General features: G+C 41.9%; 2 protein-coding genes across 7 annotated transcripts; both read right to left on the bottom strand.

Moving 5' to 3' along the window:
• Positions 1-1,157: 1,157 nt before the first annotated feature.
• Positions 1,158-54,930, bottom strand: slc66a2 (solute carrier family 66 member 2). Of its 5 annotated transcripts, none has more exons than XM_072570835.1 (6): positions 54,901-54,930; positions 40,831-41,266; positions 34,975-35,108; positions 32,192-32,236; positions 13,683-13,899; positions 1,158-3,720 (listed from the first exon to the last, which is right to left on the bottom strand). In XM_072570835.1, the coding sequence occupies exons 2-6, from the start codon at positions 41,037-41,039 to the stop codon at positions 3,537-3,539; spliced, it is 789 nt and encodes a 262-aa protein (XP_072426936.1). In that variant the 5' UTR covers positions 41,040-41,266; positions 54,901-54,930; the 3' UTR covers positions 1,158-3,536. The 5 variants fall into 5 exon arrangements, with proteins under 5 accessions (XP_072426936.1, XP_072426933.1, XP_072426935.1 ...); XM_072570832.1 differs by having other exon boundaries at positions 3,568-4,618; XM_072570834.1 differs by lacking the exon at positions 54,901-54,930 and adding an exon at positions 47,617-47,634 and having other exon boundaries at positions 3,568-4,618.
• A 28,435-nt stretch (positions 54,931-83,365) lies between these two features.
• Positions 83,366-98,344, bottom strand: txnl4a (thioredoxin-like 4A). Of its 2 annotated transcripts, none has more exons than XM_072570830.1 (4): positions 98,190-98,344; positions 94,380-94,571; positions 90,427-90,530; positions 83,366-84,326 (listed from the first exon to the last, which is right to left on the bottom strand). In XM_072570830.1, the coding sequence occupies exons 2-4, from the start codon at positions 94,530-94,532 to the stop codon at positions 84,155-84,157; spliced, it is 429 nt and encodes a 142-aa protein (XP_072426931.1). In that variant the 5' UTR covers positions 94,533-94,571; positions 98,190-98,344; the 3' UTR covers positions 83,366-84,154. The 2 variants fall into 2 exon arrangements, with proteins under 2 accessions (XP_072426931.1, XP_072426932.1); XM_072570831.1 differs by lacking the exon at positions 98,190-98,344 and adding an exon at positions 97,823-97,945.
• Between the last annotated feature and the right edge of the window lie 19,255 nt (positions 98,345-117,599).

The raw sequence follows: 117,599 nt of genomic DNA, 5'->3' as shown, positions 1-117,599 counted from the left end.
AATGGCCTTCTTCCACACTGTAGGAATTCTATGATTTTTCTCTCTACTTCCTTTTTTAAATGGTGGGATTACATTATCTACCTTTCAATCCAAAGGAACTATTCCATAGTATGAAATATTGAAAGATGAGGAAAGCATCCATTTCTGGGAACACTTCCCAGAATATCAATTCCCTTTAAACCCACCAGTTTTCCCAATACCATTTTCCTACTAATACTAATGTCCTTCAATTGCTCTCTCGTTAAATCTTGTTGCCCAACATTTTTGACATTATTTGTCCTTCTTTGTGAAGACAGAACCAAAATATGAATAGTAGTATGCCATGTGTTTGTTTCCTATTGTTGCCTCTCCCATTTCTGATGTACATTTGTCTTCACTAATCTTTTTCTCTTCATGTACCAGTATAAACTTTTACAATCAACTTGTATATTCCCTACAAACTCACCCTCATATTTTCCCCTTCATAATCAATTCTTTTGTCCTCCTTTGCTGAATCAAAATTGTTCTCAATTCTTTGGTTAGCTACTTTCGCTTTCAACTTGTTTGCCCCTTCTTTGAATCCAATATCTCCTAATATCTCATGTTAGCCATTGTCAGACCACTTCTCCCATTTTACTTTTGTGACAGATAAGACTGAACAATTGTTGCAGTTCCTCCATGGACTCAGTTTGTCATTACTTAAAGAGAAGATGGTGGAGAAGCAATGTTTCCCAATTTATCATAGTCAGCTCACGGCTCATATCATTGAAGTTTCTTTTGTTCGCATTCAGGACCCTAGTCTCCAAATCAATGATGCCAACTTCCATTTTAATGGGGAATTCTATCATACTATGGCTCTCTTCCCAAGTTGCCTCATACAGCTAGATTGCCAATTTGTTTTTTCATATTGCGCAATACCCAGTCTTGGATGGCCTATTCTCCATTTGGTTCCTCAACATATTAATCCAAAAACCATCTTGCACACACTCCAGGAATTCCTCCTCTCAGGCATTGTTTATTGATTTGATTTGTCAAATCTTTATGTAGACTAAAGTCACCCATAATTACAGCTGTACCTCTTTACATACTTAATTTGAACAGAAGGAAATTGTTATTCCAGTCCATAATTTAAGTAGCGAAGACATAAATTTTTTAAAAATTACAAAGAGTCTACTGTGCACAGTTCCAAATGTTTATTCTTCTTTAGGTTTCAGTTTAATATACAGATGCACTTGACAGACCAGTGTATGTCTTTACATATTTAACACATGTATTCTTGTGCAGACTTCTTTTGACTCTCTTATTTTGCCTATAACCATGATGTTGAATGGCATCACATACTTAAAAGTCTGAGGGAAGGCTGGATATAGGATTGTAGAACATTCCATTTGCTGGTTAAGTGCGCTCACCTGCCTTCATTTGGCAATTGAGTCTTTTTAGTTTTTTTGGTAGAGTTGACAGATTAACAGTTACAAATTAACAGTAATCTTCAATACTTTTAAATAAGCGTTCACAAATGTAAATCTGAATTTAAAAATTGTAAACAAACATTTCCTACATAACCCAAGTAATCCTTGAAATAAAACACTACCAACAAGTTGCAAGACAAGCTGTGAAGCATGAAATTCCAACGTAACCAATATATTCCCATAGCATATGCTTCTGAAGCCAATTTACTTAATACCAAATGGGCAAAACAAAATTATACAAACATTATAGAACCAAAAATTACACACCCATGGATTGATAAACCAGCACAATGGGATTCTCTAATTTTTGCTTGCTAATTAAGCACAGCAGATAACATAACTTATCGCTGCCTTCTAATTCCACAGTACAAATGGCCCACAGCCCGTGCAAAACACACTTGAATAGGCTCAATTCAGTTTTAAAATGAAGATGTGTTGCAGGGTTTGGATTAGTAAGTTACACAAAGTTGGACCAAATCACCAAATGACAGACTTACTCACCAGAGTGGAAGCGATAGCTAATTTATTCCTAGAGCTTTCTACTTCAGTCAACTAGTGTGTAATAATTCATAATTCTGGACTTTGAATAGTTTATTCTTAGAAACTATTTAAGAAAATTGAGCTTTCTTGATAATCAAAGTAAAAAGATCAGCATTCAGCAACTCCTATACAGATATTTTGCTGAATATAAAAACATGTCAGGTAATGGCTCACAGTTAAATACCATAGACTTAACTTTAAGGTCACTTAGGCCCAAAGCAAAATATAGCAATCAGCTGTGGATCAGAAAGGTCAAATTTGCAGTCAAACAGTTATCATTCAATGACAAAAATATTTCACAGCGATCAACTAATAACTCCTGAGCAAATAGGGAGAATTATAGTTGTAAACTAGGTAGATCTATTTTCCTCACTAGGTATACTTCTTTGGAGCCAAAGTCTCATCACCAACCTAATGGTTGGCTTAATATTCCATTGTAGCTATATTAAACTAATTTCTTATAGATTTCAATTAAATTTCTCCCAGCCACTGTAAGTTAGTTATGATGCTGCTTCATTGACTTCAGTGTGATAAATATAGTTTCAGATTGCTGGCTGCCTACAAATGTGAAATGAACAGCCAACTTAACAATATACATGTAAACAAAAAAGGTTCAGATAAATACAATTGTACAATGATCAGAAGTCATATCATATCACATCACATCAACAATTTATATGTAAAACCAGTGAACTAAAGGAGCTTGGTTATAGTCCAAAACATAGGGCAAGGACTTGTCACTTACTTGGTTTGACAACGTAAGCAGGTTTAGAGATGGATTGACTGAACTTAGATAAAAAGCACTGCTTTTAAAGGCAAAAGGAAAGCAATTCAACGTGATCTGGATTAACAGCACTGAATTTTATGCTAGTTAATAAATCAGACTACTAAAATAAATTCAGGTTGGTAACAACCCTTCTACTCCATCTTAATACACAACATGCAGCTCCAATGAGCATCATTCCATACAGACCAACCGTTATCAAATTAAACAGGCTTTCCCTGCCTCCCAGTCCATCTGCGTAGTTGCTGTGGGTATCAAAGCATTTTTGAGTGTTTGTTTTAAATGCATGCCCATTTTATTACTGACTCAATTGACTTGAAGGAAGTAGGAACTCATCACTCAGTGATCCACAGATGAGCAAGAATTAAATCAGATTTGTGTCTTTTAATTTGTTACCTAATGTATAAATCTTTTCTTGAAACAATGCTGATTATATAAGCATGACAACTGTATATTAAACGTGGGCAATTTCAATCAGACTAATTCAAATGGTTGGGAGTGGGACGGGAATGCTGTGCAAGCAAAATGTGAACTCTCTAACCTATGATTAACAATGGTGCGGACATCATTTTACTAAATTATTGAGTAATAAAATAAAAACCATGAAGGAACAAGTAAAAAAGTGTCAGCATCATTGTGTATTTTCAGCATGCACTTTTGAACTAAAAGTCAGATCTCACTTTACTTTGCAATGGACCATAATTTATTTTCTGGCTAAGGATAATCTTATGTCATTTAAAAATAAAACCTTCTCTTTGTGTCATTCAAAACTGAACAGATATAACTTGCCCTGAAACTCGTATTGATATTACTCTGAAGCTGCTTGTTCTGAAGGGATTGTGGCAATTCCTCCTGCCTCTGATGCTTTCTTCTTGTGGAGAAGCATCTGGTTTCAGCACAGTTGTCAACAGGAGCCTCGCAAGTTTACATCTCACCACTCTTCTCCATCTGAATACAATACACAACAGCGAGGCCCAGTGTTTATCATCACTACAGAGCAATTGAAAAGTCAAATTAAATAGACGTTCCCAATTCCCAAACCTTCTCCACTCAGTTGTTGCAGGCTCACAAATAACTTTTGTGAATTTGTTTTAAATGAATGGTGATGACATTATTAACTCAAGTTATGTGAGCACTCAAGTCTGAGTGTTACATCATCTCCTTCTTTGTGTTGAATAAAACTTTTTCAAAGTTAAGTAAATTCCATTAGAAATTTTGGCAATTTTTGAAATGGTTCTTGAAGACATTATTCTCCTTGGATATACTGCAACAATTTAACTTCAAACTCTTAATACTGCCATGAAACAAAACTACATTAGAGTGATACAGCAGGTGGCATTAAAAAAAAGGAATAAACATTAGGAAGAAAAACAGTCTAGAAACAGTAACATGTAAGGCATTTATGTAAACATGTCCAAAAACATTGGTCTGAGTTATGCAAATAGAAAAATATATAAATTACCATAAACATTCCACCAAAAGTTCAAATGTTTCAAACCCCTTTACCAGAAAGCGACTTTAAAATCTTTCCAGCTTGCAGTGAACCAAGATTAAAGTTATTGGCTATAGTTCAAAAACATGGCTTCATCTTCTTTCCAGGAATTTGTCATTTGGTGCACTTGTTGAATACAGCCATAGTTAAAGTGCCTTGGTGCTTGTGGAAGGAACAGTGTGGGAAGACGGTTTTTGAGGGTAACGATCATAATAGTAAGCTTGAAAGAGAATTGTGATATCAACACACACTTGCAGCAATCCACATATCCAAAACTGGAAAGGAGCTTGGTTCAGGATGAAGTAAGCAGTCTTGAAAGTGTCACCACTTGCCCACATCAGCACCATAGTAATACTTTATTGAGGAGGAAAGATTCCAAAATTAGTAAAAAAAAATCAATTTAAATCAACTAATAGATGTCTAACATAGCACCATATGTAACATTATTGTAATAGACAGTACTCACCACATGAAACCTTCACAGTGCTGGATTAAGATCTGCAATTATTATCATTTCTCTCTCCCTACCATTTGCATTGTTACTAGAACTTTACAAGTGTGGATTCAATTGCACGCAGGTAACATCCTCTTCGTCTGATCAGCAATGATCAGCTGACGATAATTCATAAGGCAATTGGCGACACTTCAACTGCAGGAAACTGAAAGCCAGCCTGTAACACCACCAAAGGTGTCTTCCCTTTCATTAGATTATAAGGTGGGTCTTGCACCTTCTGGCAGTAGGACCTTCATTCAGTGGACCCAAAATCATGCAAGGTCTTGCTCAAAGAATACAAGGTTGGTAATTCAGCTCAAGAACAAATACAGCAAGGATTTACACTGTACATAGAAACAAGAGACAGGTTGTTCACTCCATATGATCGAATGGTTGCCCAAGAAACCACTGCAGAAAGGAACAATGGCTAGGATTCTATACTGCTCATAAATTGCAAACTACCACAAAGGTAATGGTTAAGGCATGAACAGTGGGCTATATCCTTCCTCAAATTGCACTGAAGACCAATGAATCTTCAAGTCTTGTTCAATTCAAAGTAACTTAGCTGGTAATGGCATGGTAAGTTAATTACTACTGCAGAATCTTTCTGGACCCAAAAATGAACTTTACAAGTGCAGAACAAAAAAAAAGAATGTTGCACATTTTTAATTCATTATATTTGAAGTTTTTTAAAAAAAGTATCCATTTAAATTTTTCCCCCAAATCAGCAAGTCACAATCTCATTTTTTACAAAATGACTTAACTGTAATTTATATTTTCTGTCTATAACTTTCTGCTTTGCTGTCTGTGAGGACTCTTCACCATGACTGGTTTATCAGCCTTCATTACAACTTGTCCCGTTCACACTAACCACATTTACTCTGCCATAGGAACTTAAAACATTGAATCAAACACAGAATGCTGGAAAAACTCAGCATATTTGGTAGCAACTGTGAAGAATGAAACAATATTTCAAGTCCAATATGAATCTCCTTCAGAAATGAAAGATGACGACAAATGAGTTCTTCTACATTCACGCTTTTTTTAACCTGACTCAAAGCAGGTACTCTGTTTCTCTCTCCATGGATGCTGCTTGACCTGCTGACATTTTTCCAGCACTCTCTGCATTTGTTTCAGATTTAAGAGCAACCACAATATTTTACTTTTATTCGTGAAATCACTGAAACTGTCAAAGAAATCTGAGATCTACAGGTCTCCTCAATCTTTTTTCTCCCCTCCCCCAAGAACAATGACGCCCATAATCAATCAAGCTTGCAATCAATAAAGATGGGCATCAAGAGCTTTAAATGTAAGAAAGAGAGAAGTCAAAGTGAGCATAGACACCTTAGAGAATGAGGCTGGGGAAATGATAATGACGAACCAGGAAATGGCAGAGGAGCTAAGTAAATACTTTGCCTCGGTCTTCACAGTAGGTGACACTATAACATTCCAAAATTACTAAGTGCTCAGAGGGCAAAAGGAAGAGAGAAAATAAACACAATAATCTTGATCAGATGGGTTGAGGAGTGGTAGGTAGATTTGGATAAATGTGAGGTGTTGCATTTTGGATAGGCAATTCAGGGCAGGACTTATACACTTAATGGTAAGGTGGAAGTCTGTATCGCAGATGCTGCAGATTAGAGTCAAGAATAGAGTGGTGCTGGAAAAGCACAGCAGGTCAGGTAACATCTGAGAAGCAGGATAATCGACATTTTGGGCAAAGGCCCTTCATCAGGCTTTTGCCCAAAATGTCGATTTTCCTACTCCTCAGATGCTGCCCGACCTGCTGTGCTTTTCCAGCACTCTAATCTTGAGTTAATGGTAAGGTCCTGGGGAGTGTTACTGAACAAAGAAACCTTGGAGTGCAGGTTCACAGTTCCTTGAAAGTGGAGTCACATGTAGATAGGATAATGAAGAAAATGTTTGGTATATTTGCCTTCATTGTATATAGGATGTGAGAGGTCACATTGCAGCTGTACAGGACATTGGTTAGGCTACTATTGGAAAACTGTGTGTAATTCTCATCGCCATGTTATTGGAAGGATGTTGTGAAACCTGAAAGGGGTCAGAAAAGATTCACAAGAATGTTGCCAGGGTTGGAGGGTCTGAGCAAAATAGAGAAGCAGAATAGACTGGGGCTATTCTCCCTGGAACATTGGAGGCTGAGGGGTGATCTCATAGAGATATAAAAAATCAGGAGGAGCATGGATGGAGTAAATAGACAAGGTCCTTTCCCTGGGGTGGGGGAATTCAAAACTAGACAGCATAGGTTTAGATTGAGAGGGGAAAGATTTAAAAGGGACCCAAAGGGCAACCATTTTACAAAAAGGGTGGTGTGTGCATGGAATGAGCTGCCCGAGGTGGTGGAGGAGACTGGTACAATTACAACATTTAAAAGGCATCTGGATGGATATATGAATAGGAAGTGTTTGGAGGGATGTGGGCCAAATGCTTGCAAATGGGACTAGATTTATTTCAGATATCTGGTCAGCATGGATAAGTTGGATCAAGGGTCTGTTTCTGTGCTGTATATCTCTATGACTCTATAACTATTATTGGAGCAAAGAGCTAGGGAAATTAATGGGGCTAAAAACCAATAAGTACTCTGGTCTTAATGAGATGTATCATAGGATATTAAAGAAAGTTGCTACAGAGATAGTGGATGCAATGGCAACAAATCATTCAGGAATCCTTAGATTCTAGAAGTCACAGAAAATAGGAAAAGTGGCAACGCAACATCCATATTATTTAAACAAAGGGGAGGAAACAAAAAAGATACTTAGGCCAGTTAGCTTGACATCTATTATTTGGAAAACATTAGAGTATTATAAAGGATGTAGCAGCAGAACATTTAGCAAAATATAATATGATCCAGGAAAGTAAGCATGGTTTCATGAAGGGGAATCATGCCAGACAAATTTCCTAGAATTCTTTGAAGAGGTAACAAGCAGAATAAAGGGAAACAGTGGATGTATAATATTTGTACTTCAGAAGGTATTTGATAATGTACTACACATTAGGCTACTTAATAAGAGTCCATGGTATTGGAGACAGCATATAGCATGGATAGAGGATTGTTAACTAACAGAAGACAGAGGTTAGGATAACAGTAACATTTTCAGGATGGCAACTTGTAACTAGCGGTGTGCCTTGAGGCTCAGAGATGGGACCACAATTATTTACTATCCATATTTTAATGATTCGGATGAGAAAAGTAACTGTACTATTGCCACACTCGTGGATGATACAAAAATACATGGGAAGGCAAGTGGTGAGGATGACACAAACAGTCAGCAGAGGGATGTCAGCATGTTAAACGAGCAAACAAAAAAACTTGGTAGATGGATTAGAATGGGGCAAAATGTGAAGTTATGAATTTTGGCAGAAAAAAAAATCGAAAAGCTGAATATTATTTAAATAGAGAAAGACTGCATAGCACTACCAGATGGATACCTCACCCATGAATCACAAAACACTAGCAGGTAATAAGGGAGGCAAATGGAATGTTGGCCTTTATTTCAAAGGATATGGAGTATAAAAGTAGGGAGATTTTGCTAAAACTATACAAGGCATTAGTCAGTTCACATCTGAAAGACTGAATAGTTTGGGCCTCTTACTGGCATTGGAGGCACACCAAGGAAGGTTCACTAGGCTGATACCAGCTATGGAGAGATGTCTTATAAGAAAAGATCAAATAGATTGCTTTTGTACTTATTGGAATAAGGGAGATTGAGAGGTGACCTTATTTAAACTAAAGTCTAGGCGCAGAGAGGAGAAAATAGTTGACAGAAATTAGGAGGAACTTTTTCTCTCAGAGGGTTGCAAATTTGTGGAATCCTTCAATGCAGAGGACTGTTACAGCTATGCCATTATGCATATTCGATGCTGAGAAAGAGTTTTCTTTTAAAATCAGTAAGAATCAAACATTATGAGGAAATGACAGAAAAGTTGAGTTCAGAACTATCAGATAAGCCATGAATGGCAGAGCTGATTCGCTCAGCTGAATGGTCTACTTGTGCTCCATCTAATGTTCTTATTCAGTCATTGTTGACCACAAAACCTGACCAGTGTTAGACTCAAGGATTACATTTTTCCAGTTAATTTCTGTTTAAGTAGAAAGTGCCACTAACATGAGGCAGAAAAACAATAGACTTCATTTTAACTGACTGGAACCCAAAGTACAACAGTAAATGACTCATGACAGTCAACTATTGAACAAATGTACAACTTCCATGGCAAAAGCGCACAGCTTGAAATACTGAGGTAGAATGTCCACGAGTGCTTTTGACCTGCTGTGATCCCTTCCAAAATACAGCAGATGGAATTACTTTACATATTGGGTCCCACTGTAAAGCAGAAGTATCCTCCCCCTCCTCCCACTACAATGTCAGAGGCTTTGCCGACTCAAAGAAAGCACAAGTATAGAAAAAGCATGCTGTTTAAAATTTTCTAATCTTAAAAATAAGTTGGTAAAGTTATATCATCTGGAGTTGAAATTCTTTTAAAGAAACTTATGCACATCATAATGAGTTATTTTCCTTCAAGTTCTCCATTAATAGTGTGGGCTTGTACAGCTGTTGTCTGATTGGAACCAGCCAAGCATCTTTTATTTGATCCAATGGCTATCTTTGTGCATGTGCAGTAACTGTCAAATGGCTATCAGATCAATCACAGCCTTATCCACCAACATTTTCCCACTACCGGCAAAGCTGCTTCTTTCTTAAACGTTTAACCAATTCTCGTTTGAAAGTTAGCATCGACTTTGGTTCCATTTAATTAGAGTAATTACATACTTGATTACTATTGCAGGGTTGATGGTCTGTGCTGTAATACGCTCCAACTATGACAACTAATCAGTCTGCCCCTTCAGGTTACAACTCAGTGAGGAAACACAAACCTCAAACTCCCTTGGGTTCTTTTTCTGATGTTTGTAAATTTATCCTATAAAATCCCTCAATTCTGAAAACCTCCCAATCATCTATTAACCATGTCTGTGCTGATAAGAACAATTCCAGTTACTTAAGATCTCTCCAGATAACCAAGGTCCTTCATTGTTGGCATCATCGTGGTTGATAATGTCTCTTTTCCTTATGTCCTTCATGATCTTTTTTTTAAACACTTCTCTACGCTAAATTTGCCTTCTTTTACCCATATCACTAGTCTCAGTCCTCCTGAAGAAACTATCTACAATACTTAACAAAAAAACTAAAAATACCTTTAAATAAAAAAAAGTCACTGGATCTGAAACTTTAACTCTGCTTCCTTTCCTCAAATGCTGCCAGACCTACTGAATTTCTCCAACAATTTCATGTTTTTTATCATCACTAAGTTGCAAGCTTTTTCATATCTACAAAGTCTGAAATTATGCTCCCTATACCCAACTCCAGGGCAATAATATATATCCTGTCCCCATCCCTTGTCTTAGGGATTCCTATAGCCTCAACTGATTTGACTTTTTTCCCCCAAAGTAAATGTTATAAGAGTCCATGGTATTGGAGATAACATATTAGCATGGAGAGAGGATTGTTAACTAACACAGGACAGAGGTTGGGATAAAAGTAACATTTTCAGGATGGCAACTCATAACTAGCAGTGTGCCACGGGACTCAGAGACAGGTTCTCGGATTCTCCTCTGAATCCATGTTTACTAGGTTATTAATCCTCAAAATATATTTTAAATATGTTTTATATTAAATGTATATTTAAAATTTAGTATTGACAAAGTTTGGGTTTCATTCTTGAATCTTCAAGGATTTGGAGTGGTCTTAAAATAGCTGCTGTTGTGGTGTTCCTTTCCAAGTTGCATAACTTGCTGGTAAAGAATTCTTTTAGTGAACTGGTAAGAAAACACCTCTTGTTTGCATTCTCCTGACCAAGCATAGTTGTCAGCTCAGCAATATTTGAAACTTTTCAGTTGAGGCTCCAAAATCAACAGCTGTTTACATGTGGAACCATGTGATGTTGGATTTGTCTGCAAGGACCGAAGGTTAAGATGTAATAATGTAAACTCAAAATCAGGTGATGTTTGTGAGTTTAAAGGAGAAAAATAAGGGGATATATTGCTAAATATTCAAATGAACAAGTTTGTGGCTTTTTTTTTTAAAATGCAATGCCAGTTCTTTTAGTAAGAAACAATAACTATAGTTGGAAGAACCAATTCACTTGACAACTGAGTGTACTGTGGTGGTCTCTTCAGTCAGACCTTTCAATAAATCATTTGGATTTAAAAACATATTTCAATGCCTTTCAGCATGAGAAAAAGGCAGCTACATTCTGTCTCATTGTTTTTGACTGTAAATTTCTTTCTTACCTTACGTTAACAGCTCTGGACATGATAGTTGGCGAACCTGAAGGGGATCCAGTGTTGGTCCTTATCAGTTAATGAAAATGTCAGAACCAGAATTTGCTCTGCCCAAGTTATTTTTACTCATGACGTCTCTCATTATTCACTCAACTTACTTCAGTCATGAATTCCAAAGTCTTTATGTATAAACTAAACACAACAAATGTAAGTAAGTTCTAGCACTTCACTTACTTCCCTTTTGGCATTCTTCCTCATTCACTAGGCATAATACTGAAAAGCGAAGAGAATATTTTCTCAATGGTGTGATACTAGGGGACTATGAAGGAACAAAGGAATTTAGGTGCTAGTGTACAGAAATAACTGGAAACTAATGCAAGGATACAAAAGGCGATGAAAAAGGCTAAAAGAATACTAGGTTTAATTTCCTGCAAGATTGCAATAAAAGTAAAGTGATACTTCAATTACACAGACCTTTGATCAGTCCCCATCCAGAGAACTGTGTTAAGTTTTGGATACAGAGCCTTAAGAAGTATATTGCCCTTAAAATTCATTCATCAGAATATCAGGGCTTAAAAGAATTAAACTATGGGGATAACTTACTAAATGTGATTTGTATTCCATTAAGTTTAGAAAGTTGATGGTGGCATTTAATTGAGGCGTTGAACATGTTAAAGCAGCTTGATTGGGTAGATACAGAGAAACTATTTCCTCTGGTGGGAGAATCCTTCTTAAGACATTAAAGACTATACTATCTGTGACGATCATCTACAGTCTTCCATTTCTAACTGGTACTTTGCACCAGGTCAACAAGAAATTCAAACTTTAGTGTTAAATTTCTCACCTTGGCAGTTCAATAACACACCAGAAGTGAGGGTTGGGCAGACAAGCAGAGCCGAGAGAAACAGTATGAGCATGCTAGCAAAACCAAGTACAAGAGTGAAACTTTGAGACAAATAGAGAAAGATAGGGAGAAAGACTCACACAAGGTCTTGGCTTGGTACACAAGTATTTTTTGCATTCCAATAAAGTAGCTATAAATACAGTTTTTTTCAAAAAGTCTGCTTCTGTATATTGTCAACGGATTCACAATGAGGCACAAATGTCTTATTCAATTCCAGTCAGCATTCAATCCAAGCACCACTTTTATTGTGTCTTAATGTGACAGTTCAAGGATGGCAAAAGGGATAAATATGCAGCATACATGAAGCACTGTTGTTAGTAACTCAATATTAAATAAATACGTCTGGTAGATGCAAGAATTACCAGGGCCGGGGGTGGTGGTGGGGAGATTGTGGTAAGGTTGCTTATCAGTTTATAAACTGACAAATACACTCAGGTTATGGTGTGGCAACATATATTCCAATAAACCAGTATACAGTGGAAACAAAAATCATAGTTTGCTTTATCAAACTTTCTAATTTACTGTTGGACAGATAAAAGCATACTCTGATTCACAGAGATGAAGTCTGTTCATGAAGTTGTCATTGACAACCTCTGAACCCAAAGTAGTAGGAATGTAAAATCCCAAAATAGAACCACAGCCTTGATTCACGTCGGAGTCAATTCACCCAATTACAACCCAATGGTACTCCAATGCCACCTACCATAGACAATTTAAACATTTGCTAAATTTGTTCATGAATGCGTTGTGAGAACAGTGTTCTACGCATATGCGCACCAATCAGAAAAGAACACACAGAATGTAATATGCAGAAAATATATCATAAAAAATTGAGATATTCCAGCTTTATAATATAGAAGAAATAATTTAAAAGGTTACATCATTGAAGCATATCAATTATGAAATAGTATAAACAACACAAATAGAACTTTAAGATAAATCAGTGGAGTTAAAAAAATGAAAACTCATCAAAAATAAATCAAAGAGCGACACCTATTTGGAATAATTTGCAAAGCATAACAGCAGAAAGAAACACATGAAGCAATTTATAAAATATAAAGAATGGCAAGGAAATAGCATTCTGATAACAAAGGGGGTAGGGGGTGGATTCTGGTGGGTTGAATCTCCTTTTACCATCCTTAATGTTTTTCTTGTGTACTTAAAATTGGTTTCAGAATGCAGATGTTAGGGAGATAATCCTCATAATAAGGAAAGATTATGACGAGCATTGGGATCTGATAGATCAATTGATGCATTAGCAATTGATGCATTAGCAATTGATCCATTAACTGTAAGGTTGTACTTACTGTTTTGAATTCTTTTATGAGCTAAAATTTTAATTTTGCTTTGTTCTGTTGGCTTGTGAATACCATGCCTTCAAATCTACTCTAGGATTTGAACTATATAATCTAGGTTGACACTTCCAACAGTGTTCTACTCTTAGAGCTGCCAATTTCCATACATGATGATAAATTAAGATCTCCTCTGTTGGTGAGCTTGATGTACAACAGGATCAGAGAATTCTTTAGTGTCTGGTCCCCAACATGGATAGAACTAATAAAAAAAATTGTCGTTGTTGTTTATTGAGATTCATTACTTGTAAATTGCTTTAGCCTATAGTGTCTGCACTTGAAATAGTAAAATGCCTGAGCACTTGATGGATACAAGTTTTTTTTTTCTCTATCAAGATCTTATAACTGTGTGATGTGGGCGCTCTTACCTCATTCCTTCTGTTGATTTGTTCTCATAGTTGCGGTACAGTTGTGGTGTGCCAAGCATTGCCTCAGTAAAGACAGCGAAGAAGCCAAGTGTTTCCACGAAGAGTGAAGAATCAATAAGGAGGTAGGTTATGTATGCAGCAACAACAGTGAAAGCCAAGACACATTGTATGTAATCAATAAATCTGCTCCACAGCCAGAAGTACTGCAAGTCAAAGTCTAAAAACAGAAACAAATTATTAAAGTATCTAAGCAAATGATTTGAATTTTACCAGTTACACTAATTTATTTTAAATTTATGACCAAATAACAAATTTGCCACAAGCCAATTTTTAAAAGACAAATACAAGCATCAACATTTCAAATGTGCACCTCCCTTTATTTTTCCAGTTTACCTGAATGCTGCCATCTCTGTTTCTGTGGCAAGTGTTTCCCTACTCATAGTTCTTCATCCTGTCCTCTTACTGACTATATGAAGATCACCAAACATGGTAACAATTTTGTTAGCTTTTCTAAAGTGAGTCCAGACAGAAATCTATCTTCTAACCAAACTTCGACATATGAAGTATTCTCTCAGCACTGAATTTGCACCCTTGGCAACAACTTGCAGTTTAATGGCATTTTTAACATTGAACCAAAATCATTCACAGAAGCACAATCTAACAATAATTGATGCTCAGCCAAAGGAAGTGGTATTAAAGCAGCTGCCGTAAATCCTGAATCATGGGACAGGCTCTCCTAAAAAGATAGAATGATGAAAAGGCAGAGAAAAATTTAGAATAAACACCTGATGTCAACGCTATGAATAATGGTGCAAAGCTGAAGGATCCATGAGATGTCAGTTTTGGAAGAATTTAAGGAAAGTTTTACAGCTGGAGGAGGTTACAGCAAAGGGAAAACGTGGTGGGATTTGAACAAGGCCATTAATATTTTAAAATTTGACACCTTTTAGAGACTGAGAACTAATGCAGTTCAGAAAACACTGGTTAATATGGCAGTTCAGCCTGGTGTACAATTGAACACAGGTGGTGCATTTTTAGGATATGCTTATCCAGCCAAACAAAAAACTGACAGCTTTGGAAGTGGAGAGCTTGTTTAACTGGGCAGGAGAGTGTAGCAAGGTGACACTGCCATCTCACCTGGATGAAATCTGTGTGAGAAAGCTCAACAATGTCCTTCCTGTCCAGTCGATAATTGAGGCCCTCAAGAGCAATTAATATGATTAGTATTTAAGGGCTTCAACTGTCGCTACTGGTTATTCAACGTGCAGGAGGCAGGATTAACCATGTGAGGACACTGACAAGCAAACCCTGGTGGCCAGGTAGGGAGGCTTCCACATTCAATGACTGATCAAGGCACCCACAAGGAGTCTGCTGAGAGTCATGCTACACCTTTCTCCAAAAATCCCCTTCCAGTGTCCACCAATTACCTGTGTCCAGGAATTCACTGATAATTCCGAGTGAACCCTGAAGCATATTACTAGAACATAGCCAATAGTCCCAGTGCAGTTCTTTGTACACGAGACATGAATCCTCTGAGGGGCTGACAGACCTGAAGGGGCAGGAGTTACTCTCTATTGATGAAAGTCCTGAAGTAAATGCTTCCCCACTGTGCAGCATTTACGGCCTTCATGCCTCAAGTTCTAGAGATCAAGTTGACAGGATGCCAGTGTCTGGCCTTCTGCCATGCTCAATAAATTCTGCCCCAAATTTCCCACTTAGGATGCTTTAGATTTTGGTAGGATAGTCTCTTCAATTACATTTATTAACCACGAGTGCTTCATCCTTCTCAGAAGGTCCTTTTTTGATCAGAATTTTTTTTTTTTGCTGATAATGAAATATCTGCTCAAATGTCAGCAATATCTCATCCGCTCACTTCCCTCGTGGTCTATTTTCCCCAACTCACTTGAGGCACCTTTTGGCGACACCCAAATTTTTGTGCTCCTCTATTCTTGGGGAGTTCTGCTTAAGAAAATATTTTGATTTATCTTTCTCAGACCTCACTTACTATACGATGACTACAACTGATTTGTCCACTCAATTTGTTTGTTTTCCAACCTCCTGTTTAAACCAAAATACAAACTTCAGTGTCATCTTCACACTCAGATATACACGTCTCTCATCCTTTGTTCCTGACATGTGTATATATATAGTGAAAAGCTGAAGTCCCAGGAGAGGCCTTGAACACTTTTTAAGTGCACTCCAATTGGGTGCACTTTCATTAATGTTAAAAGTCTCATTTGAAATCTTATTAAATATTTAGAAACATCCATAGGCACTCTTCCATTTGCCATTTCTCAAACAAAATCAACTGGGTTAGTCAGGCTGGACCTATTACTCACCCCGACCCCATACCTGTCCAAGTGCTCAGTCAATCATTTGGAAACATTAGTTGTGGGTAGCACTAGAAGCAATGTTATACTGACAGCTTATAGTTACTTGGTTTCTTCTTCCTTCAATAATAATGTCATCTGTAATTTTCTAATCCACAGGCACAAATTCCTGAATCTAGAGGGGAAAACATTATGACTAACACATTTGCTATTTCCTGCAATTTGTGGAGTTTTGTCAAATTAAAGCACAATTATTTTTTTCAACCAGTATATTTTACTTAAATTAAATCAAAGTTCTTCTATTTCATATGTAGGTTACCTTCTATGAGTATTTTATCCTCCTTCGCTACTGTGAAAAATGGATCCAAAGCACTTATTTCACAAGCTTACGATTTCCTCAATTATACTCTCACCCATATCTAACTTAATGGGCCCATATTTCCATTTACCACTTTGTTAACTTCTATGTTTCTTGCAAGCATTTTTCATATTCACTTTGTATTTCATTAATTTCTTGACACCCCAGTAATATATTCTGATGTGTTATTCACTTAGATTGCTGGATTTCCCCATTGCCTTCTATTTATCATATCCTTTAGCTTGATGCTTAATGCAGGCTGTTCTGCACCATTATAGTCTTGGACTTCCAGTAGTTGTAACAAAAAAGACACAATTTAAGAAGTTGATCCAGTCACTAGCGTTGATAACTTTTTTTTATCTGGCATGCTTTTACCTGAAGCTTCTCCATCAGTCAGAAGTATTCACAATTAAGTTAATAGAGGATGAACAATGGCAGGTTAGGAGTGCATTGCAATAGCCTAATTTGTAGATCAAGGCTTGGAGAAAGGTTTCAGTAATTGGTGTATTGAATCATGGATGGAGGCAGAAAATGAAAGATGGTAATTGTGATGAAGTGAATCCCACATGAAAACAGTTTGGCGTTAAATGGGTGTCAAGGTTGTAAACAATTGGGGTGAACATGAAATAGCAAGCAGGAAGGAGATGAAATAGTTAGATTACATATAATTGAGAGAGCTTGCCAGTTGGATACAGAATTGGTTTGACAGTAGGAGGCAAAGGGTGGTGGTGCAGAGTTGGTTTTCTTACTGGAGGTCTGTGACCAGCAGAGTGATCCACAGTGTGATTAGTGCTCGTTCCACTTTTGTTTGTCACTTATATAAGAAGATTTAGGTGATAGTTTAGGAGGCATGGTTAGTAAGTTTGTGGACGACACTAACTTTGGTGGTATTGTTGACAGTGAAGAAGGTTTTCTAAGGTTACAAAGGGGTCTTGATCAATGAGGCCAATGGGCTGAGGAGTGGCAGATGAAGTTCAATTTTGATAAATGCGAGGTATTGCATTTTGGTAAAACAAATAAAAGCACGACTTATCGTTAATGTAGGGCTCTGGGTAGTGTTGTCAAACAGAGACACCAAGGGGTTTGGGTACATAGTTCTTTGAAAGGTGCACCACAGGTAGACAAGGTGGTTAAGAAAGCACCTAATACACTTGCCTTCACTACTCAGACCATTGAGTATTGGAGTTGAGATGTCATGTCGAGGTTATACAGGACGTTAGTGAGACTACTTTTGGAATGCTGCATAGAAGTTCTGGTCGCCCTGCTATAGGAAGATTATTATTAAATAGGAGATGGTTCAGAAAAGATTTTCTAGCATGTTGCTAGGACTGGAGGTTTTGAGTTATAAAGACAGGCTGATAGGCGATTGAGGGGTGACCTTATCTAGGTTAATAAAATCATGAGGGGCATGGATAAGGTGATTAGCAAAGGTCTTTTCCATAGGCCAGGGGAGTTCAAAATTAGGGGGCATATTTTTAAGGAGAGAGGAGAAAGATTTAAAAGGAACCAGAGAGGCAACTTGTTCAGAGGGTAGTTCATATGTGGAATGAACCAGATGAAGTAGTAGATGCAGGTACAGTTACATTTAAAAGATATTTGGATAGGCACATAAATAGAAAGGTGTAGAGGGATATGGGCCAAATGCAGGCAAGTGGGATTAGTTTAGATTGGCAAATTTGGTTGGCATGGACAAGTTTGACCAAAGGGTCTGTTTCCATGATGAATGACACTATTAACAGCATGAGTTGTGGACGGAACCAAAGACGATGCCTTTTGACTTTTCAAATGCTTAACTAAGAATTTGCAATTTATCAAGAACCAGATGTCAGACAAGGGCAGAATTTGAACTGTGGTATGCCATTCCTGATGGCAGAACAAATATTTGGTCCCAGTTCCAAGCTCTTGCTGTTTGGCATTTCCTATGTGACTACAATCAAAGTTACATGTGTTGGCTACATATACAGGTGGCATATAATCACAAAGTGAGATTGCTGTGCAGGGGTGAAATCTGCTGACAATACGGCAAGTACGGGTGGGCTATGAAAAAGCCTCCTGGATAATCGGGGAGACTGTCCATGACTGCCACAATTTTCCTGCCCAATTCCATCACCATTAACAAACTATCTATGAAGAGCACAAAACTGGCATAGGGTTCTTCAAATGTAAATTTTACTTGTAAATATTTCATGACATTGGTTACACCTTATTCATCCATACATCATTATTTATTGATATTAGCATAGTTAGAGGTAAAAGCACTTGTATGACTAATGGTTGCCAAACACTCATGGTTACAGGGAGTTAGGGACACTCCTTTATTGTTTTCTCCGAAATATTTGGTGCTTGCTTCATTCTTTTTATTGAATGTTCATTTAAATTTCCAGTGCTATACTCGCCGTTTAATAGGACGTGGCTAAACCGCCAGGCTAAGCTGGCCCTCTATTCCATGTATTGAAAAAAACATGATCTCAGGTTACATTTTGTAAATGTAAGTGAAACATGTAGGGCCCTGTAAGGATTCTGCCAGGCAACAGCTTGAAATCAATCTATATGTGGACAGTACAGATGTGGGAGTGTAACCCTGACCAGGGATGAAAACTCAGGAGGTAAGCAGGCAGGCAAGTGGAAGATGTTATTTCAAGCAGAAACTGATTAGTGCACGGAGAGGGCCAAAGGATCTTCCCTGAATCTGGCTTTGATGTGAAAACACAATTGTTTTCTTAATCTCCAGCTCAAACTAGAAGAGAGATCGATGGCCCATTCCACCTTGTACAGAAAAAGCGGTATTTTATATACTTCTGTATTACAATAATCACATACAACATGGTTACAATTCTTTCCTCCTAATCCATACACCCTATCAATGATGGCCATCCCTATGGACAATCCCACGTTCCCATGTTCTCGTGGTTTTTAACAGACATTATAATCTCTAGTCTTCAGATCTTTTTATGCATCCTATTCATTCACATTGCAAAGTTAATGGACACAGGCCCTCAGACTTGCCTCAGGCCAGTTTATCTCTAAGGACAGCTTGAATCCTGCAATATTCACTGTATTCCATTCAATTACTGCCCTTATATTTCCCACTATCCTAATTATATATGTGAAAATACAAATGACAGTTAATTTTTTTAACTAATTGTTATAAGATTTGTAATATTTTTTGTTATGAAGCGAGTTATAACATTTAAAGTTAGATAAAGCCATTTCTACTCTTAGTACTTTGTGATTAATGGGCTGTGAACAATCTATTTTGTTCAGGGCAGAGTGAAGACATTTTCTAAAGCTTATTAACTTTCACATATAGGCATAAATGTTTCGGTTATATGTAACTATATTGCAGAGTAATTAATTTCAAAGGAACAATTATTCACTAAAAAGTAACTTTAACTGTTGTTCTGGTAGACTATTAGGGAGTTAATAGGCTGCATCCTGCACTTGAGTGTTCTTTCATTTACTGGGACAATTATTCTTTCATTTAATGTGGCTGGAGTTGTGCATTTATCGGACGTTAGGTCTCCTTATCAGAACTGTTTCAAATGGGAACATGTTGGGTCATTTTTACTGTGGCTTACTCAATGGCATCATTACATTTTACTGTGTATGAGCAGGCAATATTGCTTAGTTTCTGTCTGCTATTTTGTTTTAAGTCTTGCTGTTTGATTCTACTTTCCACTTATCGATCATTTTGTGTTAACAGACATGTGCCACTCTACTCTGGCCAGGTACAAGCCACCCCTACATTGCACTTTAGGACTATAATTTTTCCTGAATCTTGACTCGTTGTTCCCACTGGCCCCAGCATAACAGACACTTCCCATTTTAGTCCTCCATGCTTCCAACCCTATCTGCTGTTAATTTGAGGATTCATTGTAATATTTAATCAGTATTTAAAATAGTGCTTTACTTTTACAAATTTTCCTGGGAGCCTGTTACACTTTATCTGAATTAGAACCTCCGAAAATACCCCTTTCAGTTGGAAAATTCAGAGTGTTCTTGATTCAAAGGAATTGCTCATCAGAAGTTTCAATTCCCAGGCTGACTCCTATGGAGTCTGCAGTAGCAGGGATGCAGTGAGGTCCCATTCATTTTGACTACAGACATTCAATAGACAGGAGGGTTCCCTCCCAGTTGGGGAATACTTCAGTGGTCCAGGACATTCAGCCTCGGACCTTCGGGTGACCATCCTCCAAGGTGGACTTCGGGACAGGAAGCAGCGAAAAGTGGCCGAGCAGAGGCTGATAGCTAAGTCCGGTACCCACAGGGAGGGCCTCAACCGGGACCTTGGGTTCATGTCACATTACAGGTAACCATTGCACTACACACACACACACGCACCCCCTCACAGACTTAAGACACTCTGCACTCACTACATGCACACATACACTTTCTCACACTCAACCCCCAACCCAGACAGACAGAGACACACACACAGACAAAGACCCACATGTGCACACATATTTTGTGGGGTGAATTTGTACTTGCAGGGTTACATTGTACTTTGCTCAAAAACCGCATGAATTTATGTAAAACTCCGTTATCTCACTTTTTAGATTAGAATCAATCTAAACACCATGGCATAGACAGAGAACACAGGGGGCCAACACATTCAACATATTGTCTAGCTATCACCATTGTTAACAGCTAACCTGAGAATGTAACTTTTTAAAAAAAAGGTTTTGTGATTTACACATGAAAGAAGTGAAACTATCACTGTATTCTAACAGATGAAAGGCTTAACAGACAATCAATTTTTCAATGTATAATTTCAGTTACATCACACTGTAAATTTTTGCTATAAATTGTGTGTTAGGATTGAGCCCTCCACTACCACCTGATGAAGGAGCGTCGCTCCGAAAGCTAGTGTGCTTTCAACTAAACCTGTTGGACTATAACCTGGTGTTGTGATTTTTAATTTTGACTACTAGTTAACAAATCCTCTATTCATGCTAAATTACCTCAACAGCATGAGCTCATCTTGTACACTAATCCTTCACATGACACTTACTGAATACCTCTGGATCTACATCCACTGGTTCCACTTTATCCACCACACCTGTTATATCCGCAAAAGAATTTTAATAAAATTGTCAAACATAAGTCCCTTTTACAGAACCATGCAGACTCTCCCTGAATGTACTCCCTAAAGGTTCAACTAGGACCACCTTAACAACAGATTCTAGAAGTCTTCCAGTGATAGTGTTAACTGACATATATAGTCAATACGCTGGGATAATTCTAGAATCTAGGGAATTTTGAAGAATACAACAAATACATCCATTACGCTACAATGCCAGGCAAGGAAGCATGCAAAGTTGATGCGGGTTCTAAAATGGCAAGCTCTTAACTTACTTGAACGATGCCAGCCTGTATCATAATTAAGAGCAAAGAGGTTGGTAAAGTTACACATTTCCAGGATAGGCCCATAGATTCGTACTCTCATGCACAAAACCAGCCCATACAAATAGCATCTTTTTTAGGAAGATGCTGTTCTTGAAAACAGAAACCAAATATTAATCATTTTTCTATAAACAAGGGTATGGGTAACTGTAGGCACGCTTTCTGATGTAAGCCAGAGCAGGAAGGACACTCTGCATCCCTTTCATTAATATTGCAAGCACTCACACAGATATATTTCTACTTGTAGATGTAGACAATGAATTAACTGAACATTCTCTGCTTAGTGATGCATCACTGAGAACAGACATTTGGCAAATTCTACCAGAGATTCTTTTTTTCTAGCTTTGAAAACTGAAGCAGCACAAAAGTTCAAATGTACAAGTCAACTTTTGTATCCACAATAATACTAATTCAATGGCACAGATTGAAAGCAGCTACCCTTGCAGCAAATAGCACAGCTGTGCATCGGTCACCTTGCTGACCTACAGTCACTTCTGCTAATCATCAGGTAGCTGGTTCCAGGTCATGAAGATTTGGCTGACTTTATTATAGCCACTTGATCTTCTTGTCATGTCTTTTATCATCTTAAATCATTGAAAGAGTGCAAAAGCATAGTAATTTGTCTGAAGAATTATCCTGTATTGCAGAACCCTTGGAAAATGTTTCTGTACACAGCTTTTGTCAAATTTGTTAGTAGTGATTTTGCTGCTTATCTTAATATTTTAAAAATTATGTAGAGATCCAATTCATGAAACACAACAATTCAGGATACTCATACCCTCAACAGCTGCAAACGAAAGATGTATAAATTTGCAAAACAAGAATTTAAACATTTGTAAAATAAATAATTAAAATACATCTAACATTTGCGAAATATAAAACTACATACTAAACGAAGTGTTGCTTGTCTATTGCATCTGTGAGATTTTAAACAGTTCTCATTTAATGCCTGGCCTTTATCAGCTGGAACACCATTTGGAGGGATTTACACAAATCACAACAAAAGTGACTACGAGCTCCCTGCTTTAACATGTTTAATTAGACTGACAATAAAATCAAGTGGGAGTGAATTAGGACAATGGCACTGCTGAGAATTTTTTTTCCCTCCCCTGAATAAATTGTTATTTTTTGCATTTTCAGTGGTGATCAGGTGGAACCACCAGCCATCCAGTTTCACATAGAACCTAACAGTTTTAAGAAAAAACTTATAATCCATGGGACCTTCTCTATATGCATGTGCATTCATCTTCTACATATTTCACTATTTAGCAGCTCAAACTTAATTTTGGGTACACAAGCAAGAGGCTGGAAGAACACAGCAAGCCAGGCAGCATCAGAAGACAGAAAAGTCAACATTTTGGGTGTGACCTGAAACCTTAACTTCTCCACCTCCTGATGTTGCTTGGCTTGCTGTGTTCTTCCAATCTCCTGCTGGTCTACCTTGAATTCCAACATCTGCAGTTTTTTTGTCTCAAACTTAATTTTGACCTCCAATAGTTCTAGATAATTCAATGTTGTAGTAAGAAACACTTCTCGTCTGTGCCGAGTTAGATAATATAAACCATAGTTAAAGTTGTCCTTAATATTCCTCAGCTGGGGAATAAACTAGGTTTCAGGCTCTGTATTATTATTTAGTATTGTGCAAATCTATGTACTGACAGGACAGAACTGAGTGTGATACCTTGGTTAAAAAGGCAGTTGGTTGTGATGTTGATAAAAATAATAAATTTAGGCAAGAAAATCATCTCTCAGTTCTGCAGTTAACAAGTTATCATGTTTTACATTGTTGCTTTAAGGCTTTATTTTAGAGTTGAAGGTGGGAAAGATACAGCTGCTCCTGACCAATAAAATTTTATTATGTATGTTTAATGTGTATGCTCATTCACGTTGTACTAATTCAATCTGTAAACTGCATTTTACAGCTCAGTTTCAGATCCATTTATAAGATGAAACAGTCTGTCAGAAGTACTAAAAAGAACTGAAGGTTAGATTAATAGATACAAATGGATATTCCAACAATATGAAGTATTTAATAATTCTTTACTTAGGCAATGTTGAGGGTTGGTGTTCCTCAGTACTAGTTACCTCGGGGCAAATCAATATTGCAGTTGGTCCTCTGACATCCTTTGACCCCTTATTTGTTTATGCACAGGAGCCAACTCCGGCTTCAACTGTGGATAATGAACATTTCACTGATGCCCTTAACCAAGATGGTGAGTTGTTTTATTTCCTTACTTTCATTTGAGACCTTGGGAGGCCACACAATGCTTGAAAAATAGATGCTGCACAGGTCAATTTAAATCTCACTGTCTTTACTGTATAATTGATTTTTTTTTAAATTAGCAGAATCCCACAAGTTGTTTATCTTTAAACCACCTTACAGTTTTGCTAGTACTTGGAAGGGCAGATTTCAATGAAAGGTGTTTCTAGGCTGGTGATTCAAAAATCAGGGCATATAATCTGAGGATATGTGGCAGGCTATTCAAGACTGAGAATAAGGAGGAATTAGTGGAATTCTCTACCCCACATGGCTGTGAAAGCTCAATCATTGAGCTTTCTGGACAGTAATGTCATCAAGGAACAGAAACACAGTATGTACAAGCGGCATCGAGGCAGATGATCAGCCATGGTCTAACTGAATAGTGGAGCAGGCTTAACAGGATAAATGGCCTACTCCTGTTCCTAGAGTAGTTGGAGTTACTGTCAAGTCCACTTAGCCATTTGCCACTGATTTGGTGGTTTGGGAAATTAAATGGTAAAAGTTAAGCAGCTGGCAATGACTGAAATTTCCTATTTAAAAAAACTAATATTATGAACAAAATATTTGAAACTTCTCAAATTGTTCAACTTACTACTAGTACAAGTTCAACTTCTCCATACTCAACATCAAGTCAAAGGATGGTATTCACATCAAAGCGTGGTTTAGGTGCAAGCTGAGTTATTACCATGTACAGAATTATAAAAATCATTTTAAAGTTAAAACTTGAAATAGAATTAAAATGGTTAGCAATTCCTTAGAGCAATACTGGATCCATATTTTGATAAAATAGGCCAAGTCATGAAAAATCAAACGTTTAGATACAATATCTACAATGAAAATGCATTCATGTCCATATCATATGCTTGCATAAAGATAAGAGTCCTACAATTCTACCAATGATTATCAAATACTGACTCCTACAGGATCAAGACTGCATTACATAATTTTTCATCTGTATTAAATAATGGACTCCATAGAAAAGTACAGCACAGAACAGGCCCTCCGGTCCAAGATGTTGTGCCGAGGATTAATCCTAAACTAAAATAAAATAACCTAACCAACGCACCCCTCAATTCACTGCTGTCCATGTGCATGTCCAGCAATCGTTTGAATGTCCCTACTAACTCTGCTTCCATCACCACTGCTGGCAACGCATGCATGTATTCACAACTCTGTGTAAAGAACCTACCTCTGATGTCTCCTCTATACCTTCCTCCTAACACCTTAAAACTATGACCCCTCCTGCCAGTCAATCCTGCCCTGGGGAAAAGTCTCTGGATATCAACTCTATCCATGCCTCTCATTACCTTATACACCTCAATCAGGTTACCTCTCTTCCTCCTTCTCTCCAAAGAGAAAAGTCTGAGCTTAGTCAACCTCTCTTTGTAAGACAAGCCCTCCAGTCCAGGCAGCATCCTGGTAAACCTTCTTTGCACCCTCTCCAAAGCCTCCACACTTACCTATAATAGGGCCACCAGAACTGGATACAATATTCCAAGTGTGGTCTCACCAGGGTTTTATATAGCTGCAACAAAACTTTGCGGCTCTTAAACTCAATCCACCTGTTAATGAAAGCCAAAACACCATATGCTTTCTTAACAACCCTATCCACTTGGGTGGCAACTTTGAGGGATCTAAGTACTTGAATCCCAAGATCCTGCTGTTCCAATACATTGTCAAGAAACCTATCTTTAATCCCATATTCAGCATTCAAGTTTGACCTTCCAAAATGCATTCACTTTGCATTTATCCAGGTTGAACTCCTTCTGCCATTTCTCAGCCCAGCTCTGCATCCTGTCAATGTTGCACTACAGCCTGCAACAGACACCGATACTTGATACGTTTTTACAATTCTCATTCAGTAATTTTTTGATAATCAAAATTTCAGTTAAATGACTTTTTGTGCCATAAAACATAAAATCTGCATATATGATGGACAAGTTGACTGCACAGCTTAATATTAACTCTTCCTACAAGTCCCTACTACCTGACAATTGTTTTTACACACTTAACACCTTGCAGTTTGAGAAAAATATTTGCGTGCTTTTTGATAGTCTGAATCTCACAGCATGAAATAATCATGCAATTCAGCATGCTAATAGAATATTCCAATTAAGTTAAAAATTTGCTTTATCCACTTCAATTGTCTTCAAAGTTCAAGTTTATAAATTTTACAGAAGATGCCTTGTTAAATGAAAGATTACCTAAAACCTCATTTAATTCCATTTCACATATTTGATCACAAAATCTATATTAATACTCCATTGCAGTATTGCGGGAATGCAGCAATGTCAAAGGTGCCCATATTGGATGATTTATTTAACGGAGGCCCTTCTACCCTCTTGGGTGGACCTAAAAGATCACATGACAATATTTCAAAGAACAGCAGAACCAATATTTATCCATCAACCAAAATATCTCAGAGTTGTTTATGAGAGTTTCTGGTGCATAAACTGGCTGTCATATTTCCTATCTTGAAAAGTTACCACTACTTAATTGCTTTTGGGACATTGGAGATCATAGAAGATATTATATAAATGTAAGCATTTCTTTCTTATTAAAAAAACAAACTTCACCTCTCTCCCCAAAATGCAATTAATGTAAAGCATTGTGTCAGAGCTGCTGGAAACATAGAAATTCGAAGCAGGGTAAACAACTAGTCAAACACGAATGGTTTAACATCCAATAGGTATCTTACGAGTTGCATCCAATTTGCAATTCAAGCAAAATATTTCAAGCTTCTTTTCTCAGAAAATTAAACAGGTTGAAAAAAGAATCAAAATCTCCTCTGACACCATGTACTCCATATTTAATCCATTTTGCACAATCTAAAGCAAACATGTTTTTACGAGGAACCCAATGTTTGCTATAGACCACAGGGGCATACAGTAATGCAGCACGGAAACAGACCCTTCAGTCCAAGCAGTCCATGCTGAACATAATTCCAAACTAAACTGTCCCACCTGCTTGCTCTTAGCCCATACCCATCCAAACATTTCTTATTTATGTTCTTATCCAAATGTCTTTTAAACCCACATCCACCATATCCTCAAAGTTCATCTCACACGCAAACCACTGTGTGAAAAAAAATTGCCCCATGCCTTTTATAAATTTCTCCCCTCTCACCCTAAAAATGTGCCCCTTAGTCTTGAAATCCCCTATCCTAGGGAAGAAAAACCACCTACCATTCACCTTATCTATACTCCACATGATTTTATAAACCTCTATAAGGTCACCTCTCAACTTCCTATGCTCCAGTGAAAAAAAAAAGAGTCTTAGTCTATCCAACTTTTCTTTAAAACTCGTGAACCATTCCATACTTGGCAACATCCTGGTAAATCTGTTCTGTTATGAAGAAGTGGGTGTACTGTACCTTTAAGAAAGCTAGCAGAACTACCTGACAGCACTAAATGTTCTGAACAAGATATAATGTAAACTTTTGGTCCAGCAGCTAGTGTAGCTGGTTGCCTGGAGACAAAAACAAATTTGAATTAGGCCAATCAGTTTAAATTATACCCCAAAACAAACCAAACTCCAATCAAGCTTAAATTTAGTATATTGACAATACTTAAAGCCAATGACATAATCAGATGCTTTGCCGGTATAAGATCAGTAAAAATTGAACAGTTGACGGAGAACTGTCAGAAGACCAACAAATGTAGGCTGCTGGTCAGAACTCAGAGGTACCTATCTAGAGAAGGAGCTTGCACAGAGAAAAACATTAACACCGACCTTAAGAACAAATCCACAAAGGAAGATGGATTGTGATAGTGACTACAATTTGGTTATGTTTACTTTAGCGATGGAAAGTAATAGGTATATACTGTAGGGCAAGAGTTTTAGATGGGGGAAGGCAAATATTAATCAATTAGGCAAGAGTTAGGATGCATTGGATGGGGAAGGAAACTGCAGAGGATGGGCACAATTGAAATGTGGAGTTTATTCAAGAAACAACTACTGCGTGTCCTTGATAAATATGTAACTGTCAGGTAGGGAGGAAGTGGTCAAGCGAGGGAGCCGTGGTTTACTAAAGACATTGAATTGCTTGTCAAGAGGAAGAAGGCAGCTTATGTTAGAATGAGACTTTCTAACGTAAGGCTCAGTTAGAGCACTTGAGAGTTACAAGTTAGCCAGGAAAGACCTAAATGAGAGAGCTAAGAGCCAGGAGGGGACATTGAAGTCTTTGGCAGATAGGATCAAGGAAAATTGTAAAGCTTTCTATAGGTATATCAGAAATAAAAGAATGACTGAGTAGAGTAAGATTAGAGCCGAAGGATACTGCAGGTTACAGAGGGACATAGATAAGTTGCACAGCTGGGCTGAGGGTGGCAAATGGAATTTAATGCGGAGAAGTGTGAGGTGATTCACTTTGGAAGGAGCAACAGGAATAAAGAGTACTGGGCTAATAGTGTAGATGTGCAGGGAGAGCTGGGTGTCCAGGTACATAGATCCCTGAAAGTTGCCACCCAGGTTAATAGGGCTGTTAAGGCAGCATATGGTGTGTTCGTTTTTATTGGTAGAGAGATTGAGTTTCGGAGCCACAAGGTCATGTTGCAGCTGTACAAAACTCTGGTGTGGCTGCACTTCGAGTATTGCATCCAGTTCTGATCACCGCATTATAGGAAGGATGTGGAAGGGGTTCAGAGGAGATTTACTGGGATATTGCCTGGTGTGGAAGGAAGGTCTGAGAAAAGGCTGAGGGACTTGAGGCTGCTTTCATTAGAGAGAAGGTTGAGAGGTGACTTAATTGAGACATATAAGATAAGAGGGTTAGGTAGGGTGGACAGTGAGGGCTTTTTTCCTTTGAAGGCAACCACACAGGGACATAGATTTAAATTGAGGTTGACAGATATAGGATAGATATCAGAGGTAGTTTCTTTACTCAGAGTAGTAGAGGCGTGGAACGGCTTGCCTGCAATAGCAGTAGACTCATTCAACTTTAAGGGCATTTAAATGGTCATTGGATAAACATATAGATGAAAATGGAATAGTATGGGTTAGATAGGCTTCAGATTGGTTTCACAGGTCAGCGCTACATCGAGGGCCGAAGGGTCTGTACTGCACTGTGTTCGAAGATCTCCAGAATTTCCTCTTCTGCAATATGAACTGTTTTTAAAACATAATTTTGTTTTTTATTTCCCAGAGTTCTCTAACTCTATTTCTTTCTCCACAGTAAAAACTGACATGAAATATTAATATTTCTTCCCATCTTCGACACAAAACTGATCTCTTTGATCTTTAAGAGGCCCTACCTTCTCTCTAGTTACCCGCTTACTCTTAATGTAGTTGCAGAATCACTTTAGATTATTCTTAACCTTATCTACAATGCTATCTCACTTTGCCTCTTTGCTTTCCCGATTTCCTTCTTAAGGATGGTCCTACACTACAAGATGCAAATCTTGTCCTGGGAAGTATGGAGTCAACCTGCCTGGTAACTGTTTACTTAACATTAACTGGTACATTCTCAATAACAATTCTACCAGAGTTCACTGGCAAAACAATCAAGACGTCCCTCTCATACAACATAAATGTGTCTTTCCCCGAAATCAGTTTTCTTGCAAATTGTTCTGAGGAGCGCATAACAAAAAGCTTTGACAATGTGAGTTTTTCCAGCAATATTCAAGTTTGAACTAGCTTAAAATAATGCTTAAAGAAAGGAATGCTAAATTAGCATATAAATCTAGAGATGCTGGGCCTCTCATTTCTACATTTTAGCAGCAAAAAGAAGGTTAAAACAAATAAAAACTTCACAACGACCATAGAACAGAGCAATTAAGTAAACACAAAGGTGAATAGAAAAATAGAAATAAACTTTCACTCTATCTATATTAGTACTAACAGTGGTAAATTTCTCTGTGGGCTTACAAAAACAAAGGAGCTCTCTACATAAACTGTAAAAGGATTAGGTATCTTCTATTTCATACCAGCTTGTTTCAAGTACAAATTTTCAAATTGGGGGAATTTTATTGCAGTCATTAGAGAATCCAATTGGTTGACAATGTCATTACATTTCTGTATTTGTTGACTTACCAGCATGTTGTTTCTGTCACTGTACACAAATGAAAAGTAGTGTAACAGCAGCAATGTTTTCTTTTGAGTAGTCAAAAGGGATAACAAAGTTGCATTCATATTTGCAAGGTTTGCGTATGGTGGTTTGAAAGCTGGTTACATCTGAGAAAACGGGCTTGATGTTAAAGACTCAGAGTTAATCCATTCAAAAACAAAAAAAAATTCACTATTGCAGTGCCCTGCCTAGGATTTCTACACTCTATGTTTTAAATAAGCAGTATTTCATACTATATCGCACAACTGTATTCAACCTGCAAATCTTCAATAAGTCAATGTAAAATTTGCAAAACTTCACTTCATTAAAACTAGATCACTAGAACAATTAGGTTTTCCCATAGCAATATTCCTGAAGCTTACAAGGAAAACATAAATCTGATTCAGCGCCACCAATGCAACAGGATCAACAAATTCTGTTCTCCACTGTAACCCTATTTTGTCAAAAAGCTTTCAAGGTTATAGAGGGGTTGTCACAAAATAAGTCATGCTACTGGCTTACTGCCAATTTGTCACATTCTCACTAACAAATGAGCTCCTGCAGGAGACAAGTGAGGACACAGATTTTAGTTGAACTACATACTTAAAATATCCCAAGATACAATACAAAAAGCGCCAAGATTAAATTGTATTAACAATGCTAAATTATTGAATAATAATAATATCACAGCTGAAAATGTGTTGCTGGAAAAGTGCAGCAGGTCAGGCAGCATCCAAGGAGCAGGAGAATTGACGTTTCAGGCATGAGCCACATGCCCGAAACGTCGATTCTCCTGCTCCTTGGATACTGCCTGACCTGCTGCGCTTTTCCAGCAACACATTTTCAGCTCTGATCTCCAGCATCTGCAGTCCTTACTTTCTCCTAGTAATAATATCAGCCAAGACAAATAAATGTCACGTGTTTTAAAATATCATATTCAAATATTATCTTTTCCAGAACAATCTGAGAACCCTTGAATACATCAAAAGTGCACACTATTTTGCATCTCAACTGAATTTTGTTAATTCTTCTTAAATGTCTGTGATCTATCAGAATGACAAGGTATTGGACAAATACATACTCCTTAAAATTACATTTTTTAAAAAAAAGTATAAATTACACTGTTTATTATCAACATTTAAAATATATAATTCAATTACTTTGCTAGCTCAATCAACATGTTCCAAACTGGTTAACAACTTCGTGAAAACAAGGTAATGCTTTATACCATTTTCAAACTTTAAAAATAGCACGAGTGCAAATCTGTCAAGTCTGCAAATTTTAAAAAGTTACTCTTTATCAATTTGCAGACTTGACATAGAAGTCATCTGATTGCAAATTACTTTCTATTCTATCAGATGACTTCTATGTCAAGTCTGCAAATTTTAAAAAGTTACTCTTTATCAATTTGCAGACTTGACATAGAAGTCATCTGATAGAATAGAAAGTAATTTGCAATCATTTCATGAAATCACATGCTAAGCTATGCTATTGTGGGTCGACAAAGGCCGTTTGATACCTACATCTTCAAATTCTACTTAAATTGAAAACTGTCACTTGTTTACAATAGACAGCTTTGTGAATAATATTTTAAGTTGCTTTCCTTGTAGCCAGGACAGCAAATGTGAATAAAATCTCTCAAAATAAATAACCACAACTGCCAGAATATCATGTATCCTTGGCCTAAAACACATTCAAAACAGAGACTAAATTGAATGTGATATAATACAAAATTTAATGGCATCTTCAACACTTACCTGTCTTGGCTGAGTTTGCATAGGCACGTAAAACTCAATTTTAAAAAAAATCACTATAATTAAGACTTTGGAATGCGCAAACCCATCACATTGAGCAGAGGAAGAAAGAATCAAATTATGTATTGACATGTTCAGTATTCCATTACCAACATGTTCAAAGCCTTGAATGTTCATAATGGCCTAACCACCCTCATTTTATTTCAATTTGCACAGATACTCCTGTCTAATGCAAAGAGGCTGAGCACACCAAGTCTTCGCTACTCAAAAACATTCATGCAAAATGAAAATTGGAAAAAAAATGCAGACTCAAATGGGATAAATCTTGAGACATGTACATGCTACATGGGTGTATACATACCCAGAAAGAACTTCCTAGGAGTTTTGACTTCTTCATCTTTATTGTCTGTTAACACAGACCAAAAGCCAGAAAGAAAAGACAAGAGGCAAAATTGATTTTGATTCAGCCCAGTATTTTTAAGGAATCACCGTATACCGATACTTTTGCTGAAACAGCAGAGGTGTTAGTAAAGCATATACATCCAAGACTAGAAATACATATTACCCCTCTCTACATCTAGAAGAAATTTTAGTAGTACAACCTTTCAATGATATGGCTGTGACTGTTGTCGATTTTCAGACGAGACAAGAGTACAACAGTTTAAAATAAGCACACAACACGTAGTAGTAATAAAAAAAAGGGACATTTTGTTGTAAAAATTACACTTCAATCTCTTAACTTTAAATGCTTTAGTAACAGCATGAACCAGCACTGGACCAGGAACATTAAACTGAAAATATAGTTGAGGAACTGCAACAGTCTGAATTCAGACAGTTGGCAAGTTGACCAAGTTAAGATGCGTTTTATATTTGCTTCATTTTCTCATCTTTCAGAAAATATCCATGGTTTGCCCACATCCTTCCAATCTTTAGCTGCTAGTTACAGCACAATGTACTCTGAGTCAAAATTATCCGACCTCCACCTGCCCTCCAGGCGTTCCTGACCATAATGTGGTAGAGTCATCCAAAGACAACCTACATCAAGCTAACTGGCAGCAGAGCTCCAAGAAGTCACATAGAGAATTAGTACCATGAAGCTAGACAGGTGCAAAGAACAGAAGTCCGTAATGGCCCTTGATCCTGACTACTATCTGGCCATCAGGCTTGAAAGTGATATTCCCAAAGGTGAGAAAACATAAGTAAATTCATTATCTAGGCACAAATGAGATATTCTTGATTGTGAACTACCAAAGGACACATTATTAAGAGAAGCATATTGCAGATTAAGTAGATCAATGAATTATTATAAGGGGTAAAATGTCATTCCCAAATTCAGACATCTTTACCCTCCCTTATTGGATTGCACCTTTTTTTCTTTAATTGCTGACATTTGTGTGAAGATAAATCTCACTTGATACACATCCTTTCAAAAAGGAAGCTTATCTAATAGGAGTCAAATCTAACTTAAAACAAGATTATTTTAAAGTCTCTGAACTGAGACTAGTAAATAACTACACTGTTCAACATCTAGCTCCTCTGTTCCAATGTTTCTTTAATTTCTGCCCTCTTATAAGAATTATATTTTCCACATAAATGAATGCAATTTGAGGAACTAAATTTAAATCTGCAGAACCTCACATTTGCAATCTTTAATATTCTGAACAAAAATATACTTGGGTTTTGGATCAAAGCATGCTCTGGGAATATTATTCAGTTAGATACAATGCAAGCAATACTGACTTAAAGGGCAGAATGACTTATCTTTAATCCAGAATCATTGTTACAAGTCAAATTTTATCAATACCCAATATTTAATGTTGCACTCTTCAAATAGGAAAGGATAAAGTCGCAGGGGACACACCAGAGTCTAATGATGATTTACATTAATCTATGATATAAATCTTTTTTTAAATTACAGGATACAATTTTGTACATTTCTCTATGAACACTACCCTGGAGTTAATTTACTGGTTGAAACTACATGTTTTGTTCTTAATTTAAAGCTTTGCAGAAGCTAATGCCCTTAAGTCAGTGTTGCCAGATTTGCAGCATTTAAAACAACACACAAACATGTCTTTTGTTTGGCATAAATAGTCAGCATCTGCTACCTTCTCCCCATCACAACTGCTATTATCTGAATGGAATATTTAATTTTAGGAATGCTGAAAATGTTGGGATGATGTTTGGCACATACCAAGGTAGGGCTGAATTTCCTCCTACAATTCCTTCCAAAACAAGAATAAATTGCTAATGCTTAATAATACTTTTTCAAAGGCTAAGAAAAGGCAACTCAAGAATTGGTGTTGGTGTTGGTGGTGGTGGTGTGTGCGTCCAGTGGAGAAAAGAGAGAGAAAAGGAAGAATGAGAAGTGCTGAGAGACAAGAAGAACAATTGAGCCTCTTATTTTCACATTCTGGCAATTTAGCACACATAATTTTGCTACACTGAAAACCAGCACAATTGCAGTAAGTTTGTTCAATTTCAGTAGACGCAACTATAGGATTTGGCTCACCAACCATGTAAGACCACAGAGTTCATGACCAGTGACATGGAATTTCCTAGGTAGACAATCATACTCAGTAGTGAGTGATGGCTGATGACGACGAAGGTTTAAAAGTGTGTTTTGAACTAGGTTAGGTAGGTGCAGTCCTTTTGCATGGACTTTGCTTCTCAAATGTATTTCATCCCTGACACCCCACCCCGCTAAAGTAAATTATAAATTGTTTCAATTGAGGTTAAGTACAAATAGGTGGAGGGTATCATTTGGGTTATCAAGCACCCTAGAAAGATAGTTGGTTCAAGCTCCACATGCCCTGGCAACATGTATATGTCTGAAATGGTTGAATTTTAAAAAAATTTTACTTCATGATTAACTCAGATTTCTTCCTTCACAAATGGCTATTAAGAGTGTAATGCTCTGCACCCTTACCTTGTCTTGAACATGAAAGTAGCATAGTGTGACTGAATCAGAACTGGCAGCTCAGGAAAATAAATCTAAAATTGCTATATTGTCTAAATTATTTAACATTTTCAAAATGGAACCTGGTTTACCTGATTGTTTAATCACAAAAAAAAAGATTTGGTATTGTTCCAACATTTTCAAATTGCTGGTGTTCAGGCTGCCTATATTTGATTGTCACTAACCTGTAAAGGCACGGCGTCGTGTTGTGAGTTCACTGGCTACACGAACAGCAGTACATAACTTCAACATCACCAGCATGGTAATGATCATGATTATACTTTGTAATAAAAGGGGTGGTTCAAAGTACCTTCCAAACCTTAAGAAAAGAGTGAATACATTAGATTCACAATTCAAACTACACAATTTATTTTAAACAAACTATCCTTATAACATTATTAAAAATGTATGAATACTTATAACTTAATCAGATATACACAGAATTAAATGGAATCTAGGTATTAAAACAGTCATTTGGACCATTTATCATTCTCCCATTCGAAATCTACCCAAATCTCTCCACTCCCTTATTCAATGTCCAGCTTTTCATTAAATGTCATACAACAAGGCTGCCTGCTTAAACCAGTCCAACATTCATCACAATGTTTGAAAAAAAGCTTTCAAATTATTTGTTTAGTTTGTGAACATCCTTATATTTAATAATTTTATTTTTTCACCTCAACACTAGCAAATTAGTTTATAATTACATTCATTAAAATAAAAACAATGTCACTAAATAACTCTGGGTATAAGGTATTGTGTGAAGCAACCTAGCACTGTTAGCTCACAACATCAGGGCCCCAGGTTTGATTCCAACCTTGGGCAACTGTCTGTACGGAGTTTGCCCGTTCTCCCCATTTCTTTATCAGCCAGGTGCTCCAGTTTCCTCCCACAGTCCAAAGATGTGCAGATTAGGTGGATGGACCATGCTAAATTGCCCCATAGTGATCAAGGATGTGCAGATTAGGTGGATAAAGTTAAAAATCACACAACACCAGGTTATAGTCCAACAGGTTTAATTGGAAGTACACTAGCTTTCGGAGCGATGCTCCTGCATCAGGTGATTGTACACCCCAGTCCAACACCGGCATCTCCAAATCAGATTCGGTGGGTTAGCTATGGTGAAAACCCCATTCAGAGTTACAGTGATGAGGCAGAGTCTGGGTGAGGTGCTCTTAGGAGGGTCAGTGCAGACTTGATAAGCTGAATGGCTTCTTTTCATACTGCACAGATGCTACGATTGTTGATCCAACTGATTTTGGACAGGAAATTTTTAACAACAGGGTTGCAGATTGTTGGCACTGCAAATAAATAATACGTTGAATGATTTTAAAGACAGGCATAGTTTGATTTTTTTTTGCTGACTTTACCAAATGATTAGTTGAGCTTATATGCAAAGTGTGTACTGCAGACAGGAATTAAACATGCCTATGGAAGTGTAAGCTATCCAGGAGATAAATATGCTTTAGGATGCCCTAATGTCTATTTGTGAAATTTCACTGTCACCTCATTCAAATTAAGCGCAACCGGAATATTATGCCTATACATAACCACTCCTACACTATCTGACTGCAGTAATTACTCCAAAACACAATCTTTATTAAATTCTGCTCTGGGCCAGGCCTTGGCAATGTGTTGTACCCAACATATGTCCATCCTGATCTGGCACTGCAAACTCTGTAGCACACCGTAATTTGCACTGTCCCAAAGTTTACTGCCAAAATAATGGGGAGTGAAGCCAAATACTTGATCTGTGAAAAAAACCCCAGCAATTTACAGTGAGGAAGACATGAAAAACTGTTGGATGATATCCTGCAAAAAATAATTTGTCATCACTCTCCCTGTAAATATTCTTAATCAACCTGTACAGGAAAATGTTTTGAAATGTCTTGGACAGGTGGCACTATAATCTGGACAATCTTAATAAGGACACTACCCCTGCGTCAGAAGGCCCTAACTTTGCATAACCAAGAGAAATTGCTGCATCGGTTTTGTAAAAACTAATTAAACTCATCGCAGTACATTAAGGCTAGTATTTAATGGCATAAAGACTATTAACGGGGCCTTAATGTTTCCAATGGTCTTCCACTAACTAGCAATTATATAAAAAACACAGTAAGTGCTACATAAGCACACTAGTTGTATTGATGAGTTCGTGTCATAGAGATATGCAGCACAGAAACAGACCCTTCAATCCACCTTGCCCATGCCAACCAGACATCCTAACCTAATCAAGTCCCATTTGCCAGTATTTGGCCCATATCGCTCTAAACCCTTCCTAATCATATACCCATCCAGATGCCTTTTGGATGTTGTAACTGTACCAGCCTTCACAACTGGTAGCTCATTCCAGGGAAAAGACCTTGTCTATTTACCCCATCTATCTCCTCGTGATTTTATAAACCTCTATAAAGTCACCCTCAGCCTCCAACACTCTGGGGAAATTAGCCCGAGTGTATGCAGCCTTTCCCTATAGCTCAAACCCTCTAAACCTTGGCAACATCCTTGTAAATCTTTTCTGAACCCTTTCACGTTTCACAACATCCTTCCTATAACAGGGAGACCAGAATTGCATGCAGTATTCCAATAATGATCTAACAGCCACAACATGACCTCCCAACTCCGACACTCAATGCTCTGACCAATAAAGGCAAGTATACCAAACACCTTCTTCACTATCCTATCTATCTAGGAGAATATTTTAGAGGAGAAGAATGAGATACAAGATATTAGACTAGAAAGGATCGAGGTTCGTAAGTATTATCAATTCCAGAAGGAGTGAAAGTAGACAAGTCCCCTGGGCCGGATGGAATTTATCAGAGGGTTCTCTGGGAAGCTAGGGAGGTAGTGTTGGAGCCTTTAGCTTTGATCTTTGAGTTGTCATTGTCTACAGGTTTAGTACCAGAGGACTGGAGGATTACTACTGTTGTGCCCTGGTTCAAGAAGGACAGTAGAGATAACCCAGGTAATTATAGATCAGTGAGCCTTACGCCTGTTGTAGGAAAAGTTTTGAAAAGGATTAGAAGAGATAGGATTTATAATCATCTAGCAAGCAACAATTTGATTGCAGATAGTCTACATGGTTTCGTCAGGGCAGGTCATGTCTCATAAACCTGAGTTTTTTGAGAAGGTGATCAGGCGTGTGGATGAGAGTGGGGCAGTTGACGTGGTGTACATGGATTTCAGTAAAGCCTTTGATAAGGTTCCACATGGTAGGCTGTTGGAGAAAATGCAGAGGCATGGGATTGAGGGTGATTTAGCAGTTTGGATTAGACATTGGCTTTCTGTAAGAAGGCAGCGAGTGGGGGATGATGGAAGATATGGAGTCCAGTTACTAGGGGTGTGTCACAAGGATCTGTTTTGGGACCACTGCTGTTTGTCATTTTTATAAATGACTTAGACGCAGGCATAGGTGGATGGGTTAGTAAGTTTGCAGATGACACTAAAGTTGGTGGAGTAGTGGACAGTGTGGAAGTGTTTTGCAGGTTGCAGGTTGCAGAGGGACTTGGATAAACTGCAACATTGGGCTGAGAGGTGGCGAATGGAGTTCAATGAAGAAAAATATGAGGTGACTCACTTTGGGAATAACAACAGGAAGGCAGAATACTGGATCAATAGAAATATTCTTGGTAGTGTGGATGCGTAGAGGGATCTTGGAGTCCATGTACATAGATCCCTGAAAGTTGCCACCCAAGTTGATAGTGCTGTTAAGGTATACGGTGTGTTAGGTTTTATTGGTAGAGGGATTGAGTTCCGGAGCTGTAATGTCATGCTGCAACTATACAAAACACTAGTGTGGCTGCACTTGGAATACTGTGTGCAGTTCTGGTCACCCCATTACAGAAAGGATGTGAAAGCATTGGAAAAGGTGCAGAGGAGATTGACCAGGATGTTGCCTGGTCTGGAGGGAAGGTCTTATGAGGAAAGGCTAAGAGACTTGGGTCTGTTCTCACTGGAAAGAAGGCAGCGAAGAGGGGATTTGACAGAGACATATAAGATGATCAGAGGATTAGATAGGGTAGACAGGGAAAGTCTTTTTCCTACGATGAGGACCTCAGCTTGTATGAGAGAGCATAACTACAAATTGAGGTGTAATAGATTTCAGACAGACGTCAGAGGCAGGTGCTTTACTCAGAGTAGTAAGGACATAGAATGCCCTGCCTGCCAATGTAGTTAACTCAGCCACATTAGGGAGATTTAAACAATCCTTGGATAAGCACATGGATGATGATGGGATAGTGTAGGGAATGGGCTTAGAATAGTTCACAGGTCGGCACAACATAGAGGGCTGAAGGGCCTGTTCTGCGCCATATTGTTCTATGTTCTATCTACCTGCTGCTCCGTTTTCAAGAAACTATGAACCTGCACTTGAAGGTCTGTTTGTTCAGCACCACTCCCTAGGACCTTACCATTAAGTGTATACGACCTGCCCGATTTGTCTTTCCAAACTGCAGCACCTCACATTTATCTAAATTAAACACCATATGTCACTCTTCAGCCCATTGGCCCATCTGATCAAGATCCCTTTGTACTCTGAGGTAACCTTCCTCACTGTCCACTGCACCTGCAATTTTGCTGACATTTGCAAACTTACTAACCATACCTCTTATGTTCACATCCAAATCATTTATATCCAGCATCAACTGTAGATTTTAGGTCACAGTGAAATTAATACTCAACTCCTTTCAGTATGTCAGAGTTATAACATTTCCACCCTGCCAAAGTATGCAGGTTCACTCACTGGCAAGTATATTAATTCCAGAAGCCACACATAGTTTAAATTACCATATGTTGCTTTAGCATGTAGAGAGCAAATCACATCTACTTCCTGAAGAATTACAAAGAATTACAAAGCAATGTGAACTCTGGGCAGGAAGCAGTCTGGTTCACATGGCTGTTATTCTCTATGAAAGCATGCGTTCAGTGATCTTCGTTTAATGTCTCATCCTTGTTTTCTAATGCACCATGGCTTCACTCCTTCTGATATCTGGAGTTTTCTCCAACCACACAACCCCTGTTTATTATAACTCTGGCCTGGTGCAACTCCAATTTGAATCATTCCACCACTAGCAGGCCAGTTAGTGGGGCCAGTTGTCTAGGCCCCAAGCTCTGGAACATCTTCATTCACTTCAAACTACTCTGACTTTCTCCTTAAAACCCATCTCTTTGATCAAGCTTTGTCGTCTGAACTAACCCCTTTTGTTGTCCACATCATATGTTGTTTTAGAACTCCCTGCAAAGTGCATTGAGATTTTTATTACAGTAAAAGATGCCATGTAAATTATTGTTGTTTTTGTTGACATCAAAGCTATTATTTTAGGGTTTTGCTAGCCATTCAAATTTTTATATCTTATTACAGGTGGGTGAGGAAATGAACTACTAACTCTGTCACTGACTAGGTTCACCATTGTCTTTGTCACACTGTTACCAATTAATTATTTCAGCAGTTTGAGACAATTAATTACAGCTTAAGGAGGGAACAAATCCAGCTCACTGATATGCCCAGATCCAACAATTTCTGGGCAATCACCTTTTTCAGAAATTCATGACAGGAATTCATCACTTGAAGATTCACAACAGTCGAGCTTATGTTTATAACACCAATGTAGCAAATTTCGGGTCAGTTTACCATGCTTCAACTTTATATTCTGATGATAAGATATTTTACAGTCAGTAGTACAAATTGATCATTGCCTAGTAACTCCTCGTCTCAAAGATGATTAAATGAGAGTTATGATACCCCAACCCCCAAAATCCTATTAAAAAACACTTTCCACTGCACATATAAAGTAGCGTCTTCATATACAGAAGTGTAACTAAACTTCTCAAAGATTGCCACTCTTTCTTTTAAAGATTAAAAACTCAATTCAATTGAGTAGGATCAGCCACAATGGCATCCCACAACTTCATGTTTTCCTGGTACTGTAAGAAATACTGTTACATTTGTCAAATTGACAGTTCGAAAGTATTTGGTTAAACCAGTTCGCCCAGCATGATCGGAAATTAGCTAAAGGTTCGTTACAAATGGAAAGCGGACTTACCAAAATAATATCCTCAATATATTGGCCACAAGCAACACCAAGCAAACGTAGATGGAGAACCCCTCTGCATTCTGTGTGCGCTTGATATCCCTGTATTGAGGAATGTAGGGCACTACTCCACCAAACATCATTGCCACCGCTGCAATCCAAGAAGCCAGTTTGCCGACAGGGAGGGCGAACTGCTTAAGGGAGCTCAGACCCTCTTCCATGTTCGTGGAAAAATAAATCCCGGCCAGGCGGCCAAGAGGAACGTTTGGCCTCCTCAGTCACCAAAGCCGCCAGCTTCAGCCGCCTGCTGCATTGCTGTGCAAGAGGTCCTGGAAGCGGCTTGAAACTGCGCTGTAGTTGGTGGAATGAAATGTGAGCAGTGGAGTGCCCGTCCCAGCTCTGCTGATGTCACCCAAACATCCGGATTTCCTCAATGCCACGCCGACAACTGAAACGTAAAAATAAATTGAAATGCGCTCGTCTCTCTTCCTCTTTCATTTTTTTTAATTAAGTGCATCATTTAATCCCACCTAAGACGGAAAGAAAGTGAAGAAATTTTTTAATTGATTGCAAGGGGTCCACGTGATGTCTCCTCACTAATAGATATACGAAGCTGCAAAATAAGGCATTTCACACAAGTTCGAGGGACACACGTACAGCAGAGAAATGATCCGACAAGAAGTTAATTTATCATTCCTGCTTCACCCTCTCTCCACACCCCAACACAATAAAAGTATATAGACTGCGAGATAAGAATGTTATAGGAAGCCATAAGTCCTGATATTGTGGAGTACGTTTCTCATTCCGTGCTGTGCTACCTGTTCTTATCTTGCACTAATACTCAGTGAAAACATTCTAACTTTCCAGAGAACACTGACTCAAGAATGATGGGCGGAAGGAAACCATAATATGTAAATAAGGTGGTACACAAATGTATAACTATTATTCCCCCAACACCTGGTAAGACGGTGACTTTATTCAAGCTTTAAATTAACTTTCATCTTCAGCAACGCCACTAGCAGAGGTCAAAACATAATTGCTACCCCTGCTTATGGTCATGTCATACCATTCCCACCACTGCTTCCAAGCTACACATCAATTCCACAATCTTTCCTCCGTGAGTCTACCTTAACTGGGAAGAGACAATATTCCATACTATAACAGCAAATAGAAAATCGTGCTGAGTTTCAGATTCCTAGTCAACATGGAACCTTGGATTAGGTTGAACAGCCACATCCTTCACACCTGGACAGTCAAATGGGGTGATATTCATAGAGTCATAGAGATGTACAGTGTGGAAACAGACCCTTCAGTCCAACCCGTCGATGCCGACCAGATATCCCATGCCAACCTAGTCCCTCCTGCCAGCACCAGGCCCATAACCCTCCAAACCCTTCCTATTCATATACCCATCCAAATGCCTCTTAAATGTTGCAATTGTACCAGCCTCCACAACTTCCTCTGGTAGCTCATCCTATACATGTACCACCTTCTGCGTGAAAACATTGCCCTGTAGGTCTCTTTTATATCTTTCCCCTCTCACCCTAAACCTATGCCCTCTAGTTCTGGACTCCCCGACCCCAGGGAAAAGACTTTGCCTATTTACCCTATCCATGCCCCTCATAATTTTGTAAACCTCTATACGGTCACCCCTCAGCCTCCGATGCTCCAGGGAAAACAGCCCCAGCCTGTTCAGCCTCTCCCTGTAGCTCAAATCCTCCAACCTTGGCAATATACTTGTAAACCTTTTCTGAACCCATTCAAGTTTCACAACATCTTTCTGATAGGAAGGAGACCAGAATTGCACATAATATTCAAACAGTGGCCTAACCAATGTCCTGTACAGCCGCAACATGACCTCTCAACTCCTGTACTCAATACTCTGACCAATAAACGAAAGCATACCAAACACCTTCTTCACTATCCTATTTACCTGCGACTCCACTTTCAAGGAGCTATGAACCTGCACTCCAAAGTCTCTTTGTTCAGCAACACTCCCGAGGACCTTACCATTAAGTGTATAAGTCCTGCTAAGATTTGCTTTCCCAAAATGCAGCACCTCGCATTTATCTAAATTAAACTCCATCTGCCACTTCTCAGCCCATTGACCCATCTGGTCTAGTTCCTGTTGTAATCTGAGGTAACCTTCTTCGCTGTCCACTATACCTCCAATTTTGGTGTAATCTGCAAACTTACTAACTGTACCTCTTATGCTCGCATCCAAATCATTTATGTAAATGACAAAAAGTAGAGGACCCAGCACCGATCCTTGTGGTACTCCACTGGTCACAGGCCTCCAGTCTGAAAAACAACCCTCCACCACCACTCTCTGTCTTCTACCTTTGAGCCAGCTCTGTATCCAAACAGTTAGTTCTCCCTGTATTCCGTGAGATCTAACCTTGCTAATCAGTCTCCCATGGGGAACCTTGCCAAATGCCTTACTGAAGCCCATGTAGATCACATCTACCGCTCTGCCCTCATCAATCCTCTTTGTTACTTCCTCAAAAAACTCAAATCAGGTTTGTGAGACATGATTTCCCATGCACAAAGCCATGTTGACTATCCCTAATCAGTCCTTGCCTTTCCAAATACAGGTACATCCTGTCCCTCAGGATCCCCTCCAACAACTTGCCCACCACTGACGTCAGGCTCACTGGTCTATAGTTCCCTGGCTTGTCCTTACCACTCTTCTTAAACAGTGACACCACGTTAGCCAACATCCAGTCTTCCGGCACCTCACCTGTGACTATCAATGATATAATCTCAGCAAGAAGCAAGCATAGCAATCACTTCTCTACGTTCCCACAGAGTTCTAGGGTACACCTGATCAGGTCCTGGGCGATTTATCCACTTTTATGCGTTTCAAGACATCCAGCACTTCCTCCTCTGTAATATGGACATTTTGCAAGATGTCACTATCTATTTCCCTACAGTCTATATCTTCCATATCCTTTTCCACAGTAAACACTGATGCAAAAAACGCATTTAGTATCTCCCTCATTTTCTGCGGCTCCACACAAAGGCCGACTTGCTGACCTTTGAGGGCCAGTGAAGGAATTAATGCTAAGTGGAGGGCATGATATGAAGATATGCTGGATATGATAGGAACAAGCCTTTACATTTTGAGGAAAATAGTTCATAGGACAATATATGTCATTGGTTTGGACTGAATGTTTTGGTTGCATAGTTTTACATTAATGATTTTGTCACTTCAATACTCCTTGTACATATTTTATCATTTATCCAATTCACTTTAAGGCAAACAGTGAATTTGCAAAGTCATTGACTTTGGCTACACACATGCAGAATGGATCAATTGTACCAGTGTACTCCAGGGCACTATAGTCTTTAATGGCTGATTCTGATTATAATCAAAACCATGGCCATCATCAGTTTCAATAAATTGACATATGCAAAACTCCTGCACCACATTTTCATATCCTTTCATATTCTGTAAAAGGGATAGAGTGCCAGACAAATACTAATGATGACCGCACCAAGGTATTTTTAAAAAGGTGCCAAGACAAACTAGTTAAAATATCCAGAGTTCAACATTGTCAATCCATTTTGAAACAAGTTGTGAAACTTGAACGGGTTCAGAAAATATTTACAAGGATGTTACCAGGGTTGGAGAGTTCGAGCCATAGGGAGAGGCTGAATAGGCCGGGGCTGTTTTCCCTGGAGCGTTGAAGGCTGAGGAGTGACCTTATAGAGGTTTATAAAATCATGAGGGGCATGGATAGGTTAAATCGGACAAGGTCTTGTCCCTGAGTTAGGGGAGTCCAGAACTAGAGGGCATAGGTTTAGGGTGAGAGGGGGAAGATATACAAGGGACCTAATGGGCAACTTTTTCATGCAAAGGGTGGTGAAATGAGCTGCCCAAAGAAGTGGTGGAGGCTGGTACAATAGCACTTGGATGGGTTCATGAATAGGAAGGGTTTAGAGGAATATGGTCCAAGTACTGACAAATGGGACTAGATTAATTTAGGATCTCTGGTCAGCATGGATGAGATGGATCAAATGGTCTATTTCCATGCAATACATCTCTATGACACTAAGTACTCATTTCATTTGTCTCCTTGATGGTGGACAAGCCAAGCACCCAAGTTCATATTGTTAAATTCAGCCCTCATATCAGTGGCAGAATGATAGTCTCATTTTTTATAATATCTAACAAAAGCCAAGATCTAAATGTTGGTAGAATCATTAAAGTTCGATCACAAGCTGCAGATCTCATGTAATCAATATCACTCACATCTCAAAAGTTGCACATTTCGCTGAGCGCTTCATGGTCCTTGTTCTTATGCACCACACTTTACCACTGAAACCACGTTCCCATATCACCCATGCTTTACATGTTCTTATAACAGATATCCAAGGATAGATACCAAAGGTAGTGAGAATGGAAACTGTAGAAGTACTGACCATAATGTTTGGTCTTCCCTGGACTTGGGGTGGTGCTACTATAAAAACCCTTGTTGAGAAAAGGTCATAATGAAAAGCCCAGCAACTACAGACCAGTCAGTTTAACTTCACTGGTGGGGAAACCTTTAGAATAGTAAATCAAGATAGAATTAAATGATGCCATGAATAAATATGGGTGAATTAGAAACAATCAGCCAGGATTTCTTAAGGTAAATCATGCTTAACTAACTTCTGGTGTGTAACAGTAAGGGTTGATTAGGATAATGCGATTTAGATTTAGATTTAGATTTAGATTTAGATTACTTACAATGTGGAAACAGGCCCTTCGGCCCAACAAGTCCACACCGCCCCGCCGAAGCGTAACCCACCCATACCCCTACATCTACATTTACCCCTTACCTAACACTACAGGCAATTTAGCATGGCCAATTCACCTGACCTGCACATCTTTGGACTGTGGGAGGAAACCGGAGCACCCGGAGGAAACCCACGCAGACACGGGGAGAACGTGCAAACTCCACACAGTCAGTCGCCTGAGGCGGGAATTGAACCCGATGTGGTGCATATGGTCTTACAAAAGTCATTCAATACAGTGCCATACAACAGACTTGTGATAATAATTATAGCTCATGGAATAAAAACAGTAACAACACTGATTCAAAATTGGCTGAGTGGCAGGAATATTCTCCTGGTCATGGTCAGGTCATACCCATTCCCACTACTGCTTCTGAGCTACAGATTCATTCCACAGTCTTTCCTGAGTGAATCCAACTTAACTGGGAAGAGACAATACCTTATTCTACAATAGCAAATAGAAAACCCTATTGGGTTTCAGGTTATCATTGTAATATTTTCCTGTCTGGAGGAATGTTAGCATTATCAACTTAGGGTTCAAACTGGGATCCTTGCTTTTCCAGAGATATATGATTGATCTAGATCTTGGTACAGAGGTGACATGTTTGCAGATGATACAAAACTTGAAAACAGTGTAGAACTTCAAAAGAACACTAACAAGTTGATGGACTGGATGGATAGTTGATAGGTAATGTTCAACGTGGATATGAAGGGCAATACCTTTTGGTAGAACGATCATGGACATTTTAAGAAAACTATTTTAGACAGATATCATGCAGACATGATAGGTCAATTACATTTTTCTGTAATGCAATGGTTCTATGATACTGTCAGATATCCCATATACATCAAATGGTCACTAAGAGCCATATACAAAAGTACCTCATTTCATCCAAACTCTGCTGCTCATATCCTAACTTACATCAGATCCCATTTGTTCATCATGCATGTTCCCTGGATATAGTGAAGACTGCAGATGCTGGAGAGCCAGAGTGGATGAAGAATGGAGCTGGAAAAAGCACAGCAGGTCAAGCAGCAGAGAAGGGGAAGTCAACGTTCCTACCTGAAATGTCAACTCCTCTGATGCTGCGACCTACTGTGTTTTTTCCAGCTCCAGTCTTTATCTATCATGCCTGCAGAGCTACAATGGCTCCCTTTCTGACAAGGTTAAAATTTTCAAATTCAAATCTGGTACATGTATGGAATGAGCTGCCAGAGGATGTGGTGGAGGCTGGTACAATTGCAACATTTAAAGGCATTTGGAAGGGTTTGGAGAGATATGGGCCAGGAGCTGGCAGATGGGACTAGTTTGGGTTGGGATATCTGGTCAGCATGGATGGGTTGGACTGAAGGGTCTGTTTCCATGCTGTACATCTCTAGGACTCTAAACATCACTCCATTCATTGCTCTTCACAGTCTAATCCCCTCCAGCCTTGTAACTTGTCCAAAATCTCTCAACTCCCCTCACTTCTGGTCTCTTGAGGATCACTGACTTTCATCATTCCTTCAGTGGTAGTCATGTCTTCAGCTACTTGGATCTTAAACACTGTATTTCCCTCCTGAATCTCTCCAACTTCTTTACATTTCACTTCCTCCTTACTTTAAAAAAATCTTTGACCAAGGTCACTTGTTTGACTATCTTACAAGGCTTGCTGTCACATTTTATTTGATAACCCTTGACAAATGGCACTATTGGGGGAGTCATTGCCACAGTGACCCTGAACTAACAGTCCAGAGGCCTTAACTAATGCTCTGAGGGTTTGGGTTCATGGCAGTGGGATTTTTTTTTAAATAAAAAGAAAGTCTCAGCATTGGTGACAATTAAATCATTGTTGATATTCTTATTTGCTAAAGGAATCGAAGGTTATCATGGATAGATGAGAATGTGGAACTTTTGGCACAAACTGATCATCTGTGATCTTACTGAATAGCAGAGCAGCCTCAATGAGTCAAATGATCTGCTCCTAATTTGTACATTCATACCATCATTAAAAACCCACGTGGTTCACAAAGGCTTACCTGGTCTGGCTTGCATGTGACTCCAGACCTACAGTAATGTGGTTGATTGTTTAACTGCTCTCTGGATTTGGTCTAGGAGTCACTCAGCTCAAGGGCAACTAGGGATTGGCAATAAATGCTCGCCTTGCTGGCAATGACAATGTTCCCATGAAAGAAAAAAGAAAAAAATTGTTGTTGCTGCCAGTAAGCTTACAGTTTCTGTAACTTGGACTGACAGTTTAGTGATAAAGCATTTAACAAAGAGTAAACTACTCGCTTTGACAGAATCCAGAATAAATAGTCACAAAGATGTACAGCACAGAAACAGACCATTCGGTCCAACTCGTCCATGCCAATCAGATATCCTAACCTAATATAGTCCCATTTGCCAGTACTTGGCCCATATCCCTCTAAACCCTTCCTATTCATATGTCCACCCAGATGCCTTTTAAATACTGCAATTGTACCAGCCTCCACCACTCCCTCTGACAGCTCATTCTATATACACACTACCCTTTGCATTAAAAAGGTTGTCCCTTAGGTCTCTTTTATACTTTTCTCCCCCTCTCACCCTAAACTTATGCCTTCTACTTCTGGATTCCCCCAACCCAGGGAAAAGACTTTGTCTATTTATCCTATCCATGCTCCTTCATGCTTTTATAAACCTCTGTAAGGCCACTCAGCAGCTTCCAAGGAAAACAGCCCCAGCCTATTCAGCATCTCCCCATAGTTCAAATCCTCCAACCCTGGCAACATCCTTATAAATCTTTTCTGAACCCTTTCAAGTTTCACTACATCCTTCCAAAAGGAAGGAGACCAGAATTGCACGCAATATTCCAAAAGTGCCCTAACCAATGTCCTGTTACAGCCGCAACATGACCTCCCAACTCCTCTATTCAATACTCTCAATACCAATAAAGGAAAGCATACCAAATGCCTTCTTCACTATCATATCTACCTGCAATTCCACTAATTTAAACAAAAATGCTAAAAGTAATTCACTATCAGAACAATGAAAACTCAGTATCAAGTTTGTTAGATGATCACCCCTGTGAAGCAATTCTGATGTTTTATTAAGTTAACAAGACAATACCAATTCAATTCATTGTATTGTTCTGTTGTGGTATTTCATGACTTCAAGGTCAGACGGTGCAATTGTTATACTTCCTGGACCAGATCGGAGATTCCTTCCCTAAATTTCAGGTGTTTACACAATTGACGATAGTTTAATGGCCATCATCATTGAGGCTAGCTTTTAGTTCCAGATTGATGAACTTCATTTAAATTGCACACCAACTGCCATGGTGAGATTCAAACCAAGGCCCCAACAGCATTAGCTTGGGCGTCTGGATGATTATTCCAGTGTCATTACCACAATGGTACCATTTCCCCATAAATCATCCAGCCTCCACAGCCCTCCTGTATCTCTCAGGACCTCCTCACCCCTCACGCCACCCCCCCCAACCTTTCCCCCTCTAACCCCCCCCAACCTTTCCCCCTCATATTCCCCCCCAAACCTTTCTCCCCCACACCCCCCCCTAAATCTTCCCCCCACCTCCCTCACACACCCCCAATCTTTCCCCCCACCCACCTCAACCCCAACAACCTTTCATCCTCAACCCCCCATCCCCAACCTACCCCCCTCAACCCCCCATCCCCAAGCTTTCCACCTCATGGCACCCCAACCTACCCCCCTCAACCCCCCTCAACCCCCCATGCCCCAAACCACCCCACGCCTCCCCAAGCTTTCCACCTCATGGCACCCCAACCTACCCCACGTCCCCCCAGCCTTTCCCTCTCAACCACCCCACGCCCCCCCAGCCTTTCCCCCTCAACCACCCCACGCCCCCCCAGCCTTTCCCCCTCAACCACCCCACGCCCCCCCAGCCTTTCCCCCTCAACCACCCCACGCCCCCCCAGCCTTTCCCCCTCAACCACCCCACGCCCCCCCAGCCTTTTCCCCTCAACCACCCCACGCCCCCCCAGCCTTTCCCCCTCAACCACCCCAGCTTCCCCCCACCCCACCATTCCCCCCCTCGCCCCGCCCCGCCATTCCCCCCCCCCGCCATTCCCCCCCTCGCCCCCCCCCCACATTCACCCCCCCATTTGCCCCCCCCGCCATTCCCCCCCCAGCCATTCCCCCCCCATCCCCCCCCCGCCATTCCCCCCCCGCCGCCATCCCCCCCCGCCCCCCCCCGCCATTTCCCCCCCATCCCCACCCCGTCATTCCCCCCCATCCCCCCCCGCCATTCCCCCCTCCCGCCATTCCCCCGCCCATCCCCGCCATTCCCCCCCCGCCATTCCCCCCCCCATCCCCGCCATTCCCCCCCCATCCCCACCATTCCCCCCCCGCCATTCCCCCCCCCCATCCCCGCCATTCCCCCCCCATCCCCACCATTCCCCCCCGCCATTTCCCCCCCCCGCCATTCCCCCCTCCCGCCATTCCCCCCCCCATCCCCGCCATTCCCCCCCCGCCATTACCCCCCCCATCCCCACCATTCCCCCCCCCGCCATTCCCCCCCCATCCCCACCATTCCCCCCCCCCACCATTCCCCCCCCCGCCATTTCCCCCCCCCCATCCCCACCATTCCCCCCCCCCCACCCCTCCCCATCCCCCACCCCCCACCCCTCCCCATCCCCCACCCCCGCCATTCCCCCCCCCATCCCCCCCCGCCATTCCCCCCCCCCCACATCCCCCCCCGCCATTCCCCCCCCCCACATCCCCCCCCCACATCCCCCCCCCCGCCATTCGCCCCCCCCGCCATTCCCCCCCCCCGCCATTCGCCCCCCCCGCCATTCCCCCCCCCCTGCCATTTCACCCCCCCCATCCCCACCATTCCCCCCCCCGCCATTCGCCACCCCCCGCCATTCCCCCCCTCGACCCCCCCCGACCCCCCCCGCCATTCCCCCCCAACCCCCATCCCCCCCCCGCCATTCCCCCCCCATCCCCCATCCCCCCCCGCCATTCCCCCCCCATCCCCCATCCCACCCCCCCCCGCCATTCCCCCCCCGCCATTCCCCCCCCCGCCATTCCCCCCCCATCCCCCATCCCACCCCCTCCCGCCATTCCCCCCCCGCCATTCCCCCCCATCCCCCATCCCCCGCCCGCCATTCCCCCCCCAATCTCCCATCCCCCACCCCCCGCCATTCCCCCCCCATCCCCCATCCCACCCCCAGCCATTCCCCCCCCCCGCCATTCCCCCCCCATCCTCCATCCCCCCCCGCCATTCCCCCCCCCATCCCCCCCCCCCGCGCCATTCCCCCCCCCATCCCCCATCCCCCCCCGCCATTCCCCCCCCATCACCCATCCCCCCCCCCACCCCGCCATTCCCCCCCCATCCCCCATCCCCCCCCCGCCGCCATTCCCCCCCCATCCCCCATCCCCCCCCGCCATTCCCCCCCCATCCCCCATCCCCCCCCCCGCCATTCCCCCCCCATCCCCCATCCCCCCCCCCGCCATTCCCCCCCCATCCCCCATTCCCCCCCCCGCCATTCCCCCCCCATCCCCCATTCCCCCCCCCGCCATTCCCCCCCATCCCCCATCCCCCCCCCGCCATTCCCCCCCCATCCCCCCCCGCCATTCCCCCCCCATCCCCCATCACCCATCACCCCCCCGCCATTCCCCCCCCATCCCCCATCCCCCCCCCGCCATTCCCCCCCTTCCCCCCCCGCCATTCCCCCCCCATCCCCCATCCCCCCCGCCGCCATTCCCCCCCCATCCCCATCCCCCCCCGCCATTCCCCCCCCATCCCCCATCCCCCCCCCCCCGCCATTCCCCCCCCATCCCCCATCCCCCCCCCCGCCATTCCCCCCCCATCCCCCATCCCCCCCCCCGCCATTCCCCCCCCCATCCCCCATCCCCCCCGCCATTCCCCCCCCCATCCCCCATTCCCCCCCCCGCCAATCCCCCCCCCATCCCCCATTCCCCCCCCCCGCCAATCCCCCCCCCATCCCCCATTCCCCCCCCCGCCAATCCCCCCCCCATCCCCCATTCCCCCCCCCGCCAATCCCCCCCCCATCCCCCATTCCCCCCCCCGCCAATCCCCCCCCATCCCCCATCCCCCCCCTTCCCCCCCCGCCATTCCCCCCCCTTCCCCCCCCGCCATTCCCCCCCCTTCCCCCATCCCCCCCCCGCCATTCCCCCCCCATCCCCCATCCCCCCCCCGCCATTCCCCCCCCATCCCCCATCCCCCCCCCGCCATTCCCCCCCAATCCCCCATCCCCCCCCCGCCATTCCCCCCCAATCCCCCATCCCCCCCCCGCCATTCCCCCCCCCATCCCCCATCCCCCCCCCGCCATTCCCCCCCCATCCCCCACCCGCCATTCCCCCCCCCGCCATTCCCCACCCCCCCCCCGCCATTCCCCCCCCGCCATTCCCCCCCCATCCCCCATCCCCCCCCGCCATTCCCCCCCCGCCATTCCCCCCCATCCCCCATCCCCCCCCCGCCATTCCCCCCCCCATCCCCCATCCCCCCCCCCGCCATTCCCCCCCCATCCCCCATCCCCCCCCGCCATTCCCCCCCCATCCCCCATCCCCCCCCCGCCATTCCCCCCCCGCCATTCCCCACCCCCGCCATTCCCCACCCCCCCCGCCATTCCCCCCTCCGCCATTCCCCACCCCCCCCCGCCATTCCCCACCCCCCCCCCGCCATTCCCCCCCCCCCCCCGCCATTCCCCCCCCGCCATTCCCCACCCCCCCCCGCCATTCCCCCCCATCCCCCATCCCCCCCCCGCCATTCCCCACCCCCCCCGCCATTCCCCCCCATCCCCCATCCCCCCCCCGCCATTCCCCACCCCCCCCGCCATTCCCCCCCATCCCCCCATCCCCCCCCCGCCATTCCCCCCCCATCCCCCATCCCCCCCCCCGCCATTCCCCCCATCCCCCATCCCCCCCCCCCGCCATTCCCCCCATCCCCCATCCCCCCCATCCCCCATCCCCCCCCCCAGCCATTCCCCCCCCATCCCCCATCCCCCCCGCCATTCCCCCCCCCATCCCTCATCCCCCCCCCGCCATTCCCCCCCCATCCCCCGCCATTCCCCCGCCATTCCCCCCCCATCCCCCGCCATTCCCCCGCCATTCCCCCCCATCCCCCATCCCCCCCCCATTCCCCCCCCATCCCCCGCCATTCCCCCCCCATCCCCCATCCCCCCCCCCATCCCCCTCCCCATCCCCCTCCCCATTCCCCCCCATCCCCCTCCCCATTCCCCCCCCATCCCCCCCCATTCCCCCCCCCATTCCCCCCCCCATCCCCCTCCCCATTCCCCCCCCCATTCCCCCCCCCATCCCCCTCCCCATTCCCCCCCATTCCCCCCCCCCATTCCCCCCCCCATCCCCCCCCCCCCATTTCCCCCCCCCCATTCCCCCCCCCCATCCCCCCCCCCATTCCCCCACCCATCCCCCCCCCCCCATTCCCCCCCCATTCCCCCCCCCATTCCCCCCCCATCCCCCACCCATCCCCCATCCCCCCCCGCCATTCCCCCCCATCCCCCCCCGCCATTCCCCCCCATCCCCCATCCCCCCCCCCGCCATTCCCCCCCCCCCTGCCATTCCCCCCCCACTGCCATTCCCCCCCATCCCCATCCCCCCCCCCCCCCGCCATTCCCCCCCATCCCCCCCCCCGCCATTCCACCCCCATCCCCCGCCATTCCCCCCCATCCCCCCCGCCATTTCCCCCCCCATCCCCCCCCCCCGCCATTTCCCCCCCCATCCCCCATCCCCCCCCCCCGCCATTTCCCCCCCCCATCCCCCATCCCCCCCCCCCGCCATTCCCCCCCCATCCCCCATCCCCCATCCCCCCACCCCCCCCGCCATTCCCCCCCATCCCCCCCCGCCATTCCCCCCCCATCCCCCCCCGCCATTCCCCCCCATCCCCCCCCGCCATTCCCCCCCCATCCCCCATCCCCCATCCCCCACCCCCCCCGCCATTCCCCCCCCCATCCCCCATCCCCCATCCCCCCACCCCCCCCGCCATTCCCCCCCCCATCCCCCATCCCCCATCCCCCACCCCCCCCGCCATTCCCCCCCCATCCCCCATCCCCCACCCCCCCCGCCATTCCCCCCCCCATCCCCCATCCCCCACCCCCCCCGCCATTCCCCCCCCATCCCCCATCCCCCACCCCCCCCCGCCATTCCCCCCCCATCCCCCATCCCCCACCCCCCCCCCCGCCATTCCCCCCCCATCCCCCCATCCCCCATCCCCCACCCCCCCCCGCCATTCCCCCCCCCATCCCCCATCCCCCATCCCCCACCCCCCCCGCCATTCCCCCCCCATCCCCCATCCCCCCCCCCGCCATTCCCCCCCCCATCCCCCATCCCCCCCCCCGCCATCCCCCCCCATCCCCCCCCATCCCCCATCCCCCATCCCCCCCGCCATTCCCCCCCATCCCCCATCCCCCATCCCCCCCCCCGCCATTCCCCCCCATCCCCCCCGCCATTCCCCCCCCGCCATTCCCCCCCCCAGCCATTCCCCCCCATCCCCCCCGCCATTCCCCCCCCGCCATTCCCCCCCCAGCCATTCCCCCCCCATCCCCCCCCCCAGCCATTCGCCCCCCCGCCATTCGCCCCCCCGCCATTCCCCTCTCGCCGCCCCCCCACCTTTCCCCATCACCCCCCCACCTTTCCCCCTCACCCCCCCTTTCCCCCTCACCCCCCCACCTTTCCCCCTCACCCCCCCACCTTTCCCCCTCACCCCCCCCCACCTTTCCCCCTCACCCCCCCCAACTTTTCCCCCCCCCCCCCCCCACCTTTCCCCCTCACCCCCCCCACCTTTCCCCCTCACCCCCCCCACCTTTCCCCCTCACCCCCCCCACCTTTCCCCCTCACCCCCCCCCTTTCCCCTCACCCCCCCTTTCCCCCTCACCCCCCACCTTTCCCCCTCACCCCCCCTTCCCCCTCACCCCCCCACCTTTCCCCTTCACCCCCCCACCTTTCCCCCTCACTCCTCCACCTTTCCCCCTCACCCCCCCACCTTTCCCCCTCACCCCCCCACCTTTCCCCCTCACCCCCCCACCTTTCCCCCTCACCCCCCCACCTTTCCCCCTCACCCCCCCACCTTTCCCCTTCACCCCCTCCTTTCCCCCTCACCCCCCCCCCACCTTTCCCCCTCACCCCCCCCACCTTTCCCCCACACCCCCCCCCACCTTTCCCCCTCCTCCCATCCCCTGCCCATTTTCCCCACCCCCTCCCAATCTTCCCCCCCGTCCCATCCTTTGCCCCCACCAACCCCCATCCATCTTTTCCCACAACTTCTCCCCCTCCTCCATCATCAATCTCCATCATCTCCCTCTCTCCAGTGTCACACTCACCGATTCCCATCTCTCTCCCGGACAGGCCAGTCTCCCTACTGCGCATGCGCTCTCCCGTGGTGTCCGTCCCTGATGGAGCTGGGTCTTAGCGCCCTCCGCAGGTCATTCACCCTGACAGAGGGACTGCTGCAGCAGGAGGAGGAGGGTGGGCAATCTCGCTTCACATGCTCCCTGGGGAGTCTCATAATGTTTCTGAACACGGTCATTGATGTGTGTTTATATTACTATCAATATTATGAATCCCCTGATTGTGGGGATATATTACGCAAGTATACAACAAACAAAAAACATTAACGTAGGCTGATCCAATCCTACTGAAACGCTTTGTAATCAATTCAGAAACTATTTTCTGCAATGTATTTTATTTGCAGCCAGAAACTGAAGTGGGCGCAATGGCAATCGGCCAGTACACAGTACAAAAATGTATTTCTCCGAAACTCCCCTCAAAAGACAAAAATATGCATTGATTTACAAGCTATGCAAGTTACCCAGTAGAAATGATAACAAATAAAATTATCATATAAACAAAACTCTGACAATTCTAAACTAAAACGAAGAACTATGGATTTTCAAGGTCTGAAACAAAAACAGAAATCGCCTGAGAAACTCAGCAGGTCTGGTAGCATCTGTGAAAAGAAAGAAGATTGAATCTTTCTCCTCACTGACTCAACATCTTTGCTTTGCTTTCTCTCCAGAGGTACTACCAGAACTGCTGAGTTTATCCAGTTTTTTTTATTGCTGCAATCATTCTCGTCTGTTCCTTCTTTGTCAGTCTCTGCACATGCATTTCATCCATTATACCTGAAACATGCAGTCCTATATGGCAAGTTGTTCTCATTCTGTCTGGTATCTGCTAACTCCCTGGTTGGTGTTCTATTTGTAGTTGACATTTTCCACCTGAAGAATTACTTCCCTGTGGTGAGTACTTGATTAGAGCAAGAGGCTTGTCTTTCTGTTGCAATGTCCCTGCTGGGTTGATTGTTTCTAGAGAACATCCAGCTGTTATTGCTGTTTGTTTTATTCAAGTGCAAGTTGCTCCATGTTCTGTATCCCAAAACCAATGCTTAGCAGCGTATTTACACAGGTGTTTGCACTCCAATGACCAATTAAGCAGGAACTTAGCTGGATAGTTCATAAATCCAAAAAATTGTTGCATTGTGTGCACATCCATAGACCACTGCATTTCTGCTATCCTGCCATCTTGTCAAGATCCAGGAAAAATTCCTTTGCTACCACTACATGGACTATGTGTTTGACTTCTGGATCTTCAAATGCAATTCTTTTCTCTTGTTCCATGCTTTATTTTTATATTTGTTAGTGGGATGTGGGTATCAATGGCTAGACCAGCATCTATTACTTATCTCCTGGAGAAGTTGGGAGTGATCTGGAATTTTAAATCATTACAGTCCTAGAGTGCAAAGATAATGTTGTAAGGCAGAGAGTACCAGGATTATGACCTAATGACAGTTAATGCTCGGCAATATATTTCCCAGTCAAGATGGTGTGTGGCTCTGAGAGGAAACTTGGAGGTTGTGCTGTGGTTGTCTTTCTAGATGATCATATTTGTAAGTTTGGAAGGTGCTTTCTAAGGAGGCTTGATGAAATTCTGTAGTGCATCTTATATTTGGTGCATGCTGCTGCTATTGAGCATTAGTGACAAAGTTAGTGAATGTTTGTGGATGTGGTGCCAGTCAAATGGACTGTTTTATCCTGGATGATATTGAATTTCTTGAGTTTTGTTGCAGCTACATCCAGGCATGTGAGGAGATTCCATTATGCTCGTGACTTGTGCCTCATAGATGGTGGACAGGCTTTGGGGAGTCAAGAGGTGAGTTACTCACTATTTTTCATTTATCACATTTTTCTTTTGTTGTTGTATGGTGACTGCTTCATACAGCTTCTCAAAAAACATTTTTTAACCTTCTTTGCTTACTTTCCAGCTTTGGGTCTCCTGAGTTGTTAGAGTGCAAGTTTTCTTTCTTGTCTTTCAAGTTGAATGCAAGGGCAATTCGAGGTGTCCTCCAGATATGCTGAGGCAATCTCTCATTCAGATCTACTTTGAGATGATATTCACCAGGAAGATGTTCAAGACCTGTAAGATCATCTTCGAAACTTTGTACTATCTGTTCAGCCCTCAATTGCTGAATGTCCTGCAAAATGGGCTACAACTCTCTTCTGGCATGTGTAGGGTTACCAGTCCAAGCTTTAGACTTGTTTCATTTGAGGTGAGTAAATTTTATTTCAACAGCAGATCTTCAGTCTTTCTATTCCATCGAGTGTCTCATCTTCCTTTGTTTGCTTGGGATGAATCTTGTTTTAAAGTGCAGCCTCAAACTTAATCAAATGTGATTAACTTTCATGTCACCATCTTGAGTCAATTGGCAAAGCTCATAATTAGTGAGTTTTGAGAAGATTTGTAAACCAGGTTGAGGTTCTGGATGGAGATTTGCTTGCTGAGCTGGAAGGTTCATTTTCAGATATCACATCACCATCCTCCAGCTTCATTCAGAGGCTTACTGAAGATGTTACCTAGTATGGGGCTTCATTCAGAGGTGCACTGAAGATGTTATCTAGTATGGTGATGAAACGTCTGAAAATGAACCTTCCAGCTCAGCGAGCAAACCTACAACCAAAGCTCATAATGTTGTATGAAGCAGCACCAATATATTATCTGATGCTCTGATGCTCTCCTTCTGAAATCATCAGTCTAACAGTTGTCTTTATACCTGACAATGCAAACCTGTTTTTTGAGTGTTAAGTGGTCTGTCAGAATAATTGATGCACATCTGTCCAGCAGCCATCTATGTAGTGTTTCATTGATTCTTTCCAGCTAAAAACCTGCATGCAAATTGGTTCAGCTTCTTGCAGCTAAAGCACTAGTGTCCCCATGCTTTGCATATTTCTGTTTCTTTTCTGTGATGTCCTCAGCAATATTTACATCCTATCCCCTCGCCTTAATCTTTCTCCTGGCTCTTGTATAATTCATTTTCATTTTTTTAACAATTACTGTATATACTCAAGTAATAGTCGATCTCTTGTCAAAGCCAACCTCCAATTTATGCCAAATAGCCTGGAATTTTCCATATACGTTGTGTAAAAGTCAACCCTATTTCTTCACAGATAACAGATCAAAGTTTATGAGTCAGTGTGCCAGCCATCACGTCCCGCTTCAACATTCCAGTCTGCCAGTTGTTCTGCTCCCGTCCTGGTCTTCGAGTTTGCTCGCTGTTGTTTTCAGCTCTGGGTTTTCAGAATTACCATAATTCTTTTTTTTTCTTTGTCCATTTAGAAATCAATTGGGTTTCTGCTAATAATACAGTATGAATCATGATGGGTATGCATTTCAGCCCGTCAAAAGTAGCATCCATGTAGTAGTTGATCCCATAAATTTAACCTTAAAAAGTAGTCAAAAAATTCAACTATTACTTCAGTACTGCATATACGATGACTTGGAGGTGCCTTGGACGAAACCAATACTTCCAAGTAAATCTGTTGGACTATAATCTGGGGTTGAGTTTATATGGTATATTGTTTTCATTTGGAATGCAATGTGTCTCAAGACAAAGCAAAGCCCCCCTATCTATTATCTGATTAATACAGTTTAGCTAATGCTTCTTGGTGAGGTCCTGGGTAACGAGTGTTGTGCCATTATTCAAGAAGGACTGCAAAGAAAAGCCTGTGAACTATAGACCAGTAAGCTTCCAACTGTGGTGGGTACGTTTCTTGAGAAGATTCTGAAAGATAAGATATACATGTGAATGCATTTGGAAAGACTGTATTTGATTAGGAGTAGTCAGCATGGCTTAGTTAGTGGGAGATCATGCCTCACAAATTTGTTAGAGTTCTTTGATGAAGTGACCAGGAAGGTTGACCAGGGCACGGCAGTAGACATAGTCATATATGGATTTCAGTAAGGCCTGTGATAAGGTTCAACATAGTAGGCTGCTCTGGAAGGTTAGATCTCATGGAATCCAGGGCAAGCTGGCAAACTGGATACAAAATTGGCTTGATGGTAGGAAGCAGAGGGTAATAGTGGAAGGATGCTTGTTGAACTGGAGGTTTGTGACTAGTGGAGTGTCTCAGGGGTCGATGCTGGGCCCATTACTATTTGTAATCTGTTTCTATGATTTGGTTAAGAGTGTACAAGGCATGATTAGTAAATTTGCTGATGACACTAAAATAGGCATATCGTGGACAGTGAGGAAGGATTTCAGAAACTGCAGCAGGACCTTGATCAGTTGGGAAGTGGACCGAGAAATGGCAAATGGAGTTTAATATAGATAAGTGCCAGGTCTTACATTTTGGAAATTCAAATCAAGGTAGGAGTTTCATGGAGAATGGAAGGGCCTTAAAGAGTGTAGTGGAACAGAGGGATCTTGGAGTTCAGGTTCACACTTCTCTGAAAGTGGAGTCACAGGTAGACAGGGCAGTGAAGAAGGCTTTTGGCACACTGGCTTTCATAATTTAGGGCATTGAGTATAGAATTTAGGAAATTATGTTGCAGTTGTACAGGGTGTTGGTGAGGCTACACTTGGAATATTGTGTTCAGTTTTGGTCACCTTGTTATAGGAAGGATGTCACTAAACTGGAAAGAGTACAGAATAAATTTACAAGGATGTTGCCTGGACTCAATGGTCTGAGTTATGGGGAGAGGTTGGAAAAGCTAGGACTTCTTTCTTTAGAGCATAAGAGATTGAGGGGAGACCTTATATAGGTGTATAAGATCATGAGAGGCATGGATAGGGTGAATGCACTCAGTCTTTTTCCCAGGGCTGGGGAATCAAGGACTAAAGGGCATTAGTTTAAGGTTAGAGGAGAAAGAATAAAAGTGAACCTGAGGGGCAATTATTTTACACAGAGGGTGGTACGCATATGGAATGAGCTGTCAATGGAAGCGGTTGAGGCAGGTACATTAACAACATTTAAAATGCATTTGAACAAATACATGATTAGGAAAGGGTTAGAAGGATATGGACCAAGTGCAGGGAAGTGGGGCTAGCATGGATGGACCAGTTTGGGCCAAAGGGCCCTTCTCCATGCAGTAGGACTCTATGACTCCATGATTGAACAACCTTAGAATCTGCATATGTCAAAAGTTGTCTTAAAACTACATTTCTGTTTTGTCAACAGTCCTGCTTATTCAGTGGTATTTCTTATACCTAATACAATGCTATTTCAATGAGATTATCTTTCAGTTGTCCAAGCAGACAAAATTCAGCAAGATATATCAATGCCATCTGACAGTGTTCAATAATTTCCCTTTCCACTGAGTTCTGATGTTGGACACATACCATTCTTGTGTAATATTAACCTTATTGTATACTATAACCTTTTTTGTTTATCATATATATTATATCATTTAGATGAAAATATGGGGGGATGATAAGTAAGCTTGCGGATGACACAAAGATTGGACAGATAGCTGACAGTGAAAAGGAAGGTCTTAAGTTACAGATGTGTATATGTATATACTGATTGGTCAGATGGGTAGGTCAGTGGCAAGGTGGAATTTAACCCTAATACATGTAAGCTGAGGCACATCGAAAGAAGTAACAAAACAGAGAGGTATTCAATGAATGACAGGACACACAGAGGAACAAAGGGATCTTGGGTGCTTGTCCACAAATCTCTGAAGGTCAATAAGGTAGGTAAGAAGGCAAAGGAGACTTACATTTATCGGTGGAAGCATAAATTACAAGAACAGGGAGGTTATGTTGGAGCTGTATAGAATGTTAGTTCAGCCACGGCTGGAGTACTGTGTGCTATTCTGGTCACCACACCATAAGAAGGATGTGATTGCACAAGAGAAAATGCATAGGAGATTCACCAGGATGTTGCCTGGTATAGATAACATGAGCTATGAAGAGAGGGTGGCTAAGCTCAGGTTGATTCTTTTTGAGCAGAAGTAGTTGAGGGGGTATCTGTTTATGGCATATAGATTATAAGGGGCATGGACAGGGTGGCAACAAAGGAACTGTCCCCCTTAGTTGAAGGTTTAATAAGGTGAAAGCCAAGAGGTTTAGAGGGGTGTTGAGGAAAACCCTTTTTCACACAGAATGTGGTGGGATCTGGAATACACTGCATGGGAAGATAGTTGAAGCGGGTAACCTCGTGTACTTTAAGAAGTACTTGAATGAGCACTTGAAATATCAAAGCGTTCAAGGCTACTGACCTTGTGCTGGAAGGTGAGACTAGTGTAGATCTATTGTAGTTTTAGCAGTACAGAGTTGATGGTCCAAGGGGCCATTAGTATTTCATAATGCTGTGAAGGGTCACATCTATCCTCAAAGCCTTCAAAATCTTTCATGTCTGAGATCTCTACTTCTTGGTGAGGTTTAGAGTGCAATACAGATTGTAGCTCACTTTCCCCAGCATGGATCAAAGTTTCTATTCTTATTTGCTCAGCTTTTTGTTTAGCTCTGTAGCAATTTTGCAGTTTTGCCACTGAGTGTAGAAATAAATCCAGCTCTGCGTCAGGTTTCCCATAATTCCAAAATAGCAGGTAGAGGAAAGACCATAGACATCTGATTCAGCCAGCACTTCAGAATTGCAGACTGCAGTTTTAATGATTCTTTACTTTTGTTTTATAATAGCTGGTGCATTTACAACTCTGAAATCAATTCAATCTCAGCTTCACACTTCTGAAACCATGGGTAGAAGTTTTGTTCATACTTGGTGTCGAGGCAGGCTTAAAACTGAGAGGTACATTTCCTCAGGGATGGGTCGGGATTTGTCATAAAATTACATTCTTCTCAGCTCATCATTTATGCATGTAAGGTTATGCAACAAATTTCACAGATTCATACATTGATGCAACGCAGAAAAGACCCTTTGGCCCATCCAGAGTGCACCTGCATAACTACCTCCAAAAGTGTGTTAATCTCAATTTCCTGTATTTGTTCCATATCCTTGAATGCTGTGATATTTGAAGTATTTATCCAGATTTTTTTTAAGGTTGTAGTGATTCCAGCCTCCACAATTTTCCGAGGCAGATCAAACCAGAATCCCATCAGCGCCTAAGTGAAAAGGTTTTTTCACAAATCCCCTCTGCTGCCCCTTACCCTAAAACTGTGCTCTCTTGTGATTGATCCCTCACCCTAGGAGAACAGCTGCTCTCTGTTCACCCTTCATAATCTTCTCCAAATCAATCATGTACCCTCATCATTCTTTACTCAAAAGAAAACAATCGAAGCCTTTCCAATCTCTCCTTATAGCTAAATTTCGTTTTTCTCCTTGGGACAGTCCAAGTGCAATTTCCAGGTACCAAATTTAAAACACACTTCGACAACATTGTGACCCAAGAGCATCACTGAACGTTTGCTCATCAAATCACCCATGCCTGGAAATTTCAGACAGCAGGCAAAGAGCAATGCTATGCTTTAGCAAAATCCTACTAGAGGTTGCCCTGAAGTCTGTACAGGAGAGAGTGAAGTTATTTTCTCAAGGAATAGTAATAGGAAGCCCACGTAACTGATTAATTGAGTTTGTACAGAGGTGGTTGTGAAGGCCACAAGCATCTTAAGTGAACCAGGTACCAGTGTCATAAAGGGATGAATAATCTGTTATTCCTGCTAGGGTATGTACCAATCTTCATGACTGTATTATTGTCAGATAGCAGTGTAAGTTTGCCACAGCAGAGTGCTGACTCACAATATTGGGTGCCAGGCATCTCCATCAGAATCACAGGATTGCTAGGCTGCAGTCATTTGGCCCCCTCATGTCTGCACTGGGGGCAGAGGTGGCTGGGTGTGGGGTGCTTTCCAAATGAGCTTTATGTCAATGCATTCATGCAGCCCTTTTCCTGTAACCCTGCATAGTATTTCTACTTAAACAATTAGCTAATGTCCTCTTGAATGCTTTGATTTAATCAGCCTCCTCCACACTTTCAGCCAGTGCATTCTAAATCCTTCATGTTCAGTCAAGTATATTGTTTCATTGCAGCTATACTCCTTGCACCACAGTGATACTGTCTCCTATGGCATTCACATGTAAAATATAAAAGGAACTGCAGCACTCAGCAGCTCATTATCATGCAAGACGTTCTGAGCACCAGAATAAATTTGTATTTCTTCAATTGGGTAGAACACTAATGGGAGTTCACGTGGAGTATTGTGAGCAGTACCGGTCCCCTTACCTTAGAGGCAGCACAGCAGAGTTTCACCAGACTAATTCATCGGATTGTGGGACCCACCCAGGAGGAAAACTTGAGGACACTGGCCTTGTGGAGTTTAGAAGAATGTGAGGCCTTCTCATATATATGTACAAAATTCTTAAAGGGATCGGCAGAGTGGATGTAGAAAGGAAGTTTTGAAATAAAAACAGAAACTGCTGAAGAAACTCCACAGGTCTGACAGTCTGTGGATTGAGAAACTGAGTTAATGTTTCAAGTCCAATATAAGTCTTTTAGAGTCATAGAGTCATAGATTTGGACAGCATGGAAACAGACCCTTCGGTCCAACCCGTCCATGTAGACCAGATATCCCAACCCAATCTAGTCCCACCAGGCAGAACCCAGCCCATATCCCTCCAAACCCTTCCTATTCATATACCCAACCAAATGCCTCTTAAATGTTGCAATTGTACCAGCCTCCACCACATCTGCTGGCAGCTCATTCCATACACGTACCACACTCTGCGTGAAAAAGTTGCTCCTTAGGTCTCTTTTATATCTTTCCTCTCTCACCCTAAACCTATGCCCTCTAGTTCTGGACTCCCCGACCCCAGGGAAAAGACTTTGTCTATTTATCCTATCCATGCTCCTCATAATTTTGTAAACCTCTATAAGGTCACCCCTCAGCCTCCGATGCTCCAGGGAAAACAGCCCCATTCTGTTCAGCCTCTCCCTGTAGCTCAGATCCTGCAACCCTGGCAACATCCTTGTAAATCTTTTCTGAACCCTTTCAAGTTTCACAACATCTTTCCGATAGGAAGGAGACCAGAATTACACTCAATACTTCAACAGTGGCCTAACCAATGTCCTGTACAGCAGCAACCTGACCTCCCAACTCCTGTACTCAATACTCTGACCAATAAAGGAAAGCTTACCAAATGCCTTCTTCACTATCCTATCTACCTGCGACTCCACTTTCAAGGAGCTATGAACCTGCACTCCAAGGTCTCTTTGTTCAGCAATACTCCCTAGGACCTTACCATTAAGTGTATAAGTCCTGCTAAGATTTGCTTTCCCAAAATGCAGCACCTCGCATTTATCTGAATTAAACTCCATCTGCCACTTCTCAGCCAATTGGCCCATCTGGTCCAGATGCTGTTGTAATCTGAGGTAACCTTCTTCGCTGTCCACTACACCTCCAATTTTGGTGTCATCTGCAAACTTACTAACTGTATCTCTTATGCTCGCATCCAAATCATTTATGTAAATGACAAAAAGTAGAGGACCCAGCACCGATCCTTGTGGTACTCCACTGGTCACTGGCCTCCAGTCTGAAAAACAATCCTCCACCACCACCCTCTGTCTTCTACCTTTGAGCCAGTTCTGTATCCAAATAATTAGTTCTCCCTGTATTCCATGAGATCTAACCTTGCTAATCAGTCTCCCTTGTCGAACGCCTTACTGAAGTCCATATAGATCACATCTACTGCTCTGCCCTCATCAATCTTCTTTGTTACTTCTTCAAAAAACTCAATCAAGTTTGTGAGACATAATTTCCCACGCACAAAGACATGTTGACTATCCCTAATCAGTCCTTGCCTTTCCAAATACATGCACATCCTGTCCCTCAGGATTCCCTCCAACAACTTGCCCACCACTGAGGTCAAGCTCACCAGTCTATAGTTCCCTGGCTTGTCTTTACCGCCCTTCTTAAACAGTGGCACCACATTTGCCAACCTCCAGAATGGTTCATCAGTTTGGGTGGAGCTAATGCTCTATTAGGACATATTAACAGTCTTTTCTTTTGGGATAAGTAAAAAGAAGGGCTTCTCTGCATATTTACCAGGAATCGTAGTAAATGTCTGGCATTCCATTCATTTGTCAAATCACATGTGAATTCTGCATTGCCAGTTTTTTTTCTATCCTGAGGCAGTCCAACGCACCACTAATCTTTGCTGCTGGAAGGAAGGTGTCTTCATGGCTCTGTGAAGATACAGGCTGCAATCATGTCTGATGACCCAAGTTTTAGTTGCCTTGTGTACAAGATGAGGACCAAAATGAAGGATTCCTCATTACAGTTTAGATCCTCTTCTCACTTAGCACTGTCAAGTGCAATGAACAGTGATCAAAATTGTTTATGTCAACTTCCATTATATGGCACCTCCAACCAAGAAAAATATTTCCTTCGGCACTTTCAGTGCCAATCTAGCATTCATTTTGCAAAATATTGAGGTTTAGCACAACACTTCCAGCCAACTATTGGCATTTAAATTAAAACAACTTAATTTCAAAACAATGTAACTGGGGAATGTCACTTTTTCCCTTCCTCTTCTCCCCATTAGTTTGAATAGTGCGAGATGTCATAACATTTGTATCTTCAGTGTTACAGCCGCCAATTAATATTTTCTACAAATGTGAATTTTTCTTTTATGATTTGTGGCTTCAGCAAATATAACATTATTTTCTCTGTCATATACATTAATGTGATTGTTTGAAAGTTTCCATTCTTGTGTTTGTCTTGAATGAACAACAAGAACAATTGACAACATTTCTCACTTTTTAGCAATATTAAATTATTACATGCCAAACAGTATTTGTCATAAAGCTTTCTGGCTTTGTTCCTGTCTGCCATTATGTCTCCACATATGCTTCTGTGATTTGCCTTACAATTCCACTGTCTCCTTTTTTTCCCATGGTAAAAGCACATATTGTCTTGTTGATGTCTAGTTGTTCGACATCATTTAACTATAAGCTTTATATCTTGCCTTTAAAGTTGGAAGACATCACAAAGTTTTTGTCTTGTGTTTTCTCAGCTACCATGGTGGAATGATTAAAGTTGAAATGATCAACTGACCAGAATTGGAGGAACAAAGAGATCTCGGAGGAGTGTTGGCTGGAGAAACTTACAGAGATGGCAAGGGTGCGGCACAATGGAGGATTTTGCAGACCTGACTGAAAAATTTTGATGGAAATATTAATTCTCCTCTCCAGTGGCAATGATTGATTTTGGTCACTGTTGTACTTCAAACTGTGACTTATACTGGATGTAATGTATTGATCTCTCCCCAGAGACTGATCTCCATCTGTAAATTGAATTGTAAAACAGATACTGCCAGACCTACTGAGTTTTTCCAGCAATTTCTGCTTTTGTTTCTGATTTCCAGTATTCACAGTTCTTTGGGTTTTTGTTTAGAAATTCAGCAACCAGATAATCTTCAAGGAATAATAACACAGAAGATAAGTATTCAATACATATACCTGTGCTGCTTCTTCAGTGAAGTTATTCCATTAACTCAACTCCACTGCCCTTTTTCCATAGCCCTTTTTTAAATGTTTCCACTTCAAGTAATTATTCAATTCTCTTTTGAATGTTTAATTGAATCTGCTTTTGTTACTTTTTCAGTTAGATCACAACAATATGCTGTATAAAATCATTTCTTTTCATGTCACCTTTTGTTCTTTTGGTAATTATCTTTCTGCCACTGGAAGCAGTTTCTCCTTAGTTAATCTACCAGAACTATTTGATGACTTTGGACACTGTTATAAATATTAAGAAAGATATAGGCAACCGTTTATGTGTAGGGCATAGTGATTAATAGACCCATTGTTCGAGTTTCCCATTTCTTAATTTCTCTTTTTTAACATTGCCTCACACAATAGCTTAGACTAGTTTATATGACAATGTTCTAAGTTGGTACTAGCGACAGCAATTGGAAACATATCTGTAGCAACAAGTTACTTGAGAAATAGGTAAACAAATTACTGGTACAAATGCTTACAAACTATATCTGCTTTGAGGCCAGAGGTTGCAAAAATGATTTTAAAAAAGACAGAGTTAGAGCCTTTGTACTTGAATGAATGTAGCATTTATTGCGAAATGGATGTATCTTTTGCATTGACCAGGAATAAATGTATATGACATGATAGCCATTGCAGAGACATGGTTGCAAGCTAACCAAGACTGGGTCCTGCATATTAAAGAAAAGTTGCCATTTGAAAAGACAGCATGCCAGGAAAAGGTGTTGGGATGGTTCTTTTAATTAAGAATGTTATTAGTACAAATGTGAGAGTTAACCTTAGCTCAAAGGAGCAAGATGTGGAATTAGTTAGAGTTGAGATAAGAATTAAGAAAGGTAAGAGGTCACTTGTGGGAGGAGTTTATAGATCCCCTAACAGTAGTTATACTGTAGGGCAGAATATATAGTAAGAAATATGTGGGGAAAGTAAGAAAGGTACTACAAAAATCACAGGATATCAATTTAAATGTAGAATGGATGAATCAGATTGACAAAGATAGCCTGGAAACAGAGTTCATAGAGTGTATTCAGGACAATTTCATTGAGCAATATATTCTGGAGACAACTAGGGAGCAGGCTATTCTTCATCTTGTAATGTGAAATGGGAAGGATTAATCTGCAGAGCTTCCTTAGGGTAATGTCATAGGCCCAACCATCTTCAACCATCAATGGGCTTCTTTCCATTGGAAGGTCAGAAGTGGGGATGTTTGCTGATGATTATACAATTCCTCAGCACCATTTGTGACTCCTTAGATATTGAAGCAGTGCATGTTCAAATGCAACAAGACCTGGACAATACCCAGGTTTGGACTGAAAAGTAGCAAGTAATATCTGCACCACACAAATGTCAAGCAATGGCCATCTTTAACAAAAGGCAATCTACCCGTCACCCCTTGACATTCAATACTTTACCATCACTGAATTTGGCGCTATCCACATCCTGGGAATTACCATTTACAAGAAACTGAACAGGACTCTCACGTAGTTACTGTGGCTATTGTGCAGTCAAGAGGTGAGCAATCCTGCTGTAAGTAACTCACCTCCTCATTTCCCAAAGCGTATCCACTATCTACAAGGTACAAGTCAGGAGTATAATTTGCAATTGCCGGGATGAGTGCAGCTCCAGCACTGGTTTCAAACTACAGCTTGAACATGCCATTAAGCCCCCAAACGTGCCCATCCCATAAGCCCTAAAGGAGTCACAATTCCACAAGTGCCCCAATGAACCCATCTACACACACCAACACCTGCCTACTTATTCCACTTAAGTCCTTAGCATATGAGGTGACCATGCCTGGTGTAATCATACACTACCCACCACTTCCCTTGAAAGTAGGATGCTCATGACTGTGGATAATCTCCCTCATGCATTACACCCCTCACAGTTATGGTTTACTGTGTGCACCCCTTACAAATGCTACTCTTTTCCCCCTCACAACTTTACTGTGTCCTTCCCTACAGCATTAAGGCCCCAATGCCAAAGAATAACCTGCTATGACTCAGCGCTTTGGCACTGGCATATGCACCTCCACCCTTCCCCCACATTTAGTGTTCGACCTACTGTGACATGACTGGATAGCTCCTGGACAAGGCACCTCCTGATTCCTAATTGGTGCATTTACATCGCCCCAGCCACATTAGTCCTATCTCTTTGGAGTGGCCGCTTTGGAGGCAGCAAACTGACCATCAGCCACTCGTTGATAAAACCCCAGACATTGTGGCCAACGTCCTTGACTTGTATGGGAAGTGCCCTTGACTTACTGTGTCAGGACTATCTGACTGATGGGTGCCTTCACAGACTTCATTGAGACATGCTGCTTGCTTGCTGCATGTGCAGATACATGAGATTGACATAGCAGACCGTCATTTTGCAAAATGTATGGCCCTTGACTGAGGACTACTTAGCAGCAAAGTAAGCTGCCTAATTTTGTGACTGTGCTCACTGGTATAGCAAGGCAAGTCAAACAAGGCAGGGTGGCTGTAAACTTGCAGATAAGCATTAAGTTAGTGAGCACTAAGAGAGAAAGCGAGCAGCCCTGAGAGGCAATCTGGTCCAGTCTCCAAGCTGGGTCCCTGTGCCCGTGTAAACGATCTCCCTGCTGTGACCTTTCAATGTTTGTTTCCAGTGCACCCTGAAATACAAGTTTGTGTTTCCAGGTTATGCTGCCAGTACATTGGAGAAGTGCCAGCATGGCTGGGCATGATACCAATGTCCATGAATGAGGAGTGTGTGTGTGTTTGGTGCCCATGGATAATGCTCTGGACTGTTGTTTAGTTGTAGGTAATATTGAGGTTATTCAGAGCAAGTGGTGAGCTAAATTCGCCAGATACAAGCCCTGGTTTTCTTGTCAAGATTTCTCACTATCAAGCATGTTTGGAGAGTTTGATAAGATGGGAGTCTTTTAATGAGATCAGGTTTGCCATTAATAGAGCATTAATCCCCATCAGTTGGCATTTTGGCACTGCCTAGTGAAAATCTTATGAAAAGCACAAGAGGTGGCGAAAGATGATCTTGATGTTGAAATGGGCCTTGTTGGATCTCTCATCCAATTCTGCCATCGATCTCACCATGGCTCACAATTGCTCAGAACCCTACAAAATACAACAAAAGCTTTTCGGAAACGTGAAGAAAATCATTAGCGATTTTAATCTACATATTAACTGGAAAAGTCTGATAGGCAAATGGAGCTCATAGAGTCACAGAAGTAATCGAGTCATACAGCATGGAAACAGACGCCTCAGTCCAACTTGTCCAACACTGACCAGACAACCCAGTCTGACCTAATTCCATTTTCCAGAATTTGGCTCAAATCTCTAAACCCTTCCTATTCATATACCCGAGCAGTTGCCTTTTAAGTGTCGTAATTTTACCTGCATCCACTATGTCCTCTGGCAGCTCGTTCCGTACATGCACCACCCTCTGTGTAAATCTTTCCCCTCTCACCTTAAACCTATGCCCTCTAGTTTTGGACTCACTCCTGACCCCAGGGAAAAGACCATGCCTATTTACCCTATCCATGCCCCTCATAATTTTATAAGCCTCTATAAGGTCACCCCTCAGCCTCCGACGTTCCAGGGAAAATAGTCTATTCAGCCTCTCCCTATAGCTCAAACCCTCCAGTCCCAGCAACATCCTTGTAATCTTTTCTGCTTCCTCTCAAGTTTCACAATATCCTTCCTATTGAAAACAACCAGAATTGTATGCAGTATACTAAAAGTGGCCTCACCAATATCCTTTACAGTTGCAGCATGATGTTCTAACTCCTGTACTCAACGTTCTAACCAATGAAGGCAAGTTTGCCAATGACCTTCTTCTTGGGATGGTTTCTTAGAATAAGCATGTTTTGGAGCTGACCAGAGAGAAGGTTATTGTAGACCTGGTATTGTGCAACAACATTAGATTAATTAATTATCTTATTGAGTAAGTGCCTCGAGGTAACAATGATCAAATATGATTGAAGTTTATATTCATTTTGAGGGAAGATAGGAGGTCAGTCTGAGAACACTTTATTAAATTTAAATCAGAACAGTTAAGAAGGTATGAAAGCCAAGCTGGTGACAGCAAATTGGCAAATTAGATTAAAGGATAAAGATGCAGTGGCAGACATGTACAGGAATATTTTAGACTGCCTAGGATTTTCTTACAAAAGGTAAGAAAAGATCCATGAGATAAACTTGCTATCTCATGCTAATTAAAAATGTTAAAGTTTATAAATTCATTTAATTGTAAAAAGACAAGTGGCAGGTCATAAGATTGAACAGAACATATAAAACAGCAAAGAATAGCTAAAAAAGGAAAGAAATAAAGCATGAGAGAAAACTAGCCAGAAGTATAATAACAAATAGTATAGACTTCTAATAAGACTACCAATAAATCAAAAAGAAGATTGAATGAAGTGAGTAATGGTCCTAATGAAAACAAGACAATTGTTTTAACTCAGAAAATAAGGAAACGGCAGATGAATTGAACAGGTATTTTGCAATGATCTTCATGAAAGAGGATACATCCCAGAATTAATAAATTAAGAAATGGGAGGGAGGAACTCAGGAAATTTGCAATCACTAGAGAAGTGGTACTTAGTAAATTGCAGGTTGACAAATGCCCAGGCTTTTTCATCTTAAAAGAAGTAGCTAATGACATAATTTATGCATTGGCTTTAACTTTTCAAACTTAATTGATTACCGGAAGATCACCTTAGATTGAAAGCTAGAAAATATAATAGTTTTATTCAAAAAGGAAGACTAAAAGCAAAATATTACAGTCCAGTTAGCATCTGTCATAGGGAGAGTCTCGGAAGTTATTATTAAAGAGGTTATCGCAGGCCACTTGCATAAGTTCAAGGCAATCAGGCATCATCAACATAATTGTTAAAATGAAAGTCATGCTTGACCAATCCCTGGTGTTGTTAACACATGCTTTGGATAAAATGGAACCAATAGAATTACGGTACTTGGATTCCCTGAAGGCATTAGATAAAGTGCCATTGAGAAAAAATAAAAGCTCATTGTGTAGGGTGCAGCATGGATAGAAGATTTGCTACCAGAAAGTATCTTTTTCAGGATGGAAAGATATACCAAGTGATGTGCCCTGGTGTTTAGTGCTGGGACCTTGACTGTATATAAATGACTTAGATGAAGGAATGGAAGTTATGGTTATCAAACAATGGGTAGGAGATTGCAGAGTTCTGCGTTCCAAAGAAATCAAAGTGTCCAAGTCCATAAATCACTAAACATTAGTATATAGGTGCAAAATGTAATTAGTAAAGCTAATAAAATGTTATAATTGTCATGAAGGGAATTAGTGACAAACGCAAGGAAGCTATGTTTCAATTAAGTATCACACTGGTGAGACCATGTCTGGAATATTGACCTCTGTATTTAAAGAAGGAAATAAATGCACATCAGTGAATCTGCACAGTTACTGCCTTTTCTGTTTGACTTCAAGTACCTCTGGACATCCGAGTACATTTAAGAAAAATTAACAAACAGCAAAATTCACAGCTGACCTTGGAGGAACCTGTGTGGGAGTGCTCACAGCACTAAAGCAGATAAGTGCATAGTTTTTAATGTGTAACCTTGCAAGAAATCTGCAATAGTGAGCCAAGTGGATTCTTTTTTATTATATTAGATTAGATTAGATTACTTACATGTTTTATTCAGATCTGTCTCTTGCTTAAATTTAAAAATATAAAACAGAGGTACTAAGTTAGCCTGGGGCAGTGTCTTTTAGAGCAATAAGACCATGCTATTTTCAGGTCTGTAGATGGAAAAGGTGCAAAGGTGCCCTTTAGTAGAGTGCTCTTCCAGTCAGATGTGGGAGATTAGGGAGAGTTTCCATGTTACTAATGATTATGTCTGAATGGTGTTTTTGATAAGACATAACATTTCAGCTACACTTAGGGAGGATAGTCATGGGAATGCATCCAGAGAAGTTATTTGGTGAAACTGAGAAATAAGAAAGGGATTATCACCTTATTGGGATTGTATTGTAGACCTCCGAATAGTCAGCAGGAAATTGAGCAACAAGTTTGTAAGGAGACCTCAACTATCTATACAGAAAATAGGGTGGTTATGGTAAAGGATTTTAACTTTGCAAACATGGAGTAGGACTTTGTTAAGAATGCACAAGAAAATTTTCTGAATGAATATGTGGATATACCTACTGGAGAAGATGCAAAACTTGACCTACTTTTGGGAAATAAGGCAGGGCAGGTGACTGAGGTGTCAGTGGGGGAGCACTTTGGGGCTACTGACCATAATTCTATTTGTTTTAAAATAGTGATGGAAAAGGATAGACCAGATCTAAAAGTTGAAGTTCTAAATTTGAGCAAGTCCAATTTTGATTGTATGAGACAAGAACTTTCAAAAGTTGATTGGAGATGGATATTCACAGGTAAAGGGACAGCTGGAAAATGAGAAGCCTTCAAAAATGAGATAACGAGAGGCCAGAGACAATATCTTCCTGTTAGGATGAAACACAAGGCTGGTAGGCTTAAGGGAATACTGGATGACAAGAGAAATTGAGGTTTTCATTAAGAAAAGAAGGAGATTGAGTATATCGTAAGAGTATAAAGGCAGTAGGAGTATATTTACGAGAGAAATCAGGAGGGCAAAAAGGGGACATGAGATGGCTTTGGAAAATATGTTTAATGAGAATCCAAAGGGTTTTTACAAATACATTAAGGACAAAAGGGTAACTAGAGACAGAAAAAGGCCTCTCAAAGATCAGCAAGACAGCCTATCTGTAGCTGCAGGAGTTTTGGGGGAGATACTAAATGAGTATTTTGCATTAGTGTTTACTGTGGAGAAGGACATGGAAAACAGAATGTGGGCAAATAGATGGTGACAGCTTGAAAAATGTCCATATTACAGAGGAGGAACTGCTGGATGTCTGAAAATGAATAACGGTGGATGAATCCCCAGGACCTGATCAGTGTACCCTAGAATTCTGCGGAAAGCTCGGGAAGTGATTGGTGGGCCTCTTGCTGAGATATTTGTATCATTGATAGTCACAGGTGAGGTGCCAGAAGACTGGAGGTTGGCTAATGTGATGCTACTATTTAAGAAAGGTAGTAAGGAAAAGCCAGGGAACGATAAACCGGTGAGTCTGACATCGGTGGTGGGCAAGTAATTGGAGAGAATCCTGAGGGACAGCATTTACATGTATCTGGAAAGGAAAGGACTGATTAGGGATAGTCAACATGGCTTAGTGCATGGGAAATCATGTCTCATGAACTTGATTGCATTTTTTGAAGAAGTAACAAAGAAGTTTGATGAGGGCAGAGCAGTGGACATGATCTAGATGGACTTCAGTAAGGTGTTCGATAAGGTTCCTCATGGGAGACTAGTTAGCAAGGTTAGATTACATGGAATACAGGGAGAACTAACCATTTGGCTACAGAATGGCTCAAAGGTAGAAAACAGAGGATGGTGGTGGAGGGTTGCTTTTCAGACTGGAGGCCTGTGATCAGTGGTGTGTCACAAGGATTGGTGCTGGGTCCACTGCTTTTTGTCATTTATATAAATGATTTGGATATGAGTATAGGAAGAATAGTTAGTGAGCTTGCAGATAACACCAGAACTGTAGGTGTAATGGACAGCAAAGACAATTACCGAAGAGTACAACAGGATCTTGATCAAATGGGTTAATGACCCAAGGAGTGGTAGATGGTGTTTAATCTAGATAAATGTGAGGTGCTGCATTTTGGAAAGGCAAATCAGGGCAGGACTTACACACTTAATGGTAAGGTTCTGGGGAGTTTGGAGCGCAGATTCATAGTTCCTTGAAAGTGGAGTGTCAGGTAGATAGGATAGTGAATTAGGCATTTTGCATGCTTTCCTTTATTGGTCAGAACATTGAGTATAGGAGTTAGGATGTCATGTTGTGGCTGTACAGGACATTGGTTAGGCCACTTTTGGAATGTGATATTCAATTCTGTTTTCCCTCCTATTGAAAGTATGTTGTGTAACTTCAAAGGGTTCAGGAAAGATTTACAAGGATGTTGCCAGAGTTGGAAGATTTGAGCTATAGGGAGAGGCTGAATAGGCTACGGCTGTTTTCCCTGGAGCATCGGAGGCTGAGGGGCGACCTTATGGACGTTTATAAAATTATAAGGGGCATGGATAGGGTAAATAGACAAAGTCTTTTCCCTGGGGTTGAGAAGTCCAGAACTAGAGAGCATAGGTTTAGGGTGAGAGGGGGAGCTAAGGGGCAACTTTTTCATGTAAATTGTTGTACATATATGGAATGAGCTGCCAGAGGAAGTGGAGGAGGCCAGTACAATTACACCATTTAAAAGGCATCTGTGTGGATATATGAATAGGAAACATTTAGAGGGATATGGGCCAAGTGTTGGCAAATGAGACTAGATTAGGTTTGGATATCCGGTCGGCACAATCGAGTTGGACCAAAGGGTCTGTTTGTGTGCTGTACATCTCTATGATTCTCTGACTCTATAAATGAATTGGAAACAGTTCAGACAATGGCACAGTCACTGAGTGGTTAGCACTGCTGCCTCACAGCACCAGGGACCTGGTTCGATTCCAGCCTCAGGTGACTGTGTGGAGTTTGCACATTCTCTCTGTGTCAGTGTAGGTTTCTACTGGGTGCTCCAGTTTCCTTCCACAATCCAAAGATGTGCAGGTTAGGTCCATTGTGTTCAGGGAAGTGTAGGTTAGGTGTATTAGTCAGGGATAAATGTAGAGGAATAGAGGAGTGGGTCTGGGTGGGTCACTCTTTGGAGAGTTGGTGTGGACTTGTTGGACTGAATGGCCTATTTCTACAGTGTAGGGATTCTATGATTCTACAAAAAGGTTTACCAGAAAAATACCCGAATGGGATGGTTGTCAATTGAGGAGAGGTTGAACAGGCTAGGTTTGTTTCCATTGGAGTTTAGAAAAATATTAGGTAACTTTATTGACAAGTATAAGATCATGAGAGGTCTTGACAGGGTGAATGCAAAGAGGCCATTTCCTCATCTTGGGGAATCTAGAAAAGGGGTTACTGATAAAAAATCTGGGATCACCCAACTGAACAAACAGTCGGTTTTGTTATAATGCATGTTTCTTTGACATGAATCGGCTTTAACGTGATTAAAGAATTTAGGCTGTTATTTGTAGAAAGTGAACTTTACCTTCGGTTAAATGGTGGGGTTATTGCATGATATTTGTATAATGCAAGAACACACAAGAATGGAACTAGTGCGTTAAATCAGAATTGATTGTATTTTCTTTTTTCTCTCTGAAGGTTGACAAATTTAAAAATCACACGACACCAGGTTATAGTACAACAGGTTTATTTGAAAGTACAAGCTTTTGGAGTGCTGCTCCTACATTAGGGTAGCTGATGAGGCAGCATCAAAGGACTCAGAGTTTATAGTGAGAGATCAAAGTGTCATACAACCGATGCGATGCATTGAAACAACCAAGATTACTGTTAAGTCTTTAATCATTTGGAATGGGTTGCAGGTTTTGATTCATTAATATGTAAATCCCAGAATTTCTTTAAAGTCACATTCCCAAGATAACTTAAAGTTTTATATTAAAAAAGTGACATCTCAGCTCAGACAATGCATTAAAGGTGCGAGGTTAGAATCTGACTGTATTCCAACCTTGAGTCAGAGCAGTTCTACTTCCAAAGTAGGAATTTATAAAATGTCACATGGACTGACTGCTTACAGATTGTGTGCTTTTTGAACAAGGTAGAATGTACCTGCAAATACAAATTTGCGAATGCAAATTCACATCATAGACATATATGTGCTTGTGCATGCAAGTGAGAGAAAGAATGAGCAAGAGAGAGAGTGTGTATATATGTGTGTGAGTGAGTGTGACAGAGTACATGCCTGTGAGATGGTATGCGTATGAGTGTGGTGTGTGTGTATGAGAGAAAGCATGTGTATAAGAGAGGGTCTGTGTGAGTGTGTAAGAGTGTAAGAGTGTGTGCGCGTAAATATAGTGTAGTGGGGTCACCTGTACTGTGACATGAACCCAAGATCCCAGTTGATGCCATCCTCACGGATACTGAACTTGGCTCTGCTCGATGACTCTGTGTTATTGTGTATCCTGAAGTCCGCCTTGGAGAATGGTCACCAAAGGATCCGAGGCTGAATGTCCTTGACTGCAGAAGTGATCCCTAACTGGGAGGGAACGTCCCTGTCTGGTGATTGTTGCACAGTGTTCATTCATCCATTGTCACAGAGTATTCTTTGTCTCACCAATGTACTGTGACTTGGGGCATCTTTGCAGCTTTTGAGATGGACAACGTTGGTCGAGTCACAAGTACCTGCCGCACACATGGTAGATGGTGTCCCCATGTGTAATGGTAGTATCCATGTCATCACTCTGAATCCTTTTGCAATGGTTGCTATGACAGGGTTGTATGGTGTTGTGGTCAATATTGTTCTGAAGGCTGGGCAGTTTGCTGTGTACAATTGTCTGTTTAAGGTTGGCAACTGTTTAAAGGCATAGGGAAGATCTTGGCGAGGTGCTCATCCTCACTAATAATGTGTTGCAGGTTGTGAAGAGCCTGGCGTAGTTTCTCCACTCCCGGAAAGTACTAGACAACGAAAGGTACCCTATCGGTTACATCCCATGAGAATGGCCTCAACCGGGACCTTGGGTTCATGTCACACTTCAGATGACCCCACTACACTATACATACAGATACACACACACATATACCCTGTCTCATACACACTCACTCTCTCAGACACAGACATCCCCATACTCACTTGCACACCCTCTCACAGGCATATACTCTGCCACACTTGTGCACGCGCGCGCGCACACACTTCCTCTCTCATACGCATGCACACACAGATATAGGTCTGTGGGTTGACTTTGCATTTGCAAATTTGTATTTGTAAATACATTCTGTTTTGTTCAAAAAGCACACAATCTGTAGGTGTCAGTCCATGTGACATTTGTTAAACTCCTTCTTTGGAAATAGACCGGTCTGACTCAAGCTTGGATTACTGACTCACATCTTTAATCCATCGTCTGAGCTGAGATGTCACTTTTTAAAAAATGTAAAACCTTAAATTATTTCAGGAATGTGACCTGAAAGAAGTTCTGCAATTTACAGAGGAACCTCGATTATCCGAATGAGATGGGCGGGCACTATTTCATCCAGATAATTGATTATTCGGTTAATTGATTTCCTATGGGGCTCGGAATTTTCTGTGAAGTCTGTTCCCCGTTCAGGAGGCTCGGCAAAAGCACACTGCGCACAAAACCCCGCCCGCCCCAACCCCGTCCGACCCCACCCTGCCTGCTCCCACCCCACCTCCCCATCCACTCCCACCCACATTAAACACACCACCCTGTCCACCCCCCCCACCCACCTCCAACCCCGCATACCCGGCAGGTGCCCCCCACCGGGGCAACCGGACTGTACACTAACAATAAGACTGCTCCTGCCTTTTGCAGGGTGAGTCTCCAAATAGCACACGCACCCAACCACACACACACAACCTTTTGACAGGTTCTATCGCTCTCCTGTACAGGACAATGTTGGAGAGATTATCTGGGGAGGGGGTGGGGGTTGGTTAGGGTTCACCCCTGTGTACAACTCCAGGGAAAGTGTTGGGGAAGAGAGAAAGAGGGTGGGGAGGTCAGTCATTTAGAGACAGTGCCTGGACTGTCCAAGACTGTTCTCGGCAGCATTTCAAAGAGCCAAGTTCATTTTTAATCATTGTACCTATAAACAAAAGACGCAATCAGGGTTGAAACAGCTCTTTGACGTAATGTTTCTATCAGGACCTTGAAATCCCCTTTGAATAATCCAATATTCAGATAATCAAGGTTCTTCTATACATATTAATGAATCAATAAAACACATAAGAACAGATTCTTATTAAGCAAAGAGGTTATTGGAGTGGACAGGCTTGTGGATTTGTGGTTACAATTAGATTGCCCATGATCTTATTGAATGGCCTGTGTTTACCCCTTGTTCATATGCTCATATTACCTGATGTTTTTCTCAATTTGAAAGAATATAATTGCATTATATTTAATCTTTCCACATAGGATAACCCCCCCCATTCCAGGAAGTAATTTGGTGGCACTTCTTTCTGGCACTCCCTCTATGGCAAGTATATCTTTTCTTAGGTAATAAGGATACCAAATTATGAAGGCTCTATTTCTAATTGTACAAAGTTAAAAATCACACAACACCAGGTTATAGTCCAACAGGTTTAATTGGAAGCACACTAGCTTTCAGAGCACCGCTCCTTCATCAGGTGGTTGTGGTTAACTTGCTGAATAAGTGGCTATTTGATCGTACAAAATTAACATGTTCTCTTTCTCAGCAAAACTGCTGAGGGGCAAGATACGTTTCAAAGCTTGCATGAGGTTCCTTTTAGGATTTGGCTCTCAAATTGATAGAAAATAGTGATCAAGATGTGCCTGACATGATCATCCAAGCTGCCATGGACCAACATGAGTTAACAATGTAGCAATACAATTTGATTTACTGGAGCAATACCTTCAGAAGCATAAACCCCTACTCAAGAGTGAAAGCTTGTGGATGTCTAACTTGGCTAGAGACAAAAAAAATGTAGATGCTGGACTCCAAGGTAGACAAGCAGGAGGCTTGAAGAAGATAGCAGGTCAGGCAGCATCAGGAGATGGCAAAGTTAACATTTTGGGTGTAACCCTTCTTCGGTACTTAACTTTGCCACTTCCTGATGCTATCTGGCTTGCTGTATTCTTCCAGCCTCCTGCTTGTCTACCTGTGAATGTCTAACTGGCCATATAACCACAACCACCTGATGAAGGAGCAGTGCTCCGAAAGTTAGCGTACTTCCAATTAAACCTGTCGGACTATAACCTGCTGTTGTGTGATTTTTAACTTTGTACACCCCAGTCCAACACTGGCACCTCCAAATCATTTCTAATTGTAGTGAGACATCTTTACTCTCACATTCAAACCCTCTTGTGATGAATGCCAACGTACTACTTGCCTTAATTACTTGCTGTACGTTAACTTTCACTGACTTCTGGACCAAGTTTCTTTGAAGTTCCATGCTGACCACAATCTCCCTACTTTACAAATAATCTGCATTTATTGTTCCTACTAAAGTGGATAATCACATTTTTGTCCACATTGCATTCTAACTGCCAAAATTTCGTTCACTCATGTAGTCTCTCCTAGGCCCCTTGAAACATCTTTGCATTCTCCTTACAACTCACCCTTCCACCTAATCTTATACTGTCTGCAAACTTGGATATATCGTTGCTAATTCTCTCATTCAACTCATCAACATGAGTGTGAATAGCTGGGTCCAAGCACCAATTTTTCTGGTACACCACTAGTCACAGCCTGCCAACCTGAAAATACCCCAATAATTCTGAATCTGTTAACCAGTATAGTCATGGTGTAGGAGGAAGCCGTTTGGCCCATCATGTCTGTTCCAGCTCTCCAAATGAGCATCATGACTTACTCCAATTCTCCCAATCATTCCCCTAATCTTGCACACTTATTAATACTCTAATGCCCTATTGGTCCTGTCAATACCACATTTAGAGGCAATCCGATCGATACTGAACCACTCGTGTTTACATTTTTCTCTCACTTCACATTTACTTCTTTCACAAATCATTTTAAATATTTCCTCTTGTTCTTGATCCATTTGTGAGCAGGAACAGTTTTTCCCTGCATCAACTATCCAGACTTCTCATGGGTTTGACAACTTTGATTAAAAGGGTGACATGGTGGCACAGTGGTTAGCACTGCTGCCTCACAGCACCTGAGACCCAGGTTTAATTCCTGCCTCAGGCAACTGTCTGTGTGGAGTTTGCACATTCTCCCCATGTCTGCGTGGGTTTCCTCCCACAGTCTAAAGATGTGCAGGTTACGTGAATTGGCTGTGCTAAATTGCCCTTAGTGTAAGGTGATGGGGGGGGGAGGGGAGGGGGGGAGGAAATGGATCTGGGTGGGTTGCTCTCCGAAGGGTCGCTGTGGACTTGTTGGGCCGAAGGGCCTGTTTCCACACTGCTTTTTTAAAAAAAAATCAGTTTAGACCTCTCCTCTTTGAGGACAGTTTAACCAAAGTATCACAAAAACCTAACTTCCTCCAATCCTAAATTCAGGTTGCGTATGTTCCCAGGGCCAGATTTCTAATTTTTGTGAAATCTGTGTTTGATAACTTATTGAAAGCCTTCTGAAAATTCTCTTTCTATTCTGGTAATTATATCCTAAAAAAAAAGCCAAGTAAGTTTGAGATTTGTCAAGAATAATTTCCCTTCCAGAAATCCATGCTGACATCAGGGGTATAGAAATCAGCAATCCTTATGAATCACAGGACAGGCTGACATGGAACCCAGGGAAACTGCATTCTGAAATGCAGTGATATTAGGAATGTCAGTTTTTCCATTAGAAAATGATTTCCTGTTATACATATTCAGAAATACTTAACTAATGCAAATGTACTCTTTATTGGGAGAATGCAAGGAGAAAGTCACGAGCACAGTAAACACTGCTGACATGACAAAAGAAAACATATGGCAGATGATGCAAACTATTTAACTTATTAGAATTCTGAATAATTAGCCAATTTGTCACAAATGGCTTCATATTAATCTTAGGATCTTACCAGGGATAGAGGTGTTCAAAGTTTGGTAGAAGATTTGTAGCTCGGGTGCTCGTTGTTGTGGTTCTGTTCGCCGAGCTGGGAATTTGTCTTGCAAACGTTTCGTCCCCTGTCTAGGTGACATCGTCAGTGCTTGGGAGCCTCCTGTGAAGCGCTTCTGTGCTGTTTTCTCCGGTATTTATAGTGGCCTGTCTCTGCCGCTTCCGGTTGTCAGTTTGAGCTGTCCACTGTAGTGGCCGGTATATTGGGTCCAGGTCGATGTGTTTGTTGATAGAGGCATGGCACTCATCCACAGACTCTAGGAATTCCCTGGCTGTTCTCTGTTTGGCTTGCCCTATAATGGTAGTGTTGTCCCAGTCGAATTCACATTGCTTGTCATCTGTGTGTGTAGCTACTAAGGATAGCTGGTCGTGTCGTTTTGTGGCTAGTTGGTGTTCGTGTACACAGATCGTTAACTGTCTTCCTGTTTGTCCGATGTCATGTTTTCTAATGTAGTGTACAAAACTAATGTAGTGTACAAAATCCCATGCAAGGACTGCAGAAAACACTACATCGGACAAACAGGAAGACAATTAACGATCTGTATACACGAACACCAACTAGCCACGAAACGACACGACCAGCTATCCTTAGTAGCCACACACACAGACGACAAGCAAAATGAATTTGACTGGGACAACACTACCATTATAGGGCAAGCCAAACAGAGAACAGCCAGGGAATTCCTAGAGGCATGGCACTCATCCACAGACTCTATCAACAAACACATCGACCTGGACCCAATATACCGGCCACTACAGTGGACAGCTTGAACTGACAACCGGAAGCAGCAGAGACAGGCCACTATAAATACCGGAGAAAACAGCACAGAAGCACTTCACAGGAGGCTCCCAAGCACTGAGGATGTCACCTAGACAGGGGACGAAATGTTTGCAAGACAAATTCCCAGCTCGGCGAACAGAACCACAACAGGGATAGAGGGTTTGAGATGTAGAGATTGGAAAGGCAAAGACTTTTTTCACTGGTGCCTTAGAGGTTGAGGGGTGACTTTATGAAGTTTATAAACTTCATAAGGGGCATAGATAAGGTGAATGACAAGAGTGAGGAGTTCAAAACAAGGAGACATATTTCTAAGGTGAGAGGAGAAAACCCCTTTTGCAGCGATTCATGTGTGGAATGAACTGCCAGAGAAAGTGGTGGATGCAAGTACAGTTACAATGTTTAAAAGACATTTGGATAAATTCACCAAGAGGAAAGCTTCAGAGGGATTTGGGCCGAGCACAGGCAGGTGGGACAAGATTAGTTTGTCTGTATGGGTTTCCTCAGAGTGCTCCGGTTTCCTCCCACAATCCAAAGATGTACAGGTCAGATGGATTTGCTATGCTAAATTGCCCATAGTGTTAGTTGCATTAGTCAGGGGTAATGGGTCTAGGTGGGTTACTCTTCGGAGGGTCGGTGTGGACATGTTAGGCCAAAGGGCCTGTTTCCATAGTGTAGGGAATCTAATCTAGTTTGGAAATGTGGTCAAAGTGGACTGGATGGATTGAAGGGCCTGTTTCCATGCTGTATGACTATGTGCACAAGTTTCACATGGCACATTAACAAGCTGCCATTTTCTAACAAAATCCAAGTTTCACCAATTGGAGCTTCTTTTCACGTGCTGCTATACAATACCCATATTTGGTAAAAGTAAGCAATGTCTGAATCTCTCTGAACAGAAATTGTAGCAGAAAGAAGGACTGACTCATTATTTCATTTCTGAACTCCCAACCTTGGTCCTGCAAAGATGCAATAAAAATATCTGCAGTTCTTCCATATCATTTTAACCTTCATGCCTCTTGAAAGCCTGGTGAGTTATTACACCTGCTGTTGCCGCTTATGTAGATTTCAATTACTGAGTTTGTTCCATAGACAACCAGTGATGCTCAGACACTAAACTGAGAACCATTATCTTAATTACAAGACACCAGCCTTCAGTAGTAAATGTCTGAGTAGCTGACAATTGAGTAACACTCATCAATCAGAACTATCACAGAACAAGATGGATTACTATTATGACATTCTTTGAAATGAGCAATGTATTTTTAAATAAAATTAATTAGTAGTTCATTTGACTACAAAATAATAGCTGAGTTGCAACAGTCGCGTGTTATCAATATCACTTCCATTATCTTTTCTGTCAAATATGCAATTATTCGTTAACACTACTGAATGTAATTAGCACAAAAAAAAGGAAAACAATCAGTGCTATTCACTTCTAAGTGGTGACCATGAAGTTAAGCAATACATCTGAGTAAATGAAATATGATTAAGAAACTTGGCTTTTGAACAGAAGATGAGGCTCACATATGCAAGAAACTATGACCTTAAGCAAGAAATGATAGAATTTACAACATTTCAAGCACATGGACATTTTGATTAAATTCAGTTATTTGCCAAATTAACTGGTTGGTATAGCCCAAATGTTTCATTTATGTGTGTTCATTTAATACAAAGAGGAGACACTACATATTGAACATCAATATCTTATGAAATACACAGTAACAAGATTTTGTACTTTGTGGACCTCATCCCTAGCTCACAAAAGATACTAAGGCACATAATTGTTCTTTTTTTTTTGGGTGGGAGTTAGAGAATAATAATAATATGTGAAGGCCATGTAGTCAAGAAAAATTGCAGGGAGCAATAATTCTTGTCAACAGTTGAAGTTAATACACATTTTCACACAATCAATGCTGGCTGAAAATTTAGCCGAGTACTCGGTAGAGTTTATAAAAGTATATAATCACTGTTATAAAGGGATTGGTAGCTTATTTCTTCGAGCAAAATACTGACAGAAACTTTAATTGGGTTTCCATTTGTCGAATGACTGGAAAACCCAAGTCCAATCATGCGGCATTGTTCAATTTTTATTTGGCTATTAAGAAAGTGCAAACTATACTGAATCATATTCAAAAGTACTCTACCCAAAATGTAATATTACCAGATATAGGGCAGTTACATCATTTATTATTTCTGTAAAAAAAAACAATAATGGTAAATAAATCAATTTCTATTTATCACAACAAAAAAAAATTTAAAAACATGACCTTCCATTCATATACAGTCTATGAATTGTGTAGTAGATAATAGTGAAGATATCCAAGGCAAACATACAAAACAGATGCATTTTGAAAGTTGGTGTGTCCTATTCGAGAATGGTACTTCCAGGATGAAACTTATGTATGTTCAGCTGAACAGTTTACCATAACTCCTCAGTATCTATATTTGGTGGAATAGTCCTTTGGAGATACCACAAGACCCCTTCCTTTGCGGGCTCCTCTGTAAACTGTCTCAACAATGTCAATCATCTCCTGCTTGTCTTCCATGGGCCAATTAATTTTGTTATTGTTGCCTGTGCCCAAATCAATCATGATGTGCTTATTTCTGGAAAGAAATAAAGAAATGTTAAGCAAGGATATTTTGTAACAGAAAACCCTTCTGCTGTACAATGTTTTTGACTGTAAAACAGACGCATTGTTTTTTTAATTCATTCGTGGGATGTGGGCCCCGCTGACCGGCTAGAACTTATTGCACGTCCCAAGGTCCAACCTGCTGTGGGTTGACCCACAATTTACAATTTCTTTGAATTCTCCTGATAATTAAAACTGAGTACAGAAGCACTGACAATGCTTCATCATCAACAGGTCAAAAGTCTGGAACTCCCTACCCAATAGCAGTGGATGTTCCTACATCACAGACTGCAGTGGCTCAAAGCAGCCATCCACCAATTTCACAGCAATTAATGTATGAAGAATTAAAAATAAATTGTCCAAGATCCCAAGGTTTTAAATCTTGGGGAGAGAAGGCTAAAATAAAAGTTAAATAATATTTTTTAAAGCTTAATGGCATTATTTTTCACAACAAATAGTCTGTTGAAAAAATGGTTAAAAAAAGTCCAATTTGCTTTAATTTGTCCAACAAGTCAGTACTTAAACTGGATTGCAAATTAAATTAACTGATCACTCCATGAACTGCAGCAATCTATAAGGGAGTGTGAGAAAGTTCACTTTAAGTGATACAACTTAACTGAGTACTTAAAACTTAGGACAGTAAGAAATAATGTATATTTAGTATGGCAGAATGTCAATGAAAATGATCAGAACAAGTATAAGCCATCATCTATTCATAGTAAATTGACCAGCTCATAACCCAAGTAATGAAAACGTCACATACTTCCTTCAGAGAGAACGGGGTGAAGAGGGCGAGAAAGAGTGCGCGAATGTGTGCGATGGTGTGGGAGCGAGAGCTTTTCCCTTATAGCCTTAACTGTCCCAATAACTGTTTTATAGTAGAAACTCCTCAATGTGCTTTTGTGTTAAAGAATCCCAACTATAACTCAGCACAAAGTGCTGCAATGTAGCTTTAATGCTACACTGCTCATTTGCAAGAACTGGTGAAGTACTGTCAATAATTTCATCTTGGTACAGGCAAAAATAATGGACAAGAAACTCATTTTATTAATCAGTCAGAATGTTTATTGCACAGAAGCGGCCATTCAGATTATCATGTCTCTGCCAGACACATGCAACAGCAACTCAGTTAATCCTCCTCCCCTGTCTTTGACCTCCTAGCCCTGTAATTTTTTTAAATTCCATTAATTATTTTTCTTTTGAAAGCCACAATTGAAATACTTCTGCCACACTCTCAGACAATGCAATCACTCATTGTGCAGAAAGGTTTCTCATGTCACCATTAGTTCTTCCGTCAATCCCCTCAAATCAGAGTACACTGGTCCACAAATCTTCCATCAATGGGGCTAGTTTCTCTCTACTCTGTCCAAATCCCAAAGTATTTTGAACACTCATCAATTCCCCTCTCACCATCTCTTAGAAAAACGAAAATTACAGCATAGGAATAGGCCCTTCGACCCTGCACCGATCCGGATCCTCTATCTAAACCTGTCGACTTTTTTCTAAGGATCTGTGTCCCTTTGCTCCTACCCATTAGTGTATCTATCTAGATACATCTTAAATATCACTATCTTTCCTGTCCACTACCACCTCCACTGGCAACGCGTTCCAGGCACCCACCACCCTCTGTGTGAAGAACTTTCCACGTGTATCTCCCCTTTGGGGCAGCATGGTGGCTCAGTGATCTCTCAGAGCCAGGGACCTGGGTTCAATTCCCGACTCGGGCGACTGTCTGTGAGAAGTTTGCACATTCTCCTTGCGTCTGCGTGGGTTTCCTCCGGGTGCTCTGGTTTCCTCCCACAATCCAAAGATGTGCAGGTCATGTGAACTGATCATGCTAAGTTCCCCATAGTGTTAGGTGCATTAGTCGGGGGGAAATATGGGGAATAGGTCTGGGTGGATTGCTCTGCGGAGGGTCGGTGTGGACTTGTTGGGCCTAAGGGCCTGTTTCCAAACTGTAGGGAATCTAAACTTTTCCTCTCTCACTTTGAACTTGTGACCTCGAATAATTGATCCTCCACTCTGGGAAAAAGTTTCATGCTATCCACCTTGCCTCCACCTCTCATGATTTTGCAGGCCTCAATCAGGTCCCCCCTCAGCCTCCTCCTTTCCAATGAAAATAATTCTAATCTACTCACTCAATCTCTCCTCCTATCTAGCACCCTCCATACTAGGCAACATCCTGGTGAACCTCCTCTGCACCCTCTCCAAAACACCCACAACCTTTTGGTAATGTGACAACCAGAACTGGACGCAATATTTCAAACATGACCAAACCAAAGTCTTATACACCACTTGTACTGAAGACCCCAAGCGATGAAGGAAAGCATGCTTTATGCTTTCTTGACCACTTTACTGACCTGTGCTGCCACCTTCAGGGAACAATGGACCTGAACACCCAGATCTCTCTGTACATCAATTTTCCCCAGGACTTTTCCATTTAGTGTATAGTTTGCTCTTGAATTGGATCTTCCAAAATGCATCACCTTTCGTTTGTCGGGACTGAACTCCATCTGCCATTTCTCTGACCCAACTCTTCAATCTATCTATGTATATTCTACTGTATTCTCTGACAGTCCCCTTCACTATCTGCTACTCCACCAATCTTAGTGTCATCTGCAAACTTGCTAATGAGGCAACCTACAACTTCCTCCAAATCACAAACAGTGGTCCCAGTATGGATAGCTGTGGGACACCACTGGTTACAGGTCTCCACTTTGAGAAGTTCCTTTCCACCACTACTCTCTGTCCCTGTTGCCCAAGCAGTTCTCTATCCATCTAGCTAGAACACCCTGGACCCCATGAGACTTCACCCTCTTCGTCAGTTGACCATGGGGAACCTTATCAAACGCCTTACTACAGTTAATGTATATGACATCTCCATCCCTTCCTTCAATCAATTTTGTCACCTCTTCAAAGAATTCTATTAGGTTTGTAAGACATGACCTTCCCTGCACAAAACCATGCTGCTTATCACTGATAATCTTCCAAGTGGGTAAATATCCTATCTGTCAGTATCTTCTCTACCACTGACATCACACTCACGGGTCTGTATATTACCTGGATTATCCCTGCTACCGTCTTAAACAAGGGGACATTAGCAATGCCCCAGTCCTCTGGGACCTCCCCCAAATTCAAGGACACTGCAAAGATATTTTTAAAGCCCCAGCTAATTCCTCTCTTGCTTCCCTTAGCAACCTGAGATAGATCCCAGCCAGACCTGAGGGCTTGTCTAACTTAATGCCTTTTAGAATACCCAACACTTCCACCCACCTTATGCTGACTTGACCTAGAGTAATCAAAGATCTATCTCTAACCTAAACAGCCACCATGTCCTTCTCGTCAGTGAATACCAATGCAAAGTACACTTCATTATGGAAAATAAACTTAGCTTCTCTAATCTATCCATGTGATTAAAGTCAATCATTACTGAATCATCTAACAAGAGAAACAAAATGTTCCAAAACAGGTACTTAAAAAAATTGGGGTTAGGACAATCAAAGGAAACGTAATGAGGTTATGCAACGGAGAAAGATTGTTGAAGATATTAAAACTTTCTCTTGTTCTGAGTGTTACTACCCTCCCACATCCTTACCTGAGGTCAAAAGGTGGCTTGCTCCCTGTCAATGTCCTTTTACTATACAAATGAAGTTGGAGGGAGACAGAACATCTATTAAGTGTCACATCTTGTGATAGATCATAACATGCAGATTTTACACTGCAGTTTTCCTGCCAACCTCATCCTTCATGGCATTTCAATCTGAAATCAGCATAGTCTAAAGTGCATTCTTAAGATAATGGACATTTACACCTTTTCCAACAATATGCGTTACAAACACCTGAACTATTTACAATTAATCTGAATATAGCAATAACTTGAGCTTGCTGAATAAGTGGCTATTTGATCGTACAAAATTAACATGTTCTCTTTCTCAGCAAAACTGCTGAGGGGCAAGATACGTTTCAAAGCTTGCATGAGGTTCCTTTTAGGATTTGGCTCTCAAATTGATAGAAAATAGTGATCAAGATGTGCCTGACATGATCATCCAAGCTGCCATGGACCAACATGAGTTAACAATGCAGCAATACCTTCAGAAGCATAAACCCCTACTCAAGAGTGAAAGCTTGTGGATGTCTAACTTGGCTAGAGACAAAAAAAATGTAGATGCTGGACTCCAAGGTAGACAAGCAGGAGGCTTGAAGAAGATAGCAGGTCAGGCAGCATCAGGAGATGGCAAAGTTAACATTTTGGGTGTAACCCTTCTTCGGTACTTAACTTTGCCACTTCCTGATGCTATCTGGCTTGCTGTATTCTTCCAGCCTCCTGCTTGTCTACCTGTGAATGTCTAACTGGCCATATATCCAAAATCTATTAACTAAATAGCAAGGTCTGGAGGATGTGTGTAGATTCTGTTAGATCACCCAAGCACAAAGTTAGCAAGCACTCACGCACCTAGTGTATGATTCAGGTTAAGTGTAAGCAAAGGATGGTACATTTCCAAAATAACCAAAACCTTCAGATCCTCTAGAAACAATGAAGGAAATGGAAATTCTACATTGATACAGGAGATAGACACATTAGCCAGGGCTTACAACAGATAATCAATGCAGGGGAAATTGACAGTGCATCGAAAACTGTATTCATACCATCATTACCAATTGTGAGTCAGTTCCTACATTACTGTATGTAAACAAATACTGTGGATGTTGAAAATCTGAAATAAAAACAAAGTTGCAGAAATTCTCATCTGGTCTGGTCCTGTCTGTGGTGGTGGGGGGGGGGCGGGTTTCAGAGGGAGAGAGAAAAACAAGATTTAAGTATCAAGTCCAATTTGACACTTCTTCAAAATGATGTTGGAGTTGAAATATTAACTGTTTCTCTCTTTTGCTCTGATTTTCAGCATCCACGGTAATTACAGGAATTTTTTAAAATCTTACGTTACTGATCTGCAGGTTGTTGTAAGTTATTCATTATGTTCAACAATAAATAACAAATGAAGCATGAGGAGGATGGTGACAAGATATCGACAAGTTGGTCAAGTGGGTGGATAGGAGGTAGATGAGTTTCAATGCAGAGACATGTGAAGTAATGCAATTTCATCAGAAGAATACTGAACATCAATTAAAAAAAAGGGGACAATTGTAAAGGACGTGTAGGAACAGAGGGACCTGGGTGTACACGTTCATCAATCATTGAAAGTGGCAGGATAGGTGGAGAGAGCAGTAAATAAAGCACGTAGTGATTTTGGCTTTATTAATAGGGGCATGGAATACAAGAGCAAGGAGTTGATGTCGATCTTATATAAACCACTTGTTAGAGCTCAGCTTAAGCATGCGCACGGATGTCAGTGCCACGTAATAGGAAAGACAGAAATGCATTGGATCGTGCGCAGAAATGAGTTACAAAAATGATTACAGGTAAGAGAAACTTCAGCTATGAGGACAGATTGAAGGAGTTGGGACAGTTCTCCCTAGACAGATGTTTGAGAAAAGCTCTGAGTGAGGTTTCAAGATCACAACCACCTGGACAGAATAGATTATGATGAATCTGCTTCTGCTTGCAAAGGAAACACAAACAACAACATCGATTTAAAGTGGTGTGCAAATGAAGCAAAGGTAATGTGGGGAAAAACAACTTTTTCAGACAGCAACTTGTTAGAGTATGGAATGCATTGCTTGGAAATGTGGAGGAGTCAGATTCAGTTGAGACATGCAAAAGGGCATTGGAAAATTAATTACAACCAGAAATGGTGTGCAGGAATATGGGGAAAAGGGCACCTTTCACAATGTACTGAAATTTACCAAATCGGGAAACTTGATTTGGATGTGAATTGCTCTGCTATACACGAAAGAAAATGGGGTGTTATATGATTGATAATATATAATTATAGTTATATAATTACGATAATTTAAGAACACGAGACTTTTAATGCAGCTAAGATTCCTATCCTTTGCCTACTGCAGGATTTCGACTTTGTCTATTCAATTTACAAAAATATAAAGTCATAAGTTTTTATAAGGATTGTTATTTATTCTTGTAAAATTAGTTGTTTAAGAACTTTAATGACACATACCTGAAAAAAAACATAACAGTGCATGGATCATACAACTCGTACATCTTGTTGAAGTCTGGTACCTCTGTGATATCCACTAAATAAATAACAGCAAAGTTTTTCACCTAAGAAAAAAGACAAGAGGAGTACACTTTTACAACTACAATAAGAACCTAAAATCTGGACTCCCTAGAATGTCATGAAATTAAGCATTATATAAAACAAAAAACTGCGGATGCTGGAAATCTGAAACAAAAACAGAAATTGCTGGAAAAACTCAGCAGGTCTGCTGATATCTGTGGAGAGAAAGGAGAGTTAATGTTTTGAGTCCAGAGACCCTTCTTCAGATTGCTAACTCTGCTTTTTCTCCAAAGATGCTGACATACCTGCTGAGTTTCGCCAGCAATTTGTGTTTTTGCTTAAGAATGTTTTACATATAGTCAGAGCTGTACAGCATGAAAACAGATCTTTCGGTCCAACTTGTCCAATGCAGACCAGATATCCAAAATAAAATGAGTCCCATTTGCCAGGATTTAGCCCTTATCCCTCTAAACTCTCCCTATTCATATTCCCTACCAGATGTCTTTTAAATGTTGTAATTGTACCAGCCTCCACCACTTCCTCTGGCAGCTCATTCCATACATGCATCACCTTCTGCGTGAAAAAGTTGCCCCTTAGGTCCTTTTTAATTCTTTCCCTTCTCACTTTAAACTTAGTCCCTCTAGTTTTGGACCATCCTCCATCCCCAGGGAAAAGACTTTGTCTATTTACCCTATGCACGCCCTTCATGATTTTATAAACCTCAATTTTTCACCCAATATCCTCCAATGCTCCAGAGAAACAGCATTAGTTTTTTCAGCCTCTCCCCATAGCTCAAACCCTCCAATCCTGGCAACATCCTTGTAAATCTTTTCTGAATCCTTTCAAGTTTCACAATATCCTTCCTATAAAAGGGAGGCCAGATGTGAACACAGTGTTCTAACTAATGCACTGGCCTAACTAATGCCCTGTTCAGCCTCAAATGACCTCCCAACTCCGATATACAATGTATTGACAAATAAAGGCAGGCATACCAAATGCCTTCTCCATTTATGCTATGTACCTACGACTCCACTTTAAGGAATTATGAACTTGCACTCTTTGTTCAGTGACACTCCCCAGGAGCTAATGTTTATAAATGAACCATATCCAATGCCATCAGCCATTTCATACTTACACATAGAATGAACTGAATTTGCTGAAGATTGGCATATGTGATGCTGGGGAGCCCAGGAGAATGCCATGACAGATCATCCACTCTGCACATCCTGATCAAGGTGGACATAAATACTTCAGCTTTGTCTTTTCACACACGAGCCTGTTGCCCATATCATATTTGTGATGCATTCATCCTCTGCTGATTGGTGGAGGACAACGAAACACTCAACTGGATATAGCAAGATTGTACTGCTTAGATCTCATTTATTCATTCGTGACCATTTAATTCTGTCTAAGGCATACTGATTCCACTATCTGTGCTGCGCATAGTTATTTGTCACCAGGTTGATATCTCATTTTTAGGATGGCTGGTGTTGCTGCTGTACTCTTCACTGGATAAAGGTTTACTGTCTACTTGATGGTAATGTGAGAGTGATAACTGGGGTATGAAGATACAGATTGCAGGTGAAGATAATTTTGCTGCTAATGCTCCTTAGCACCTAATCAATGCTCAGTTGAGAGGTGGGAAAAAGTGAGGGCTGCAGATGCTGGAGATCAGAGTCGAGAGTGTGATGCCGGAAAAGCACAGCAGGTCAGGCAGCATCCGAGGAGCAGGAGAATCGACATTTCAGGAATAAGCTCTTCATCAGGAATGAGGCTTGTGGGTCAGGGCTGAGAGATAAATTAGAGGGGGCTGGGGTTGGGGAGAGGTAGCTGGGAAAGCAATAAGTGGATGAAGGTGAGGGAGAAGGTGATAGGTCAGAGTGGGCAGTGATGGACGGGTTGGAAGCTTGGGACTGGGATAATGTGGGGGGAGGGAAAATGAGGAAGCTGTTGAGATCCACATTTATCCCGTGTGGTTGTAGAGTCCCGAGGCAGAATAGGAGGCACTCCTCCTCCAGGCATCAGGTGTAACGGTTCGGATGTGGAGGCGGCCCAGGACCTGTATGTCCTTGATGGAGCGGGAGAGGGAGTTGAAGTGTTCATCCACGGGGCGGTGAGGTTGTTGGGTGCGGGTGTCCCAGATATGTTCTCTGAAACGATCCGCAAGAAGGGGTCCTGACTCCCCGATGTAGAGGAGACCACACTAGATGCAACGGATGCAGTAGGTGACATTGGTGTTTTGATGACAGTTTTGAGTTGCTAAATTTGTTCCAAGTCTGCCCCATTTGGCAGAGTAATAGTGTCATACAACAGGATGCATGGATTCACAATGTGAAAAAGGGACGTAGTGCCTAATAAAGGCTTGAAAAGTGGATAATAAAGAATGGAAATTCCAGCATTTTCCTCATTGAATGGAGAGTTATAGCATACTGCTGAAGATGCACTACATTTCAGCTGGTCAAAAAGGAGCACTGGTAGAGTTCTATGTATTTAGCTTGCATCCTTCCTTGGTGAATCCAGACAAAAATAAATGTACTTTGAAAGAAATCCATGAGACTGTGCAGATTGAAGAAGAGAGAACACACAGATTGGCCCTGGCAGAGCCCAAATTGGGTCACACAGTTCCTGAACTGATTACTTGGTACAAATGGACAAAAGAGCTGAATTCCAGAGGTGAGGTGATGATGACAGCTTTTGACAGAGGCCACATTCAACCAAGTGTGGCATCAAGAACCCCGAGCAAAACTGGAATCAATGGGTATTGGGGGTGAACTCTCTGCTGGTTGAAGTCAAAACAGGCACATTGGAACATGGTTATGGTTATTGCAGGTCAGTCAACTCAGCTCCAGGACATCTCTGCACGAGTTCCCCAGGGTAGTGTCCTAGGCCTAACCATCTTCAGCTGCATCATCAATGACCTTCCCTCCATAAGATCAGAAGTGGGGATGTTTGCCGATGATTGAACGAGGTTCAGCACCATTCACAACTCCTTAGATAGTGAAGCAATCTATGTTCAAATGCAACAAGATCTGGACAATACCCTGGCTTGAGTTGCAAGTGGCAAATAACATTCAACAGCATAGAAATCCCAGGCAATGACCATCTCCAATTAGAGATGAGAAAAGAAGGGAAACCACAATCCCTGATTGTGTTAATGTTAATATCAACAACATCTTGGGGGTTACCATTAAACAACAACTCAACTGGACTCACACATAAAGACAGCAGCTAGAAGAGCAGGAGAGAAGCTAGTACCTCACGTCCTGACTCCCCAAAACTTGTCTATCATCTACAAGGCACAAATCAGGAATGTGATGGAATACACTCCACTTGCCTGGATGGGTTCAGCAGCAAAAACACTCAAGAAGCTTGACACCATTCAGGACAAAGAAGCATGCTTGACTAGGACCACATCCACAAAGATCCAGTTCCTCCAATGATGCTCAGTAGCAGCAGTGTGTACTATTGACAAGATGCACTGTAGAAATTCCTAAAGATGCTTACACTGTTCCTTCCAAACCCACGACCACTTCCATCTAAAAAGACAAAGGAAGTAGAAACATGGGAACACCACCATCTACAAGTTTCCCTTCAAGCCACTCAACATCGTGACTTGGAAATATATTGCTGTTCCTTTAGTCACTGTGCCAAAATCCTGGAATTCCCTCCCTAAGTCATTGAGCATCAACCTACACCACATGGACTGCAACTGTTTAAGGGAACATCTTCCCAACACCTTCTCAAGGGCAATCAGGGTTGGGCAATAAATGCTGCCTGACTAGCAACGTCCATATCCCACAAATGATTAGAAGAAATTTAATTGAACATTGCATTTTAATTGAATACAACTTTACCTAACCCTGGTGCACTTGCTGATATTTACAAAGGCTTACCTTTTCAGCAATACTATACAACACCTCATCCATCTTCATACAAGTTGGGTCCCAATCATGACCAAAGCGAATGACAACGACACGATCCTCCTCTGACAGAATAGCCTGGTCCACTTGCCAGCCATTGTGGAGATGTGGCAGCATATACGACATTGTGACAAAGAGTTGTACAACGTCTAACACCTCTTGTAACTACAAAACCAAAAAAAAAGTGAAAATACTTGGAGCCGAGAAAGAAAAAAGTTAGTCTTATGAATAAAGGCTCCATGCTAATAGAACAAGTTCTTAAGACACAGGCAGACTGATGTAAATGAGTTTAGCTTCCCTCGAGAAGGGGGACGGGTGGTCACTTTTGTTTTGCTTTGATATGGAGGGGGCGGTGGGAACAGAGAGAAGGGGAGGCACAGATGTGCTGTCATTTTTCTTATTGTAAAAGCCCACTTCAGGGGTTGCTATAGGATTCAGGTCCCTCCCAGCCTGTCATAATGACAAAAAGTCACAGAGATGTACAGCACAGAAACAATCCCATCAGTCCAACTCGTCCATGCGAACCAGATATCCCAACCTAATCTAGTCCCACCTGCCAGCACCCTGCCCATATCCCTCCAAAGCTCTCCTATTTATATACCCATGCAGATGCCTTTTAAATTTTGCAATTATACTAGCCTCCACCACTTCCTCTGGCAGCTTATTCCATACACGTACTACCCTCTGCATGAAAAGGTTGTCTCTTTTATATCTTTCCCCTCTCACCTAAACCTATGCCCTCTAGTTCTGAACTCCCCCACACCAGGGAAAAGACTTTGTCTCTTTATCCTATCCATGCCCCTCATGATTTTATAAACCTCTATGAGGTCACCCCTCAGCCTCCAAAACTCCAGGGAAAACAGCCCCAGCCTATTCAACCTCTCCCTATAGCTCAAATCCTCCAACCATGGCAACATCCTTGTAAATCTTTCCTGAACTCTTTCAAGTTTCACAACATGTTTCCAATGGGAAGGAGATCAGAATTGCACACAATATTCTAAAACTGGCCTAACCAATGTCCTGTACAGCCACATGACCTCCCAACTACTGTACTCAATACTCTGACCGATAAGGGAAAGCATACCTAACGCCTTCTTCACTATCCTATTTACCTGCGACTCCACTTTCAAGGAGCTATGAACTCCAAGGTCTTTTTGTTCACCAATACTCCCTACGATCTTACTATTAAGAGTATAAGTCCTTGTAAGATTTGCCTTCTCAAAATGCAGCACCTCACATTCACCTGAATTAAACACTATCTGCCACTCCTCAGCCCATTGGCCCATCAGATCAAGATCCCGTTGTAATCTGAGGTAACCTTCTTCGCTGTCCACTACATCTCCAATTTTGGTGTCACCTGCAAACTTACTAACTGTACCTCTTATGCTCACATCCAAATCATTTATATAAATGACGAAAAGTAATGGACCCAGCACCAATCCTGTGGCACTCCACTGGTCACAGGCCTCCAGTCTGAAAAAGAACCCTCCACCACCACCCTCTGTCTTCAACCTTCGAGACAGTTCTGTATCCAAATGGCTAGTTCTCCCTGTATTCCATGAAATCTAACCTTGTTAACCAGTCTCCCATGGGGAACCTTGTCGAACGCCTTACTGAAGTCCATATGGATCAAATCTACTGCTCTGTCCTCATCAATCCTCTTTGTTACTTCTTCAAAAAACTCAATCAAGTTTGAGAGACATGATTTCCCACACACAAAGCCATGTTGACTTAATCAGTCCTTGCCTTTCCAAATACATGTATATCCTGTCCCTCAGGATTCCAATAAGTTGCCCATCACCGACGTCAGCTCACTGGTCTATAGCGCCCTGGCTTGTCCTTGCCACCTTTCTTAAATAGTGGTACCACGTTAGCCAACTTCCAGTCTTCTGGCACCTCACTCTGACTATCAATGTTACAATTATCTCAGCAGGGAGCCCAGCAATCACTTCCCTAGCTTCCCATTCAGTTCTAGGGTACAGCTGATCAGGTCCTGGGGATTTATCCACTTCTATGCATTTCAAGACATCCACACTTTCTCCTCTATAATATGAACGTTTTTCAAGATGTCACCATCTATTTCCCTACATTCCATATCTTCCATGTCCTGCTCCACAGTAAACACTAATGCAAAATACTCATTTAGTATCTCCCCCATCTCCTGTGGCTCCGCACAAAGGCTGCCTTGCTGACCTTTCAGGAGCCCTATTCTCTCCCTAGTTATGTATTTGTAAAAACCCTTTGGATTCTTCTTAACCCTATTTGCCAAAGCAATATCATCTCCCCTTTTTGCCCTCCTGACTTCCCTCTTAGATATACTCCTACTCTTCCAAGGATTCTCAGTCTATCCTGTCTATACCTGACATGTTTCCTTCTTTTTCTGAAAGAAACCCTCAATTTCTCCAGTCATCCAGCATTCCTTATACCTACCAGCCTTTTCTTTCACCCTAACAGGAATATACTTTCTCTGGACTCTCATTATCTCATTTTTGAAGGCTTCCCATTTTCCAGCCGTCCCTTTACTTGCGAACATCTGCCCCCAATCAGCTCTTGAAAGTTCGGGCCTAATATTGCCAATATTAGTCTTCCTCCAATTTAGAACTTCAATTTTTAGATCTGGTCTATCCTTTTCCATCACTATTTTAAATCTAATAGAATTATGGTCACTGACCCCAAAGTGCACCCCCATGGGTACCTCATTCACCTGCCCTGCCTTATTTCCCAAGAGTAGGCCAGGTTTTGACCATCTTTAGCAGGTACATCCACATACTGAATCAGAAAGTTTTCTTGCACACACTTAAATTCCGCCCCATCTAAACCCGTTAACACTATGGCAGTCCCAGTCTATGTTTGGAAAGTTAAAATCCCCTACCATAATCACCCTATTAATCTTATAGATAACTGCGATCTCCTTACAAATTTGTTTCTCAATTTTCCACTGGCTATTAGGGGGTCTATAATACAATCCCAATAAAGGAGATCATCCCTTATTTTTCATTTCCACCCAAATAACATCCTTGGATGTATTTCCAGGAATATCCTCCCTCAGCACAGTTGTAATGCTATCCCTTATCAAAAATGCCACTCCCCCTCCTCTCTTGCCTTCCTTTCTGACCTTCCTGTAGCATTTGTATCCTGGAACATTAAGCTGCCAGTCCTGTCCAACCCTGAGCCACTTTTCTATAATTGTTATGATATCCCAGTCCCATGTTCCTAACCATGCTGAGTTCATCTACCTTCCCTGTTCGGCTTCTTGCATTGAAATAAATGCAGTTTAATTAATCAGTCCAACCTTGTTCTCTGCTTTGTCCCTGACTGACTCACTTCTTTTCTCAACTGTGCGAGTCTCAGATTGATCTCTTTCTTCACTATCTCACCCCAATTCCCTCCCATCTAGCCCTGAAGGAGGGTTATACCTGCTAGGTTTACTTCTCCACCTCCAGAAGCTTGCTGTGTTCTTCCAGCCTCCTGCTGGTCTACTTGGTCTCTAACTCAATAACCATGGCTGGTGACTGCCTCTGCCTCTTTAAAAACAAGCTGCTGCCAGGAAACAGGTGGACAGCAGAGGTGAAGGAGGCTCTTTAACAAACAAAACAACCGTTTAAGAGATCATTGATGGTGGTTAATATTAACCCCGGTGTGTGTTTGAATGACTCGGGGGCGGGGAGGGGGGGAAGCAATGGTCAGATGCACCATGTCCACCACCTCTATATCGCCGTAAAGACACGATAGAGAAATGTAAATACGCGACTGACGACGAGTCTGTGCGCCGGCCGGGCTCACCTGAGACACCAGTCCCCCGGTATTGACACCGTCCCGCCGGCTCCTCCGCACACACCGATCAACACCAGCAGCAGCGACCCTTCCCCCTCGCCCCGGCCCCAGCTCCCGCTGCAGGGCCTCTGATAACCAAGATGGCGGCCGCCGGGCTGGGGGAAAGGGGCGCACGCGCGGGATCTCTGGGCCCATGCGGGGGGAAAACTCGCGATGTCTCCTTGAGGCCCTCTGCTGGCGCAGTGACAGATTGCACGCTGGTGGTCCTCATCGCAATGCGTTGGCACTTTGCCCCCTCTGAGGGGCAGCCAAGTGTGTGCAGGGAATGCAGCAGCCAATTTGCACACAGCAAGCTCCCCACATCCAATAATATCCAGATGATCTGTTTTTGTTTGCAAAATTGGCCCAGGGATTAAATATTAGTTTGGATGTGAGGGATAACACTTCTTTCAAGTAATGGAACAGAATCTTTTACATCCAACCCAGAGTTGATGTTTCAACTAAATGATCTTAAACAGTGCAGCACTCCCTCGGTTTTGCACTGGAATGTTAGTGTAGAGATTTGGAAAGGTGGTGAAACCCTCACACTCAGAGTTAATGGTGCTGGAAGGCTAACAAGGTAATGGCAACATCAATAAAGTTCTGGAATAAAATCAGTTATAAGCTTTGACAAAATGTTACAGATCTGAAACATCACTTCTGATTTTTGCACCAAAGATGCTGCCTGACCTACTAGTGATTACCAGAGATTTAGTAATGTTAATGAAATTGAATGTCAACGGGCGATGGTTGGGTTCTTTCTTGTTGAAAATGGTCATTATTTGGAACTTGTGTGATACAAATTTTACTTGCTATTTGTCAGCACAAGGTTGAATTTGTCCAGGTATTGCTGCACACGGGCATAAATGGTACTGTAAATTGTGTAATCATCAGCAAACATCCCCACTTCTGACCTTATGATGGATGGAAGGTCATTGAGTCACAGAGTCAAAGAGATGTACAGCATGGAAACAGACCCTTTGGTCCAACTCATTCATGCAGACCAGATATCCAAAATAAATCTAGTCTCATTTGCCAGCATTTGTCCCATATCCCTCCAAATGTTTTAATTGTACCAGACTCCACCACTTCCACTGGCAGCTCATTCTACACATGCACTATCATCTGCGTGAAAAAATTGACCTTTAGTTCCCTTTTAAGTCTTTTCCCTTTCACCTTAAATGTATACCTTCTAGTTTTGGACATTATTGACAAAGTAGCTGAATATAATTGCCAAAAGATTGGATTCCCTGTAATTGGTAATTAATTTCTGGATACCATGTTGCAAAAATATTTGAAGTAGTTTTTTTCAAGCTGAGTGATACACAATGACTAGTTAAAATGCTAATGAGTCCTGCATTTCATTATTTTCACTTACACAGCTGGATGCCAGATTTATAGGTGTTTTTGTGAAATAGTCTTGGATTGGTGATTGTAACCATCTATATCCTGGGATGAAATAACTTCATTATGTTGCAATCAGTAAAAGTTCCTCAGTACTTGTGAAAAGCAAAATTCCTTTGAATGTGATTTATTCAGTTGTGCAATGACTTTATTTCCAACTTTGAATGCTGGGAGACTGGTTCATCTAAAATGACTATGTCCCACTATTCATCCTAACTCATTCCATTTTATCATCTACCAAGAAAGTACAGTGAAACTTACTTGTATTTTAAAGTACATAGCTTCCATTCAAATTCATAGATTACATTGAAAGACATTATAGATTGTACCTCATCTCACTTTGATGCTCAAAGCAACGATCTTTTCAATATGAGGGCATGATTCATCCAGAGCAAGAAATTAGCGTTGGAGAAATTCAAAGAGATGGCTGTTCTTCCTATGCAGAAGGAAATTGTGCTGAGCATGATAAATTTGCCCATCTGCAATGCCCCCAGGTTCCGAGAAAAAAAGTGCTTACTCATAATTTAATTTACTCCATTTTGTTACTGGGCAGTCTGCTAATGTGTGGCACAGATCTGGCATGGTTAGGATCAGTTTCCTCTTGATTATACAGGAAACACAGAATGAGGAGAAGATTATCCACCAACAGGAATCTAATCTATCATTAAGACATGTACCTTCTTGTACCTTCTTATCCTTAAGTTCTCCATACAAAAGCTAGTCTGGGCACAGCTCAGCAATCTCCCCCCCACCACCTTCCCTGCCAGGCAGAACAAGAAAGCAGGTCATGAATCCACTCCTCTTAGAATGGGAGTCAACCCCCATTTTGTTTCAATCTATATATTAACTTCATCTACATAACCTTTAGTACCTTCTAAAGAAAGTCTTTCAAATCTGGTTTGAAATTTTCATTTCACCTACTTTACAAGAGACTTTGCGACTAGCCATATAAATACCAAGTAGGTCAGAGGCTGAGAATTCCATGGCAAATAACTCACCTCTTTACTCCCCAAAGCCTGTCCACTATCTACAAGGCACAAAGTCAACAGTGTGACGGAATACTCACCACTTGCCTGGTTGGATGCAAGTCCAACAGCATGCAAGAGCCTCAACACTGTCCAAAACAATGTGAACTGTTTAACTGAGTGTTGGAGTTTTGCAGGCACTCCTCTTTGAGGCCAGCCATGTGTGCCCTTACTTTGCTGATCCCAGATCAATGATTTCCTGGTTCAGCATCTGCACAGAGGTAATTATGCCAAGGTGGAAAAGCTAACTTTGTGCACATGTATGATGGAGGGTGATTAGCAATCAGCTGAAGACAAAGTAACAAACCCGCTTGAGAAGAATGAGGAGGACTGAGATATTCACAGTCATAGATAGTGACTTTGATTAGGACCATTTCAGTGCTGTGATGGGGAGAAATCTAATTGGAGAGATATGACCATGGATTTCTAGGCAAAATGGGTACATATTTAGAAGGTTAGATAGAAAGGAAGATTGGTGATTGTGTAGTGGTTTCAAAAGACAATAACATGCTTTGTATTTTTTTTAAGAGGGGTATAATTCCGATAGTTTTAAAATGCAGGGCAGTTGTATCCAAGGAAAAGGCACTATTTACATTAAGAGATTGCATTGCACTATGAGGGGAGGTTGGTTTGCTATTGATCAGGAATGGAGTCAAGAAATGCTTAGGCATTAGCCACACAGCAAAAACACTTATCCACCATTTGTTACCATTATCATTTTTATTTAACTCCCTCTGTTTTTTTATCACCCATACATATTTCGGCTTTCCCACAGCCTGAGTATCTCAGTTCAGTTCTTTGTCCTTTCATCCCATCTAATTTGGAGTCCATATTCCATTTATACCTTTTTTTCCCCCACATTTTTGTCATATTGTCAGTACTATCTTCTTTCTTTACTCCACCATGGAATCAAAGAATTTTAGGGCATAGAGGAGGCCATTTGGACCATTCTACCTGTGCTAGTTTCTTGAAAGTCAATCAATACACTCCCTGCTCTTTCACCATATCTCTGAATATTTTTTCATTTCAAGCATGTACCAAAGTGGCCCTTGGAAAGTTAGTATTGAATCTGCCTTTTCATACCTTTTCCAGATCACTGATTTGTTAAAAAAAATCCCTCATGACTGCATCTACATTTTTGATTTAGTAAGAGTTCTGTTAACAAATTGAATATCTCACTGTTCTATCTCTCGATCTGTGTTTTTTTTATTTTAATGATGTTGGGTGTCTTTTAGAAATAAATGTCATGAAATATTTATTGAAAACATTAGATGGCGCTATATACCAAGAAATTACACATTCAATTGTGGCATTATTTTAATTTCTTATATATAAATTGTGTACTATTCTACATTTAAAGCCAAGTGTTAGCTGTACTTAATATGAATTTGCCTAATGTTGATGACACTGATAAGTATGAAAATTGAATATTACAGAGCAGCACAGCAACTGACCCCATCTCCATCAAGAGAAATGAAAAGACTGCAATTAGTTGTCAACCTTTTGTCAGAAGTGGAAACTGTTATCATAGAAAACCTGTTCTAGCACCTATGGAAGGATACACTTGCTCCTAGAGGGTGTGCAATGAAGGTTCACCAAACTGATTCCTGGGACGAGGGGATATGAGGAGACATTGAGTAAACTAAACTTTGATGTAGACTTCAGCTGTCCCTCTGGAAGGTGTGTTGCCAATTTGTTATCTCTGTCTGTCACTGTCTCCTCTAGGCACCTCTGACTAATCTTGTGAAACACTTTTCCATTGATGATGTTGTGTCTCATTAGAGACTATGAGCAGGAGTAGGCCATCCAGCCCTTTGAGCCTGCATCACCATTCAATGGGATCATGGCTGCTCGTCTATCTCAGTGCCATATTTCTGCTTTCTCCCTCTACCCTTTGATGCCTTGAATTTCTAAACATAAATCTAATTTTTTTCTTGAATATTTTCAGTGACTTGGCTTCCACAGTCTTCTGCGGTAACAAATTCCACAGGCTCACTGCATTTGGTACTGCAATGAGCAGGATTGCGTGGCCAAACTAGAAGATTGATGCTGCTTAGTTCATTCTGTATGGATTTCAATCTCGTCATCACTGTCCCTGGAGGTTTTGCTCCCATGGGAAGTGATCAATGTCCTCGATGCTCTGTGATGGTGGTTGGCGTGCCTTGCTGTAGCCTTGATTTCAAGCAGGTACTTACTCTGGTATATTGCAGGACAGCCCGGCATCCCCAGGCAGTAGATTAAAGTTTTCAAAGACTTATACCTGCTTCTAGTTGCTGCCACTAGACCAACATGGATTCCTTCAATATCATCACTGGAGAACGGCAAGGCTACAAATTCTCCCCATTGCTTTTCATTTTTCATGATTTCCTCATGGGGAAGGTCACAGTGTATGCAGATTCTAATTGACAGACCTGGTTTTCACTGTTGACATTGCCTTGCCGGCAGAAGAATCTCACACATTCCAAGACATGACCTTCAGCCTTGAGTGGCACCAAACTGGGTCTGCACATCACCCTGTGAGAAGATGAAGACAATGAAGACTGGCCATTGAAAAGACTCTGCCTTTATTCCCTGCAATGGAGAAGAATGAGAGATGATCTCATTGAAACCTCTTCACTTTTTAAGAAGATGCACATTGTAGATTATGAGAAAATATTTCCCTTTGGGAAGTTGCAGCAATGGGCTCCCAGTCTCAGAATAAGTTGTTGATCATTAAGGATTGGAAGAAGGAGAAACTTATTCCCTCAAAGAGTTGTAAATCTTTGGAATCTCTACATCAGAGGCCTGTAGCTGGTTGGTTGGTGGATATATTCAAGATAAAGATGTAGAAATTTAGTTCCTGAGAGAATTAAAGGGATATGGAGATAGTACAATAATAAGGTAGAAGTAAATCACCCCATGATCTTGATGGAGCAGGCTTGAAATGCCAAAAGGCTTCAGACAGCTTCTGTTTCTTATGTTCCTCTGTGAAGTGATTCCCTAAGGGAATGAAAGTTAATGCTTATCTTTGTCACTCAGTTCTTTCCAATCGCAACTAGAGGAACTATCTCATCTGGAGAATCGTGCAGGACACTGAGAACCTAAAAAGAGGGAAAGTGATGAAGTAGGGTTGGAATATTATTCTTTTAAATCTGATTAATCAATAACATGATGAAGGCCACCTCCAATATGTGCATTCAAACTATCCTCGGGTACAAATGCCACACTCTCTCCATGTGCTTATTCCACCTCTTTTGTTGGGAATCCCTCAACATTTCCATGCATGCAGTAATTTACAAGAGATGCCGAGAGATGTGTCAGAGAGTAGCTTAAGAGAATTTGGAATAAAACACCAATCACCCTTCAGTGACCATTGCACTCTTTGGGTAACCCATCTAAAACTATTAACAAGGCATTTGGCATGCTCACATTCATTGCTCAGTCCTTTCAGTATAGAAGTTGGGAAGTCATGTTGAGGTTGCACAAGACATTGGTGAGATCAGTTCTGCAGTACTGGGTCTAGTTCTGGTCGCCCAGTTATGGGAAGGATATTATTAAGCTGGAGATGGCTCAGAAGAGATTTACCAGGATGTTACCAGGAGTGGAAGTTTGACTTATAAAGAAAGGCTGGATAGGCTGGGATTTTTTTTCCGCTAGAGCGTAGGAGGTTGAGAGGTGAAGATAAATTTATAGAAGTTTATAAAGTCATGAGAGGTATAAATAGAGTTAATGGTCGGTGTCTTTTCCCTAGGATGGGGAATTTCAAGACTAGGGAACATGTTTTTAAGACGAGAGGAGAGAGATTTAAGAAAAGACATGGGCAAACATTTTACTGAGATTGTGGTTTGTAAGTGGAATGAACTTCCTGAGTAAGTGGTTTTTTTATGGGCACAGTTATAGTATTTAAAATGCATTTGGATAAGTACATGAATAGGAAATGTTTGGAGGGATATAGGCCAGGAGCAGGCAGGTGGGACTAGTTTAGTTTGGGCTTATACTCGATATGGATTGTTGGACAAAAAAGTCTGTAGCCATGCTGAATGACTCGAATGTTTCTTTCTCTGAGTGTCAGATATTGGAGACCAGGATTCAAAGTGCAAAATATTTACATCCAATACTCAGCATTGCCAGTTAAACTGACCTCTTTTAAGAAAATGAAAAAATAATTCAAAACATCTTCAGATCATTAGAGCACATTTTTTGAGGTTCCCACAATGCAGATCCAGCATTTCATATTTTGCATTTGTTTTCCAATAAGGTTATTTTTACTTTGAACTTCCGATCATGTGTATTATGTCAATAATACAGCAGGAGTGTTTATGATGCTGTGCATATGTCTAAAATAAATTGTTATTCCTTCAATATTTACTATGGAGAGCACAGCTTATCCTTGTACAGTCGTGGATGGCTGCAGATAGGCCAAGATAATGTATGTGATTATTTTATTGCATGTAATTTTTCTTTTATAAAGGCTTGTTTGGCCATGCCTCAGTGGGTATACTCACTTCTGGGGCAGCATACCCCATTCCAGAGGCTTCTAAACCCAATCTAGGCTGAATACGCTTTCATAGAACTGAGGGAGTGCCACACTGTCAGAGCTGCTGTTTCTCAAATGATACAGAATGCTGAGGCCAGTCTGCCTTCAAATTTGGATGTAAAAGATCTCATGGTACTATTACAAAAAAAATTAAGATTTTTTTCCACAGTGTCCTGGCTAATATTTATCTTTCAAACCATTTTATCAAAAAACGTGCTGCAAGTACTCAGCAGGGTCTGTGCAGAAACAAAATTAATGCTTCAGGTCTGTAATTTTCATCCAAACACCAAGAAAAGGTCACAGGTTTTATTAAATGTTTGTCTCTCAACAGATGCTGCCTGGTCTGTGGAGTATTTCCAGCATTTTAAAACATAGAACAGACCAGCACAGGAACAGGCCCTTCTGCCCACAATGTTGTGCCATACATGACACCAAATAGAAGTAATCCCTTCTGTCTGCCCATGGTCTATACCCCTCCATTCCATGTTTGTTCATGTGCTTACCTAAAAGCCACTTAACTGCCCCTATTGTGGCTGCCTCCATCACCACCCCCGGCAGCTCGTTCTAGACACCTCAAACCCTCTGTGTAAAAGACTTGCCCCTCACATCTCCTTTGAACTTTCCCCCCTTACCTTAAATGCATGCCAAAATGATAGGACCCCCCTGGTCCTCACCTTCCACCCCACCAACCTCCACATAAATCGCATCATCTGCCGACATTTCCGCCACCTCCAAATGGACCCCACCACCAGGGATATATTTCCCTCCCCACCCCTATCTGCTTTCTGCAAAGACCATTCCCTCTGTGACTACCTGGTCAGGTCCACACCCTCCAACAACCCACCCTCCCCTCCTGGCACCTTCCTCTGCCACCAAAGGAATTACAAAATCTGCACCCACACCTCCCCCCTCACCTCCATCCAGGGCCACAAAGGAGCCTTCCAGATCCATCAAAGTGTCGCCTGCACTTCCACACATCATTCATTGTATCTGTTGCTCCCGATGCAGACTCCTGTACACGGGGGAGACAGGACGCCTCCTCACAGAGCGCTTCAGAGAACATCTCCGGGACACCCGCACCAACCAATCCCACCGCCCCGTGGCCGAACATTTCAACTCCCTCTCCCAGTTTGCCAAAGACATGCAGGTCCAGGGCCTCCTCCATTGCCATGCCCTCACCACCCGATGCCTGGAGGAAGAACGCCTCATCTTCCGCCTCGGTACCCTTCAACCCCATGGCATCAATGTGGACTTCACCAGTTTCCTCATTTCCCCTTCCCCTACCTTATCCCAGTTCCAGCTCAGCACTGTCCTCAGGACCTGTCCCACCAGTTAATCTTCCATCACACCTATCCGCTCCACCCTCCTCTCTGACCTATCATCTTCATCCCCACTTCTATCCACCTGTTGCACTCTCAGCTTCCTCCTCCTCAGCCCCACCCCTCTCCCATTTATCTCTCCAGCCTCATTTCTGATGAAGGGCTTTTACCCAAAACGTCGATTTTCCTCAGATGCTGCCTGACCTGCTGTGCTTTTTCAGCATCACTCTAATCTTGACTTAAATGCATACCGACCGACTCCCACAGCTACTTTACTACAAACCGACCAACTCCCACAGCTATCTAGGTTACACCTCCTCCCACCCTGCCCTCTGTAAAAACACCATCCCATATTCCCAATTCCTTCGCCTCCGTCGCATCTGCTCCCAGGAGGACCAATTCCACTGCCGAACAACCAAATGGCCTCCTTCTTCAAAGACCGCAATTTCCCTTCTGATGTGGTCGACGATGCTCTCCACCGCATCTTCTCCACTTCCTGCAACTCCACGCTTGAACCCCGCCCCTCCAATCGCAACCAGGACAGAACTCCACTGGTCCTCACCTTCCACCCCACCAACCTCCTGATACATCGTATCATCCTCCGTCATTTCCGCCACCTCCAAACAGACCCCACCACCAGGCATATATTTCCCTCCCCATCCCTATCAGCGTTCTGGAGAGACCACTCCCTCTGCGATTTCCTCGTCAGGTCCACACCCCCCACCAACCCAACCTCCACTCCCGGCACCTTCCCCTTAACCGAGAGAAGTGAAAAACTTGCGCCCACATCTCCCCCCTCACCTCCCTCCAAGGTCCCAATGGATCCTTCCACATCTGTCGCAAATTCAACTGCACCTCCACACACATCATTTACTGTATCCGTTACACCCAATGTGGTCTCCTCTACATTGGGGAGACAGGCTGCCTACCTGCAGAACATTTCAGGGAACACCTCTGGGACACCCGCACCAACCAACCCAACTGTCCTGTGGCTGAACACTTTAGCTCCCCCCCCACTCTGCCAAGGACATGCAGGTCCTTGGCCTCCTCCATCGCCAGACCCTGACCACACGACGCCTGGAGGAAGAGCACCTCATCATCCGCCTAGGAACCCTCCAACTACACAGGATGAATGTAGATTTCTCCAGCTTCCTCATTTCCCGTCCCCCCACCTTATCTCAGTTCCAACCCCCGGATTCAGCACCGCCCTCTTGACCTGCAATCTTCTTCCCGACCTCTCTGCCCCCATCCCCTCTCTGGCCTATCACCCTCAACCTCACCTCCTTCCACCGATCGTATTCCCAGTGCCCCTCCCCCCTACCTTTTATTTCAGCCCGCCTGGCACACCAGCCTCATTCCTGAAGAAGGGCTTATGCCCGAAACATCGATTCTCCTGCTCCTCGGATGCTCCCTGGCCTGCTGTGTTTTTCCAGCATCACATTTTTCAACTTAAATGCATGCTGCTCAGTATTAGATATTTCAACTCTGGGAGAAATATTTTGACCATCAACTCTATCTGTGTCTTTCATAATTTTATAAACTTGTATCAGGTCTCCTATCACCTCCATCCCCACCCCCATTCACCTATTGTACTCTATGCTACTTTCTCCTCTCTCATTTATCTCTCCACTTTGCAGGCACCCTGCCTCTATTCCTGATGAAGGGCTTTTGCCTGAAACATTAATTTTTCTGCTCCTTGGATGCTGCCTGACCTGCTGTGCTTTTCCAGCACCACTCTAATCTAGACTCTGGTTTCCAGCATCAGCAGTCTTTGTTTTTACCTCAGGTCTCCTCTCAGCCTTTGCCAGTCCAGAGAAAACAACCCTAGTTTGTCCAGCCTCTCCTTATAGCTCCTTATTTTCTGGTTTAATTTCAGATGTTTCCAGCAATCAATTTAGTTTGCTTTAGTTTGGAATCAAGAGCAGACTACAAGCTGACTGTCAACTTGACATTAGTAGGATTTGTTGTGTAAAACATTACAATTTTGACTGCACCTAAATAGCATGGGACTTCTTAAAGTTGTTCTCATTATTTGTGCAATGTGCAAAAAGCACAAGAGATGGCGGTATTCACTAAAAAATAACAGATAGAAGCTGCAAGGAAGCACTTCTGCAGAAGTCTGTTTAATTGGTTCCTCAGACTGTGCATTTATTCCATTAAATTGGAAACAAATGGAAAATGAAGACATTGAATGAACAATATAAAACATATAATTTGCTCACAATCATTTCACGTCCTCCACCTCCAACGTCTGAACAACGTGTAATACTTTGATAGGAGAAAAAACAAAAGAAAATCATAAAAGGAACAAGTGCTCTGTCCAGGCCATTCATTATTCTGGATGTTTCTATTAGATCCCCCCTCATCCTTCTAAACTCCATCAAGTATAAACCTAGAATCCTCAAACGTTCCTCATATATTAAGCTTTTCATTCCTGAGACCATTCTCATGAACCTCCTCTGAACACGCTCTCTTGGACCATTACATCCGTCCTGAGATATGGGGCCCAAAACTGTACACAATACTCCAAATGTGGTCCAACCAGATGGATGGTTTAAAATTGCCGTAGTCCCAGAGGACTGCTGTATTATCACAGAGAGATAACTAGTGGTGGTAAAATCTGAGAATCACAGCACCTCAGACAAGGTTGAGAAAGCAAGTCCTTCATGGTAATCTCAAACACCCATGTTGTTCATATTACTTTGAATTATAAACCTGCCTTCCAGCCAACTGAGCTAATGGACTCCCAATGAATTGTATCGACTATGTGCAAGTGATAAAGTTTGGTTCTGTCTTTGTTTTTGTACTACTCAGTTTTGTGTCATGGTTTCAATTGCCAGTATACCTCCTGCTGACATTTATAATTAACAATCTCAACAATTGATGGCCGTAACATAACCATTGCAAGTTTGTGGAAAAAACATGACTGTTTTGTTACAGTGAAATGTTCTAACCAGCACATACTATAACTTTATGGTGTGTCTCTGAGAGGGCTGAAATCATCTTAAAGTACACAAAGAACTCACATCCAGTCAGAATCAGAGATTGCCTGTTTGGACTCCCTGTTTTTATATTGGTAACTCTCTGGAAATGCTTTTACTTAATGGTCTACAAACTACTGCACAATATATGACTGAAAATGTACCTCTGTAATCTCCTGCAGTTTGACAGTGGGAACGAGATCTCTGCAACATTCCCATTCTTGCTTCTTATAAAACTGACATCCTCATTTATCCATGACTGGCATCATTTACCCAGGGTCCGCACATGATTAGATTAGATTAGATTACTTACAGTGTGGAAACAGGCCCTTCGGCCCAACAAGTCCACACCGCCCCGCCGAAGCGTAACCCACCCATACCCCTACATCTACATTTACCCCTTACCGAACACTACGGGCAATTTAGCATGGCCAATTCACCTGGCCTGCACATCTTTGGACTGTGGGAGGAAACCGGAGCACCCGGAGGAAACCCACGCAGACACGGGGAGAACGTGCAAACTCCACACAGTCAGTCGCCTGAGGCGGGAATTGAACCCGGGTCTCAGGCGCTGTGAGGCAGCAGTGCTAACCACTGTGCCACCGTGCCGCCCACCGTGCCATGTGTGGGTCTGCCTCCTTTTATGGCACCACATAGCCTTATTGACCAAACGTTTGCCTATTTTTCCTAATATCTCTTGAAATGGCTTGGTGTTATATGCTTGTTTGATAATGCTCTTGTGGAGCACCTTCAGGTGTTCCAATATCTTAATGACATTATGTGAAATCAGGTTGTTGGGATGAAATGTTGTCTGCAGTGACCTCTGGTGTGGAGTATTTAGCCACTGTGGAATCCACTTCAGTCGGCTAGGACATGCAGATAACAATCCCATTGTGTACAGGAAAGCAATCTTTCCACTTCTCTTAAAAGTCAGACTTTTAATCATTTTAACTCTAATATCACTTGCTTTGGATGTATAAAACTTTTCTTGGCCCCAAGTAAATAAAAGCTCCTTGCAAGTGCAATTGACAGGACATAGTTGTTTAGGTTGGTAAATGTCTAGCATTCCTCTGTTTGAAATTATCTTGTCCTGATAAGGGATCACAATTAACTCATCTCCTTCCCCCAATTCCTCTGATATGCCTAGTCAGGTCATTTAGACCACAGATCAGAAAGCATTGAACAGGTCTTTAGAAATGTAAATATTTGTATTAGGTACAGTGTTTTGTTCTTTGGAAAGATGAAGAAAAGATTCCTGGAGCTGAATTTCCAGGTCAGGTAGCTTTTGTGGGGCCGTTTGTGATGCATTTTGTGAGACAGCTAAACCTCCACATTGAAGAACTCTTTGCAATTCTACCGACTTTTAACAGATTTGACTGACTCCCTTTAATCACTGCATTGATAATACAACTTTCCATTGTCTTTCAGTGAATGTCAGTGCACATTAGGGAAGAGTTGTCACAGGCCAAGAATGAAACATCATACAGCAGCCTGACCTGAGCCAGGTACGCCGTTGTTTAGCAACTCCTTCTGCTAATGCCTCAGAAGATTCTTTTCAATGACAATGGGGTCCACAATATTGTTCCTGTTAGTGCCTGTATTCTCATTGGGATGGTCTTTTCATTTCTCATATCCACTGGTATGTGGCCTGTTTTAGTGAATGTCAGTTTAAGGTACAGCCACCCCAAGGGGTTCACATTGATACAAAACAATTTCAACTTTGTAGTTTGCTGAAACAACAGAAAATAAATCAGGAGTCATGGCCTGAGATGAAACCAAAGTGACATAGAGAAGGGGTTGTGGAGGGGAGTCATACACCGCTCCAGTCTGGGTGAGGTCAAGTATGATTTGTTGAGTTCCCTGAGCACATAATAAAGTTATTTTATCTTAATGTTAATTCTGGCCAACACCGACCAGCTCAACTGCTCAAAATTATTTAATTTAATGAGGATATAGCAACTAACTGAACAAGGAGAATTCTATCCCACCTACTTAGATTGGATCAACTGACAGCTCCGAAAGATTAAGAGAGTCCACTAGACCAGAGGGTCCACTTATTCATTCTTTTTCAGAATCAAGATATATTTTGGACTCATGAAATCAGAAGTTTTCATCTTGTATCATCAGGACAGAAAGGTATAAAAGCCACAAAGAGAACAATTGATAGAGCATGAAAAGTGCTGATTGGTTAGATGATTGTTATTCGACCTTTGACCCTAAGAATTAGAAACAGAGGTAGGCCATTCAGCCAATCATGATTGTTCCACTATGCAATGAGATCATGGCTAATCTTATAACCCCTCAAGTCCACTATCCTGTCTTTCCGCCATTACCCTTGGTCCCCTCACTGATTAAAAATCTGACTGTCTGAGTTTGAATATAACCATTTATCCTTTACACCCCTCTGCAGGAAAGAATTCCACAGATTCACTACCCTCTGAGAGAAGAAATTCCTCCTCATCTCTGTTTTAAATGCGCAATCTTTTATTCTGAGATGATGCCCTCTGGTGCTAGTCTTTCCCACAGAGGAAACAACCTTTCTCCATCTTCGCCATGTGAAGGCCCTTAACAATCTTAAATACACAAAAGTAGAAATTGCTAGAGAAACTGAACAGATCTGGCAGCATGTCTGGAGAGAAAACAGAGTTAACTTTTCGAGTCAGTGACCCTTCTTCAGAGCTCAATGATTTCCAATATCCACAGGTTTTTGTTCTATTATCCCTTATGAATCTTATATTTTTCAATAAGGTTTGCTCCCATTCTTCTATATTCCAATGATATAGGCTCAATATACTCAACTTCTTCTCATAAGACAGTCCCTTCATACCCTTGTACCAGTCTAGTAAACTTCTCTGGTCTACCTCCAATGCCAGGACCTTTCTTAGACTGGGGGCCAAAATCTGTTCATAGTATTCCAGCGGTGGTCTGACTAATGCCTTGCATAGTTTTCACAAAATCTCCTTATTCCATTTCTTTCAAAATAAAGACTAACATTCCATTTGCCGTCCCAATTACCTGCTGAACTTGGATGCTAGTTTTCTTTATGACACACAGATGAGGACTTCCAAATTGCTCTGTTCCATTGCTATCTGCAGTGTTTCTCCATTTAAATAATATTCAGCTCCTCTATTCTTCATGTCAAAATGAAAATAGTCAAGGCTAGTCCAGAATTGGCATGAAGATGTAGCAGGAAATGGTCAGGGTGTTACCATATGATTGCAGTAGGAATTGACTGTCTCCATAGCCATTCCTGAGGGAAAAAGGTATACATTGCATGGTCATAATTCCCTTTACCTACAAAGAACATGGCCCTGAGTGTAAATACATTTAAGATTATCAGTTGGGCTTGCAGTATGATTCGGTTGCACATACTAGAAGCTATATTTATTCATATTAATAGCCCTGCTGTACTCTCCTGACAAATGATTTAACATGCCTAGTTTTGAATTTAATCAAGTTAACTAAAATATTTAATATTTCCAGGTAGATCTCCATGCCAAACATAGTCCAACAAATTGGCATCCTTTTCTTATTCCATGTAAGTTATTGTGCCTTTCCTAAAATTGGTTTTCTTGCATTTCAGTCATGATGAGTGCAAACAAAATATTCTGAACTCATACAACTTTTAAGCAAGGTTTTAAGTTCTGTGCTATCAGAAATTATAAATAAAGCATCAAAACACCAACTATGTTTATTGAGTAATACTGCAACCACTATATAAACTTGCAATTATGTGGTTGCTTATCGTGGTTGTCAGTCTATTCTCAGTGGTAGCATTTCCTTTCTTAAGTCAGGAAATTGTGAATTCAAGGTGTGTTCCAGAGAGTTATAGAGGCATATAGTTGTACAGTCCGACTTGTCCATGCCAAACAGCTATCCTAAATTAATTTACTCCCTTTGCCAGCATTTGGCCAATATCCCTCTCAACCCTTCCTAATCATATACCCATCCAGATGTCTTTTAAATGTTGTAATTGTACCAACCTCCACCACCTCCTCTGGCAGCTCATACGTACCCCACTCTACGTAAAAAAGTTGCCCCTTAGGTCCATTTTAAATCCAGAGATTTGAGGACACAATTAAGGCTGACTCTTGAGTGTTGCACTGTTGAAGATACTGGACCTGATTATAACTGCACTCTGCAGATGATTAGGTTTTGGTGACTCTCCCACAGTCTTTCAAATGGGATATGAAACAATGACCTACCCTCTGGGGTGGATGTGAAAAATCCATGACATTAATTGAAACAGGAGTATTGCTGTTGCCAGGATTTATTGCTTGACCAGTTTATAACTGATAAACAAATTATTTGATCAAAATAAAACCAAAGAGCTGCAGATGCTGGAAATCTGAAACAAAACCAGACATTTCTGGAGAAACTCAGCAGATCTAGCAGTATCTGTGGAGAGAAAGCAAAGTTAATGTTTTGGGTCCATTGACCCTTCTTCAAAACTAGCTGCATCAAGGAAGAGGCTGGTAGATATACTGAAGATGAGATTGGTGGAGGGGGAGACGTGTTTAAACAATAGGTGGAGATGGAGCCCAGAGAGAAGGAACAACAACTGGGCAGACAAAGGAATGAGTTAGGGTCAGCCTGGGAGAATCAATAGGTGTTCATGGGGACCACAAAGAGCTGACAATGGGTTGGTTGAGGTAATAGCCTATGTGACCATGCAGCCATGACAAAACCTAGTGTGCAGGTTGAGGGAAGGACATGGAAGAAGATGGTAAAAAGATTTCGCTGCTCGTTGGATGCTGCCTGAACTGCTGTGCTCTTCCAGCACCACTAATCCAGTACAAGGAAGAAGATGCTCAGGCCCTAAAATTATTGAATTCAATATCAGGCCCGGAGAAAATGAGAATCCGTTCATCCAACTTGTGCTGAGCTTCACTGGAGCACTGCAACAACCTTAGATGGAGATGTTGGTCAGAAACATGATGGTGTGTTGAAGTGACAAGCAGCAGGAAGTTCAGGGTCATTTTTGCAAACAGAACATGGTATTCTGCAAAGTGATTACTCTGTGCTTTATTTCACCTGTATAGGGGAGATTACATTGTGAACAACGAATGCAGTAGAGTAGATTGAATGAAGTACAGGTGAATTACTGCTTCATCTGGATGTTGTGTGTAGCATCTTGGATGGTGAAAAGACAGGAAGTGACCAGGCAGGTGATGCACCTTCTGGAATTGCATAACAAGGTGTCCTGGGGCTATAGGGAAGTTTTGGGAGTGGAGAAGGAATGGACTTGTGTGGCCCATAAGGAATGGTCCCTGCAGAAGGTTGACAAGAGAAAAGAGGGGAGTATATCCATCACTGACTCTTCCCTTCTCTTCCTCGATATCTCTGTTTCCATTTTTGGGGATAGGCTGGCCACCAGTATGCACTTCAAATCAACCGACTCGCACAATTACCTTGATTATACATCCTCACATCCTGCTCATATAAAGACTCTATTCAATTCTCCCAGTTTCTTCATCTCCATCACATCTGTTCTGATGATGCCAGATTCTGCAGGCAGGGCCTCCGAATGTTCCCCATTCTCAACCAAGGATTCCCTGCTACTGTGATTGATAGAGCTTCCAGCCATTTCCAATCTGACCCATCTCCTACACTTTGGCCCTCACCTCCTCTTCCACCCACAATTGAATGGGAAAGGGACCCCTGGTTCTCACTTACCACCCCACCAGCATCCATATTCCAAAGGACAATAAGCTGCCATATCCACCATCTCCAGTGGGATGCCACCATCAGACACATATGCCCCTCCCTTTCCTTGCCAGCCTTTCACCGAGATAATTCCCCCTTGCGTGTGTCCACAAAATGACCCTGAGCCTCCAGTTGTCTGCCACTTCAACACACCACCATGTTTTCCAGCCAACATCTTTATCTTGGATTTGCTGCACTGCTCCAGCGAAGCTCAAAACATTATCTCATTTTCCACTTGGGGCCTTCAGAACACAATAATGAGTTCAATAATTTCAGGACCGGAGCACCTTCTTCTTGTCCTTTTCCCAACTCCCATGCACTAGGCCTTGTCATCACATAGGCTAATATCAAAATAACCCATTGCCAACTACTAATGGTACCGATTAGCAGCTATTGATTCTCCCAGGCTGACCTTTACCTCTTCCTTTGTCTGCCCAACTGATGTTTTCTCTCTCTTTCTGGGCTCCATCTCCACCTATCATTTTCTCCTCCACCTCCTCCCTCCACCCCATCTTCAACAAAAACACTAACCTTTTCCCAGCTACGATCAGTTCTGAAGAAGGGTCATTGGACCTGAAACGTTAACTCTGATTTCTCTCCACAAATATTGCTAGACCTGTTGATTTTGTCTGGCCATTTCTGTTTTTGCTTTAAATTATTTGATTACATTTCTGTGAGCAAATTGGCAGCCACATTTGCTTCCAACAATACCTCTACTTCAATGCGTACATTGTTGTCTGTGTAACAATTTGGAATGTCCTTGCTATGATAAAGGATATGGTATAAATGCAGGTTCATTCTTAACAAACATATTTCAAAGTGTTTCACAGAGAGGTTGTCAAATAAATAAATAGGCGTTGAGTCAAGAAGGTGACATTAGAAAGCAAGAATAAAAACTAGTTCAAAGAGACTTCTGAGTTGGCATTTTGTCTTTTTGTCTCCTGAAAAATTCAAATTTATAATGTTAAAATTATGTATGTTTTTCAGATAAACATCTGGTTAGATTGTTACAACATTCAAGGAACAGAAAGTTTCTCCAATAATTGTCTGAGTTGCAAAAGGACTGTTGAATTTACAGAGGTCACAGCTAACAGGAAACATTTTCAGCTTTGATTAATCAGGGTTTCCAGATGCACAGTAATACAGTACCTTAACACAATCAATGGGAATTGAAATGAGCATATTAAAGGAGTTTTTTTTTTAGTCAATCACTTCTGGCTATTTCAAACTTTCTTGATCCACAAATACAGAAGATCCAAAAGATTTATGTTACAATTGATCGTCAGTTTGACATACTAATAATGCTATAAAATAAAAGGTACCAGCTTAATGACTAAATGTTTGGTATGTGTTATTTTCTTATGGAGAAAATGAAGAGCAAAAAAGAATTTTGGATAATTTTTGTTACGGTTATATATCATGTTAATGATTTTCTGATAAACGATTGTGCATTTCACATCCCTTTGTTTCTTTCATAATTTGTTCGTTGTTACCCACAATAAATTTGTACTTTTTCTGCTAAAACCATAAATTGACATTGTATATGTCGCTACACTAAATGGACTGCAGAAGTTCAGGAAAGCGGCACACCCCCACTTTCTGAAGGGCAATAAATGCTGACCCAGCCAGTGACACACATCCCATGATAATAAAAAAAAAGTGGCACCTGTGGAAAATCTCCTGTCAGATCTGAGGTTAAACATCCACCTAAAAGGTCTTATTTTTATTGTATATTTTGCTCAGAAGTGAGTATCACAAAAGAATTTTAATTTATGGGTCTGTTTAATCAGCAGATTTGAAATAAAAATTTCCAGTCTAATGATATCATGACTAGGCCTGCTGACTCCTACCCCCTCAGTTCCCATTATTTTGGATTTCTTTCACACTGCATGTATGTATCTGTCAGTGGTTGAAACTAGCTACTGTCCTGGCAGCAGTCGGATTTTGTTGAATCTAAATAGCAGATTGGTGAAACTCATCATATCTGTTGAGTTTGAACATTGTTGGTTGCTGACTTTTAAAAGTAACAACCTTTTCACTACCTGGACCAGGCTTCTCTGCCATATTACCTAAAACAAATGAAGTGGCTTGGTTTGTGCCTAATTGTTTTTGCTGAAGAGTTAACTATTATGATAGATTGTAATAAAAATATAATTACAGAATCACTGCTTTAGAAAAACAACACATGCTGGATCCATCAGTAAATTATTCCAGGTTGTCCTCTGATCTGAACATCTAAATATTAGATCAATTTGCTGGGCTATCACATCAAGCCATCACTCATCTTTTCATTCAATGATTTACACGACTTATTCATGATTTCTCCCGTTGAAATAATAGTCAGTATAAAAACTAAGTTAAGATGAACAAGTTGAACAGTGTGAACAAGGGAAATAAAAGTTGGGGTTTTTGGTTGAACCTTCAGTCTT

This window comes from Chiloscyllium punctatum, chromosome 5 (genome assembly GCF_047496795.1).
Source record: "Chiloscyllium punctatum isolate Juve2018m chromosome 5, sChiPun1.3, whole genome shotgun sequence".
Classification (NCBI taxonomy): Eukaryota; Metazoa; Chordata; class Chondrichthyes; order Orectolobiformes; family Hemiscylliidae; genus Chiloscyllium; species Chiloscyllium punctatum.
Note: the sequence above shows the minus strand (reverse complement) of the source record. Positions and strands in the feature narration are given on the sequence as shown.

What these genes read in the sequence shown, in the direction of transcription:
- txnl4a (XM_072570830.1), bottom strand. Translation starts at nt 94,532, where the DNA reads ATGTCGTATATGCTGCCACATCTCCACAATGGCTGGCAAGTGGACCAG. An exon ending in TGTATAGTATTGCTGAAAAG is followed by an intron (nt 90,531 to 94,379) that starts GTAAGCCTTTGT and finishes CTTTTTTCTTAG; the next exon opens with GTGAAAAACTTTGCTGTTAT. An exon ending in ACTGTTATGTTTTTTTTCAG is followed by an intron (nt 84,327 to 90,426) that starts GTATGTGTCATT and finishes ATTTCTTTCCAG; the next exon opens with AAATAAGCACATCATGATTG.
- slc66a2 (XM_072570832.1), bottom strand. Translation starts at nt 41,039, where the DNA reads ATGGAAGAGGGTCTGAGCTCCCTTAAGCAGTTCGCCCTCCCTGTCGGC. An exon ending in ACGACGCCGTGCCTTTACAG is followed by an intron (nt 32,237 to 34,974) that starts GTTAGTGACAAT and finishes CTGTGTTAACAG; the next exon opens with ACAATAAAGATGAAGAAGTC. An exon ending in AAATCAACAGAAGGAATGAG is followed by an intron (nt 4,619 to 13,682) that starts GTAAGAGCGCCC and finishes TCCTCAATAAAG; the next exon opens with TATTACTATGGTGCTGATGT.